Source organism: Sturnus vulgaris, chromosome 5 (assembly GCF_052056855.1).
Source record: "Sturnus vulgaris isolate bStuVul1 chromosome 5, bStuVul1.hap1, whole genome shotgun sequence".
Taxonomy (NCBI): Eukaryota; Metazoa; Chordata; class Aves; order Passeriformes; family Sturnidae; genus Sturnus; species Sturnus vulgaris.
Window position 1 is genome coordinate 16,783,916 of NC_142247.1, and position 144,179 is coordinate 16,928,094.

Sequence of the window (144,179 nt, forward strand, 5' to 3'; positions counted from 1 at the left end):
GTGAGACGTGACGTGAGGACACTAGAGTTGTGGCTGCCAAAAGCTCAGACAAAATGTTATACCTCCAAAACATGTGACAAGTTATCATGACATTTCTACATGACACTAGCTCATCTCTTGTGTTCTCATTCCCAGAAAGAAGCAGTTTAATTTTTTTTTAGTCTTCTGTAATAAGTCACAAAATTCTGGACTACTAATTGAATAGACTGCTTTTGATCAGGAATTCTTTGGCATAGTTTTCCCTCCCAGTGTGTCTGAATGTCTTATAAATAGCTTTCAGCTTGATTACATATAAATTTAAGGCACATTAGAGGTCATGGGTTCCCTTCATATAGTAATCCCTTTCTCAGTGTGTATCAATTTAGGAACTTGCAACCTCCCTGAATATTTTGTGTGCAAATTAAAACTGTTTAAACATGACAATATTTTATAGTTTTAACAAATTAACTGGAATGGGCTAGCAATCTCATTGTGAGCTACTGAATTTATTTATCAATATGAGTATGCTAGTAGTTTAAAACAAAGACCTGGAGTGAAGCTTTATTTACCACAGTACCTTCAGAGTTTCACCAGTATGACATGGATGGGATGAGCTCAGTTAGGACAGGCAGGTTTCATCCACTGAAGGCTACTTGGCTGTGAGCAGTTAGCTGCAGGACCCTATGCACTTTTAAGTTCCCTGAGTTCAGGAGAGGATTGCTCTTATCTCCTGGCACTGAAGATGAGCACAGATATTCACAGGTGATGGAGTTGCTTCAGTGGCAGATTTTGTAGTGCCAGACTACTGGACTTCTAATATTTTTTTGCCCTCCAGTTGTTCTATCCTTTATACACTCCAGCAAAATATATGTTACTTGGGTATGTTGCAGAATGATTATTTGGCAGCTGAAACTCCCTTTCTCAATTTATACTTTCAAAGTTAAGACAGCTTCCTTATGAAAAAAAAAGCAAATTTTCTCTTATGGGGGAAAAAATTAAAAAAAAAAATCTTTTATTAAAAGAAAAACACATACATGTATTTTACATCTCCATGTGCACAGATTTTGGACAGGTTCTTTAAGTGAGAAAGTCTTTCCTCCACCTTGATTCAACACTACAATGATGGAATGACCTTTACTTTGAAAAACAGCTCTTCCTGTGAGATGGGATCTTTCCATGCCACTGGAGTACTTGAACTCTCTCTCTAGATGAAGGAAGAAAAAAAAAAGTTAAGCTTAGGCAGATCTGCACTGCGTCAGCCTGCCTGTTACAGAGTAATTAAATAGATGTATGTATGCATTCATAAGGAGAAAAGGAAAAGTTAGCAAAAGAATACATGGGAACCTACCTTATCAGCCCAAATTGGAGAAGAGGTTTGCTTTTGGATTTGTTTCTCATCTTGATTTTTCTTAAGTATGAAAAGTTAGTTCATTTTGCCTAAAATATCCTACCCAGCACCACTGATCTAGTAAAGAAGAAGAGAAGGTGTAGGTAAAAGGGCTTATTCCAGGAAGCCTTTCCAGTAGCTGCACTAATGTTGTGCTCTGAGGAGTTTAACATTATTTCAACCAGTTGGTTTTAAATTCTGATATGCACTAACATTGTAGAAGATAGACTCGGCACACCCTCTGAGTAACTTTCCACTTTATTTTTAGTGTTTCTGAATCAAGTGACAGGGGGGAAGTGAGAAAGGCAGTCACAGTGGGGGAATATTTTAGAAATGTCAATAGGCTGTCAGTAAAGTCCTAGAAACCAAAGCTGTGAGTTGCTTTCATTCCCTGCCCCTGCTCTGAGTCCTTCTATATCCCCATCATCATACACAAAGCTCTCACTTAGAGAAAAAGATTTGTGGCAAAATTCCTATAGTTTCTGCAAGGCATTACCAAAAATATTGGTTCCTTGGGGCCAAGAGGTATGAATGTACTTCATTAGCCAAGAAACTGAATAGGCAGAGAATGGGTGGAAAAAAGTCATGTAGTCCTTTGTAATAATGAAGGATTAATAAGTAATTAAGAGTTGCAGATATGAGCAATGCTTGCTTTATTGCTATACATGCCCACCACTTCAAAGCTATAAGCTAGAATGGTAAGTAACCTGACAGCCTGCTGGGATTTTTAACAGTTGATTAAAAATTTATTGAAAGACCTATTAATAATTTATTAACTTTATACAAACATTTATAGGTACTCTTAGATTAAAAGTCTGATAGAATAAATTTATGATAGAAAAAACAAATTCAGCACTTACCTTAAAAAAAAAGCAAAACGTATTTAAGTAGTGCTAATAATAATTAAAGTTGTTTTGTTTTAATGGGAGGGAGAGGAAAGGGAGAAGCTCTTCTGTTTTGTTGAACAAAGCACAACATTTACAAAATCCTCTTATTTTAAAGAAAATAGTACTTTAACACTAGTGCTTGAAATGGAAGGAACATTCTAAAGATATTAGGCTTTTAAGGAGAGGTGGGGGCCTCTGGAAGACCTGTCTAAAAGGGATGGGATGAACATGAGTGTCTGTATGACATTGAGACAGCACTGCTTTATTTCTGCACTTCAGAAGAGTGTTCCTTACTTGCTTTTTTGTTTCATTATAGAGAAAGATGGTGTGATCAGCAGTGTCACTCACTGTTTCACAAACACTGAATAAAATATTTGTTTTTAAAATATCTTACTGTAAGATGTCTTTTTTTTCTGTTGGCTGACTTACACAAGAGCTGGAAATGAACAAATTGTTTTCCTGCTCATCAGCTCCTGACATTTCTTCTAGTTGTATATATAAAGAGTGATAAAAAAAGAAAAAACTTTACATACCACGACAAGAGAAAGGTCAGATTTATATTATCTGCCATGTGATATGTGATTCCTGCCCAAGAAACAGAGAAAAAGAGCTGCAGGAAAAAGGGACAAATATGATCTGTTGTGTCAGAAACACAAGTCTGAAATAGATTTATTGGCCTTGTTCAGCATATAGACAAGTTGTGACAGTGACAAATGTACTTTCTGAAGGAAATCTAGGGTTTTTGTTGTTGTATGTTTTCTTGGAGTCAGGAAGTACTTTGCCTCTATCCTGTCATAATTATCTAGCAAATCAGCCATTGATTTTTTAAAGTATGTTCTTGAAAAGTGACTTTTCTCTACAATGTATGGCTGTATGCTTTTAGTGTTTAATGCAACCACCAAACTATGTTCCTATGTTTAAAAGAACCAATTCAGCAGCAATTGCAGAAATGCCCTAACACTTCTAAGCTGAACTCTCTCTCTCCAAGCATTCAGACCAGCTGTTCTGTGCCTGAGTATCTGCCACAAGCACAGCAATTGCAGCACAAAGCCCACTGGGTGCTAATGTGACTATCAGGGGAAATGTTTCCAAGCACCAATCCCCCTCAAAAGTGCACTCCCACTGACCTAAAATTCTGTAGCATCTTTACTGGTCTGCAGCCCTCTATCTGCTACTAGCTCGGCTGGTCTCAGAGCAGAAAAGATGCCAAAATACTACTCAGTGAATGCATGGGAGGCAATCTGCACAGTGAAAGAGCAGAAGGCTGGCACCAAAATATACGTCTTATGCTGGATATTAAAATGTATGATACCCAACTGCTGCAGCCACCTACACAGGTGCAAAAGGAAGAATTGCAGAGGAAGGAAGGGCAGGAGCAGAGCAGAGGGAGCATAGCTGTACACGGCTTCCTTACCTTGGCCTGGGGCAAGCAGGGAAAGAGCAGAGATAAAGCTTGTTACCAGGCACCTGAGCCCTCCGTACTGCCCTGGCTCCTTCAGGCATCTGATTGTTACCTCGTAGTCAAGGAAGTAGCTCCAGGAGCACCTCTGTCCTAACTTTTTCATCTTTCATAGCATTAGATGAATATTAGAAAAATTAGGATCTAGTGCTTGTAAGAGTCCAGGGTGACGAGTTTCAGTGTAGACAACTACCTTCCACACTTTCATATCTGGGGTGCCTATTGACCATGCACAGAGCTGTATCCCTGCTATTTCTCAGGAAATAGCAAAAGTGGTAATCCCAGCAAGTCCCTTTGAATGCAGGGTCTCAGTGAGTCATACCAATCAAACCTCTTTAAGCCTACTTCTAGTTGGTGCTTTCAAATATACTTATATACTTTCACTGCTAAATGTAGCTCTTCAAACGGCAGTTTTACAAATACAGTAAAATGCTTTCTATCACTGAAAAGCTGGGGGAAAATAAGATAATGAAAAAATTGTCCCATGATGAGTAATTTAGATTCATATTATCTGTCTTTTTCTCCAGTTTTTAAACTTCCTTCTCTCTGTTTGTGGATGGAATGAAACACTAGGATTTTTCTTTTCCAGGTCAGTTAATGAAATCAAGCGGGAATATGCATGTAGTGTTTGTGTCATATAAAAAAGTCACCACTTTTCTGCATCTGTTCTTGTAGCTACAATGTAACAATGTATTTATTTTTTACCATGCTTATTTTTACACTCAGCTGTGACATATAATAACTCAGTTTTAAATGACACATTATTATTATCACTGTACATTAGTTCATCTCTAAATTTTCCAAAGAAAATTAATGTATTACTAGTATAAAATTGAACAAAATGTAACTCAGGTGCTCTGAAGCCATGAAAAACTGTATCCTGTACCATTGAAATTAATATGACTGCTGCCATGTACTTAAATAAGATCAGGAGTTGTCCTCTGGTCATCTGGGGCTTTGATGGGAAGACATATTAGCATAAGATTAATTAAACTCAAGATAAATCATTAAACCAAAATACAAAAAAAGGTAAACGAGAGAGCCTAGAGAACAGAACGCAAGTTAAGACAAAAAGAGGAAAAACATGGATTTTTATTTTGAACTAAAAGTACATCTGTATATAATACAGATGCATATATTATATATCTGAGGTACCAGCAGCTTTCTTTTGAAAATCTTTGGTCAGAAAGAAATGAAACAGCAAATATAAAAATCTCAGTCATTCCCATTTCCTCAAATCAGTAATATAAGTGAAGACATTGAACAGAGTGCTGAAGGGCAAGGTCGCATTCACTTTAGGTATTTCCTTTTTTTCCTTTTTACTTTGGTTGGTTGGTTGGTTGTTCTGGAGGGTTTTTGTTTTTGTTTGGTTTGGGCTTTTTGGTGGGTTGTTTTTGGGGGGTGTTTTTGGGGGATGTTTTTGGGGTTTTTTTTGTTGTTGCAGAACAGAGCAAGAAAGACCAGCCTCAGGGTGTGCCAAGGGCTGCAATTGGGGCAGAGATGTGCAATGTGAAAGAACAGAAAGCAAGAACTGAAAGAAAATGATCTGTCATAGAAACATCATGTTCAAATTAGCAGTATAATGTTTCCTGTCCTTCCTGTCTCTCTCTGACTTAAAAAAAAACAAACCAAAACACTCTAATCCTGGACTCAGACTTTGCACTAAGTCATTCAAGGCTGGATTTTGGTGGACTTTAATTTTATAGTGACAAAAAGTTCCTACTGGAAAACTTCTGGCCAGTGGCAGCCTCAAGACAAAAAGCTTCTTCCTGGAACTTGTGAGTAAAGAATAGAACAGATTATACAGGTCAGGCTGTATACAGGTCAAAGCAAGAGTCAAGCTTTATATTCCGTAGATTTGCTGCTAATTGTTCATGTAAGAACACACAAATGGGGAATCATACCATCCCCCATAGAGAGATGTATTGTTGCTCCTTATTCCTATGTCTGAGCAAACAAACACACATGTATACCCTCCTCCCACCACACACATTTTTTCATCTATTAATCTAAAGAGAGATACATATATTAGCCTGCATGCCTACTATCTATTCATAGAAAAAGGGTTTTTTTATATAAAAGATTTATGACTCCTGATTGTATCAGATTTCCTTCCTAAAGGCATCTAATCCATCTACACAGTTATCACAATTTTCTGATCCATTTTCCTCCCTGCACTTTCCAGTGGTCTCCAGCTACCACCGTGGTGGATGCTAGAGCTGTGCTCTGGTTCTGCACCCCTGGCCCCACTGGAAAGTGTTCACTTCACAACCTGGAAGATAGCCTGCATTTTATTTCCTCTATTTCCTTCCTTTGGAAAATAATGTCCATCAATGCATTTTGCAGCCAGCCGTGTTTGATACAGAAATATAGGATTTATGAGTAGATGGGGAAAATAGAGTTGGAAAAGAGGCTAAGAGATCATCTACCCTACAGAAAGACTAGAGCATTCTACCTCTCTCTAGACCTTAGAAAGCCACCTGGCTTATTCTCGCCATCTCTCAAGGACTAAAAAACCAAACACAGAAAAACCCTCAAATCCCAAAGAAAAACAAACAAACCAAACAAATAAAATCCCCACAAACTACTATATACAGCATTTTGTTATTCAACTATTCTGCCTGCTGTAACTCATTTCCTAACCCCTGACCATTTTGCAAATTACATTCATTGCTTCTTGTTCCAGCTAAAGTGAATATGACAAGACAGTTTATCATCATAATCTTGGAAACTCACCTTGCATGTATTTAAAATCTATTGTCCTGACTTCTTTACTCTAAACTAGATAACTCAGCTCCTTCAGATTTTCTTGAGAAATCATACTATTTAGACCTCTAATCATTCTTGTTGCTTTCCTCCAACTGTATCTTGTGCTACAATTTTCTCTCACTGCATTCATATCAGATCCAAATAACAGCATTATTCCAAATTTTAAAGTATAGATATTTGCACATACAAGTGTGATATTCATAAGTTACTATTTTTGCTTTGTTGTGATTTCTTTTTTTACAAAATTATTGTATTTTATATGTGTTCACTCTGCCATCAACTACACCTCTCAGATTTTAGCCAGATACTCCTCATCTTCTGTCTGTAAAGATGATAATTTCTACGTAGTATAACACTTTACATTTATCCTTATTAAATTGCACTTACTTTTCCAATTTATTGAAATTATTTTAACTTCTAATTTTGTCCTTCAAAGTGTTTGCAAGCCTTCTCAATATGGAGTGATTCGCAAGTTTTAAAATCTGTGTTCTTTGTTCTCTACTCCACTTTCCAATGTCATTAATCTAAGTTCTGAACAGAAACGGCCCTGGAAAGACTGCTTCAGTTTGGCAGCATAGCACTGACATGACTCCTCAACTACATTTTCCCAAACAGTTATCTGGATGTTTACCTTTCCCCCTTTACCTGTTGCTGCTCTGTTTCAGATGGTTGTCCTACTTTTTACTAAGCCTTGTTTTCCTAACATTCCTGTCTGGATGAACCACAGCACTAGGACATATTACTTTCCACTTTTACCATGGCTGTAAAATCATTGAAGTTTTCAGTCCCCAGTATTTTTTCCAATTGATAAAGTTTAACTTGTAAATGAGAGAAAGGCATGAAGACCTAACAGCTGATCACAGTGGGGGTTATTTATTTAGAAAAAAGGATGTCAAGACCAAGGAAATGAGGAAAAAACTCCTAAGAAGTTAGATAATCCCTTCTAAACTTCGTGCTTAATATCCTGCCAGGGTATCAAATATTTTGTCCCATTTTTATGTGTCACTTTTCCTGATGTGATATTTGCCCCATTATGCTTGGGAAGTACCAAAAACTCATGGCTGCTAGTAGAATATAATGATTAGCAATAATATGAAAAAATTTAAAAAAAGTGATAGATTCATTAATTTATTTTCTACATGACACCAATAAATTTTAGTGCTTGATCGATACAGTCAGTCAAATTTTTCATTTAGGCAGTGTCTTTTTTCATATCTTAGTTCACAACATGTTATTTGTATAGAGAAAAACAGAGAAATCTGTCATCTGGAAAACTAAAAAAATTTAAGATAGTCAACCCTGGAACAGAGTTTTCTTGGTTGCCTTGTTCATGATCAATTGCATCATGTGCATACCAAATAAAAGTAACCAGATATTTCAGGGATTTTGTTAGGAGTCATTCCCTTAAAGTACTTTTGTTTTGAGTTTGTTCTCATTCCATATATACATTTCAAACAGAAATCATAAATAATACTTCATATCTTAAAAAATAGGTTGTGTACAAAAGAAGAAATCAAAATGAAACAAATGGATATACCAGACATGAGATTCTCATCAGTATTTGTGTCTTAGTCCATATTTCTTACAGTAAATCAATCATTTTTGACCATAGATAGATAGATAGAAAGCCACTGAAAATCGTGGATATATAATTTTAAAAATCTATTCAGCTTATGCAGAAGCATGAAGCAGTGCACCTACCAACCAGTTTAAGTGCCGGGGGTATTTTTTCATTCCTCTCCCTTCGCTCCCTGGTATTTGCAACAGTAGCTTTACTGAAACTTGTTAAATTAAGTAGAAGGCACTTCTCTGCAGAAAAGACTTTTTGTCTCTGTTCATCAGCACAATTAACACAATGGAGTCAGAGTCTGAAATGGAGCCAGCTGGGAATCAGAACTAGTGAAGTAACAATTTAAGTAATAATCATATTTTCAGTTTTAATCATCATTAGAAGTTAGATTTATTGCACACTCAAGGTTTCAGGCTGGAAAAATTCTCTGCCAAAAAAAGACTTTGCATAAGGAATGAAACAAATTCAGTGATGAGTCATATGTGGTTATACAGAATCCAGAAAGTCTAATGGACTTTGGCTTTGTCACATGGCTCAGTTTGTACCAGGTAATCTCACTGCCGAATAGAAATCTTCATCCACTTATACACTGATAGCTAATTATTATCTCTTTTTATTGAGCCTTTCTGTTACAAGAAAAGAACTTCAGTTTGTATTTTCTAATTATCATTTTCTCACTGCATTTCAAACTATGGGAACAAAGAACAAACTTGTTAAAAGAATTGGATGAGTGAAAAAGTGTAAAATATGTCTCACTCTGAAACACTTCTGTTGTCTATAGAAACTAGACTGACGGAAAGATTTTCTGTTAAACTTTGAATGAATGCACTAACAGTTGTCTTATCTATGAACAAGACCACTGGTTCCAGCTTTTGCAAAGAAATAGCTACTACATTTTTTCTTCCCAGAAAAGTTTCCTCATCACAGCAGTGAATGGTTTTTTTTGAACAGCTCTGTCCACACACCAAGCATACCTCTGCCTCTCTATCTAGTGACACCAATTTTCATGGTGCTGTGTCCTTCTGAACCTCATAAGTATGGCCAGAAATTATGCTTCTTTACCACTGAGTGGTATAGGATATTTTTATATGCCTGTCCAAATATTTTAACAGCTTTCCAGACCACAGCTGGATTTATTGCCATTATCTGTAGGGTATCAGCCCAAAATTACTGTGGAAATTGTGAGTATTGTTACAATGAGGTAGTCTAGCTAGGTGCTTTTTAACCCTCATGTGCTCCCAGAAGATAAAAAGCAAATTAAAATGCTCTGGTTTTATACCACCACCCCCACTCTGCTCCAAATAATCCTGCTGTGATGGCTATGGAGAGCAATATATGAGTAATCCAGCAGTGTAACGCACTGTAACATTTTGTAAAGATCGTAGCATTTTGTGGTGATAGGTCCTCCATGTGACAGCTCTCTGTTTGCAGCATGTGCCCTCCTCTACAAAAGGCTGGTTTTGAGGAGCCATTATATAACGCCTTCCAGCTCACAAAGAGGGATGGCACAGGCCACGGGGAGCTGCAACCCACGGCTGAATTTTATAAAAGCAATTTCATTACTGTTATGTATTTCCCAACATGGTGTTCAAAATCTGAAACAGTGAGAGCTATCCCTATTTTACCCAACCTATCAATCTGAAATTTCAGAAGATGTTAAAAACTTCCTCAAGTTGACTGTGTTTTGAACATTTACTTTTCCCATTTTCTTAGTGAAAGTGACAATAAAAGTTCTTTAATAAATCCTAAGACACTGCTTATATTTGCCAAGTTTTAGCCTCTTTAGTACATCACTGTTTTCTCTTATATAAAATGAGAAATATTATTGACTAGCTCATATCTGTCAGGGTTAAAAATACTGTATTTATATCTCATTATAATCCATTCATCAGCTTCAAGACCCTGGGTACCCTGGGAATGTCAAAACTCCACATGATGTCTGTGAATGCCAAATTTTGCATTTGGATATTTGGAATAGCAGGAAAAGTGTACAACCACATGTGTTATAGCAAGAAAACTCCCTGTTGACTGCATAGCTGCAGGGGTTAGCTCAGAAGAATACATTTTCCCCAAATGCATGGCATAAATTAAACTCAAAAACCTACTTCTGTATCTGCTTCTCTCTCTTCTTTTTTTTTTTTTCTTTTCCCAAAGAGAAGTGAAATGTACTTAGTGTCTAAAATACCAAGGTTTGGCTGCACCATAAGCCCTGAAGACAGAGGATGACCAATGAGTCTTGCACATCCCAAGATCTGACCTTTGTGAAAAGAGGAAAGATTAGAATTGGAGGCTGATAGCAGGGTCTCAATTACAGTTCAGGATGCATTCATAATTTTCTCGGATTTTGATGCTCTGAAAGGAAGCATGTTTCAAGTTCAGAATTCAAAAGGTTTCTTTTCTTCAGAGAAGCCAAGATTTTGTTTTCAGAATATTCAATCTGCTTTCATATGGCTGAGAAAGAACACTATTTTAACCCTGAAATCATCCAGGCAGTGACAAACAAGGGTAAATATCTATATCAATGGCTAAGAAGTTAGTTTTTTGGCAAAGCCCTGTCTTCCCAAGAGGGTTTCTTTTCACTGACATATTTTCATATTTTCTTTTTGTCACCGACGGCGTGGCCGACTGGGGAGCGCCATCTTGGGGTTGCCGCCATCTTGGATCTGCCACCATCTTGGATCTGCACCATCTTGGATCTGCCACCATCTTGGAGCTGCCACCATCTTGGAGCTGTGGTCATCTTGGAGCTGTTGTCATCTTGGGGCTGCCGCCATCTTGGATCTGCCACCATCTTGGATCTGCCACCATCTTGGAGCTGCCACCATCTTGGAGCTGCCGCCATCTCCCCTTTGTCTTCCCACACTCGGTGGCTGCAGGGCCCGCCATCTGGGAGGGGCTGTACCCCCACACTTTGGGGGTCTTTTTCTTTCAGTGGATATCCTGGGATTTAGCAATTTTGTGTCCAGTGATTACTCAGGGATTCTTGGGGTTTTTTTGCCTGTTACTGTTTAGCTTGTTAGTAAACTGTTATGTTTTTCATTTACATTAGCTCCTATTTTTTTCTCCCTATTGCTGGAAATGGATTGGTTGAAACTAAGGGAAGGAACTCATTTTAGAGTGTCTTAAACTGAGACATAGTTACCTTTGCTTTATGGGGAAAAAGAGCACCGTACATTTTAGAAACGTAGCTAAGAATTAAAAAATTAATGTGCTTTTAGGAGTGGAGATGATGAATCAGTGAATGAAACCTCCCATGTGATAGAACATTTTCTCTTTTGAGTGGGTCGAGTGAATGCAGTCTCAGAAACTCTCCTTGCAATGCAGCATAAATCCAATTTACTAATTTCAGCACTGGGTAACTGGATTAAACTCCAGGGCTAGCAACAGAGCAAACATCTGACTAGATGATGAATTGGTGCTTTCCAGACTGAGAATCTGAAAATTTAAGAAATCCACAAGTCACATACTCTCGTAGGAGATGAATACCATTTACCCAGCATGTGCATGTGCATCTACAAGTTATCCCCACATGAGTAATGTCTAAAGGTTCCTATTTCATTTTGTTTACTGTCAAATGTGTTGTGAGCCAAAAGCCCATTCAGAAATGTGCATTCTCAAATAAGCTGTGCTATCTGTCTGATAGATGAACATTTTAAGTGTATGCAAACATTAAAGGACAAATTGTGATCCATAATTCGTCCTACTGAAGATAAGGCAAAGTGGCAGCAGATTATCTACTGACACTTGATAGTGCCAAAGACTACTGCAAGCATAGCTCTTTATTTGACTAGAATGATGGTTTTAGCTTTATGTTTTGTACATCATGCACGGAAGTCCAATACTGTATGAATGTAAAGGGATCATTATATAAAATGACTGGTAGACAGTGGAATACATTAATTCTTTGTACACCACATGGTGATAGCCCTGAAACACACTTTATTAAAAGCAATGAAGTAAGGAAAATATTATATGCATATAGTTTGATGCAGCAGTCAGTGCTTTAAAATATTTATTCAAATACATAACAATGTATTTTTAAGTGTCTCAGACATCTCATCAAAACTTACAGTGCTACCAGCTGTCTTTTGAACACTGCAGAGCTACAGTATGTAAAAAGCTTTCTTATAAATAATGCTAAATTTGAAAACCTATCCATTTTCATCTTAGAAAACTATTTTCTAGACTTAAAGACTAGTCCCAAATGAAAAGGAGAAGACTTCAATTACTCTCACAGACTGTATTTCATATCACTTGCCCATATAAAATTTTGAAGCGAATCTGGGTGATAAACTCTTACCCTGTGAGACTGTCAATTCTAGTCTACCACCGCATGTACATATATGCTTTATAAAGAGAGATTCAAAAATATTTTTATTTTTTTTTAACTTTGGAACTGCAATTAAGTTTAGAGAAACTTAAATTTCCTAGGTTTTCTTAGTTTGAATCTGTTTCTCAGAGCCAAGATAAAACAAATTTAGGGCTCCACAATCCTAACTGCCAGTTATTTCAAGGGGAAGTCCATAAAGTTTTATGGTAATGTGAATACCCATTTTTAACCATAAAGCTGATGTTTGTGCTATATTGAATTTAGGTTAATCAAATTAGGGGAGAAAAGCAAAGCAAACAAACCTTGATACCTCCTAAGGGTTCTTATATCCATTTCTCAGTTCATGTGGACTTACCTGAAGAGATGGCCAAAAACCAAGAGAACATTTGTCTATGCATATTCTCTGCTCAATTTTTGCACAGGTTGATAAGCAGTGGAAGAAGTAAGTCACTTAGAGATGAGAAAAGTCTGTCTTTCATAGGCAAAGTCGGTCTTAGAGAATTTGGTTTTATGAAAAAGCTTTTATGTCCTGAGGCTCCAGCACTTCAGGCTCTGGAGTTTTGCACAGGGGAACACTGCTTCCATTTCTCTCATATTCCTCGCTATCTCTCCCAGCACCTTTGGATTCACAAGCATAGAAGCAGAACTAACTAATTGTTACAGGGTGCAGAATGATGAGGGCCATAAGATGATAGCAGAAGAGTGGCCTAACTTCTTTGTCCATAGCTGGCATAGGAGGCAGGGATGGGGATATAGCAGTGAATGCACTCAGTGTCTCCTTCCAGGTCTAGGTCTCCTAAGGTACTCTGCACTCCATCTAGTCCCCTTCAAGACAGAAAGGATGGGAAGGGATATTCAGTGGTGCACGTGTGGTGGTCAAATAAATCATCCCATTTGCAAGTTCATTCATTTTGCCCTTCTGTGGTTACTGTGCTGCAAAGAGAGAGAAAAGGACAGCAACACACACAGAGTTCTTTTTGGGAAAAAAGGCCAACTTTATTGTATGGACAGCCCGTATTTAAAGTGTGTTACGTGCAGCTAGGACAGGACAGTAGCTCATTGGACAATTGGGAAAAACGTCCTTGGGACAGTACCTCAGGATATATCCCACGGGAAAGACACCAGGTGTTAATCTTGATTATGAATTCCACTCTGTTTTTCACCATGCTATCACCCTGGGAGACTTCCTCCCTAACTGAAGCTGTAGTCAGCTTGTCAGCCTGGGAATGGACCTGAGAGTCAGGAGAAATCCAGGCCTGAAAAGAATTTCCAAGCTGTAATTCCCTGGCTCTCTAAATGTGTGTGTCCACACCCTTCCTTTTTACTTCTCTTGCATTTTGGACTGTGTGCATCCATTTTTCAATGAGCTGCTTCTCCAGCTGTGAAGGGTGTAAATACTTGCAGCCCCCCTGCGCTGTTTTGAATGAGGACTCAAAAGCATAGAAGCAATTAAACATGGACCTCCAGCAGAGGAGGAGGAGGAATACACTGTTTGGAGAGTGTGGGAGAGTAAATATGAAGCAACATCTCTCCTGGGAAAGGAAAAGGGGAGTGGGACACTTAGCACTGCTGTTCTCTGGGCTGGGGGCATGGATTTTACTTCTCCCAGTACTTTGAGGGCTGACTTGCTGAAGGAGGCAAGATATCTGCTGATGCAAACCATTGTTGAAAGCAGAGGTAGGAAAAGGGAGAGAATGGCCCTGTTGACAGGAAATTCGAGTGCTTGACAACGCCTCTCAGGAATTGCCACTGATCCCGTAAGCGAGGGCTGTCCGGCAGCACTGTGAGATGGATAATTTTGTGTCCACTCAGAGGGAGCCTGAGCCAGCTCTGAGCACTCCCATCAACAACTGACAATGAAGCAAAAAGGTCTCAGAGACTGCAGCGAGCATGTTGGTGAGCACCATAACTGAGCCAAAAAGAAATGAAAAATTCTGACTCAAAAATGTGGATCAGGCACTAAAATAAAATTTAAAAAAAAAAAAATTAAAGAAAACAAACAAACAAACAACAACAACAACAAAAAACCCACAACCCAAGACCCAACAACCCCCAAAAGAATAATGAGATAAGAGCCAAGTACTAACCCTTCTATGCACTGGACAAGGGAGAGATCTACTGTGGACCAAAGCATGTACTTGATCATGTATATCAAAGTATGGGAATGCAGTTGAAAATTATCAGCAGAGGTAGTAAAAATGAGATTATACTACAGCTGCAGAAGCAGATTTCTGACATTTTTTTCTTTGGGGAGATTGGTTTTTGGAAACTTAATGACATTCTTGGAATGAAATTGCTCATCGTAGTGTTGTGTGACATTAAAACATAGGATTGTGTGAAACGCTACCACGTTAATGAGTATCTGCTTATAGCAAGTACTTAGTGACCCATTTTCCCCTTAATTTCTCATCAGGTCCAGAAACTACATCCATACTAGTGTGATTTATTGCAGTGAGAAGTCTTATTTTGCAGGACCTTTTTCCAGGGCAATTTTGATAAGAGATATTATTTGATTCCATTAAATTAGTTTAACTCCCAGCATGGCAGGAAGCCTTCATTTATTGTAAAACTGCTGCTCCGTTCTGGATGGTTTTATCTTCTGAATAAAATGCACATGAAATGGATTGTATTTCATATGCATTTCAGGCTATGGCTGGGTACATATATGAGTGCTTGACTGAGTTCTACATGTGGCAGGGTTCTGTACCGAGTATTGTGATGTTCTGATCACAGTACATAACCATCACCACCCAGAACTCTAGTCCTGCTTGAGTGACAGTTTGACCATAGCAGCTTGGCCCACAAAGTCATTCCTTTAAAAAAATCTATCAAAACAGGTGTAATTGTTTAATCCTCTATATTTCAAACATTCTGTGGTGTTCTTTTACCTGTCTTTTTCTGCTCTACTAATGAAAGCTGCTTTTCTGTAGTTTACTTAAAAAAAAAATAAAAAATTTAAAAAAAAAATATTGTGTATTTGATTAATCCCCCTCTGCCTCTTATTTTCTACTTTGTGTTTTCCCCTGCTTTTCTCATCGTGCTGGTTCCTAAGGTGAAACTGCTTGTAGTCAAAGCACTGAACTTAGTGCTACAAGGATCAGGAATTCTTTGGTGGATAAATGCAAACTCTTGTTCTCACTTTTGTCTCTATTTCGGTCTTATTATAAACTTGCATTTTCATATAGAAGTTCAGCACAGGCTTGCATAGAGAGATGAGATCAAATACAATTATGTTTTGTAGCATTCCACATCCAACATTTAAAAATCAAGGATTTGTTTGAACACTGACTGTTAAAGTATAGTCAATATATATGCAGCATTTCAGAACACTTCTGATGTATTTAAGGGCATGTGTAAACCTACTACTGAATCATGATTTTTTCAGCTGTAGATTTTTAGAGAGGATGCAATTAACTCTTAAGACAAAAGTTGTATAAGAGAAGAACACCCAAGGAATTTTGAAATGAACAGACTGCTTCTGACTTTTCACTTATATCTAGAAATATTTCCCAGAAAATATTTGCAGGACAAATTTTCAAGTACAAAGTCTTCTATTAAATGAATAAGACTTTGGAACTTTAGGGTCTTAATGACTGCAATAAATTTTCAAAAATTTTATTAAAATCCCTGTAAAATTGATATTATTTATATGCTCTGCTACAGGTACAACTAGACTTTTTACTGCCAAAAAAAGTTAATTTTGTTATTACTAACAGCTTGTCATTCTTCAATTCTCTGAGATGTGGGGAGCTCAAGAGTGCTTTTAATTATAGCTCATGATAACTAAACTTCTTCTTGAGTAGAAAAGGAGAATGGAAGGGAAAGCTTCAGAAATAGCTGCTACTTTGAAAAGACAAACAAACCAACAAACCAAAAACCAATGGAAATGCTCAGAGACTCCAGTGGTAAATATTTCAACATTTCAACTAATATTTTTTAGTCATAGAAACTACTTTAAAAGGATGTCCACATGTACATTCACTACTATATTTCTGTGAGCTGTCTGATATTAACATCATTGTCCCTTTTGGTCTGAAAAATAGCACCTTGAAAGAAGGAAAGTCTTGCAGTAGCCAACACAAGTCCACTTTGGGGGAAGCTGGGATCTACTCTTGGCTCTGTGATTGACTGAGGCTTTGTTGCATAAAGTCTTTGTTTCCAATCTATAATAAAGGAAAATCAATATGTCTCTACCTCACAAGGGTGTTGCAAACCTAAATTCATTCGCATGTGGCAACTGGTACAACATGATGGAAACTCAATATAAATTGTTACATATATTCTGTTACCCCCAGTGGAAGGCTTTCGTCCATGAAATTGCTGCCGTACAAGCAGCGCTGGACAAATTGCAATAGGGAACAAAAAATAAAGGGCTTAAAATAAAAAAAAAGTCTTAGCCCTGGAAAGTGAGGCTAAATCATGAATGTTACAAAAACTATGGCTAGAATTTTAAAAAGCTCACTTCCTTCCAAAGGAGATGGGTTGTCTCCATAGGCATTGTGTCAACTGAAAAGTAACATAAGTAGGGAAAAAAAAAGGTTCATGATAGTTACTATTAGTTGTTAGAAAAATATGAATGCTTAACTGAGAATTATAATCAGGGCACATGGATAAACTACATCTGTGAAAGGAGTTCATTTCACAAAGTTCGTGTTTATATAACACTCTCCACAAGAGATGCCTTCGCTGAGCCCTTCCCCTGGGGCAAAGTGCTGCAGCTTCTATCATAACATATGGGAACATTTTCTGGCCCGTTTCCATAGAATTTTATTCTTTATTACATCTGCTGGGTCTTATGCCCTCTTAGCTTTGATGCATGTCTCTCTCCTTGATATTTTTCATGCCTGTTACCCATGCTTTGTGTGGGGATATTGTTGTCCAAACATTGTGCTTCTTTATGGAGATTTTCTTTGAAAACTGTGTAGGGTGATGTTTGGAAGTTCAGGACAGGTGGTGCTCCTGTCAGGGTCATAGGCTATCTGTTAAGAGAAAATGTCTTATAAATATTATAAGAGTGTATGCCCTTGGTGGGTTTTCAGGAGAGTTTATAAAACTGACTGGACAGGTGAGCTCTACCTCTTCCTTCTATTGCCTGTCAACCTCCCTCAGCTACTGTCTGCTAGCCTCTGTGACCATGTATTTTTCTCTCATTTTGAGTGTGTCACAGATGTGGATACACACTCCTCTAATTTTCTTTTTCTCTCTGCAACATTTTTTTGTAGCTGTACAAACCTATTACTTTTAAAGTTCAAAGTATATTGAGATCCATCCTTTGGCTATGCAGTTTTGATGAGGACATACTTTACAATACCTGAAGGAGAAGGGTGATATTCCATGTGAATGTCTGTACATCCCTGTTGGAACCCAGAAGCCTGGAAGTTTTGAACTTTCTGTGCTTTCTGACACTGACCGCCTAGAGAACACTGCTTTTGACTTGAGGCCTTGGAGAAGGCTTCCAAATTTAAGTGATGGAGTTAGAGTCATGGGTGTGTAGTTAGAGAATAGAAATGTGTGATTTCACATGGTGAAAGGCTTTAAATTTGGGGTTTTTAGAATATAGTAATAGGTATGGGATAAAATGGAAGTTCTTAAGTGCTGTCTCTTTCTGTCTTCTTCTCCCTTCTTCTTCATGGGTTCAAGTAGTAGTTTTTAGTTGGATAGTTAGTACTGCACAGTGAGTCACAGAGGTTTGGTTATTGGGTCAAAAGTCTAAATAATAGAGGTTAGTTCTTTATTAGACTGGTTAGCTTTAAAAGACCTTGTGACTAACTATATTCAGCTTCATTTTGCTTGCTTTATCTGGTAGCTAGAAGTGTTGCTAAAGTCTCTGTACTTTAGATAAGATTTAATAAACAACCAAGTCCAAACACAAAAAAATTCATCTCCTTCATGTTTTTAATCCTGACTCTGAGTGAAGACAGAAAAAACTGAAGCCAAGCCACTAATTAAGTGGCACAACTAACCCTTTACTCATCCTCACTGGGAACACAGGTCCTTCAGTGCTGCTGTGATGAGCTGAGGGTGGTGTGGTTACTGCACTGCAAAGAGAGAGAAAGGACAGCAACACACACAGACCTCTTTAGGGAAAAAAGGCCAACTTTATTGTATGGACAGCCCGCATTTAAAGTGTGTTATGTGCAGCTAGGACAGGACAGTAGCTCATTGGACAATTGGGAAAAACATCCATGGGACAGTACCTCAGGATGTATCCCACGGGAAAGACACCAGGTGTTAATCTTTATTATGAATTCCACTCTGTTTTTCACCATGTTATCACCCTGGGAGACTTCCTCCCTAACTGAAGCTGTAGTCAGCTTGTCAGCCTGGGAATGGACCTGAGAGTCAGGAGAAATCCAGGCCTGAAAAGAATTTCCAAGCTGTAATTCCCTAGCTCTCTAAATGTGTGTGTCCACAGGGTGGGGCACAGGGGGTGTCTGAAGACCCTGCATGGAGTCCCACCCACCTCCTCATGGCCTTTGGGCCGTGCAGGTGGCACAAGCTGTGCTCAGGCTTGCAGTGTCCGTGTCTGGGCCAAGAGAGCAATGCAAAGGCTGCAGGATCTATCCCAACCCTTATCAGCTCCTGCGTAGTTATGGCACATTAATGGATAATAATAATGGATTTAATTGTGGACCTGCCTGCATCCCAGGGCCATGGAATTGTGTTTGAGGTGTGAACAAATTGACAAGGCAGCTGGTTTTGTTCCAATAAGAAGTTGCCCCCAGCCCCTTGGACGGCACACTTGGTTTTGCAACATGCCTTTCAGTGCCATGGGCAGCCTGGGGCTGTGTGGAGGTGAATGGAGACACCAAGCTCACTTCTCAGCTTTTGGGCCTGCTGGGGTACAACACAGGCTTTGCAATCCATGTCACCCTCAGTCTAATAATCAGACAAAGCAGGTGAACCACATTCTGAAGCCACAGCCCTGTTATATTAACTGGTGTGGATGGCTGGGTTCACCTGCCAGATATTTTTTTTCCACTGGCAAAATTTGTCTGTAACAGCAGTCTACCAAGCAGCAGACCTCTTTGCACAAGCAGTGTGGTTTCCAGTCACAGGACCACATAGCTATGCTGGGACAGTTCTCCAGGAGTTTTCCCTTGAGGACTCTGGCTTGGTGGTTGCAACACACACATTTCTTTCCTTCTGAACAGCCAGAAAAGGTACAGAGTGCTTACAAAGGTTATGCAGAGAGGCATCTGTAACCAGCTCTGGACTTTGGGGCTGAGAACTGTGTTTGTCCCATGATGTTCAATTCATCCTCCTTATATGTTGTACCACTGTTACTTGGGACCATATGCAATTGTGGACCAAGTTTCACCAGCAGCTTGCATGTATGCACAGAACTCACACAGTTGTTTGCACCTCCCTGCTCAAGCCTGTTAACATCAATACCTTCAGCAGCACCACCTCTAATGGTGGTAGTCAGAGTGAATACCACGTCTGGACTGTTTTGGATTCCACAGTATTGTTGGGTAGCCTGCAGGACTTTTTTGACTATGCAGGATGTGAGGGAATTGTATAAGCAGGAATTACCCAGTACTGAAAGCTAGCTATAATTAGAAACATAGAACTTTTTTTAAAGGTGTAATTAACTCTTGAAATAATATGACATAATTTATATATTTAAAATCCAGTCAAAGAGTGCATCAGCTATGCTGCAGAGAACAACCATATTACATCAAGCATGCAGAAAGAATTCCTGCATTTCAAGGGACAAGTGGAAACACTGGCAGAACTATCAGCAGTTATTGCAATGCTAAATGCAGTGGAAATAGAAAGAAATTATCCATATGTTGCACAGCAGAAATTAACAAGAGTTTTGCGTCCAAAATGATAATTGTCAAGCAGAGAAAAGCTGAAAAAGTGATGTATATTATCCTATTTAAGGTGTATTTTTTACTGTTATAACCACATTTGATGTCAAGTAAACAATATTGAAATAAAAGGAGAAAAAAAGAACAAACAGTAACAAGTAATGAGGAGGTGTTGAAATTACTGTAATTTAAACATCTGAAGACAACATTGCATCTTTAAGCTATCCCAAAGTTAATTTTCAACTACCAAAAATCTGATGAGAAAATAAATATGTGCCATATGCAGTATGGTACAGATCATTCTGAGAAGGAAAGAAATACCCAGCCATAAGTAGAGATGTGGCCTATTATTTTAAAAAGGTTTTAAAAATCATTGCTCTGCAGTAGATTAATATTCTTATTCTTAATAGTACTTGTAAAGTTTTGTTCTTAAAAAATCACAACTTGCAACCAAAAGATCTGATTTTCCTGTCACATCCCACTTATTCAAGCTTCTGCTGTGCTGTGTAATAAAGAAAGAGAACAAATTTTCCCTAACATGAATTATCCTGCCAGGTGAAAAAGCTTCCCTTGGTTGTGATGTACAATGCCAAGAATTGGAAATGTTCATTTAATAATGTCAGCAAAGAGCTGAGCTCTTACATGTTTGCTTTCTCATATCCCATCAACAGTTTCTCCAATACATATACTGAAATGCAAATTTCTCAGTCCTCATTTTAAGCCATAGTAGACACTACTGAGTTGTGAATTTAATTTATGGACTGAATCTGGCAAGCATAATGTTGACAGAAGACAGCCAGTTCTGTTGTCATCTCTTGTTGACTCCAAAGCCATCTTAAATAGACACACATTTGTCATATCTATGTTTTTGAAAGAGCAAATGTATTCCAATTCCACTAAATTGTTCAATATTAAACACTGGGCTTACATTTATTTTCTTGGTCTATCTGTTGTATTGTCACAAAGTATTGCATTGCTTAGCAAATACCTAATATCTTCCTTTTCTTTATCAAATTCCTTGGAAATATTAACATATCACAGACGTTTGGGGCAAAATGGTTGAAAATATTTACTCTTCTCTTTGTACAAAGTTATAAAGTCCAAAATAATTGCATTTACCCATGTGCACATACAGAAAAGCTCAGAAAATTTTTAACAATCATTTCCCCACTTGTTTTTCAATTCAGTGTAACCTTTTACTAGTGCAGTATTTATTTAATCTAAAAGACTGTTTCCATTAAATTTTTAATTTTTTTCACAATAAATCTTAAATAAAGGGTTGATCATTTAAAGGTTTTAGTATTTGGAGGGAAATCAGTGACTTCTTATTTGATTTCCTTTCATATTTTATCAATTCATTATTCTAATTTTTAATTTTTTTGCAAACTCTCAGATTTTTTTCCTATACAGCAGACATAATGCTGTCAGATCCATCAGTATTCATCATGCTTTCAAAACAGATGAATTATTAAAATAGTAGAGAAATTGTTTTTCCATTGTCAGATTGCAAAGATATTTGCTTGTATTCTAATTACAGATTCCTCTTCTAGGGATATCAGGAGAGCAGGCAGTGATTTCTGCTGTTCCTCTGAGCCATGCTGCTTTCCCAACCACAGCAGTTTGCTGATCATTCTTCTCCTATGTCCTTTGTTTTGCATCCCCTCTCTGATTCTTGGATCTATCTCTATCTCTTCTACTGTACTGTAGCAACTGCAAGTCCCTAGGATAACCTGCAACATTAAACAAACACAAAACAGTGCCAGATACAGCAAGTTGCTGCCTATCTTTCTGTGATCCTCTCTGCACATTTGGAAAGCTCTACTTGGTATTTATAGTTATAAATAAAATAAATAAAATAATTAAAAAAAAAAGTTATTTTTACCATCTATAGTTATGTTTACATGGAAAGCTGCAATAATGCTAGATTCGGGTAATATTTTATTTGTATTTTATCAAAACTGTGGTTTGGTGAAGATTCAGATTTTAGAATAATTTTTTTTCCCTAAAATTTGGGGACTGAAAAGCAAAGAAATATATAACTGTTTCTGTTTTTCCTGTTCTTTTTCTTTTTTCTCTTGGATGAGGCTAGTCAAGGTTTTGTATTTATTTCTTGTCTCTCATTTCCGTGATAAATATTTTGTCCAAACTTTGTTCTTAACTGTTGTCTGACATTTTTTGAGAGGCTCGTATAAATAAGGTCTGAATGTGACTGGTAAGATGAGGAAATAATGGAAATTTTACCCTTGATATTCAGCTAGCTGAATAATCTGCAGAGCTGCAGGAGCAATGACTGTGGAAAAGAAAATACAGAATACTGACCAAAACCAAGTTTACAGATGAAAGGACTTAACTGGACTCAGGTATTTTGGACGATCCAGCTCATTCTTTCAGAGGAGCTATAGGAAGATTTCCTGCCTTTGCAGTCTGATTCCTGGATATGCACATGCCTTCTTCAGAGATACTAAACAAGAATTCTGTAACCTGTCTTTATCTCAGCCATTTTACTGCTATGACCTGAAAACCAATATGTGTTTTTAAAATGAAAGGAAGTCATAGGGCATTATGATGGTAAATAGAGTAGAAGAAATAAAACCTGTCTTTAAACTCTTCTAATTGTTTATCTGAAGAAAGGTGTCATGCCAAACTCTTCAGATTCATAAGCTGTGATTTAAAAACAAAAACAACAAAAACAACACTCTAGATAATGTCTATAGCCATTATAAATCCAGGTACGAGAAGCTTGTATTTTGTATTTATATTAACATATGTGCAAAAATCTAGTGACATCACAAATAGAGTTAATATGGCATTTCATGAGACAGTGTCCTTTCTGAGCTGGATGGGAAAATTAAATAAGGTAAGAAAAGGTTTATGTTTTGTCTCTGAGGCACAACTGTGTTTTCAAGCCTTTCAGTCACTCACACAGAAATAGCAGAGACTGTGTTAAACAAACAACCCCAACTTCAGCAAATTTTGATTGCCATATTCCAGCCACTAGCTTATTAAATGTTTTCAGGTATTTTAAAACAGAATGGTAAAATAGCCACTGCTAATTAACCCCCTTGTTTATTTCATGTCACTGTAGCCATGCTGGTTTTGGTTTGTGACACAAGGTTTTTAAATAAATGATAAACTACTATAGTAGTGTAAAAGTAGGCAATCTTTCAGACACATAAACCTTTTCTGAGTTCTACTTACAAACCTTCATTTACTCGTGCTCCAAGCCTTACACATTGCCTTCCAAGTATGAAATATGCCCTTTATAATGCATTCCTCCAACCTCCTCCCCAGATCTTTTCTGCAGATATGTGATGTTCTCTTTGAGCTTTAAAAAACATTTCCCATTTAAATCAACATCCATCAATGGTTTGGAACCCCTCTCTGCTGTGGGATTTTGTCCTTTCCTTTTGGTTAGTATTATGTACTGGCAAAGAACAGAACAAGGACACTGTGTTAGATTTATAAGGAAATAATGTCAAAATGGTTAATGCAATTCACCAGTTCAATAAACTGGATTACATTTTAGTAGGACAAAAGATCAACGAAAGCCTATTTATATTCATTGGGTGAAGGCTGTACCAGCAACCACATAATGCATTCCCCATCTTTGGGCTCATTAGCTATGCCTATTAGATTTGTTAGGTATCATAACATCCAGATGTTTCTGGACAGCTCAGTTGACATTTTATCCATGTGCAGATTAAATATTAATGGATAGCAGGTAAACAAGTGCAATAGCTAGTCTTGGGTTTGGAGTATTTTCAACACTATCAGGGTTTGGGGGTTATTTTTTTTTCTCCCTTCATGTTTCTCAGAATGCATGAAAAGACATCAAATCACCTTTGGAAAGCACAATTCTTGAGGAAATAAATGGCAAAGAGCAGTTTGCCATCTCTCTTTGTACAGGATCTTTATATGATAATTCACACCCAGGGCACACATTATCTGACAAAAATGCTGCCAACTTTTACCAAGAAACTTCACTAAGCTCAGATTGAGCTTTCATTTAGGCAGTTGAACTTTTAAAAGTCATTTTAATGGACAATGTGTGCTGTAGATTGGTGATTTTGAATGATGACATGTTCTTGCCATTCTTCACTGGAATGATATGTAAGAAGTTTGAGAGTCTTCCCACCATATCTTCTCTGCTGAATACCATGCAGTTATGGCTATTCTGCTCTCTCTTTCTTTTCCAAAGCATTGCACTTAGTGAAAGGCTATGGGAGGTGCGTATGGGGTGCATCAGGCACAGCATCACTAATCAGTCAAAGGAGGGGATTGTCCTGCTCTGCTCTGCACTGGGGCAGCCTCACCTTGAGTGCTGAGGGCAGTTTTGGGTTTTGTAAGAAAGACATGAAGCTATTAGAGAGTGTCCAAAGAAGGGCAACAAGGATGGTGAAGGGTTTGGAGGGGGATCCATATGAGGAGCAGCTGAGGTCCCTTGGTCTGTTCAGCCTGGAGGACACTGAGGGGAGAGGTCTCCAATATTGTGTCTTCAGCATCCTCATGAGGGGAAGCAGAGGGTCAGGTACTGATCTCTTCACCCTCATGACCAGTGACAGGACTTAAGGAAACAGTATTAAACTGAGCCAGTGAAGGCTTGGGTTAAATATCAGGAAAATGTTTTTCACCCAGTGATTGGGCACTGGAACAGGCTCCCCAGGGCAGTGGTCACAGCACCTCCCTGACAGAGCTCAAGAAGCATTTGGACAATACTCTCAGGCACATGCTGTGACTCTTGGGGTATCCTGTGCAGAGCCAAGGTTGGACTCGATCATCCTTGTGCATCTCTTCCCATCAGTGTAGTCCATGATTCTCTGAAGTGTGAAGTTTCACCTATGCTGTTATTATCACTGCAGAGTAATTGCTATATGCAATACACGATTTAGATTCTGATGACTCAGTTTCCTGTTTTCATCAAATGTTTTTTTTCAGAAAAAACCTGACCTCTGACCCTAAGTCATTAGCAGAGAAATATATTTCGTCTTAGATACTTTACGCTTCACTTTTCCTCTCTAGGACATATCTGGAATTGTTATACACCTATACTTTTTCACTGAAACCAGTGGAAGTACTCTAGTTTACACCAGTTAAAAGAGTTAACCCATTAATTCATTATAAGAGAGAAGAATCAATTAAAGTGAGAACTGGTGGCAGAATCTGTTATTGTCTTGGGGTTCTTAAAAGTCCTATGCAGTAGCAGCTGCCTTCTGAGCAGTCCAAAGGAGATTTAAGGAAGATGACAGAACCTGTCCCAGTGATTAATTCAGTGTTCTCCAAAGTAAAAATGATGTTGCCTGTTCATTAATAGACAATATTTTGCTGCCAGACATGCCCTAAGACATTTTCTGAAAGACAAAAAATTTCAGATCCTTCAGACCAAAAGAAAGGAGCCAGGAAATTCATAAGAGAGTTCAAGTGAATTTCTTTGAATTACCAAGCTTTAATTACCGCATTTGCATAAGTTTGTCACCGTGTGGGCTCTCCATAGACTGCTTTTGTTTGTTTTTTTCTTGCCAGCTGTGAGAGCCTGGGGAGTGAGCTTTGTTGTTCTGATGAGGTCTGCTGTGCTTTGACATTCACATTTTATGAGAATGCATGATTTAGACGTGAGATTTGGTGCATCATCATTTGAACATTGTAGTGGGTGTCCATGGTCAATATTCACAGTAAGTGTCACCCTGTTTTGAATGATAGTGTAAATCCACATATGAACCAAAACCAACAGCTCAGAATGAGGAAAGAAGTTTTGCAGCCCCAGCAAAAACAAAATTGAATCACTGCATTCTCCAAAACCAGTCAGTCTTGTACATTCAGGTATGAGCAATGTGTTCTGCTCATCCATCTGCTGGCTGGGCCAATAAATACATTTTGAAATCATAGCCATGCAGAGCTATAAGAGTAACCAAAGTAACTTTTATCTAATTTTGAAATATACTCAGATATAATGGTTTTTACTTTTTGTCTTGAATGGCAATGTTTTGGCTTTTTAGACTATTGAGGAGTGATTTATTTTTCTTCATTTCATTGTTTTCCACTGCTAGGCTAGTGAATAGAAAGTAAAAATATAATAATCCAGTGGAGGTGAAAAACAGAATGGAAAACCAACAGAGAGAGGTGATATAAAGAACAAATTTGAATATAAAATGTATCTTTTCTCTATTGTGTGGGTTTTTTTCCCAAGTCAAAACTGAATATTCTTCTAAAATATAAATTGAAGCTCCATCAGAAATTATAAATATACAGAATTAAATAGATACAGAATTAAAAAGACACTATTCTTTCAGCTTTATATTGTGTAATAAGAACCAAGCTTTATGATCATAAGATGCTTTTTATTTGTGACCCCACAGAATGTACATAAAACCTGACATTTGCTCCAGCTTGACTCTTGGGGTACTTCTACTCCAAAATAATAACAAAGGCATTCTTCTATGACTGTAAACTTCTTTGAAACAGAATTGCCATGAGGGCAGTGTAACAGACTTCAGTCAAATGAACAAGCTCTTTTCACTTCTATTTGACTTATTTTTGAAGCTGTCAAAAAGAGTTGAAAATTTTGAAAATTTTTCAAGTCTATTTCTCATCTGGCTCTCTGAAACAGTTTATATCAGCTTGACAAAACATTTTCCTTGGACAGGTAAAACATTTCACAATTTTTTAATTTGTCCTTCCCTAAATGACTAAAATTACATTAAAGATTGCTTTATTTTAAGTTTTCAAAAGAACAGGAATTCCTTTCCCAATATAAACTGTTCCAAATTTCCTTCAGGTCATATATGGACAGGGAGAAAAATAAGGAAAAAATGTATAATATAGGTTGTTATTAACATGTGGTCAATGAGTGTGTTTTATAAGAGGTCAATATTTCCATATTCACCTCAAATGTAGATCAAATGATAGCACTGCATACAGAAATATGCAGTGAATTTTATTTTTAGTTATTCTCTTCTGACCATGTTTGAGATCAGTCTGTCCTTTGCTGTTCTAAAATCTTCTTGATGTTTTTGACATTCTAAATCTCAAACCTTTGGGGAGGGGGGTTGGAGGAGGGGCAAATCAATAAAAGCTGACAAAATTAATTACACTGTATTACTCATCCTAAATGTTTAATTAGTCACATTGTACCTGATTAGAAACAAAATCTTCAGCATCCTCTTAGCCTATAAAACTGGGAGTGCAAAGTGACTTTTAACACAGCAGACCATTCCAGTTGCAGTGATTTTTTTGCTCCTTTTACAGAAATCCACAGTCTCTGTAAATGCTGCCTCCCAGTAACCATAGGAACAATGTCCACTGTAATTTCTTAAAGAGGAAGGGCAGACAAAGTAATTTCATCTATAGGAAAATATATGAACATAGTTATATTCTAATTATCCTATGTGATATCTCACATTACCTCTTACATTTTAATATTCCCTGTGCCTGAAAGAAGAATTAAACCAGTGACCTTTTCTTCCACTGGTGATTGTGATACATGAAACTGCAAGTGGGTTCAAGAATTATTTTTTTTTTTTAATGGAAAATGATGAATTCTCACCACACAGGAGACAGCAAACCAGCACCAAATCCAATCCTGTTTCTATATATTTCTTTTTCTTTGTAAAGCTGTGGTTGTTTGACCTCACAGTAAAGGAAGGGCTTGGCCTACTGATGAAGAATTCCTGGGAATGGGGCAGGGTCTGTCTTTGAACTTGCATCTGCTAGGATGTGAGCTCAGCTGCACCATTTCAACTCTTCCACCTGCTACTTCTGTACTTTTGTTTTGTGATACTGTCTCAAAAGTGACAGGCAAGTCCACCACTCTCATAGCATCACCAGTAGAGGGGTTTTGATTTACTTTCTTATCAGACAATTGGAGAGCATTCAGTAAATAAAATGTCTCCAAGATTCAGCCTGAAGACACACCTAAATTGACTCTCAAAGGACCAAAGCCATACATCCTGCTTAATCATAAGCTTCCTCTCAGATCTCTTTTGGTTTCATTATTTCTCTCACAATCCAGTGATGTATAGTGGATGGGGAAAATAAGTTATTTCCCCACCGGACTTCTGAGCTTCTTCTCTGGTCCCTTTTTCTCTGTTCTCCCATTTAACTTCTCAGTAATTCCTCTGAGCTTCAAAGCACAGATTCTAGTATATAAGCCAAGGAGATCTTGATGAGAATTGATTTTTAGCTGGCAAATGTCACTCCTTAAATGCCCAAAGGCTGTTTAAAATCAGACTTAGAAAGAATGTTAGTAATGGCAGAAAAATCTGACCCAACTTACCTTAACGTACTGTTATCTAGTTTCTGCTCCAGAAGTTAGCACAGATAAATGCATGGCAGGTTTTCTCAAAATCCAAAAAGGCTTAAAAAACCTTTCATGGTTCTCCTCATAACGCATAGGCACTTTTGCTGCTCCCCAAAAAAACTGAAACAATTCATTCTTTTGCGGTATATAGGCATCATATTCTGTACTATTTACTGATCATAAACTGATAGCTTTTTTTCTATCTCTGCTTCTTTTCCAAACTGTGCTTTTTACTTCCTCTGGTTGCCAGTAAGGTATATGTTACTTTTTCTGAGCTGCCCTCTTAAAAATTAAAATATCCTCAGCCCTGTAAACTATTTGAATACATTTGCAAGAACATCCTCCAATGAGATGGTCATAAGCGAAGTATTTCCATCTTTAAAAATAGAGAATACACCTGCATACTGGATTTTCAACATTAGAAAGATAAGAATATTTTCTCTCTGTTTTTATTCAGAGCCTAAAATCAAGAAAATATGTAAAGAATCTTAAAAAAGCCCTAAGCTGGCACATATAAATCACAGAATCAATGAGAAAGAGAAATATTTCAGCTTAGAGAATATTTCTGCAAAATAAAGAAGAATACATGAAACATTTCAAAACTGTAAGGTAGCTCTGAGGAGAAATGCAGCAGGAGTGGACTTTAATAATTCCTTTGGATCCTTTCCAGCTCAGGACATTCTATGTTTCCATGATATTTTTTTCCTGTGGTTCAACAGACACTAATTACTCCAGCACATAGAGACAGCAGAAGTCTTGTTTTGCCTCCATGGCTGTACAGTGTCTTTCTGTAGGCTGGCCTCCTCTATTGTCCATATATGAGTAACCCTCAGCAGCATGGCAGGGAGCTGTGCTCTTCTCAAACTCTCTCAGTAGGGCAGCTGGAAGGACTCTCACTCTTAGGAATACCCTAGAATTTCTCTGTGTGGCTATTCAGAAATATGACAGGAGGATATTTAAGCAAGAGGATAGAATAAATAAAATCATCACACTGAAGTATTGGAACAACTATAAAAAACAAAACAAAACAAAACAAAACAAAACAAAACAAAACAAAACAAAACAAAACAAAAAACCAAACCAAACAAACAGACAAACAAACAAACAAACAAACCCAAAACTGTTAACATTAGCATTTACACTAAAATCTCATCCACACGTAGTTTGTTTTTTCCCTTTCAGCTTTTCTCTATTAATATTTCACTTTAAAGAAAAAAAGAGCAAAAGTCTCCCCTATACCTGTTAAGTAAAGCCTCAGTAACCACATTTGTGTGATAGATAACCTTTTGCTTTCTACCTAGCTTCATCAGTCATTCTTCCTCCTGACAGCATCTCCTCCTCCCATTTTATTGGAAACCAACAAAATAGCCACAACAAAACTATTATTTGTGGTTATTATGTTTTGAAGGATGCAGACCTGGAATGACTAGTTTGAAGACAGCTACACGTGTTGTAGCTCTGGTATCTTTTCAAGCTCCTTAGAGGGTACATGTGACATTTGATCCTCTTACTTTCTTTATGTGGGGGTTTTCATTACTAAAGCCACTTGCCTTTTATGTTTGAGCATATGCATATCCCTTAAGCCAAACAGCCCTGCAGTATTTCCTCTCTAGAGGCAAAGAAATCTGTTTGCAAGGTGTTCTCATTCTTTGTGCTGTTTCTTCATTTGCTGGTTTAATAACCTTCTCTCTCTGCTGGTTGTGCTATTCATTCATGTTTTTTATCCGCAGCGAATAGGACCCTGCAAAGAAAATCTGTAGAGCACAGAAAACAGCAGGGATTAAGAAAAAAATTGAAAAATACTTTCTTTTCTTCACTTCCTTTTAAATTAGTTATGCAAATGCATTTATTTATTTCATTTGCTTATTTCCAAGTAGACAAATGTAGAAGGGGAAAGCAGTCTAATTCTTTATATTCTTTTGATATAATGTATGGGGGAAAATGATTCAGATAAGATTTTGCTTCATCAGCCAGCTAATAGAAACTTCTATAATATTTTTGACAAATATAGAAGACCAAATTATTCTTTCCTTTGCAGGGCTCATATTTTCCATTCCATGGTTTAGGTCATGCTAGCAAGAACTATTTGTTGCATTATTCTTTTTCTTGCCTACATGACAATTTTAATTTGAAGATGGATTTTTCCTTCCATTCAAATAGAAGTTTATAATCAATCTTTTGTTTTGCCAAAGCATGTGTAACTAAATCTAATTTGTATTATTTCTGCTATCTGTAACTGTATACATAGTTCTTAATGATTTTCCTCAGCTCTATTTCTCAGAGGTTTGACCATATTGGTACAAAATAACAGTATCCTAAAAATTGCAATAATTTATAATGAAGGAAAGCATCAGATTGACATGAGATTTTTATTTAGCACTTTAATATTTTTTGTTTCTACGTTTTATTCTTTTAATATAAGTTGATTAGACTTTTGAAATTGAAGCCATTTGAATTAAAAGCAACCTTATCGAGTAGAAAAGTATGCAAAAATAATCCCCCTTTTAAGCTGGAAATCGCTTAAAGTGCCAAATCTATTGAACTGTTCTTTGAATTATTTTGTGCAGTACATCCATAAACAGGAAGGCACAGAATATAATCATGGCTCTGATTCAAGACAATGCACCCCACAAGGTGTCAAATGGCTTCACCATGTTTGAGGTCAGCAAAAATTGAACCTATATCTAGCACTGAATTCCGTTTAGACATGATTTTTACAGACACTATGTTTCCTTGATTGTTCTACAGTGTATAACTCTTTGGCAAAATTGCCTAGTTAACAATAGATACACTCTAAAGTATGGACCCGATGTCATTTTCTTTAGCACAAATGTTTTCAGGTCCACTCCCTAAAGTTGTGGAGGACAGCAATGGTGCAGGCACTGCACACAGCTGCACTTTGGTGGGGACATTCAGCAGGACCGGGAAGCTGCCAGGGGGATTTTGACAAACAGCACCATCAAGATCTTTTTCTTGGCATGCCTGGAAGTTGAACATCATAAATCAAGATCTCCCTTTTGCTTCCAGGCATTAACAGCACCACTTGGATGCCAGACTATCAGTTTTAGACTCTGACGTGTTCAGGTGTTGTGCAGGGCATCATGATTTAAGTGCTCATGATGTTTGAAAATTTTCCCAACTTATTGGGAAACCTACTGGGACTGTGGGATAAACCAGTACCAGTACTGACTACCTTTACACTTCTATCTTGTCAAGCTGTGTTTATTATCCCTTCTCATAGTTCTGAAGGTGGCTGCTGCTGCTGTTACTTCCCTTAGCTGGTAACAGCATCAGTGTGGGACAGAGGAGAACCATAAAGGATCAGCTGGTAATATGGTCTTTCCTTCTCACTTCATCAGGTATGAAAGTTTCTCTCTAGCTTTTAGCATTATATTTATCCTGCAAAGTACACATGCACAATGATATTCCTAAATGTTATTGAAATTATTAAGATTTAAACATGTACTTAAGTGCTTTGTTCAGATAAAAAAAGCTTCCTTCCTAATTAGTTATTTCTATTTACTCCTTCTGTCTAAACATGACGCAGAAATGCACATACTTTTAAGAAACACCACTGTCAGATTGTCCCATTTTCCCAAGAACATTGAAAAAGTCTGGAATGGAGGAGAGCAGAAGGAGACTGAAGGCTGGAAATCTAGAAGAAAGCATGTGAACAATATAGCTCCATTAGCAAAGTGATCCTTGGAAGAATAAGACAAGAAATAAATTCCTGTAGGAGGACAATGATGAGGAGAGAAAACATCAGCTTCAGGAGACATAAAAAAGGGAGATGCTTATGGGCCTGTCCATATGTGCTGTACCACAGCATATCTGCCTGTCCACACACAATTTCACTAGCACATCCTGATATCAATGTTATTCTGTTAAGAAATATTCAGGTTTAAGGAAAATATTATCTGAGCTCCCCTAATTTCTGCTAGTGCTGACTCAAACAAATTCCATCATAAATCCTTGCACATTTTTAATATTTATTTTTGATGAATGTCCCTTTTCTAAAAAAAACCCCAAAAAAATCCCCAAGCATACTCCTAGAATATTTCTTGAAATAAAATAAAGTTCTGGACATCCAGTAGAAGACATCTAGAGAAAGTGATAATAAAAATTCAGTTCTGCTTCTACTGAGAAGCTCCCAATGAGGTGAGGAAATCAAACCAGGCAAAGTAAAGAGAGGGATTAAATAAGGTGAATAGAGATGAAGTTAATTCAATACAATGCCAAAACAACTTTTCCATAAGGCTCCCAGGTGAAATCAATGTTAGGGAGTTTGAAAGTACAACCTTCAAGGAATAACAGAAAGAAAAAAAGTACGCTCCTTTTGGAATAATTTTACCCTGAGGGATAAACGATTTTGCTAGGACAGGAAAGTGGAATCTATTCTATATTTTATCAGCCAGAGCTGATAGAAGTTAGAATTTACCTGTGAAATATTTATCTGGTTAAAAGAATAAAAATTACTGAAAAGATTCAAAGTACAATTCTGATTATTAAGTTATTTTAACTTTTAATGATAGGGCAAGATTTTGAAGCTGTTTCAGTAAATGTCTCCAGAGAGGATTGGTCATCCACCTTCTCCAAGTACACTATTTCTCAAAGGTCAAAGCACAAAAAGTGTCTGACCATGACAATAAGATTCAGCTGATGGAAATATGTAGCCAGCAGCAATATGTAGCCTTCAACCTGCTGGCCGTAGCACACTGAATAGGATCAGCTGGCCAAATTGCTGTCAGTAAAAATTGAGATCTATTTTATGAAGCCTGCCATGTGACTCTAGACATAAGCTGTGGATGTGAAGCTGTAAGCCTTTTCATGTCCCTGCAAAGATATTCCCTCTTCGGGTGAGCAAGCTGCAGTCCCTGGTGCTCCATCCCTGCCCACCACAGTGTCCCTGCCCCGGGCTCTCTCCAGTTTATCCATGCCTTTCCCACACTGTGGAGCCCCAGACTGGACACAGGGCTCCAGATGTGTCTGACAGCTGCCAAGGACAGGGGAGAATCCCTTTCCTTGCTCTGCTGGCTGTGCTGCTGCCCATGAGCCCAGGGCACTGCTGGCCTTGGCTGCTGCCAGGGCTCTCTGCTGGCCTGGGCTCAGCTGCTCCCCAGCTACAGCACAGAGATCACACGGGCTGCTCCATCCCAGTGCTGAACACAGAGATAAGAGATGGTATATCCTGTTTCTTTCCTTCCTGAGTTACTGGATGAGTAATCCTACTTGGAGGTAGTCACTTGAGCAAATGTAAATCTTTTAGATAATTCTTGAGGAACTGCCACCATGATATGAGGGTTAAAGACTGACTGTTATGAAGATGTTGATCTGTTTTATAAGATAAAATATTAAGGATTAAATAAAATATAATGACTTGAGAATATATCACTTGAAACATATTTCAGTAATTTTTAGACCTTTTCTTTTCAGTTTGAAGATCCCTAAGTATTCTTTTTCTCCTAGGAGTGCAGAAAACTTTGACTAGCAAATTTAAATCCACTGACTTTGAATTTAATTTTCTTAATTATCACTCACAGAGCTCAAGGGTTAAAGGAGCACTGTCTGAAGAACAGTGGTAGACAGGTCAGCAAGTCACTCACCTCAGGCCAGTAAGTCAGGAAGCAGCTGGAGGTAAAGGCAGAGGTGGCAGATTATGCGGGTTCACGTATTTTTTCGTGTTTTTCTTGACCACTGAATTTAAAACTGAGCTGTTTAACTTATATCTCTAGTCTTATTTATAATACTTGACAGCACTCTGCAGAGAATAAAATATGCTTCAGTGCTGGATCCAAATGCCAAATGAATGTAGAGATGGAAATGAGATGTGCAGATGCATCTGTGGTCATAATCCATTCACAATGTTAATGCATAAAGAAGGCTGCAGGTCTCTATTGCCCCCTTGCCTGTCTGAAATCTGTTCCCAGACAGTTTTCCTCGTAATGGAAGATAAACACCTTCTGAAATATGAAACCTGAAGAAAATGGCTTCCCAAAAGAGAGAAAATGCCCAAGCCAGCTCTCAGAAAAGTGGTGAAACTTTGGATGCAACACTCAACATCTCAAAATGACATCTCAAAACCTTGAACAAAAAATTGAGTAAGAGCAATGAAAATTTTATACCTTGCCAATTTTTATCAATTTTTTATCTTTAGGGTGATTTTTTTCGTTTTTCTTTGCTCTAAACCAAAGTAGAATACTTTTGGTTAACAACAGCAGAAAAACAACATTTCAGCTCTCGACTTGATATTGCAGGACTGAAGTCTTTGGCACACGTATGAGTTTGAAATGCTTTCCCTAAGTACAAGTCAGAGACACCTCTTTTAAAATCTAACATAAGATAATAAATTAATAATTTCTAACCTGTGGATAACAGATATTTTATCAGGAAGTACAGCCTTATCTATAACTACATAACATAAATACATTTACATATCCAAATATTGAAAAGCACAGACAGAAAAATGATGCAGTGAAACAATGTTTTCTTAATCATTAAATACAAAGTAAGCTTAAAATGTGTTTGTCTCCTGAGGCTGAGTAATTAGATCTTTTTTCTCCTTTCTTGCTCACTCCCTTCTGCATTCACTTTTCTGCTTTCCAAAATCCCTTACAGAAGAGTCCTGCCATTTCTCATGGTCAGATGATTCAAGCTTTAATGCAAGAATCCCAAGTTCTTCTGCCTTGAAGAGGGACCTACAGACATGGAGCAGATGGTTCTCCAAGCTTCCCTCAAGCAAGAAACATCATAGCTTTCTGCCCCTCTCCAAGACAAAAAATAACAACGACAAAATAAAAAAAAAAAAAAAAAAAATGCACAATTATTGGATCTTATCACTCTTATTCTCCATTTCAACCAAATGCTCTTCCAGTCTCTACCCCTGTAAAAAACAGAGACAAAAAATATAGGCTCATACCTAACATGTTTTTCTTCAAAACTCATGTTGTGCTGCCACCTAACTGTAGCAAATCCTAGTGTTGAGTAGGTAATGGAGTAGGAGTTAGATCTGGAGCATAAGCTCTCTGCTTATGACTTAGCCACTACAGGCTCCTTTTATAGTTAAAGGAGAGAACCTGAGCCTTTAGGGAATCTTTCATCCCATCCTAAGTCTGACATCTAAAATGGGACAGAGGAAGATGTTTTAAACATGCCAAGGACAGGTATATCACAAGTTTTAACAAGCTACAATTGTAGTGCATTGGCCAATTGAGCAGGTGGCTTACAGCTACTTTTCAAGGCTTTTGAAGTTCATGGGAAAACAGAGATCCTCTGTTGGGATAAGGACAAAATAAGATGGGTAAAAAACTGTGGTAAGATTGACTAAATCAAAAGTGAAAAATTTTCACCTGTGCTGGTCACTTGAGTCTCCCTCTATTATAACTTTACAGCAGAACAGGAAACCTAGGCCATTTATCTATGCTAAAAGAGATGAGATTAATCACACTCTAAACCCACCAGTTTCTCTCAATGGCTATAAAAAGTGAGAGAAATCCCCTCTCCTTGGGACAGATAGGAAACACTTCACTAGCAACTGCAAAGGGTTTTCACATCAAGAATCATAACATCCCTCTAAGAGTGTTATGGGATACAGATTTCAAAGGAGTAATTTGGTGTGAAATATGTTCATATGAACATTCTGATAATACTGACCCCAGAAACTGAACTTAAAGAATTCTAAATGTATAAGTTGTTAAGAGGCATAAGCTGGCTTATATTTGAACTTCAGAATACGCTCCAAAGCAAATCTTCAAAGTCAGGCAGTGAAAATTATGCAAGATTTGAAATGACTTACAAGGAAAGATTATGGGACCCTAATTGCTTAATGGAAGGACTTATACCAAAAGAAGACAATTCAGCATGATATCTAGTGTAGAATTGGCATACAGAAAAAAATAAACAATTACTGGATGCTGGAAAACTGTTGGGAAAGAAACAAGTGAATGTCCACAATACAATTGGCATGGACTTTCTACATTATCAGGATTATTTCCCTGTAATCTTAGTTATCTATGTCGAAGGAATATCTTAGTAAATTCGTTTTAAAGCAAGACAAATTCCCTGCCAATTGAAAGATCATCCTAAATCCCCACTTCTCTAATGAAGAAAAAGCTTATCTCAATTTCTTTATTAAATTTATTGATGGCTCTCCTGTACCCTAGAGCTAAATTATGATACCCCCAATTTGACTGGATACAGCTGTCATGCCTGTGATTTCACGTGCCATTTGTTTTCTAAATTATGGACATATTGAGCATTAAAGACCCTTTCATTTTTATCTCCATTTTGATTGTATAGCTGTTTGCATTTCCACAAATATTTTTCTCATCAGTCCTCCAAACGCTCAATGAGTAGGAACTAAGCTACAGTGTATTGTAAACCCATAGCTGCATTTTCATCCCTATCCATCAATACTGTGCTGCTGCCCCATATCATCTCTCTTCCTTTCTTTTGTTATTTGTTCAATGTCCTTGAAATATCTAACTCAGCTTTTTCTGCCATGCTTCATTTTCCCTTGTTTTATAGTATTACATAAGGCAATACCTAGCCATACAATCCAGACCATTTTAAACCACCAAACATCCTTCTTAAAGGCTAAATATTCTAACAGATATGTCCTTTTAACACAATGATGGTTTCTAACAGCTTTCAAGAAGGCTTTCCTTTCACTGAAAAGCAGAGCAAAAATTATATGAAACCTTAAAAATTATCTCAGTATTAATTACTGTTTGCTCACCTACAAACTTGGTTAAAAGAAAGAATTTTGAAACCAAACATGTTAGTTTTTGATAGATAGAGTGAAATACATATGAAAATAAAACAAACTTAAGATGGCAATGACAGGTTGAATTTGAGGAAAGGCCTGTTGTGGAAAAGGATTTGTGTCCAGCATGGTCCTGCCTGGCAAAGCAGTCAGAGCATTATGTTGTAAGGGATGCAATTCACCTCTGTGTCAGGACACATCAGAAACTTGATAATTTCTTCATGATTTTCATTTCAGGAGGGGTAAGAAATTTCCACAAGGAAATGTTGGAATCATTATTTCAGCTTTCTAAGTTTCTCTTCCTAAGTTTTTGTCCAATCAAGTAATAAAGTTTTTTGTTGTTGTTGCTTATTCATTTTCTTTAATTTCATTTAAATTTCAACAATGTAAATTTTAATAGAAACATTATATCACAACACGCGTACACATATATTGGATATTTGTTGCAACCTTCCACATCACTGAATCTAGTTTTATTTGACTGAAAGGAAATTGTACATACATATTTCTATATGAATTCTTTTACAGTTTTCCTTTCTCATACATTTTTATTTTTATCTTTGTTCCAGTTGAGAATGAAAACAAGTTCAGAAATGTCAGAATTTCCCCTGAGACAAAGACTGGTTTTCAACCACCTATTCACTTGCTAGCAGTCTATCATCTACTAGCAGTCTCTCAAGGCAAGAAAATATATCAGAAGAACCATTTAAATACACAGATGGGTATTTAACCAAGAAATTGATAATTCAGGTTGTAATCAACATAGTGCTTCCATGAAATCCTTTAACACTTAATAGTATTCGTACAATTAATTAAAATTGTTGTAAAAGAAAAATAAATAAATACATTAGAATATCAATTAAACACTTAGGGTTGCATTTTGCTCCAAGATACTTAACTAATTTCTATTACCTTCAACAGGGATTGCTTCTATTAAGAAGCACCATAAACAAGCAAAACAAAAAACCAGATTGAAAATGATACTTGTGTTAATTTTGTTATTAGTTTGCAAACAGTTTAGGCATTATTTGACACAATAAATGCTATGCTGCTTTGCATATGTGGATAACTTAGAGTCATCAGTGTTGCTTGATAATTCTGTCAGAATTAGTGGTCAGGAAGCCTCAGCAAAATACTGAGTTTCAGGTCAAGCGTTTATTCAAAGTACTTTTCATCTTCTCTTAGAGTATTTCTGTGTGTGTACAGAAGTTAGGCTTGTAATCACAGAGGTTCTCCTTTCTTAGAAATAGGAAAGATCAGAAATATCTTAAAGACTTCATACTTTTTATTCCTTTATATTTAGACTTCTCTAAATTCTTATTTCTCTTGGCTTAGGGAAGAGAAATAAAATTGAATGGGAACATGTTATTGCCCAACACAAAGGTTCACACTCATCTGAATTAATATATTACCATTGGTAATCCATTTTAAATATGAGACATGAGAAAAATGAGATTTGGAAGAAGAAAATTACAGGGGCTTAGTGACAGAAGAAAGTAAAAAATTGGGCTTTGTTTTTGTCTGAAAATCAAATACAAACACCTAACGAACAGCACAGAATAGATTTTTAAAGATAGAGCCTATGCGAATGTCTTCATAAAAACAGACCCATGGCACTGAGTGGCCTTTGGGGCTCAATTCCATGCATAAGCATCTGGAGCACATGAAGTGTCCTGAGGCTTCTGAGGCACACACACAGGGCTAGCAGATATCATCAGGCACCTACAGGGCTCCAGGCCCTTCAGGGAACAGCCAGAGGCCAGGCACAATACCTACAGGTGTTTGGGGTGGCACCAGGGGCTGTTTAGGGGTAACTCAGTCCAGTCCTGGCTCTGGTACAGGTACAGGTACAATACAACCTGTATTGATGACAGCTCTTCCTCACTGTCTATCTGCGTGGGTTTGTCTCCTGGCCAGTATAAGGACCTAGTGCTCTTCCCACAAAATCATCCAGAGCCATGCTATTCTGAAGGCCACCCAAATGCTCTTCAGGTGAGCAAACATATTTTAGCAGCTATCATGCTTTGGTTCATGTGTCTGCCCCTGAGCACCACCATAAGCATACTGTGTGTCCTCAGTGTTATACAGGTATTACCTAAGCAAAACTCAATTAGTCCCATCAAAAAGTTGTAAGATATAATTTTCCTAATTAAACTAGTGGGTTGATATCTACTATTGTTCTTCCCATATGTATATGCTGTGTCATTCTTTAATGGTTTCAATAAATTAGAAAAGCCTGGAAGTTCTTTGAATGATATATGTTTCAATAAGACAACATGAAATTTAGGGAGTCATGATTAGATCATTTGCCCAGGTTCCTTGTTTGAACTTTTTGATTAAGAAGTGTTGCCTATAGGTTCAATAATGATCTGATATAATGACCACAATTAATATTGTATTAAGAATGTTGAATTTATGAGCTACAACACTGGGCTCATTCCCAGTTAGTAGCTGTGGTGACAAACCACCCTGACTAAGCAGTTCTCAGGGTATTTCAACAGAACATTGAATAAATATATCATTCTTCATTTACCAACTTCGTCTATTTCAAATGATCATGTATAGCTGCTAGCACATGCCCTTTAAAAGGAAAAGATCAGCAAAGCTCTAGCAAAATGTATGCAACATTTTAATATGATAGTAGGTCTGTTCTGTCCTACTGTTGTGTTTTGACACTGATTTTCTCTAGCACAATTTAGACCAGGTCCTCTGAAGTAACTTTGGTCAATTTTTTCTCATGGTCTACATGGATGTATCAAAAATGAAAATAATTTGACAACTGTCAGCATTTGAACTTTTCTGGAAACTCTTCATCACTTGAAATGCTAGGAAACTACCAAATTAGATCTCCCTTATAATTCCTAATGTAATCTTAGGTCACATGGCTGAACTGAATTAATGGTTTCTCAGAAACCTTGAAATATAAAAATTCATCAGAGGTACAGAATATGCCATTTGTCAAAATTTCTACAGAATACAGAACTGGAAACTATTTCTCCTTCTATCCTCTTTCTGTGCAACTACAATCTGAATTGTGCTTCTTCCTGAACAACACAATGCTGAATTAGAAACCTCAAGAAATTAGGGTAGTTGAAATTAAATGTTATCAAGTAGCTTCATTAAATTAAGCATCTAGATCAGAATATCTGTGCTTGAAACATGGATTCTGTAGAACTCATAACGCTTGAAATAATCTTTGATGTGAGATTAGGACATACTGTTATGGACTCTAAAATGAATATGCATTTTTTTCCTTTATATTTTGGAGAAAGTGAAAAATATATTGTTTAAATAAAGTTCATCTATTTACATATTAAGCATAAATCTTATTTTAATGACATTAGCTTCAAGCCTCATTGTGGTCTGCTTTTAAATGCAAAATTATATATTAAGTATCCTTGGAGACTGGCTCCCACACCGTCCTTTAACCATGTATCAGTCATATAATAGATAAGCTCCGGAAGCATTGTTTGACAATAGCACATTTGTGTGCCAGCAGAGCTTTACCACTGAGAGTATGTCACATGAATATCAAATTGGATTGTCTTCCTTCATATGCAAGGTATGGCAGCACACTATACAATCAGTGTACTTGAGTCACAATTTCCCACTTCTAAATCTGGACAATAGCAATCAAATAAATACCTGGTGAAAGCACTGGAAGGCCTTCACTAGCTGGATTCCTGATTGTTCAGGACTAAATGAAAACACAGCCCAGACCAAAGAAGAGCCTCAAAGACATTTCATCTCTGACAGCTGAAGACTAAGGCAGACAGGTTTTTGAGAAGAGGTGGCCTTGACCTTCTCTAAGTCCCCTGTCAAAATAACTGATTGGTTTTCATATAGACTGTCCATCACATTTAACCCAGCAGGATGCAGTGGAGTTCAAGGTAGGGAGCCAGTTGGAACAAATATGCAGCACAGAAAAAGAAAGCATGAAATTGAAGGGTTTAGGGCAGCAATCTAACACTCAGCAATTCCCAGGAACCTCTTATCTCAGCAAGCTGTGAAGAATTTAGTTTCTCATTTGTTTCAGCTTCCAAAGACATCTTGTTGGCAGAAACAGTTTCCAGATGAGTCTGCCAGGTCCACATCAGTACTGGATAGTTTTCAGCTGTGAACAATACAGCAAAATACAACTGCCTGTGACTGCACAAACCCTTTCTCTGTACGGCTTTTACTGTACTGGAAGATTTTCTGTTAGATCAATTTGCCCTCTTGTCTCAGAAGTGGAACATCTGCAGTAAAGGAAGCATTTTGCTAGCTCAGCTTGTTGTGAATACTTTTTTTTGGCATACTTTACTGGTTTTATTTTTTCTGTTTTTACTTGCCAAATTCAAAGTGTTTTGAAACAGTTATATTCTTTCCGTTGTTCTGCAACTTTGTCCACTTAGTTTTTGTTACGCTCTCCAAAAAGAAAATGACTGCAGTCATAAATAGACTATCACATAGCTTTCAGATTCTCTACAGCATTCGTCTGGACTGGTCTCATACAAAAAAAATAAAGTCACATTACTAAAAGACAAGTTCAAATCACTGGTGTAATTCATACAGACTGTACAAAGACATCTGTGATTAACAGTAAATAATACCTGTTTTCTTGAGAAGTAGAGATCATTTTGAGAAGCATGAAAAAAGGCGTCTGCATGTCTGCAGTTACACTTTTTTCAGTATTCCCTTTTTACCTTCAAATAAAACCATGTTACAATCCTTAGCATGTGTCTTCTTATACATTGTATAGCACAAGAAAGGAATTACTGTACAGAATAATTTCCACAATTCTCACACACCCTTCTGCTCATCTCTGTAGGTAAAGATACCTCTTACATTCATGGAGCCAATGAGAAACCAAACTCCTCTGACCATGTCAGACCTAAGGTGAGATTCCTGAAACTGTGAAAATAACACACTTTCGCACCATACTTGTGCACCCAACCTTTTTGCCTTCGGTTGTTCAAAAGATATTAATAACCATAAAGCATCCAAAAGACATCAGAAAGCATCATTCCTTTGGGTTATGGCACAAGTATGTGCAGAAGTGGTTCTTTGCTGTCACTTTCTGTTACTGACAGTTCTCTATTCTTTGTAAAAGGCAGGTAAACATTTCCAAAGCATTTCCAAAGGTTCCTAACTCATTGGGTCAGATGTCATAGAGAAAATGAAAGATCACAAGCCTTCGGATTACAGAGTCAACATATTAATATCAGAACAGTAGTGGACAGAGAATTTCAGATTCAAAGTAAAGGCTCTTTTGTATAAGGTGTTCAAATAGTCTAGCAGCTGTTTTAGTATGTATGAAAACCAAACACATATTGTTTGTTGCATTACACACATAGAAAGGGTTTTTTCCAAATATCTGTCCATTTCTTTTCTCCAGTTATTGTGACCCTTTCACTGAAAACCCAAGCAGAATCAATACTAAAGGTATGAATGCACAGTAGTCTGTGGAGATGTAAGTAAGTTGCTTATAATTCAGTATCACAAAATTGTCAATTTCTGAAACTTGTTAAAAGATTCAAGAGTGAGTACAAAGGACAGTGTTAGGTTATAAGGGAAATTTGTCAGTCCTTTGTAAAGCACATAAAATGCTGTCCTGAAATGCATCACAGAAGACATCTTTAATACCTGATATGAAAAATTTATGGAATGGGTGGGTGAATGAATGCTGCAGTTCACTGCCAGTCACTCAGACATGATGGTGATAAAGGTCTATAAGTGTCATGACAGATACTTAGCACTTAATTGTGGGGATAATTCAAATTTAGGGAAGAGGTGTGGGTCAGTTCTTTTATTCCAAAGTGAATAGCTTATTTCTAATTGAAAGCAACACTAATTAAGATAAAGGGCAGGACATTAACACTCAGTATTAACGTTATGAGCCACACCAGCAATATGCCTTACCTCTGATGTGAGTAGTTATTTATGGTGCCTGTGGTGCAGCAGAGCTGTCCCTCGCATACACATCAGCTATCAGGTTCCAACGTACACAGCTTCAGGGAGGGAGTTAAAGAAGAAAATACCAGCTGGGGAGGGGTCTTCGTGCTTCTTTGTGGAAACAAACTGACCAGAAAACAACTGGGCGGGTTTATCTGTCATTCATGAAGTCAAATATTCCTTTCCTCTTGCCTGACAGCTTTCAGCTTTCTCTGAATTTCACCGTTTATGTCTAAAGGGAGAGGATGGCACTTAAGCCCACCACTCCCTGGTGACTTCCAATCATGCCTCACCTTTGCTCTCGTTTGCACAGAGGACACCTGTGTAGGTGGGCCAGGAAGGCACAGCACCTTTCAGTCACAGCCCTGGTGAGGGTGAGGTGGTTGGAGCATTGCAGCAGTCACACACTGGCCACCTGAGACAGCTGTGGCCTTGCTGGCCTCTTGTCCCATTGAAACTTTGGAGTGGAAAAGTCTCCAAGGCTCCACAGACCAGCCAAACTATTTTTTGAATTACAAGACTGACAGCTTAAATTAAGACCAAAAGTCTTTCTAGTGTTTTCTAGTATAGCTCAGCTGTTTTTGTGTATAGGGCTGGCCATGTGAGGCCAAATGAAATCAGTGCTGTACACCTACAAAGCCCAAGCAGTTCATTCCTTTTAAACTCTATCAACAAATATACTAGCTCTCACTTCACCAAGTACAACAGCAAACATAGTGTAACATTCCTGCAAATGAAAATTAAATTAAAAGCTATGCTAATCATAAGTATTTTAACAAGATTGAATATCTTTTCCTAGAAACAGGGACTCCTGTTGGTCCCAAATTGCGTCCCAAATGCTATTTCTTTCCCATCTTTCAGTTTGAAAGATGTCTCACTCATATCGGCATGAAAGCTATTATTAATTTCCTTTTGTTCCCACGTGCTTCTGTAGTTGTATGTCCTATTCACTGCCAGTGAACAAAGTTTAGATTTGTTCTCAGATTAAGGGTGCTTGGAAGATAATAGAGCAAAGAAGAAACTGCATAATGATATTATAACATTTATATGTTCTTTGAGCACAATCGTCTTAGCAGAGATGATTTTTCAAATTCCAGGAGCAATAGAGGTGAGCTCAGGTGACCATTTTTATTGAGAATTATGTTTTAATCTCTGACCTGACATGTGAACTTGCTTCTTCACCACAAGGCAGGAAAACCTGAATCTTTTGTGATTCTCTAAACTGATGACTTTTTAAGAGGCATATAAGGGCTGGCTTGGTATCCTTCCTGCTATTTTCAAGCATAACAGACATAGCTGAAATAACTTGATAAAAAAATAGAAAAATAATAGCAATATTTTGTAAAAGTTTTCCAGTAAGGACCTTATGAAAATCCAGCCAAAATATTTTCCTTTGCTATTAATGTTCTCAGCTGTCTGAGCTTGACAGCACTTTTCTGAACAGTGATATATACAGCTTGAGATACTGGTTTTAATACCCATGTTTGCTTAGATCTGAGGTAATGAAAGTGTTCTAGGAACCATTTTTTAAAAGGAAAAAAAATCTGTCCAACTCCCAGAAAATATAGACATTCCTATGCTGTCACACCTGCCTATGCTTCACTGTACTGTTTGATAAAATGGCAAACGTTCATGCCCATATTTTCCAGTGGTATGAAGTTCAATAGATCACCTGAAGAACCAGTGCAAAAAATTAGCTCACAGGTACAAATAGTCAGAGCACAAATACTCAATTTTCTAAAAAGGGTTTTCTAGCTTTATCTGAGCCAGTTGGTTTTATTTAGAAATCACTGGAGTATTTTTACCACTTATGTTAGAGAGGGAGTGGAAATAGATCCTTATGATTGTCCCTTCCAGCCATGAATATCTGCCTGCATATAATAAAATTGCTAATATAGAAGTACTCACAGAAATACTTCTCCAGTGCTCAGATCTCTAAACATATCGAGGAAAAAAATTAAAGCAATTGATCAGCCTTTCCTTCCAAGCATTTTTCTGCACACTGCACTTTTCTGCTCTATAGCACAGCTCCAACAGAAAGGATGGGGTTTTCCTTCCAGTAGCTCATATAATCTTGTATCTATGAGATGCTTCTGGAAAGAAAACAAACAAAAAAAGTACTTTCTAGACTGAAATTTTGAATTTTTTTTCTAGCAGAGGACGGAGTTGAACTTTGACATCCCACATCTTTGGAGGAATGCTTTATCTCCCCTAGGGTGTGATGAAAATAATAGGACAGGTTGCAAATAAGCACTTGAGGTTTTCTCTGAAAAAAAGTTCCCAAGTGAAATTAGGCACTTTCTTGACATCCTCAGAGAAGAGTCCAGGAAGGGAGGAAAGTAAGAAACAACTTCATCACTCACCACTGCAGACATGATCCTCAGGAGAAGGTGAGCTTCTTAACTCCTAGCTGACTAAAACCCTTCTTGTACTAAGTCCCACACAGAGGCAGTGGGTATGCCTAGAGTAGATGTAGCTCATGTTGAATGCCTTTACTGACAGACTTTCTTCCCGGTGGGGAAAAGCAAGGTTATCTGAGTTGTCTATTATAAGCTGCAGACAGAAATGTAAGACAGACCAGGTCTCCTCTCCAGGGTGACCAGTGCTAGGTGTCTCTCCAAGCACTCTTACAAGTGTCCTTCCCTTCCTGGAACTGCATTTGTCCTCTTGCCAAATTACACTGCTATTACTTTTGGAGCTGCTGTGTTCTTTTATATCAGGTGTGAGAAATAAGTAGGTAATGTTTCAAAACACACTGAAAGTGAGGGGAAACTTAGAGTAAATGGTATTGTTATTGTTCTACCCTCACAGTCTTTTTCTGAAATCTGTTTCTGATCAGTGACCACACAGATGAAGACACAGCTTTTTTGTCCTCAGGTAGAGCCACAGTCATTCGTTTCTACCTAATGGCATAGGAGACCATCTCAGAGGTGGATATAATAACATTACACAATTTGAATAGATAGCATCAAAGATTAATGAGGACACTGAAATATTTTGTCTTGCTTAACAAATTACTGTATAAGAAAGAACAAGTGCAAAATAACACTCAAGATTTAAACAAGATCTGAACTATGGGAAATGGAAAGGCAGAAATTTCCACATATACTCAAGGGCTTGATTTGCAGCCTTGGAAGAATTTTGGATTGATGTAGAAATAGAAGTACATAGATATTAAGCAGAAAAATTATAGGCTTATGTTTCTATAGCTGTAAGTAAGAATACACCTTAAGTAAGTGAGAAACTGTATTATTTAAGATGGTGAAGAGTTTTATAGTGTAATAATATAATTGTATAGAGTAAGCTAGAAGTTTAAGGGTTATAACAGAAGCATTTGTGTGTACATGTGACAGTAACTCATTGGATAAAAGTATATGCAATGCATCAGAACTAAGTAAAGGTGATAGGTTAGAAAAACAAAATAAATGTCGTAGCAACTTTCTATTGGATTAAAATGTTATATATGGCCTTGGTTGCAGTAAAATAATACAACATGGCAGTGATTCCTGTGGGATTTTTCTTTTCATACCCTCCATAAGTCTCTTAAAAAACAGATCTTTAAAGATGTTCAGAGATAATATTGTACGAGCCTGACCTATATTGTTTGTCCTGAATTAGCTGACCTTATGGTCTCCATTTCTCACTCACTAAAATCCACTGCTATGGGCTGAATAAACTCATACTTTTTACCACTTGTGGAATGAATTCTAGTTGGCAGGCAAAATTTAAATTTCAGGATTGCAATATTTTACCAATAAAGAAAAGAGATAATTTCTTCTATCAATTGTATCTGATTGTGTCTCTCAGCTGAAACGAGGAACGAAGTCATTCTGAACATTGTGATAATAAGTAATATCAATCAGGAAGGAATAATTACAAAGAAATAGAAGTAAATTAGTTTTGCCTCCTGACAGCAGTGAAGTGAGAAATGAGTACACAGGAAAGGGTGCACAATAGGTATGAGAAGAGCATTTGAGTGGAACAGGAATGCACTTGGAATGTAAAAGAGAAACAAAAGTTCGGAGGCAAGTTTTGAGAGAAAGATGTGGGTTTTTTCCTAATTTAATTTTGTTTCACTGCTGGAAAAACTGAGTGATTACCCAGAAGAAGGGGGCTTCATATGATTTTAGATTAAATTACATTTACTTCACACTTTTTTTTTTCTTTCCAGTGAAGCTTTGTTGGCTTTAGCATTTGCTTTCTGTTTCCCAGTAAGGTTGGTGTGAAGGTTAAAAATCTCTGTCCTATTTCGAAGATTTCTGGGCAACTTAAGGATTTTAAAGTCAGATTAAATGCTACTGTACTCACAGTTAATAATAAATAACTTCCACAGCTCTACCTATGACATGACTGCCTATTCAAATCATCTATCTAATATTAGCAGGTCATTGATGTGTAGATAGTAAGGACACAAGAGAAATAATCCTGGGCTCCCCTGAAGTCAATACATATTTTAGCACTGACATCAATAGAATCATTTCTGCAGACTAAGATAAGACTGTGGATACTACCTGCTTTCTTAAAACCACAGCTAACACTACCACACTAGAGCTGCTTCATCAAAAATATCTTGGGCTATCCTGCAAAATATCATATTTTATTTTATGAATTTCAGGAGTAATTGCAAATATATTTTGTTCACCATCAAGCTCCATTACACCAAGGAAGCAAACACCTCCCTCATATAAGATGCTTGTCATACCTTCTATAACAAATTGATTTTTCTATAGAGACTAGGAAAGGTAGGACTTGAAATCCCCAGGCAGATGGAAATGGAAAGGAAGTAGATATCTCTCAGGAAATCTGTTAACAGAAAATCTGCATGAAGAGATGAAATTAATTAGGACAAGAGCTTTACTTCATGCAAGTAACTGCTTTGATTTACACCATCTAAAGCATATCACTTCAAAATTCAGTCAATAGTGTTTGAGTTGATGACTTCTCATGGAAAATGTTACATGCCTCTTTGAATTTCCATGCATCCATTTTAAAAGTACCATACCACATAAAAATAATACAAAAGATAGATGAATTATACCATCATTGTCAGAAAGAAATTCAGAAAAGTACAGAAGGTAAAAGCTGTATTCCAAGGATCAGATAAATTTTCTGCATACTAAAAATCATTCTCAAAATCAGGCTCTACCTTTATGAAACACATAGTTAATAAGTTTTTTGGAAGACTACTGCTGTAAAATATGCCAAAACAATAACTCTGTCTCAGTGATTTTAGAGAATTTTTTTTTTAATTACTAATAAAGTTTGTCCTGTGGCATTAAGGAAGGGGAGGTCCTTGAGTTAATGCATACTGAAGTTTGTGACTTCAGAACTTTAAAGATGAATTTACAAAGCATTTAAAAATAGGACTTATAAAAACATTGAATAGATCAGACAACCACATTTCCACAATGTTCTCTGAAATAAGGTTCCATTAACTTCAGAAAAATATCTCCTAGATCAATTAGGTGTTTTTTGAAAATGGTTCATTCTGTCTCATCAGCAGTTCAAAGCTTGACAGAATAAAATATTGCCATATGTCTCTTTCCTTATTTTGTAATAATCTACTTCTAAAAACTATGACCCTCAATCCCATAATGGCATCTATTCTCATTGCCCCAAGCCACATTTACAGCCTAAACTGAAAGCTGTAGGCCTAGGATAATAATATTTCTTCTTCCCTATTGTTTCCTTTTTCAAAAATCAGGAAAAAAAAGTTCTAAAGTCTAATAATTGCTAAATACAGATAAAAGTTACTAATAAATTTGAAATTTATTAGGAACCAGTCAAGGATTATCTTAATCAAAATATTATTTACAAAGTTTTTAATGTTAGAAATAGTGTAGATTTTTCAGTGCATTCATCAGAGACAAAATACCTCTGCTTAATTATTTTCTTTCTTTTAGCTAGAAACAGATTAAAGAAATAAGTGAAACAATATCTCCAGCAAACAAGTTTTGCACAACTAGTGATTTAGACGTATCCAAATATAACTAAAAGATGTGAGATACATTAGACAAGCAAAAATCAACAATCAGATTATTTGGGGAGGTGTAAGTATTATAATTTCACAGGTATCTGTAATTTGTTGAAGTATTCTTTAATAGTTAAATCATTTTATTTTCTTAAAAAACATGGATGCAGCATGCTGCTCTTTTAAACATTGAGAAAAATGTCAAATGGATATAAAAATACATTCATACAAGATACACAATTAAATATTAAAGCACTCACCCATTACTTCCTATGTCCATCCTGTCACCACAGCCCATCCACTCTTCACTTTGTCCAGCTCATTTTACCTTATCAACTCCATTTCTTTCCAATGTGGTTAATAGAATTTTAACTTGAGATAATTGAGTTCTGTAATTAACATTCCAGACCTTTGTGCTAACAAGAACTTGAAATACAGGAGAAAACCATTTTTTTCTCTCTGGTAATCACTTCTGGCAAATGATAGTCCTAAAGTAAAAAAGGAGATGGGGGGAAGTGAGAGGAAGAATCGAGGTATTGTAAATCTTACTCTGTATAAATTATTTTGTCCTTATTAAAAGCTGTGATTTTTTTTTCAGATTAGTCTTACTTATTTTGCTTTATCTTTAAATCTCCACAGAGACAAAGTTCATTTAGATTTGACAATTTGAGGGTTTTCCTAACTCTAGAAAAGCACATTATTGATCTTGTATTATTATTTTTTCAGAGAAATAGAAAAGCATTTTTGACAGACAAGATAAAAGAGCAAAAATTCTCACTTTTGCATTAACTGCAAAAATAATGAGGGAGAGATAATAACAATTACAATACTTTTAGAAAGGAATCTTTAAAGATCTTAGGCTTGAAGTTGTGTCAGGAGAGGTTTAGGTTAGATATTAGGCAAAGGTTCTTCACCCAGAGGGTGGCTGGCACTGGAACAGCCTCCCCAGGGAAGTGGTCACAGCACCAAACCTGACAGAGTTCAAAAAGAATTTGGACAATGCTCTTGAGCACATGTTGTGATTCCTGTGAATGGTCCTGTGCAGGACCAGGAGCTGGACTAGATCCTTGAGGGTCCCTCCCAACTCAGCTTATTCTGTGATTCTGCAAATAGAAAGAGTACATTTTAAATATTTTTTTATAGGGGGAAAAATATTAGATATTTTGGGAAAATATGTTTTCTGTCAATTTAAAATTGATCCCCACAAAATTCATTATTCATTTTTGCTAGCCACGGTACTAAAGTGTTGCAATAATGTACTAGTGCCATAAAAATGTATATGCAAACACTTGAATTGCCTTATTGTTAAGTCTTGGGCTTAGATATCATTTAGCCCACAGATATGCAGCTCCTCCACGCTGGGTACAAGAGTCAGATGCAATCATGTACTCGTTTGTGCAGACACTCTCCGATTTTGCAGCTCAGTGGCTCATGCAAGAAGAAGGGCTGCCCGTGGCTCAGTTATTCAACCATGAGCATCTCAGCAGAGATGAGAGGTCCCTCTCACACCTGCACCGAGGGCTCCTTGCTCTACTACACACAAGCACTTGCTAAGCTTAAGCCAGGAAAGAAAATGGAAGCAAATCCTCAGCCTGCAGAGGCTGTGACTCTCAATCCCATTCTTCAATTACACATCGGCTCCTGCAGTTCTTGATAATATTTGGCTTCATGACCACTTAATTAGATTATTTCATAAATAGACTTGGTTCATACTTTTAGACACTGTAACAGCATTTCTGCTTTTGGGGGAAGATTGATCTCTGTCTGGGGAGCTCCTGCACCACAGCCTCTGGATCCCACAGCTTCTGTGGAAATATTGGTTACTGTTCAGCAGGCAGGTAGTATCTCCTGGTCCCACTGCCTCTTCCTCATTATCCTTTGCATGATGACATAAACAATAAAACAAACCTATTCATAAAAACCCTACAAGGCTTCCAAATCACAGAAAGAAGGTAAAAGATAATGATTAGCAAAAATTTTGTTGCCAGAATCATAATTAGCCAGAGGTTAATTTTGTGCATAGGACTAAAGAAGCCAATCCCTACAGTTAGCTACTGCCCATGTTGCCAGGCATGACATTTCTGTACACACAGATGGCAGAGTGACCCTCCATGCACTTCAGCATTGCCCACTGCAAATGGAAGATCTATTCAGTTCTTTAAACAAGGAGTGTCCATGAATCACAAATTTTACCCTTTCCCTCAAGATTAAAGAGGTTTTGCTGCCTTCCTTATCTGCAAGTGGAAGTGATATGGCCCAACACAGAAAGCAAGTCTCCCATCCCTCCAAAACTTTTAAACAATGGCCTGCTATAATGTGTCTCCTTAGCTTGTAATTATTGGAAATGTTCATCTCAGTAAGCACAGAATGTTTGACAAAGAAAAAGTTTCCTTTCTCCTCTCTTTGCCACTAACATTCCTTTCCAAACATATACGTCTGAGTCCCAGTCATAAAAAAACAGGTGTGCCAAGCAAAGAAATATCACTCTGGCTGCTTTATAAAAATGCCATTTGCCCATGTGCTATTTTGGCTCAGTGGATAACTTTCTCACTTTGGGAATGAAAGACTGTGAGTTCAGTCCCAGAGAGCTATGTGATTACAATGCAGAGCACTGGCCAATGTTTACACCCCTAAATGAACACCCATCACAGTCTAACCTGCAGTGATACAAATCCAAACACCTATGGAAGACATCATTGAAGAGATAACAACCTGGACACTACCTCGAATAAAATTCCTACTGCACAAATGATCAATTCACTGTTGTATAAACACCTCTGAATTTCAGAGAAAGGAAATAACTGGTTCACAAATTACCATTAGTCTGTTAAAGTTACAGAGCTAATATTGTGCTCTGCCACATCAGTTACAAGTTAGCAATGTGGTTCATTAAAAAACAACAATAAAAATCGAGTCAAAAAATTTTTGACCAGTAACTTCTGATTGGGGATATTCCAGGCTGATTAACCAGACATGTTACATGTGGGCCCAATATTCAAAATTTGTGGGAACAGCAAAAATGACATCCTCCTTGATTGTGTTAGCAGGAGATTGGAAGGAAGATCATGGTGAATAAAAGAAAAGGAGTATGTAGGATGAAAAAAGGTGTTGAGAGGCAAAGGGAGGTGCTGCCAGGGGTTACTGGGCTGGGATTAATGGATGGAAGGGCCACCCCCCTCTCTTTTCTTTGTGTGAAAGAGTGCATGCCACTGGAGAGGGGAAATATTTCACACCAACGACTTCATCAACAGGTCATGTTATAATTACACATCAGAGCAAGGTGACATCATAACCAGCCAATGCTAGCTGCTAATTATGGTGTCACTGGAGCTCTGCTGCAGGTATTTACAGCCTGCTCCTTCACAGGCACTGCACCATGAATTATTCATCAAACAGCCACCTCTGTTTGATTAGTCAAACAGCTCTCACAATATACAAACCCGAGCTTAAAAGTGGATTTTGCCAGACCTCATTTAAGCTGTCACATAAATCTACCTTTTCAATTTATGAATAAGCAGTCCATCAGTTTATCTTTTCTTTTCATGATGTACAAACCAAAGAAATTGGCATAGGAAAGATTTTCTTTTCTGATACTTCTCTGCCTCTGCAAGCTAGTCTCTGAAAAAAGTAAAAAACGTCAAAATGAATGCATCTTTTGCACTTCCCAAATACTATCTGCCCGCTGAATAAAGATTTTCTGATTTATTACAGAAATGTATTGACACAAGGTGAGAGAAAAGAAAATAATGGGAGACATTTGTATGCTTTGGTAAAGTCAATTTAATTAGCATGTGAACCACACAGATAAGTATCATCACTTCCTAATGTACTCAGTCTGGACACCAATCACGCCAAACAAGGCAAGCTATTCAAGCAAAGCCATTTGTCACAAAGTGAATTTAAAAAAAAAAGCCTGCAAGAAACCATCCAAAGCCAAATACAGCAAACTCAGCCTACTCTATTATTGTTCATTACAGACATTGCTGAGGGCAAATGAAACTATTGGGTTTAATCATCCTTTTACAAAAAATGTACTGATTCTTATAACCACACTGAAAAAAATTTGTAATAATTTGCATTATTGTCCTGAATACAAAACAAGTAAAAACTTTACAAATTTTAAGCCATAAATCCATTTGCTTCTTTTTGCTTATTCTAGTCATGCATACAAAGGAGAGGTAAAATTTACATTAGCATAGAGACTCACCTCACAATTTCTTTTTATCAGGCTGCTTTCCACAAACCTGTCTACTTTTAGTCAGGAAAGAGACAATACTTTGTCACACATCCTGACCCAGGTTTTTATTGAAAGTGAAAAATTCTCTCACAAGAGAAGGTTTCACATCCAGACCTTTTTGGTTTTTTGGCAGAAAAAAGGCAAGAAGTAAAAAACTATTTTAAAATATGCTATCATTTACTGAGATGCACCTAAGTATTTAATTATGGAATTGTTAAAAAAGAAAAGTTTTCATTATCAACACTTACTACACTATATTTGGGCAGGTTAAAATCTCCTTCCTAATCCAGATTACCAGTGTGTCATACAGAGAGTGGTGCTTTAGCTAACCAATGTTCCCAGTCCATCAGCCAAGCAATTAACTTCTCCTACAGTGCACTCTGATTACTTCCTACAGTATCATGATGTTCACTGAAGAAGATGTAAGTATTTATATTGATATAAAACCTAGTATTAATTTCAGACCAGGAAATGTGAAAGATTTTTTGACTTCTATATTGTTCCAGTACATGTATTATGCCAAGATCGATTGTTTCCCACCAAGGGGGGGGTGGGGGGTGGGAAATCAAGCTCAGTTTCTTTGGGGAAAATGTTTCATAAGCAATTTTCAATCACCCCAGAATAACAATAACAATGGCAAGAAAAAGAATACATACCATAAATCTTAAATAGTGCTATAAAATTATGACAAAACTTTTATTTCTCATAAATAAGTATTACTAAAAGGGGGAAAAAGAACTTTAGTATTCTAAACCTTGGAAAGCATACTCAGGGCTGGTCACAAAATAGTTCCAAGAGGAATAGGTCAATGATAAAAGCATTTGCAGGAGAAGGAGTAGAATCAAGTGAGAAATCTCACAGGGCTCTTCATCCTCGCTAAGAGTCTGGCTTGTAACTTTAGTAAGAGAGTCTCACAGATTTACAGGAATTGAAGAGAAGTTGAATATCTACAAAATAGTTCAAAGATAAAGGATACTCCATGTTCTTAATCAAACAGCTTGATTATTCCTTCAACACATACTTGAAATTCCTTCTTCTTCAAGATCACCTAGCCCAAGTGTTCAGTTGTGATTTGTGGGAAAATTTAGACATAGAAGGGTTAACTGGCCTTTACACTTCCTACCATCTGGCCTTCCACCCTTAGGTATGCACTTTACTCTTGATACTGGCAACTGTTAAGGCTTATTTCTGTCCTATCCCTGAATTAATGAATGAAACCCGTTGTGAAATGAAGCAATGTGGTACTAAATCAAGTTTGATCTTTTAATCCTTTAGAAAATGTTAAAAGCTGGCTACATTTCTAAACTTTTGGCAGTTGCTCAATAATACATTTATCTTCCAGGTTTTGTGGGTTTTTTGGTTTGATTTTTTGGGTTTTTTTTTTTGTTTTTCTTTTGTGTGTGTGTGTCTTTTGTTTGTTTGGGGTTCTTTGTGTGTGCTTTTTTATGTTTGTTTGCTTGGATTTTTTTGTGTTTTCCTAGGAAACTGTGTGGGGTAATTATTCATTTACTTGGACAAAGAGATGACCTAGAGTAAGATAAGATTTTTAATTGCCTCAGAGAAAAATGAGTGTTACTGTTCAATTGTCATTGTAAATATTCATTCACTTGTAAATACATTTTTGTACAATTATTGTTAGCTAAAGGCAATAACTCTGTTTTCTGAGTATTAAACAAAGGCATCTGCCTCAGTACAGCATCTAATCGAAGTCCTAGGTCAAAGAGTTATCTTTTTAAAATACCCTCCAGCATCATCCTCAGAACCGCTCATTAAGAACAATCTAAAGATTGCCTAAGAGAATTGCATTAGGTATACTGATTACTGAAGAGACCTCACATCTCGAGTTTATAAATGCATTAGTGATAGTTCATTATAAAGAGAGAAAAGTACAAAAATAAACAAATAGGAGGAAGATGGTCAGAGAAAAGGAGCAGCGTAGGATTTCATATCAGGCTGTGAAACCTCTTGACCTTCAGTGTGAAGCCACAAAATAAAATAATTTCCCAAAAGCTATCTCAATTCTATGCTGTGTAAACCTCTGGAATCTTTCCAGGAGTCTTTGTGTTTTAAAACTGCCCTTCCATTGGTGAGCTCTGGCTATTCTCTGGAGCAGTTTCAGACAGCCCCATGCCCTGCCAGCACACATCACTTGCTCTGGTGAGATGGGTCCATGCTGCACAGCCCAGTGCCACCATGCAGGTGCCTGAGGACATTGAGGACAGCCAACTCTCAAGCTGCCTCCAGATGTCATTGATTTATGGGTCATTTTATAAACCACCCAGTTCTTACACCTCACACTGGGCTACAGCTTTGCTTTTAAGATGAATGCAGTGCACAGGGGCATGTAGGTAACTACGTGGTGACACGAACACAAAGATGAGCATGAGAAGGATGGAAAAGCAGATGAAAAACATGAACTGACTGAAGTCCATTTCCTGTTCTCCTGTCCCACTTGGGAGTGAAGTTGAGCCTGGGAAGTAGGGATGAATGTGCTGGTTTCTAGATATTTTGTTGTTATCCTACTGTGACTAATTGTCAATACATGAAACTGATTTTCCCCAAACTGGGTCTGATTTGCCTGTGATACCACTGATGAGAAATCTCCCTGTTCTTATCTTGACACACTGGCTTCTCATTTTAATTTTCTCCCCCAATCCTGTTGGGAGGGTAGAGTTATAGAGCAGATTGGTGTGTACCTGGTAGACAGCCTAGAGACATTGCATTCCTGTGGATTGCTTTAAATAGGAGCAAACATCCTTTTATTCTTCTATTGTGCTGTGATAACTTGAGTGCTCTGTATGGGCAAAGCAGCTACAACGACCTGCTTACAATTGCTGTGCGGTTCTTTGCCATCTATCCCATCTATCCCGGTTCATAAACTTCACTTTTCAAATACAATATAAGAAAGGTTGGATAAAAATAAAACAGAAGTACTGTTACATTTGTTTTAATGGCATATTTTTCTCTTATACTTTCTTTCATTATTATTTTACCAGTGTTATTTTCAGATACTCATATACTTCAGGTTGTTTACTTCCTGTGTGTTTATTGCTTTGCAGAGCTGCACCTGAAATATTTAATAAAAACAGAGAGTACAAACACAGAGCAGAAACTGCATGTTCTTCCAGTGCTACATGACCTCTAGAATTGCATTTCTTCTTTTCAATAATGGCCAAGAGAATAATTAGGATAGCCGAAGAGCATTTGCACCATTAATAGGACATTCCATTACTTTTAATCACAGGAGTAAAGAGAAGATAGAGCCAGGTTGAGAAGACTCTACTGGAAACAGTTTTCACAAGAGCCATGATACCTCTCCTCAGAAGGAGATTACAATTTACTGATAAGAACACACATATAGAGGACAATGATCTGATATGTATCTGAGCTGGATAGGATTGCAAATATATTCCTCTACTATCTATAGTCTGTGTTGTATAAGACTTAATGAGCTTCATCTCAAAGCCCTTGAGAGAAAAGATGTCTGTTCATGGCCCAAAAACAATAGTTCTGCAGCTCTCATCAGAATTCAAACACCATCTTTCTTAATATGCCATGGCCCAAATATAGACCTGGTAGGAGTGAAGGACCTGAGATCAATGAAAAAAGTTGAAGGGCAATAATGTTTTGATTGAAACTCTTTAGTCTTGGATTCTGTTTCACATTCCTTATAAAAACAGGGACAAGAATGCTGAGTACAGTGGAAATAATATGTGTAGATCACTGAGTAGCCTAGGCCTGAATAAAGAATAATGCTCTTCAGAACAAGGGACATTGGAAACACAGAGGACAAAAGGTTTCAGAAAGGCTAACAGCCGCTCAGTTTTCCCATTTGTTATTTGCGGGATGATAGAAAATAAAACATTTTTTTAACAAATAAAAATAATATAATGTAAGAAAAAGTAAATAATGGTCAATATAGGTCTTTATTACAAAGATTTCTAGATGATTTTATCTTGTCCTTTGAGCTGAGATATAGAATTTACACAGTTTCTCAGGAGCACTTTACAATAAAGACAATAGTTTTGTTATTCCAGAAGTTTTTGACTCATTTTTTCCTGGACTTGGAACATTTATATAAAACAACTGTTGTAGCTGACAGAAGTCACTCAAAATTCTATTAATACCTGTATTCCCAAGAATTTGCTAAGGATACACCTACTTCTGCTCAGAGAATCCCACCTTCCTAAATATTTCCAACCATGCAGTCATTGAACAAACACACTTATTTTTGACATGGCAGCAATCACAGTTTATTACACATAACTGCAAATCTTTAAAGGATAAAATCTACATCTAAGTCAATTGACTTTGACTTACTTTTGTGATTAAGGGAGAAAAACAGGTATCTGTAGCATCCATGCTATTGAACAATTTTATTTCTGCACTAGGATAACTCAGAATTTAGAAATGTCACTTTCTCTAGTCGCTACAAAAGGAGCACAAGATGTACATGTGCCCTTTGCAGCACCCTAACCATTTTATTGGTATATTATCCTTTCAGAGTTTATTCTTGCACTTATCTTTCAAAGGCTATAGAACACTTATCTATTTTATTATTAATCACTCCTCCAAGGGTTTTGTCATTTACCTGCAGAAACTAAGATTTTAAATTATTTTCTTTCAGGATACAGGTGAAAGAAAAATATTGAACAGCACAGGACAAGAGCTGATTTCCACAGAGCTCCACTGGAAACCCACCAGTGTGACAATGGATCTTCATTGCCAATGGCATTTGGCATCTGTCGGTCAGTCAATAATACAAGTATGTCATGTCCATTGTATGACTTTTTTTTGTAGTGGAAATGTCAGGCAGCATAAAGTCAAAACCAATCAAGGATTATGTTACATTGACACTAACACTTTTATCAAATTGTTTTGACAAAATCTATTTTCAGTAAGCTGTTTTAATAGAAATTGATCATGTTATGGTCCTATCATAGTTTAAGGATTTGAATCTTCTATCATTCATTTTATGGTTTTTTTCCCCAGGGAAGTGATTGTGGGAATAGACTTAAAACATCTTGGGCTATTATCGCTGGCAGGATAGAATAAATGACAAACCACAGTGGATCTGGACACCAGAGAGCAATTTAGAACCTCTGAGATTAGTGACCTTGACCTACTTGATTGTACTACCTTACACTGCACTTGTTCCCACAGCACTTTCCCAGGTATTGACTTCCTTTCCCATCAGGAAGATTGCTGCCAGTCCATGAGCACCAGGCAGGAACCCAAGCCAGTTCCCACCATGCTGCTGCTCACACTTACCACTACCAGGAATTATTGGCCAGGGTTCCCGGGTGTCTCCTCCATTTGTCTCCACGTAGCTGTGCAATCTTGGGATCTTTCCCTATTTCCAGGGTCTTTTCCACCTCCTTTCTGGGTTTCTTTCCCTCCAAGACCATTTTCTCTGGGAGCCCTACTTTTTAACACCACTTTGCCTTTGCAGAATTCTAAGCCCTTGATTTTCCTCCAATCTAAAGAGTGTATGTGCCTAACAGTCTAGGCACAACGTGTGACCAGCCCTCTAGCTGGGTGGTTCTGTTTCATGTCTTCTTATTAACTAGAAAATTTAGGACATGCCACTTTTTTTGCCACTTTGGTTTAGTCCAGGTATCATTGAATTTCACAGCTATCTTTGAACAAGTTGCAGTGGCCAGGATCAGGCTTCTGTCTGAGAGTTGAAAAGTTCAGTTATGAACATGGACATAGATATTTGTTTATCACACATTATAGTGCAAGCTAATTTTTCACTTATGACAACCTTTTTTTAAAATAGATATTAGTCATGACTTCTTTCAGGCCTCTACAACTTGTCTACTGTTTCATTGTATTAATTAATAAATATTAATGTCCTAGAGAGATCCTCAGTTGGCTATTTAAGGATATTAGAAAAATAATCCCAAAATAATCCAAACATAGTAAATTCTGTTCAGCACTATTTTTAGTCAATATTGGAGTAGAAAATAGTGCATCACTGTGAAATCATATTTAATTTTCTTCCTCCTCCTCCACACCTTAAAAATAGAGCAGAAGATTTTGATGAATATTTCTCCTAACTGTTCAAAGCTACAATGCACTTCACCATAACCTTCCTGAGAGCAAACAAACAGCCTCAGAACAGAAGTCTCCAAGGCCAGCTACTGCCAAAACCAGAACCTGCAACTGCACATTAGCAAAAACTCTCCTGCTGCTACTTCTTATTTTTATCATAGCTTTGAGTGTGAGTCACAGTCTCACCTGTACGATTTTAGCAGTAACTGGAAGGCATTCACATCATCAGTAGATCCTCTAGACTGTCTCTTTATTTTATTTTCAAATAAAAATATTACAAGGTAACAGCTGTGTAATTGCCAGAGCTGTCACCCTCACTATAACACTGACATGGTGATACCACAACACTCTACCTGCGTGTCCTGATTTTTCCAGTTACCAGGGTAAGTTCCCAGCTCCCCCCATGCTCTCCATAGTATGGAAGTAGGTATCACTTACATTACATGGTCTGAGCTTGATTTATGGTCCTTGTGCAGCTGCAGTGATCAAGCCCTAGACAGCAGCAGGTGCACTTTTTATATATCTTATTACCTTTTTCTTCATTTCTTGATCCTTGTTTTCATTCTTGTACCTTCTTTTGTCAGCCTCGACCTTTTGCCAAATAAATAACCTGCCCCAATTATGTTTTCCCTAGTCGTCTCAGTTTTGCTACCTCCACATCTACATCAAGTATTTCTATCACAATGACCTGGATAATCTTGGCTCTGCAATGTATTGCTGTGCCAGTTTTCCAGGTCCTGCTCAGCCTTTGAAGATTCTGCTCCCCTTCAGTTATTTGTCAAGTCCGACCATCTCATACTTTCTCTTTAGCAACCTGTGACATCTAGCCAGTGCTCATGGCACTATCTTCTCTCAGCTTCTCACACATATCCAGCACATCCAGCAATTTCTCATGCCTGGAAGTTTTCCTGTGAGCATCTCGTTCTGTTAGCTGAACCTCAGACCAGCACCCACTCACTGGCATAGACGTTGAATTGTAACCCTAAATAAAGACAAAGGGAATTTTAAAATCTTAGTTTCAGAATCAAAACAATAAACAGCTATGCTAATGGGCGTTTCCCTGTGAGGTGGATCTCAGCTACCTGTGTGGAATCATGGGGCACACTACCCTACAGAAGTACCTTGGTCAACAGCAAAATAAAGCTGAATCCAAAGGAAACTCCAAAGTGTCTTTTTTGTGACTGATTTTGCATCTCAGTAGCAAGTGGGCAAACAGAACAGACAGATTGGTTTGGAACGAAGTTATGAAAACCCCAGTGACATTAAAAGAAAGGATTTTGTAGCAAGGTGCAATACAAAATAAGTTTGCATATGGATTGATTATGTAAAGAACCACAAACTATATTTTTCTAACGGAAACCTTAAAAAAAATTGTGTGAGAAATGCATGTTTTAAGCTAAATTGCACTATTTTTCTACCTAATCATTATGGGATCGAAAATCTCAGAGGATTTTCAGAGTAGACATCATGGATAATTTATTTTCAAATAGACAAACTAGGTATTAAATACTTATGAATAAGTGTTACAATGTCCCTAGAGTCTTTACTGTGAACCAGCTGAAAACTTGGTCTTATAAAATAAAAATTTGCTTTGCAAAACAAAGAAGAGTTCATTTTTTTCCCTAAGCAGAAAAACATTCTATAGAGATTTAATCCTTGATAGGGTGTTTGCTTTATGTATGACCATTAACAGCACAGAAATCAGTCTTAGACAAGTTAAGCAGAGCAGGTAAAGCCAGGCACGTAGACAGCCAGAGAAGGAAGCTGTGTGAAAGACAAAAGGCTGGAAAAATATTTCCACCTATTTACAGTGGTTAAGTGATGTGTTGCTAGCTGATGTTGTTAATCTCACATGGTGTTGCAGAAGTCCTTTACATAACATGGACCTTCTTTATCAGATCACCCTGGAGCAGAGCCCCAGCAGCCAGTCAGCTCCTGAGGCTGGCTCAGGTGTGCAGGCTGGGATGGTCCCTTGCTCCTGCACCCACACCTGGCTGAGCTAGGAAGGGCTCCCTGCTGCCAGCGCACAACAGCTGGAATTTAAATGAGGCACTGCAGAGAGGCAGATTCAAGAGAATTTGTGAGACATTCACAGCCCTGCACTGCCAGCTGAAAACCATGAGGACCTCAGCAAAAAATACTTTATGCTAGGACAGCTAAATCCTACATCTATTCTAAATTATCTAGGTACCACTTTGTTACAAACAAGATGTTGCCTTTATCTAGAAGTCAAATCTAAATTAGCTTCAGCCTTGATTTCTTAACAAATATAGAGATACCATTTCAGATGTTTTCTCCCTTAAAATTAAAATTTTAGTCAAGCACTGTCACATTTACTTGTGGAAATGAAAAAAATTATGAGGAAATGAGTCCTATGAGTCAAGAAATATGAAAAGTTCATGTGTATACAGAATAAGCACATAACAATGTAGTTGAGCAGTTTGATAGAGTTTGAGTTTATTAACATCAATAATTTATTTCATTAATGAAACAGGAAAAAAGGAAAGCCCTATCAGAGATATTCTGCTGTGCAGAATCCTGCATGTGCTTTTCACTAGCAGAACAGCATAGATAATCGTAGTTAACTTGTAATATGAGTAGGGACAGATGTTTTCTAAAATGTAAATAAAATGTATCTGAAAAGCTATCATCAACAGGAATTTGTTTTTCCTGAATTAAGCATATTACTGATTTCGGTCTCTGCAATTATGCTTTTCACTATTAACTGTACCAGCATTAAGGCAGAATTCATTGTATTCATACCATAAAAGACTTTTTTTAAAAAAATTACTTCATTTGGTAGCTTGGTGATAAATAGAATTAAATATTGTTCACATTGAACTTTAATTCTTTGGGTTCCCTCTTCACACTTCTTGGCTTTAACTCTTTGATATCTGGTAGAAAAAGTTATATTTAAATAAATTCCCCAGAAAAATCTATTCTGTAATTTGTAGGAAATTTATTTACCTTTTCCCACAAGAGCATTATCCTATCAGCTGATCTCACTTCTTTTAACTTACTTTTTTTTTTCTTTATTTGACCCTCAAAATGTGCTTTTTTTTGACTTTTTTGTAATTGGGAAATACTTCGCAACTGTCCCTCTAACATAGGCAGAATAGAGTTGGAAATTTTTATTAATGTATTAATGCAATTCTAGTTTGTTCTTTTGCTGTAATAACAACATAAAAGTCTTTTAATGGAAGAAATAACTTGAAATCTCTGGTTAGGCTCAAGAAAAAAAAATCTGATATCACGCAAGGATGAGAAATCATCATAATCATGAGCCATCTCTTGAGATAAAATCTCAGGTAAGGACCTCCATTTGAACAGGTGCCACTGGAGGCAGGTCATCCCCCCGTGTCTCACAAAAAGCAGGGAACCTCGCTCCTTTGTGCCATTATCTCTGAGAGTGACTTCCCGGCCAAAATGTCTCCTGCTTGTGAGTCCCCGCCAGATTGCAGTGACTTCTGTGTCAGTGTGTGTGTCAGTCTCAGCAGACAAGGGGGAAGCTTTGGGTCCACCTCACCCAGCAGAACCAGTCCTGAAAACATGCCCTTACTCAGCACTCTCCATCTACGTTCTCTGAAAAGACTCTTGTCATCAGCTGTGACCAAAGCAGGTTCAGAGTTCAAAGAGTAAAACTCTGGAGGACAGAGTTTCACTGAGAGATCTGCTCAAGAAGTTACTCTTCAGCCAGCATAATATTTCCTGATTAACTAAACTGCTAACTTCTCTACCCCAAAGCAAATCTTCCTTTATTTTATGACCATTTAGAGCTAGCTGTCCAGATAGCACCTGAGGAAACTGGAGTATAAACATGTGGGCTACTGCCTTTGATTCATATTTCTTTTCATGTCCCTGCCTGTTATTTCCTCTTGAAGTATTTTTCTTTCACCTTGGCTTAGAAGCATTCTAAATTTTTTCATGAGAATATGGTCCATCTGTTTATTCAGTTATTGGTTATCCATTCAGTTTGAGGTGCCTTTGCCTGTACAGAAACAATTATTTCTGGAGCGTTTAGTGGAAGCTTGGTGGTAAGTGTCAAACTCTGATTTGCAGTTGCTGATTATTTACATGTTTAAAAGATGTATGGTTTCAGAAAGTCTGCTGCCATCATACACAGGTTTAAAGCCTCTGCAGGTGTCTTCAGGATCTACTCCATGCTCTGGCAAGAAAATAAATTATTGACTTCGCCTTCCTGCTTCTGCTGCTGTCATTACAGCAAATAAAAATTAATAACTCCAAAATCCCTGGGCCTGGTTTAGTCTAACATTAGCCTTAAATTACCATGCTTTGTTGATAGCTTTTTAATTTTTACCTCTGGCAATTTTATGTTATTATGAAACGCATCCTGTTATCAAATATAAATAAATTGTCCGTGTCAGTCGTCTCAACACAGATGTCATATCCTGCATTCCACTCTAACTGCAAGCCCCTAAGAGAAAAAAGAAAAGAAAAAAGTCACCTTGCTCAGAACTGCCTAGCTTATCTCTTTTAGTGAAAAGGAGAAAAATGTTAGGAGGAATTTAAACCTTCAGTCTTATCAACTCATAGTGAATGCCTGAGCTAGAAGAGTGAACATGCTGTAACCTGTGTTGCTAACAGGTTAAAGGACTGCCCAGGAGAAGCTGGATGGAGGAAGTCAGGAAAGACATCACTAGTGGGCTATTTCTCCATCTTCATTGCCAGACACAGGACTACCCTGACCCTGGTGTGTTGCAGTAATAAACAGCTGGGACTCAGTTTCTTCACGAAGGAAAAGCCAAATCTCTATTTCATAGGTCATATTTTGTAGGATTTTGAGAAGGCACCGTGTTAGATCTAATTGGCGAACAATACACTGACACTCAGTTCATTGGTCGGTAGATGGCATTTTGCTTGTCTATCAAATCTCTCTTTTCTTGGATTGTTTACATATCTTCTTCATTGATTCTAATGGGATCAATTTCTTGGTTTTGCAGGTGCAAACTTATTTTCCTCACAAGAATAGATTGTTATGCAAACTGACTTTCATTCTTATGATTTTTTTCACATGGGAAGTTACAAGCTAATTGCTAGCTTAGCTAGAGTAGCAGGGCCTAAGCCATATTTTATAAGGCCTTTATTTTATAATATCTTTACCTGTATGCAACACTGGTCTTCTGCAGACCCCTCACACTGTGGATCATCTCAGGTAAGGGCCTAAGATACACCTACCTGAGGACAGAAATAAATCACATCCTGGAAGAGACCCTAGTATAATGCGTATGTTCACTGTATTTGTATCACACTAAATCTCTTTAGCTGACAACACAGATCATAAATGGCACATACAAGAACCCAAACCTGGATTACAATTTTTTAGCACAATATGATTATCACTTCATATGAATTGTCATCCTTTCACTTGTATGGGGTAATTTCTATTCCACCAGCAGTAGACTGGCACATTTTTTTACCTGAACTATTTTAAAGTGTACCTTTTGGGCACATTTAATTTGCCAATTTTTCATATTTTCAACTTAAAGAAAAAGATTTTTTTTATTCAGTTGAAGAGAGTATTTTTAATTTCACTGCTTTGTGGCAGTGCATAAGCTGTATTGTTCGGGTATTTTTTTTAAAGTGAGGTAGTACTTTGTTATATGAGCTGAATGGAAGTGTATTTGCCAGATTAATGAAATACAATACAGGCTGATGACTATAGGCTTTTTACCTCAGATAATAATATAGAGCACAATCCATTTATGCTGAAGTATTGGTACATAGCAACCTGCTTCCACGTTAGTAATGGATAATCATGACAAACACATACCCAGCAGGGATCTTCCACAGCATAGATAAGTCTACATCTCACTGGAAGAGCAGTTTCAGGAGTATGGTGTGTTCCCAGTTTGCTTCCTTCCCTTCCAAAGGATTTCCAAGACAGAAAGCTTCATAGAGCAAGATTATGACCCAGGAGCTTCTTCTCATGAACTTACTAGTAAAATATTAATGTGCCACCAATTCTGGATACTGGTCATGAGGTATATCTGGAACTGTGCTTCAAATTTGCTGTTTGGATGGCAATTTTTTCATGAAGTTTGAATTTGGGATAGTCTTGGAAGAGAGTTTGCATGTGCCCCGCTTTTGATGGATACCTGCTAAACTGTAGTTTGACAGCTTGCCACAGAAATTGACACTGAAATCAAATTATAAGCTTTCAGTGACAGCTGAATACAGCTCCAGACAAAGTATCTCAAAAAAAAAAAAAAAAAAAAAAAAAAAGACAAAAGCAAACAACCAAAAAACTGAGAGAGCTATAAATGAAACAAAAGGCTGCACAGAAGAGGGTAAAAAGGGTCCTGCAGCTTATAGGAGGGCTTCCATCTGAGAGGAGCTCCATTAATTTGATAATTTTGTTTTAAAAGGAGAGAATAAGGATAAATAGCGAAAGATACATTAAAAGACTATCAGATCATTAAAGACAGAGATTGTAAACAGGGAACATCCGCTTACTGTTTCTTACAACACTAGGGAATATCCAGTCAGATGAAGAAAATACAAATAAATTTTCATGCAGGTTTAATCATATGTTGTGGGTAAGAGTAGACATCTTCACAGCAACCATTACAGGCTTGAACTTTGCTAAGTTAAATACTCTTACCCTAATCTAAGGACCACTCAAGCAAGCTGCTCTTCTGACTCTGTATAAACTGATTTCCAATGGACCACTAGATCCTAGATTCCCAGCAGTCAGGCAGAACTGGAACCCACTCAAAGCGCATCATATGTCTTAACCAGATTATACTCAGAAATTTATCTTTCACTTAAAAAGTCCCAAACAGAATGTGGAAGTGATAAACAGAAAGGGCACACAAGGACAACAGTAGCTCCAATTCTCATGCAAAAGAGTGCACTCAAGAAAATTGTAATTCTACATAAGAAGATTCCTTTCATCACATATTTCTTGTGCATCTGGAGTACTTGAAATATGTTGCTATCCGCTCCATTTCCTTAGGGTGAGTATCTGAAAGTGGTTTGAGTATCCCATAAGCCAAACATAGTATAAAATCTTAAGTCCTCGCACTCTCCAGTATAATTAGTTATAAATTACAGTTGTCTGTGAATTCAGTGTGCAAGCTGATTAGTGTGGCATGAATGAGGTGGTTAGATATAACCTGTGTTCAAAATACATGATTGCCGAAATCCTGTAACAAGCTAAAGGAATTGTCCGTGCTGCAAAGAATGGGTTAGTTTAGCCAGCATGACGGATGGATGGACTCTAATGAAGAAAATGCCCTTTGTGTGTTTGCATTAGAAGCTATGCATTAGCCAGAGCCAGACTTTGTGGCCATGAAAGCAAACTTGACACTCTTTTCTGTGTGTTGCTACTGGCACTCATAACCAAAGAATGACTTTTCTGATTGAGACAGGAGGAGAAGAAAGAAATAGCTTGATACTGGAATACTCTCAGCAGATTGAATATCAGGAACAGGAAGCACTGGGATACTGGCAGCTATCCATTTTTACCCCTGGTTATATATTGAGCAGTAGTATAAATAGTTGTAACATTGTGACAGAGAAGTTCTTGCCGGAAGGTCACTTCAACCAAATATCTGAGTGATGGCTTGGAAAAGGATCCTGAAGGGAAGCTGAAGAACAAAGTTATCATTTCAGGTCAGAACTGACAGGCACTTCATTTTATTTTTTTCTTCCTCTCTCTTTTCTTCTATTTATTTCTTATTTACCTTTTCTATTATTGTTGGAGTTGGGGGGTTTTAGTGCATAGTTTTTTTGAGGGGGAGTTGGGTTTTGGTTTTTTTGTTTTTTTTTTTGGTTGGGGGTTGCTTTGTTTTGGGGTTTTTTGCTTTGGTTTAGTTGTTTTGTTTTGAGGGTTTTTTTTTCCCCCTTCTCTTCTGTCTTTTCTTTGTTTCCAATTTTACAATCAAGTATCTAACCTTTGTTTTGCTGGGATAAATGTCATTTCTCTTTCACCTCAAAGTTTGTCTGATATTAACCTGGACAAATGAACTGCCCAGTAAATAGCACTCTTGTTTTGACAGAAATGGACAATCTGATCCTAGCATAGTCTGATGTATTTTCAAGCCATCTCTAGATAAACAGTTCATAGCACAAATGGCTTCAGTCCTTTCCATCTCCATATGTTTAGTGATGCTTTGGTTGTCTGAAGCTAGGTTTGGTTACAGTCAAAACCCAGGACAGAAAAAGCACATGCCACTCCATGTTCCACTTGTGCAATGGATATTGCATGGTGCAACTGCACATGGTGCATGCACAACTGAATGTGGTGGTTTGTATTAATTTATTTTTTGGTAAGGAAGGAAAGGAACGAGTTATTAACTTTCACATGCTTCTACATGCAGTGCATGGGGAGAAGCCATGGGGAGATTCCTGAGCCTCTTTGGACCAGCTGGACTGCATGAACACACCAGCTGGCTGTGAGCTAAAGTGATGACATCCATCCATGATGGCTTTTTATATTCTCAGGTGTATCATGAAGCTGCCAGAACCAGAAAATCCTGCACACAGGGATTCAGAGAGCCAGAGGAAGGCACATAAACAACAGTGAAAGATGTGTCTTGAAGGACAAGCATTTGAAACAGACTACAAAGAGTCACAGCTGAAACTATTCCTGACTTGTCACACTGGTTGGTTTTGACTACAGTGTTCTGAACCTGCAATAGTAGTAAATATTAAGAACATTATTATATCCTGTCACGTTGCAGAGTGGTTGGCTGGGATACAGTTATTTTTCTTTGTAGTGGCTTCTATCACACTGCTCTGGATACATGACCAAAGCAGTGATGATAACACAGGGATGTTTAGCTGGGCAGTGGTTACACAGGGGGAAGGCCTTTTCTGCTTCTCCTGCTGCTCTGCCAGCCACCAGGCTGGGATAGAAGTAGTTGGGAGAGGACAGCTAGGGCAGCTTACCCCAACCAATCAACAGGATATTCCACAACATATAATACTGTACTGAGCAATAAAAAAAAATGTGGAGAACAAAGGATGAAGGGGATATATTTGGAGGTATGATATCTGCCTTCCCTAGTAACTGAATGTGGTGGTTTGTATTAATTTATTTTTTGGTAAGGAAGGAAAGGCACGAGTTATTAAAAATAAATTAATTGATAGAGCTCTGCATTTCTGGAGACTACTGAATACCTGCCTGCCCATAGGAAGTAGAGAATAAATTTGTTATTTTGCTTTGCTTGAGTATGCACCTTCTGCTTTTTCATTAATTTCTCAGTTTTACTCTTATGATTCTCCTCCTCATCCCACCAGAGAGAAGCAAGCAACAGTCTGTGTGGGGCTGAGCTGCTCACAGGTACCACAACAAACATCTCCTTCTGGCCTTTCTTGATTTTTCACAGCACTGCATGGAGGCAGATCTAGGTCAGGCAGAAGTTACACAACTTTATGTGAAAGAATCCAATTAGCATTAACATTGCCAGGGGGCAAGAAGCATTTTGAAACACCTGGAAGTAGTATTTAAAGAATATTCTTTTAAAATGTTACTAATAAAAGTTTTCATTTTCACTTAAACTATGCATTTGAGAATATATTAGCACTGAAAATTGTATGCTGTTTCCTAGAACATATATAAACTGCCAACATCTTTCATTTATCCTTTAATTTATCTTCCATCCCAAATTTTCTTGGTATTATAAAGTGTCATCCATTCCAGTAGAAAAGACCAGATATTCTAGGGTTAAGTCAGGTTTTCAGCCTTTCCTATCACGTAATGTATTCCCAAATGCCTGGTGACAATGCACATAATTGCTTTTTAATTTTTTTCAAGCACCTTTCTTCTGGGAGTACAGAATAGCCTAAACAGCATCCTTTATAAATATTACATGGAAAAGCTTCTAACTATTAAGATAAAATCTTCTTATTTCAGCTCACCCAACTGGAAGGAGAAGTCGTCATTTTTATAATAGAATCCAAATCTTGTTTATTTTCTTCAGATGATATCTACATGAATCAAGGGCATCACTGGTAATCTGAGGTTCGTGGGTTTGAACTGGAAGTGCTTGACAAAATGTGCTAAAATACCTGATCAAATATGAAAATGTAGTAGTAGGTTTTCCAGTACTCTGTTTGCAGTACACCTCACATGCAGACCATAGTTTAGAGGAGCACAGATCTATGTTGGCACAGATGAGCACATGGAAGTGAGAGTCACCACCACTGTTCCCCTTTCTGACTCTGCAAGGACGAAAAGGAAATTGAAAGCTGGTGTAAAGGTGACTTTGGCACTTGTGGAATGGATTCTGCAGCCTCCAGTTCTGCCTCAGCAGTCCTGGCACACACTACCAGCTTGTGGTAAAAGCTCAGACCCCTCAAGTACAGTTGTTTCACCAGTTTATTCTCCCTTCCTACACTTCTGCTCTGCTTGCTTCTGCAAGAGTTCACTGCATTGCAATGACCGAGTCAGGGACTGTGGCTGTACTGAGGTCTCTGAGCCCCTTTGCCCTCTCAGAACCATCCCTGGTGTGTATCAGATTCATGGGAGGTTCCAGTCAGCAATCCAGGCCCTGCTGTTGAACTTTTACAAAACAAACCCAAGGCCTTTTTAAAATTTTCTTATTTCTTCTTCTTCTTCTTCTTCTTCTTCTTCTTCTTCTTCTTCTTCTTCTTCTTCTTCTTCTTCTTCTTTCTCAAAATCTTATTCTGTATTATACCATCATAAAAGGAAAGCAGCTTCAGCACATGTAAGTTCTAATCTCTTGCTGCTTACAATTCAAGTCCAAATGAAAATACATTTGCTTAAGGCTTTGTAGTTTTGGGAATTGTCTTTGAAAAATTTCAAATGCAGTTCCTTGGAGCATATTTGAATTTCCCCTCTGTCCCCTTCTCCCACCCTCATTTCCCTACCCATATTGCAATGCAAACTTTGGAAAAAAGGAAAATTAAGCATCTAGCCTTTTATCCATATAATTTTCTTTTATTTTCTGAGCATGGAAGTATAAAAATACAGTGCAGTGTCGAACACCTTCTGAACAGCTTTTCTTCTGTTCAGGATTATTTATCTTGGTTTGCTCTGCCACAGGCCATTCTGTCATCCTTAATTTCAGAAAATAATTCTCTTGTTCCTCTAGATCAAAGCAGAGACACTCCTTGGAAAAGCTGGTGCACTGGTTGCCTTCCTGATCTGTCCTTGTGATCTGGCGCTGGCAGCATCTGCAGTGACTGTGCCTCCAGCTTCCCTGCCTACGGAGCCAACCCCGTGCCAAGGGGTCTGATGCACATCTCCACATCCTGCAGGAGGCCCAAAGGCTCGGTGTCATCGACAGCTGCAGCAGCTGCTGGTATCCAGCTGTGTGGGTCCTGCAAAGGGCGGTGCTGCAGCAGCAGCAGTGCTGTGGCAGGGCACACAAGTACCTGACTCTCGTGTGGCAGCCTGTCAGGCACATACCAACAGGATCAGAAGAAAAGATCTTCAAAACCATTAAAAGTTGCCTGCACTTCTCTGATGTGATCTAAATTCCATAAAAGGAGTACAGAACTCCATGCTGATGCCAGAGGATGGGGACTAGACGTCTCTTCTCTGTTAAAGTCTTCTGGGAAATACAGTCTTTATTGCTCTCTGTAAATAATGATTTTTTTCGTAGAAGGTAAGTTCAAGATAAATTTTCGTGTTGTAAAGATTTTTAAAACTTTGAATAATTTATCTGACAAACACAGAGATGGAAATGTGGAACAACTTCTTGGTATGCTGTGGTATCCTCAGAGAGAGCACATCATTCTATAATTGTGTGACGAGTTAAAAAACAACTTTTTGGCAAAAACAGAAGTAATATTTAGCAAATGGCATAGCCTAAGTTCTGAAATTTAAAACCAATGCATGAGAATCTGATGTTATGTTCACTTGATGTGAAACTGGCAAGTGCCTACTTGTGCATGCCACCAAGCACATCTGTGGCTGGAAGTGTGATTCTTACAGGGCAGCTGAGGGTAGCTACACTGAAGACTGAGATTTGGAAAATCAGGTCCCTCCTCACATTACTCTTGGCTACTAGACCTTACTACGCATTGAAAAAGTGAAATGATGGATGAGTTGACACTTGTGCACTCAACAAAGAAGCTAGAAGAAAAAATTCTGGCTGATCTCAGCAAAAAATTCTCTGCAGTGTGACCCTTGCCATGTCCTTCTGCTTGGGCAATCACTTACATCCAATAACATTTTAGGAGCTGATTCTTATATGAAATGCATTGAATGAATCTCAGCTGCCTCTGCCAGAAGTAAGATTTGAGATGCTCACTTATTCCTGGAGAGGCTGATTGTACCCCTAACTGGCTCAGCAGAGAACTCTCCTTGGCACGTAGTTCTGATGCACTTGACAGCAAGCAGATTCATCACAATCTATTCTCATTTTCATTTTTATTTTTCTGTATTATAAGATAAACTAAATGGAGCTAATGTTCCAAACCTTCTATCTCATTTCAAGGATTTTGATTTCCGGGTGGAAGAGAAATGGTTGATTATTCTAAATATTTACAACATTCTCTACTATGAACAACTTTGCATACATTACAAATTAAAATTATTCATTCCTGACTGAAGATTATTTAATTGTTTGATTAATGTTCATGGTTTTTTCATGTAAATGTTAGAACTTGACCATACGTGTCATTTTTATAACAGATGAGATTGGTTTTATATTTACATAAGTTCAACATTGGGACAATAACAGTATTTATTGTTTACATAAACAGGTGTCAAAAGTTATGCAATAACTAATTTTTTGCTGCCACCTTGTGGTGCTGCAGGCTTTTGATGACAAAAATGGGAGAATCAAAGCTTATGCAAAACAAAAAAAGCCAATGGACCATATAATTATACTGATCATTCTTCTCTTTTTATCTTTTTTTTCTCTCAAATAATCTGTGACGCTGCTTAATAAAGATTTACTCCCAACTTCTGATTTTCATAATTTATCTCTTTGTTGTCATTTTTTCATAGAATTCCCATATATAAGCTGCAAACTAAGAACAATCTATCCTGTATCCATGAACAATATCAAAACAAGCTTTTTTAAAGACTGGAAAACCTCTCAATGCTAAACCTTGATTTTTATAAAAAATTTCAGCTTAATTGCCTGTGCCAGTTCCTCAGTTCTTCTAGAAAGTAAAATTTGTCTTTGAAATTCTTTATATATTTTGTACAGGCCCATCCTTTTGGGTCTATGTTTGGTTGTCAGTCTAGCAATGCTTGAAATAAAGCACTTGCAGACTATAATGTGCTTATCTGGAATATGGCAGACTTTGAAAAACTCCCTAGATGCATCAAGTGACATTACAGACCTGTTCATATTCTATGCTGGCATTGATTGCTTTTATTTTCCTCTCCTGCAGTGCTTGAGAGAGAATCATGTCATACCTCTACTGTGATCCCTGTTTCAAGGTAGGCATAAGATAGTTTCTCAGTTTTCTAGTTTCTGAGCAATGCTGAGTTACACTGCTACTGCTTCTGAAGTCTGGGCTTTGTTCAATCCCTGCTTACAAGAACATTTCCAGCTGAACCTTTGCTTCAAGGCTGAAGCTGTAGTGTGGGTCTTCTGGTGGGACTTTTCGGTATTTCATGGCCCCCTCCCAAACTCCATCAAAAACCCTTGCTGATGAGCAATTCATGAAATCAAGCAGACTAGCTACATCATGTCCATTGGTAGGAAAGTGTGCTCCACATAGACTAACTCCTCACTTTTGCTTTTTTTTTTTTTGTTTTAAAATAACTGCGAATCCACAGGGGTTTTGCAGCTCGCAATATCTGGTGATCATGCAGCATATATTAGGTGAAAGCTCTGCATTAAATCTACGTGAAATGGCTATGCTAAATGTGGAGGATTAGACTTGAGAAGCATGTTGATTTATTTCAGCCAACAAAATCACTCATGGAAAGAAGACAAGGCGGAGGGAGGGAGGCTGATCAACAGAAGCTGATAAAAATGACAGTTCTATTTATTTAGATGGATATGAATGAGGCTTTAATCCACTCCTCTTATGGTGAGAACAGCCCAGATTAATATGAAAGACATGCCTTAATTGTGGCAGCAGGAACAGGTGACAATCCAGTGCAAAGTGACTTCCCCCCTTCATGCAAAAAGATCCCAAATATTCTGCTTCCCTTCAGGAGCTGCTCTAGCCACCACCATATGTGTGGAGGATGGTTTTACTGTGGCATCCAGACTGGATCCCTGCTTGGGAACTGCATAACTCATCGTGCCTTTTCACTTTATACTCTTCATTTACTTCTGCATAACCTTTCAGCTCCTCAGAATGAGGGCTACTGCAGAGATAAAATTCCAGTGTCTGTGCTGGGGAATTCTGGCACAACTGTTCAGCTGCCCTGGAAGATTTCTCATGGCTGTTAAAGTATCCTTGGTCTGCTTGCCTTCTTTCCCATGAGCTGGCAAGGGATCACATCTCCCAGCAAGATGCCTGCCACATAAAGGGACAGAGTAGTTTCCATTTTTCCTATGCTCATGAATATTTACCCACATGTCCTGTCCTGATGGTGGAGAATGGAAATTCTTATATATGTCTTTCTTTTCCTGTGCTTTTTCTGTTGCTCGTTTGGTACCACTTTCATGTTCTCATAGCACCTTCTAGAATTCAGCACTTCACCTGCTATTGTATTTGGGCCTTAAGGCCCTATAAGACAAGGTCAAACATTTAGCAGTTAGTGACAAGTCAGGATGGATTTAACTTCTAATTCTGAGGTACTTTGAGAAAGAAGTTTTCCAAAACCTTTGCACAGGAGAAAGCTGTGGGACTTGACGGTGGAAACCTAGATGGGACCAGAGGGCATGAGTCCCAGGGAACATATTCAGTGGGGAGGGAGGGAGGAAGGGAGGAAGGGAGGAAGGGAGGAAGGGAGGAAGGGAGGAAGGGAGGAAGGGAGGAAGGAAGGAAGGAAGGAAGGAAGGAAGGAAGGAAGGAAGGAAGGAAGGAAGGAAGGAAGGAAGGAAGGAAGGAAGGAAGGAAGGAAGGAAGGAAGGAAGGAAGGAAGGAAGGAAGGAAGGAAGGAAGGAAGGAAGGAAGGAAGGAAGGAAAGAAGGAAGGAAGGAAGGAAGGAAGGAAGGAAGGAAGGAAGGAAGGAAGGAAGGAAGGAAGGAAGGAAGGAAGGAAGGAAGGAAGGAAGGAAGGAAGGAAGGAAGGAAGGAAGGAAGGAAGGAAGGAAGGAAGGAAGGAAGGAAGGAAGGAAGGAAGACAAGGCAACTGAATAAAATATAATAAAAGAGTGAGGTATTTTGAACGGATTAATTTTTATAACCACTCTTCTTTTGTCCATCCCATTTACAATACTCACCAACTGTGAGGCCCCCCCTGTGAGGTGTGAAAGCCAAAATACCTCTTAGCATTTTGTTGTGCATAAGAGCTACAAAGTGGTATAGGATGCAAGTGTTGGGGTTGTTTGGTTCTCAAGAGAGGGTTTTGTTGGTTTTTTTTCTGAAGGAGTCCCAGCAGCTGAAGTAGTGTACCAGGAAGAATCTGGATGTAAGGTTAAATTAGAACTGTCATCAGGAGCCACTCTAAGAGAGGAAGATCCCCCAGTTCATTATAATTTTGTTAGACAAGTAAAATATGTACACATCAGCAGCAAACTCTGTATTTTCCCCTTAAAAATGGATGGACTCAGAGTTTTATGAATCAATCTTCTGTCTGAGTAGCATAATTTAAAGTAACAGAAACCAATGATTATCACAGTTGATTATCTCTACAAACACATGTTATCTGTTGAAAGAAAAGAAATAATGAAAAGTCTAAGAGAATTATTGTGGCTGCAAATATAGAAGAATAAAGAAGAGGCCCAGAAAAAACCAAAAACACTTTAATATAATACTAGGGTGTTAAAAACAATATGTAAGGACCACAGCAAATAATTACAACCATAAGACAAGAGAAAGCATCTCTAACAGTTCAGACATGTTTGTTCTGCCAAAAATCACTATTACAGCCTCCCTCTACTGTCTGAGTTATTGGCAAACACAGCACCACAAGGAATAAAAAGTGCTAACAGTGTGAAAAATCTGACTGTGATACTACACAGAACCTTGAAACCATCTTCAAAAAAAGGAGCACAGTGACCCCCTGCATTCAGTCTTTTTCATTAATGAGATAGTGGTGGTGTGGGGAGCAGCAAAAACCATTGCACTGACAGAGTGTTTTTTAAAAGAAGATTTACAAAAGAAGTAGAGGTGAATTCACTGCTGTTCAAGCCAGCTTTTACTTATGCACAGATAGGTCACTGGAATTTCAAAATTACTCTTTCCACTGCAATTTCTAAGCCAAAAAGTTGATGATTTAAGAAAGACTGCTAATAAATACTACATCTTCAGAAATGCATTCAAGGCACCAGACAAAAGGAAGCTTGAGACTATCATACTGGCTTTCCCTGGTCCTCTGGGCACTCAGAACCTTGTTCCTGATGCTGATGCCAGCCAGACCAAGCATCTGCTCTAGGGGTGTCCCTGGCAACCTTGTGGATCAGCTGTCACTGCACTTCACAGCCCTGAGCAGGACTGTGCCTACAGGACATGGCTGAATGGGTCTCTTTCAGAGCTGATGCTCATTTAACACTTAGCACGTGCCCAAACTTGTCTCCTGAGGGAAGTCTGCCTGACTTTCACTGCTCTATGACACTAGCTGTCATCATTAAGACACAATGACAAAATTTAGTTGCTTTTATTTTTCTACCAATTGTCACACACAGATTGTAGCTGCTCTCCTTGTCCATTTGGATTTCCTAGAGCCAAGCCATGTCTTGAAGCTGAAGCAATAGTTTAATTTATAAATATGAATCTGTTTCAATAGAATTGAATTTTCATGGCAGTCAAATGTTGTCAGGGAGGGGAGAGTTAAGGGAAGTGCCAATATAAAAGCTATGAACAGAACTCACTAATCTCCAAAGAAGTGACAGTTTGTTTCTTAACTCAGCAACATCTGACACTCACAGAGACAGAAAATAAAAGCAGCAGTGGAGCCCACCTGAAATGGGAATATTTTCATGTTAATTACTGTGCAGTTATGTCACAGCTTTCTGTAGACAACCCACTGAGGCAAAATAAAAGTTAGATGGAAGTACTTTTGTTTTCTTGTGTCATCACTGTGATTTATATGCAATTTCAAATTGTTCTAGACAAGTACAACAATTTCAGGTATGTTTTGTTCTTGTGAAACAACTCCAGAGCCAGCTAGAATTATGTACACTTAAGCCAGACTGTAGAGCTGGAACTGCTATAGTAGTATCAACAGAGAGCTTCCCCCTTCAACCAAACATTTGTTCTCAGTCTCCTAATTGAATTTTTACTGTCCTGTCCTTCCCTTCATCTCTCAAAATAGCACAAAAAAGTAAATATTTCTACTTCTCTTGTGTTGTTTTTCTAGACTGTCCCAGTCTGGTGAAAGTTAAACTGTACCCAGTGACATATTTCCTTACCTGGGGGAGGCTCTGCAGTATCTGCTGGTGCCTCCATGTGTTGTTCTTAGTTCTTTCAAGATGCACCACTTCCCAGCAGGCACGCTAGCAATGCCTTTATCTACACCACTGCTCAAAATGGAATGGTTTCTCTCACAGAAAAAAACAAGCTGAAAGATGTGCACTGAGGTGCTATGTAGAGTATCCCGTCACTAAAAGTGAAGTGGCATTACAAAACATTTTACTTAGTCATATGAGCATCGTGGGTTTGCTCTGATACAAGCCATTTAGTAAATTCCTGTAAGGAGAGAAGACAGATCTTTAGAAAGCCTACAATCCACATGTAGTGTCTGGCAAAGATAGCTGAGCCATGCACTGGAAGTGACATTTTAAAACGAAACAAAATAAAACAAAGCAAAGCAAAGCAAAGCAAAGCAAAGCAAAGCAAAGCAAAAAACTAAAACAAACCAGTTTTTATAATAGCAAGGGATACAAACAGGATTTTCTGTGGCCCAATAGAAGTATCCACACAAAGGCAAGCTGGAACAAATCTAAAAGAACTAGAACCCATCAGAATAATTCCATTCTCAAACACTACGATATTCCTTAATACAACTAAACTTTCTACAATAATGCTGATGAACTCATGCTCAAGCTAAACAACTTTCTCAGTGAGAGTTTGAGATGTAGAAATGTACTCTCAGGGGCAAAATTTACAACTTTGCTATTAGCACAAGTCACATCTTCTTTGACTTAATCCGTTCTAATTTAAACCTATAGAAATATGCATATAAAAATTCAAAGCAAAAGCTCCACGCACACACTCCTCACTCCTCAAAGGACAAGAAACAGATGTATAATTACTTTTTTAGTGTCTTACTGGCAGCTGTTCCAAAACCATGGTGAAAAGAACAGTATACAAACCACTCTAATGCAAAAAGATGTAGAGGATTTTGTTCAATGTCGGACAAGGGCTGCATAGTTTAATTGCAAAAAGGACATGGGTACTGCATATACATTGGACTTCTTGTAGTACAGACACTTATTGAAATAAGATATTCTCCTAACTGACAGAATATCTAAGACTCCCCTATAACCTCAAATTTCATAATTTAAGAAACACTTTCAATAAGAGACAGAGGCTTGCTCCTAAGAATTTAGGGCCAAATGTTATTCTGTTATAAAACAGAGTAAATATACCAATGAAAATCAAAATGCATATATTTTTATCAGAGGAGGTATCAAGAACATCTCAAAAGAAGCAAAAAAAAAGTCTCTCACATTTAGAAATCAAGATTACTTCAGCAAAAAACATATACAAAATGTATATTGATACTGCGTATTGTCATGGTGCAAACAGTTAAAATCTAATTTGTTTTGACAACCCTGCTGAAAATGAAGTGGCAAATAAAACCCCTGATGTATTGACACAGGCTAATAATCACTTATGAATTTTACTGAGATTATTATGCATCAGTTTAAGCACTGCTTCCTTTCAGAAACATTGTAGGATGAATGAGAGTGATTTTATCCAATCAAATGATTGTGATGAATGAGGATTGATTAAGAGTAATCTGATCTGTCATCTCAAATGCTCTGCAAGTGTGCATTCAGATGCGTGCATTCTGAGGTAGGAAGAGTTTGTTTACACACAAATTTATTTCTACATTAGAAAGGAGATTAATTAATGTATAATTGTATCTATGGCACCAAACATGTCTTGTGAGCTGTACTACATTACAAGTCACACGTTATAGTAGTAGCTGGTCTGTGGGTTAGAGGCCTGGAGACCAAGAAGAGAAGAAGGAGAAGAAGATAAGCAAGAGGGAATCTGAGCTGGGAAAAGTATTTTTAGAAAGTTTTTGTGGAAAACAGAGGGGTAGATTGGTTTTACACCAGTGAACGTTATGTTGATCTATTGTAGCCAATGAATAAAGTGTAAACTTTTCAGAGTGTATAAAAGAGAGCCTGTTGTTGTAATAAACGGGGTATTAGCCTTCTGAAATGTAGTTTTTGTATGTCGCGCCCGCCTCTATAGCCACATGTCTTAAATTTTATGTCCCAAAACTTAACATTTCAAACTGACAAGAGACTAAGAGTCAGATGCTTGGGGCATAGTGTAGGAAATTGTGGAGGGAGCAGGGTCCCCCACAAGGCCTCCCTGGAGAGCTATTGCCTGGATAAGAATTGCTTAGCCATGGTGACCAGGCTAAGAGACTCTTCTACCACCTCGGGACCCCACTTTATCTCCTTGCAAAACTATTGGTCATATTTCCTCATCCCTAATCAATTGGCCCTTCTGTCAAGCCATACCTTCCCTATAAAAACCCCTACTTCTGCCCAGTTCAGTGGACTGGAGCTGTCACTAGACTCCCTTCACAGAGGCTGCCAATAAAGAATTCTGTGGAACCGCCACACAGCTCTTCCCATCTCTTGCCCCTTCGTTGGCCAGGGTGCTGTGCAAGCTGAGCTGGAATCACTAAGAGCTGATCACCTGAAATCCAGGCCTTGCTGGCATTGGTACCCTGCAGCTAAGACTGCCTAGGATTCCCTGGACAGGCTGTTCCTTGTGGGACTTCACTATCCGGGACAGTGGCCGGGGTCAGGCTGACCCAGAGTCCAGCCACAACAGGAAATCAGTCCAATGTGTTCTTCAGTGTATTCCCACAAAAAAGAACTTATAAAAGGTGCCTAGATCCCTAGATGGGCATAAAGAAACTAAATTGAGCAGCATATAGAAGACATTTTTGAAAATCCAGACAGATGCACCAAGATTTTATTTTCCAGATAAGGAAGGGTCACTCACTGCAAAGTAGAAAACAAGCAATAATATATCCAACAGAGAAAAAGCATTAGTTATGATATTGTTTGAACTCTTCAATAGCTCTTTTCATGAGGTCTTCCAACAGAATTAGGGCAGCTGTCTGTTATTAAAAGTTTTTCATTTTCATAGGTATTCCTAAACACCTTTATACATCTGGACATAAACATGCCCTGAAAAGTAGGCTGAAATGAATTGTGTTTTTCTTAGTAGAAAAAACATTTATCAGGTATGATTTACAAAGCTTACACATTTTAATCACTGCACAGAATGAAATTATCTAAATTGAGTCTTATTAATCATTACAAACTGGCAAAACAAGAAGACAGCGTTATGTAAATATTTTTTAACCTGAACAATGCAGAGTGAAAATTGGCACTCTGTCTTCTCTACACTTCTAGGAATTTATTTAGAGAAAGAGACCTCCCAAATGATAAGAAATAGATGTTTCTCAAGCTATTTTCACTGCCAAATTAGTTTCTTATGTCCACAGTGCAGAGATGTGGTCTACCTGTTCTGACTAATAGAATAGCTAAAAGCCAATTAAAAAAAAAAAAGGTTGATATAAAAAAAAGTTGAATTTTTTTGCATCAGCCTTCTGAAACTTGTGAAGCTTGAGATTTTCCCTTGAATGAGGCGTTAAATATTTGTACAGATGAAGAATACTTACAGAAGTCTTAAAACAATAGATAAGAACTTATCTACCATCTGATTACACTTATATGCTTCCTCATCCTTTTTGGTAACAGCAGTGGTCTACATTTCTTTTGTTTCCACTCTCAACTCCTGATAAGATTTACCCTTTCCCTAGTATCTGTGACATTTTAGGGAAAGAAAAGATCAATGTTTCTTTGAAAGTATGCTATGTAAGACTATCCTAAAATTTTACATTAGGAGTCTTACTAGTTGATTCTCAACACTATGCCTGACAGTCCTGTAAAGTTAATACAACATCAGTGAGCCACTTCTAAAAACTGGTATATTCCCCTTAAGTTTTTATTTTCAATAGAGGTCGAGGAAAAATTTGTTTAAATACACTGTTACCAAGAACCACAAGTGGAACTAGAAGCAATTTAGAGTAGACTGAGTCAAAGTAAAGTTCCCAGAACTAAAGTTAATATTAGCCTTTTGGGTTGTGTTCACAAGCTTTGAACATGTGACGCTGGTGAAATAAACTGTCTATCATTTTTGCCTGAACTACTTATGGAAACTGCTTCTCTCTGCACAGTCCTTATGTTGGTGTCTTGGCATCTGGGCAATATATTCTCAAATGGACTTCAATTTCACTAGACTTTCCACTAGTTTTTATCTTTTTTTTTTTTCCCTAAGAAATAAGCTTTTACTGCAGGAGGGAATTGAAAATGTAGTATGAGTATTCTCAAAACGAGCATCTTCAAATGTGTTGGCAAAGGTGGAGCGTCTAGCAAATAGGATCTGTCTCTGATTTGCCTTTTGCATTCTGCAGGCAGCCCTCTGGGAGTTCTGGGGAACAGAGGATTCTATATCCTCTCATCTTCAGCCTGTGCCTCTGGCTTCCTCTATAAAAAATAATTTTTCCTTTCTTGTAGGATAGTTAAACACTGAGTACCAATAGGCCAAACATTTGGGAATGGCTCAGGACATCTTCACAGACATTTTCTAGGAACCTGTCTATCTTTCCTCTGTTCCTCCCTGCAACCTAACAAATGTGTTTTTTCCTGAGGTCATTACTAACTCCTATGCAGACACCTCTCTTCCAAAAGAACACGAGATGACTGATTTAATCTGCACTGACATTTCAAAGAACCAGCATAAAGGTAATGCCCAGAGAATCTAAATATTTAATACTCATATATGTATAATCTTATGAGCCTTTGGTTTGAATTTCAGTAGACATCGCTCCCAGCATCAACTTAGAGAGACCTAGAGGAGAAAAATAAAGAAACTTGACAATGAAAATATGATGATGTATAACTAAAAAAAAGTAAGTTCAGCCTTTATGAGTGAAAATGTCTTCACAATGCTAAAAATTACAGCCTTGCAGAGAGAAGTACTCAACATCTTTGCAGTGCTTCTTCACCAGTAGATACTGAAGGGGAAAAAGAAGCACAAAAACAAAAATGCAGGACTTTATTGTCCTTGAGGTATATTGTAGGAAGGGAGGATGATTATGAATCTAAGATGATTAAATACTAATGGCACAAACTTCACAAGTGATGAAACAGCCAAATAAATTACCAGCGCTTTAAACCAGACACGTTTAGATTAACAGTACCTCTGTGAGACAGTTTGATGAATGTCTTGAATTTAGCAGCACCGCTTTGTCCCTATTTCAGGGACCTTTGACTTTGGTCACCTGCTTAGTAATTGGACTGGTTTGCATTTATGCATTGTGATATGTCATCCTCTGGATGACATTCTTTGTAAAAATATGGGGGTTTATTTATGATTCTACAGCACAGGGTTTCCCAGCAAGAAACACCCATAAGTTGCTGTTTCAACATTTCAGTATCAACAGTATTCAAACTGTCAAAGCCACATTTGCTTTGATAATTTCCAAGGTAAGAACAAATGTGAGGCTCATCTCTACTTTGGGTTAAGAATTTTGGATTATTTTTCACTCATCAAGATTTGATTGCTTTATTATTACCAAACTGATTTTTTTTTTACTCTGAGTAGTAACTTATTCCATAAACAATGACATTGACATAAATTCAATTACTTACAGTGCATGACGCTATTTATTTTAGTTATCCAAACCTGATGTTCAAAAATAAGTGTCATCTGGCACTAAGTTACAGTAGTCCTTGCAAAGCAGAATTGCTGGAACCAACAGGCATTGAGCCATAAGACAGTGCTCCAGGGACACCTGTGCAACCCACAAACACTGCCTTCTGGGCAGGTTTTTAGGCCCCAAACTGTACATCCATATGCTGTCAGACCAGGCTCATCCACACCAAATACTACAGAGAAATTTGCCAGCAAGTGTTTTTGTATCTTTTTCAGCATTTACCCTTTAGTGAATAGTTTGCCAGCACCTGCTACCTCACCCTCTTTCCATGAACCAGTCTATAATTACATAAAGTCTAGAATTTACTCAGAAATTTCAAATTTAAATTGGTTGGAAGGTAGCCCAAGTAAAATTTCCTCAAGAAAACTTTTTTAATGCTTCTTTCTCTATGAAGAGGGAGATCTGAGACCTGAAGTTCTACTATGAAATCTTATCAGGTTTTCATTTCATTTTCAGGTCTCCAATAAGTCTTACTGGTAGAAGCTGCAGCTCTGCCTCTAGCACATCCCATCACCATCACTTTCACACTGCAATTCTTTCTGGCATTTTTCAGAAAATACATGTTTCAAAACTTTTCTAAAAATGAAGCAGCTATTTCTTTGCCCTTTGATTGATTTCACATAATTGACTTAATAGCCAACATATTGTTTAACATTCCCGTTTGCAAAGAAATCTATTTGACAGTGTTCATAGACATATTTTTAGGTTTGGTGAGCACATGTGAACATAAAATTGCTTGGGATTTTTTGCCAAGAATCCTTGCAGCAATACAGCTATAAAGAACTAGTAGATTTTTTTTTGTTTGTTTTGTTCTTGTTTTATATATGCAGATAATATTTCAAAGAGTGACAGTGTTATGACAGTACAAATCACCACAAGATATCTATGTTATGTATACTGAAGCAGGGAACTGAATATTTTTCAGAGACATTAGTCAAAGTGCTGTTGACTTCAAAAAGTCTGTCAGCTTAAGTGTTGTATAAAAACCCAGCACATGCCTTTGAACACTTCCTAGAGCAAATCTGAATAGGAAAGGCTTCCTGAATCTGATGTCCCACTGTAGAAGAAAAACTAGATCGTATGCTTGTGTCGGTGATCTCAGCACTCCCTCCTTCTAATCCTCTTCAAGTGTTAAACTATATTCTGTATTATGCTTCCAATCTTCTGAGTTTTTAAACTTAATTGGTAATTTCATATGTGGTACTGGCCACACTTGGTTTTGTCTTTGGACTATTGCATTGCATGTCAGATTTTATGTATCCTGACAGATCACCCCTATCTCCATCAGCTGTGGGATATTGCAGTGCACAGTCTAACTAGTATCTCATGTCCATTTTAAAAAGCTTAGCCAAATGGTGAATCTGTGTTGGTGTCAGAAGCAAACTGATTGGTCTTTGCTCTTAGAATAGAAGGTGGCAAAGCTAACCTGATACTCTGGCTGTTTTAGCTGAAGGCAACTAAAGGCACAGCCTTGTGGAGATCAGTGGAATAGGGTGACCCTTTTCTGCAGTTCTCTGGGGCCTTCCTGCCCTTGAACCACTCATCTTTTATAAAGCATTTATTAATATTTCACTAGTACCAGCTGCATAATTCTATCAACTCATTCTTAAATGTTTTGCCTTGAACTAAGCATGTTCATTAGATGGGAATTTTGATTCTTAATTTCCAAAACTTTCAATTTCACCACAGTTTTCCATTCTTTTGCTCAACATTTAGCTTTCTTTCTGTCATGAATATAAATAACTTGAACCTGTGACCTTTAGATTCATTGTCTCTCCATACTCTCAGCAGTTAAAAATATTTTCCCAGCATATTTTTTATCATCTCTTAACTTTTCTTGGATAAACAAGAAACCCCTCGTCAGAACAAGGTGTTTTTCAATGGTCAAAATTCTTGTCGTTCTTTTCTTTTATTGATTTTTTAGCAGCTTTTTAAAGAATGAAAACAGTCTTCATCACAGCATTCTGATAATGGTATCTCTAAAGCTGTTTTCAAACATTGCAATGCTTCTCTATTTTTCTTGACACTCCTTAAGAATTATTTTAGCCTTCTAAGTGTCACTTCAGAGCCACTTATTTTCCTACCATAGTGTCTAAATTCTCTTGACTAGCAACTTTCCAGGATGCAACCCCTCCTCCTGTTACAATAAGCACTATGTTTTTCTCCTCGCTGAGTGATATTGTGCTTGGAAGAATTAAAACGTGTATTGGGATACTTGAAGTGGCAATTCAAAGGCTATATTTTCTTTGAGATTGACAGCAAAATGCCTGCTTGAGCGAGTGAGCCTGAGCAGATTGCAGTGGGGTACTTCAGCTATTGCCAAACTCCAGCATGCAGCCTGGAATCTGAGAAACCTGCTCCAGCCTATGAGACCCGGGATATTGTTAGCAGGCAGCTGAAAATTAGCTTGCCTACAGCTGTGCAGGGTATAACAGGATCAAAAACGTTACTAATTTTTAAAAAGTCTGGCAACACTGACTGGGGAGTTCCTAGAAACCACTGAGAAAAAAGAAACAAAGGCAATATAACATAATCCCTTGCTGTCGCTTCCAGGCCACAACCCCAGCTTGGTAAGAATCACAAAATTTTTCAGTACCTCTCTTTAGTCCACCACCAGACTTAAGTTTTGAGCTCAGTCAGCGAATTGTTCATTGCAACAACTGCAGCAGTGTGTGTGGAATACATGGAGGGAGTAAGAACATCAGAACAGTAACAAAACAAAGCAGGGGCTGCAGAATCACACCTGCAAAGGCTTGTCACCTTCTCAGGGCACACCAGTGTGAAGTGACACATTGCAACACACCTGGCACAGCATGGACCTGTGCTCTCATCCAGCTCATTTAAAGTGTAAACATACATTTCAGGATTCGTAGGAAAAAGCTCCACTGAGCGAATTCAAAAGAAAAATCCATTCTCAGATATCTTGCTAAATGCTATGGAGACTCACCATGGGAACAGCAGGGAAAAAAACAAAGGACCCACATGTCTGGGTGCTCCATAGGAAGGTCAAGTATGTGCATCAATGGAAAGAAAAACTCTTCTTTAGCATCCATCTAAAGTGAGTATTTGTGATGATAAGGAAACTGAAGAAAATGGGCAATAAATTGACTATAGCAAAAAATTCATCAAAATTATTCTGAAAGTTGTGTGAACATATTTCATTTACTATTAGAAGTAATGTCCTGTACACATAATGAGAACGTTTCAGTCAGGACAGGACTAATATGGACAAGAAAATAAACCTCACAACCCCTCCACTCCCTTAATATTTGATCAGCCCATACGGGTGGTTATGCACTGCACCTGCAATATCTCTCTTCCACTGGCAGATTAATTTACTGAACATATGATGGGTGACTAAAATAAAGAGAAAACTGTTACTTCCAAAGTGTAGCCTGTGTACTGTGATTATCAATGTTTTCAAAAAGTTCATGCTTCATTTACATAACAGTAGATAATCAGATTTCTGTTTAAATATGATATGGAGAATCCTACTTAAGCACATAAGTGTATAGCACTCTCACAATAAAAAATCAAAACTGATTTGAGATCATAGAAAGTTCTTCCATTTAGACATTCAAGCAGATAAATAGCAATGCAATTGTTTTTTCAAAAATTTGAACCTTTCAGATGATTTTGAAGTGCTTTTTTACATCACAACATATTTCTGTAATTGGGATCATATGGATTTAAGTAATCCACTTATAATAAGCGTCAATTAGGTTGCATCATTATTGTGATATGATGTTTCGGATACTTTAATGGTTAGGCATGTGGTATTGTTGTGTTATACTTGGTTTGTAATAAAAACTTTCCCACAGTTACAGACTTTTCAGAATTTTCGTTTTATTGTCAGAGAAGATAAGAATCTGGATGAGTCAGGTATGATAGAAGTCAGATATCAAAGAGATGAGCCTTGTGGCTTAACCTCTCCAGATCTTGCATCTGATCAATATAGAACTGTAGCCACATTCACATTTTATGAAGAGATGCTGGAGTTGTTCCATAGAAATGATGTTCAGCTATTTTTTGTTTCATATATTCTTCACAGTTTTATTTCCCATTTTCTCTACAATTTAATCTACAACTGTTTGATAAACAGTCCAGTTGAAGAGTTGACAAGCATTGCCTCAATTTTTAAAAATATTTGAAATTAATTATTTATATTGAAATTATGAGTGTTTTACTCATATTTATTCTGTTCTCTGAAAATACATCTGAAAGTGATTTTCGGGAATTAGCATTTTTATAAAGAAATTATACATGTAGTAATTTTTTTGGTTGCAGAGACCAAATGTTAACAAAATTGAGCATGTCTGTAGGTGACTTTTTAAAGCAAGAATATTTCCACTCAGTTCCCCAGACATAGCTAGATTCTCACCGATGTGTATGAAATACTGTTTCATCTGACTTCAAATGGGAATGGCAAACATTTCAAGTAAGGAATAAAAAGCCTGTTCACCTCCTTTATAGCTTTCATAACCATTTAGTTGGGTGACCTAAAAAACGTTTGAGTGCAGATTATGTGAGGTAGAGCAAGAAAGAAAGAGGTAAAGCATCATAGTAGTCACATTTACATGACAGAGAAACCAAACAGTCCTGCAGCTGGATGCAACTTTGAACATTATTGAACCTTCAGTTAAAAAGAAAACAAATAAAAAACTCATGTGTAATCAGAAGTTATGCCCCCATGCAGTAGCTCCTACAGAACCATCAAAATACTTTTATTGCTTCTTTTCCCAGCCTTTCAAATTATTCCTGCTACATCAAGCCACATTCCACTCCTGTAAAATTTTTCACTTAACAGCTGCAAACACTACAAGCAAACTGAAAACTTTTTGCCTAGGAAGGAACCCTAGAATACACGTGATAGGTCTCAGATTTCTCTTCTACTAGTTTCTGTTACTGGCAACATTTGTGTGAAAACAGATTTGTTTGCTTGTTTGTTTGTTTTGTGACTATCACAGAACTAATGATCGCTGAAAGCCTGGAGTTTCTCACAGTTTGATGAGGTTCAAGCTATGTTTCCAGCACATAGCTGCATCGAGGCTGGGACCAAGCTGGAATCTAAACCTAGATCTGGATCTGAGGCAACACTCTTGGCATCATCTCGAGTTACCATCCCTCCATCTGAGGACTATGAATAATGGATAGTCATCCCCAAATCTAGCAATCTGGCATGTAAATTGCTTTTGAAATAATAAAGTGTTAATTGGAGCAACCACTACCAGAAAGTCAGGTCCCTTCTCTTCTTTTTTCTCTAACCTTCTGCTGCTTAGATATCACTGAGACAGATCCTGCATGCAAAATATGGCTTATATAAAGCAAAAGCACATCTGACTCTGGTTGGTTACCACCATATTTGGATGAAAAATACTTAATTTGTTCATCTTTCAAATGGTTTCATATTTTCCCTGGACCACATTCAGTCATCCCATCTGGGAAGAGGGATCTGGATTCTATGATGGAAATCATAAGCTCAGTTAGGAAAACTCCATCTGAGAAATCATCCTACATGGGAGTATAAAGCTAAACATTTTTCTTTGCCTCATCCAGAACATTTTTAATTTACATGGATTGCTTATACTAGCATATTATGGCCAGAAACTGACAGTCCTCAGTTGACTATCCCCCTGCCTACAGAAGATCTGCATGACCAGGGACTGATAGATTCTCTAAGGGAAGAGTTGTCACATTCCCTTTCCAGAAAGCATAACAGAGGAATAGACACTAAGCTTGTTAAGACTTTTGAAATCATATAAATTATTAGCATTATGAGTGCATTTACAAATACTCAAATATTCTGTTATCAAATTCCTTGCTAGAACATATGCACAATATGAAATATTTTTTTGCTTCAAAATAAAAACAAAGAAAGTGTCATTAATACTACTGTATTGTCAAATCTGGGAAGCTCTGGGGATAAAATACAGGTTTCCAGGTTGTTCTCTGTAGACCTCTTCCATGTAAGTATTTATTTCTAGCACAAGCAACTATCTACCCATATGTCTCCTGGTCTCCCAGTCCTCACCTATAAACAGAGTCTATTTAACCTCCTCCTCTCTTCAGGACCTCTCAGTAATTTCAGAATTTCAGTAATTTCAGAAAAGCAACGGGAGTTTCCTGTCCAGAAGCAGTCATCATTGTCCAGCTCCTTCTCTGGCCAGGCCAGTACCCCATCCGAGGGGAAGCAGCAAAGAGACAGCAAAGCTGAGACAGAAAGAGACAGAAGTGCTTTGCTGTTCTCTGCACCAAGGGGAGGAAAGTCACACCTGCAAATCCTGAGGCAGAAACTTTCCCAGCACAGTGACTGGACACTGATGAGTTGTTCAGTTATGTTTCCCCCTCCCCGATGGCATTTTATCAATGGTTCTCTAGCCATCCTGCATCTCTAGATATAAAAAGGAAGGGCAGTGCACAGAAAGGAGTGTGTGACAGACATGTTGCTGCAGTGATTAATGTGCTCATCCAAGCTGGTGTCTCACCATCTAGTCAATTAATCACTGTCCAGTATTTTGGAAGCCATTAAATTTTGTACCATTTTAATATACCATGTTTGTATCATTTGGCAGGTTTTCCTTTCAAGTGTGAAGCCACCAGTTGCGAGTTTTGTTCCCTCCTCCTTTTATTCCTTCACTACTAAAACATATATTGTTATGAAAATATATATACTGCTGTGGCAGGTGGGTAATTTCAGTTTCTTGCTATAACCTCTCTAAGGATTCTTTCCAGCAAATGCAAAATATGTGGAGGACATTTTATCCTTTGTTTTGGTTGTAGTTCCTGGGAGTTATTTACTCCCACATGAGAGGTTCATCTCTAACACACCGAAGGCTGTACCCATCCAGCTGCTGCTGGGAGAGAAGGAGTTAATGACCAGCATCTTGCCCCTGCCAGACAGACACAAAGGTGGAAGCAATTTTCTTTTTATGTGAGAGTAAATGGAGGTCTATGGTCTGATCCTGAAAGAGTCACAGCAAAAGGGAATTCACGTCCATTTCTCTATCTGACTGTGAAGAAGAACATATGAATGAGGTGGACTGAAACACTGGACCCCACAAAACATTTTAATGAGTGAAAGACTTATTAGAAAACTCTATAGACTAGAGTTATAACAAAACTCCATAGTCTAGAGTTATAACAAAACTCCATAATGTGACCAACTAATTTTCAGCTTTCCAGAGGACTTTACACAGCTTTTGTCTGACTTCACTTTTCCTTCTCTAAGCTTCTGTAGTTGGCAAGCTTTCTACAAAAGAAAATAAATCTTCAGCTTGATTACTCTTATTAATGATGTCATTCAGGACATTTTGCAGTCAGAGACTCTTTGTGCTCAAAAAGGTTTTCAGTAGATTTGATAAGAAACACCAGGAAACAATTCCTGCTTTGAGAAGGAAAATGATCAATCATTACCTCTGCAGAAGAGAAACAGGAGGTTACTTATGTAAGTGAAGGTTATGAATAAAATAAGTACAGTACTTTAGCTGAGTAACCTTCTAGAAATGAGAGAAAACAAAACAGTACAGGGTCATAAAACCAGGAATTAGCAGGGAGCAGCCAGGTCAAACATCACCTAGTAGAGGTGACAAGGTTCACAAGACAGGCCTTGGAGACAGTGGACTTCATTTGCAGGTGAGATAAAATGGGCAAGACTCCTACTCCATCCTAGTCTCGTGTAAACTTTAAATTAATATATGTATGTGTATGCACATAAATACTAATGTATGTGGTGAATACAAACACCTTTCTACTTTATAATGCAACTTTAAATGGTAATAGTTAGCCAAGCAGAAGGAAAATGCCACTAGCACTGCTGTTGATTCATGCTTTCTCTCACCTCTCACTAATGTGAATGATTGAAGGAGTGGGCCAATGAAGCTCAGACCCATGTTCCTGAGCTCAAAGCATTCTGAACAGTAACACTTTCACCGTCTTTGGCATTACAGAATTTGTACTTTCAAGCACAAAGAAATGAATTTCGACTGCAGTATTTTGCCCTTGGGGTGCATAATTGATCAAATGAAGATTAAGTTCGTGCTTTACAAAAGTATATTGTAATTTAGAGGCAAGACACCAAACTGAATTTCTTATGGCTGGAAACAAGTCTTTTTTCTCTTGTACTGAAGGCAAATTCTTCATCCTTTCTCTCAAGGATTGAAGTTATGTACAAGGCTATCTTCAGTACAGGTAAACATCACAAAATTTGAACTAGTTGTTACCAAACACTTAGCAAGCTCACCATCAGGCATAGTAAAATTGCAACTGTTTAAACTACAAAATAGTAAACTATAGATAAAGATAACTGCTTTGATTTGATCTTTAGATGCCTAATTCTTCTCATTGTTAAATACCACTAAAAAGGCAGCAACTCCCTGTTGAATCATTACATAAATTTGGTAACAGTAAATATATATATATATATATATATATATATTCATGTAGGAAAAGAGAGATCCAATTCAAAAATCTCATGAAAGGTTTATGCCCCAATGTTCAAAGAGTGTGTATTCAAAGTGAAAGTGGTTCAGAAGAGAATAAACAGAGAGTTTGCTATAAAACAGCATACAGAACACACATGAAAAAAGGTTTGGCTTCTACTCAAATTTATCAACATAAAGGCTGAGAGGTAAACCTGATTGATTTCTGTATCTAGTCTAGAGGAGCAAAGGAAAAAGAGCAGGAAGGTGAAAGTCTCAAGAACAAAGGTGAAGGTTTTCTTAAGACTAAATACAAATGTATTGATTAATAATACCTTTGGGCTGGAATTAAAAGGTTTATGAACATCCAAGTACTGAGTTTATAAACCATATGGCCAAGGACAAAAAAAACTTACCAGTTTTAACACAGACCCTGAAAAAGTAATCAACAAGTTTAATGTTACCATTCTTCACTTCTCAGGATCTGGACTAGACAGTGAAGGCCAAATCTTCTGGGTTTGTAAAACCTAAAAGTAGCCTCTTTTTTTTTTTCTGCACTACCCTTCCTCAAACTTCTGTCACACAAGGGTTCAAAACAAACCTCTAATTTTAGGGCAATCTTTGTAACACTTCATGTTCTTTGTCCAAGTGAGGATTCCCTACACAGGGCAATATTTTCAGAGAGAGTGATTACATCAAGTTTCACTTGAAGCCAGTTTATAGAAGGTGCATGGTGGCTGGAACACAGGCTTGCCCTACACTAACCCCCAGTTAAATAGAAACCTGGCAGGCTTCCTGGTAGGATATGCAATCCCCATGGGGGTCCCACACTGGATCAGGCTGTTCCTGAAGGACTGCACCCCGTGCAAGAGTGACCCACATCGTAGCAGTTTATGGACAACTGCTGTCTGTGAGATGAATTCAGGCTGGAGAAGTTCACTGAGAACTGTTCTCCTGGGAGGGAACCCCACAGGAGCAGAGGAAAGGCTCTTTCCCCAGAGCAGCAGTAGAAACAATGTGTGATGAGCTGACCATAACCCCCATTGCCTTCTGCCTGCGCTGCTGGCAGGGAAAAGGTAGGGCTGGGAAGGAGGGAGGGGTGGGGAAAAGATTTTTTTAAGATCTGTTTTTACTTCTCATTATCCTACACTGATCTTGTAAGAATAAATTCAGTAAATATCTCAAATTCAAGCCTGTTTACCCATGATACTCTTAGAGAGTGATCTCTCCCAGTCCTTACCTCAACCCATGGGCTCTTTGTTATATTCTCTCTCCTCTGTCCAGCTGTTGAGGAGTGATAGAGAGGCTTTGCTGGCTGCTTGGCATTCAGTCAGGGTCACCCCACTATGTTACTCTGTCTCTGAAGAAAAGGAACATAACTGCTATGAAATGTTATACAATCTGTACAAATGCTGTGTCTGGAAAGAAAGAAGCAGGAAGTCAGTAAAACTGAAATCAAAAGAGATAACAACTGCAGGCTCCACTGAAATTAAATTGCTTCTTTTGGATTCATTATTTCATCTGCAGCAGCCCTTACAGCCAATGACCTGCCATTTTCTTCCAGACATAATCAGCAGCCACCATGAGAAGAGGGCTCTAGCTCCAGTTTTATGTCCCAGCATAAAACTGTTTGGATTAACCAAAGTCAGCTCTGAAGAGAAAAAAACCTCCAGAATAAAAGGGATTTCTGCAACTTTTATTATCTCAGTTTCTGTGCACTTTTAGTAATCTTGTGATGCATTCATCATAGCTTTCCATGAGAGGAAAAGGTACAAGTTTACCTATTCTAACACCTTCATTTTTAGACACTTTGGACAGGGAAGCATCTGACAGCATATGGTTACCACAAGAATACCTCTTAATGGAAAAAATGTTGGTGGGACATTGCTGGAAGAATGGCTGGATTACTTATGTACTTAAAATACTTGGTACCTCATTTAAATGTCCTGGAAAAATTCACAACAATTCAGTTTGAAGGAAAGATGAAAGGGTCATATACAGAGATATGGATGTTCACAGACACAATAAAGGTCAAACACTTCCATGTTTTGCCAGTCTTGCTCAGTTGCAGGTGAAAATTAGGATGACATTACCTTATTTTAAAAGTACACAGCCAAGATTTGAACAGGAAGCCAGCCTCTGGCTTGCTTGAGTTGGTGCTTATTCTAATTATTTTGAAGTCATTGCAAATCTTTATACTGACATGAACAGATGAATCAGACTGCTTATCACTTAAGTGAATCACAGATTAATACAATAGTACTTATATAATTTTTATGACAACCTTTTATAAAATTAGTCCATTCTGGATAGCAGAACATTGATATACTGCTGAGGCACTACCATTTCTGGCTGAGCTAGTTTTATTTATGTGAAGTTACATTTACTTGAACTCATTCCTTCAGTGGAATATAAGCTCATTAAAGACACAAACTGCACCATTACTACTTCTATACTAATTGAGGACTTGATTTTGATTTTCAGCTGAAGCTCCTTGGAAGAGTCAAAAATCTGTATCAGTTCATCACATCTTGGGTCCCTGTAGGACAGAAGCAAAATACAATATCAGACATTGTCAAACATATGAAGCAAAACTGTTCCAGCACCGAGAAAATGCAAACTTACTGAAAATATAAATAGGGACTTGTTGGGGCTTTTTTCCTTCCCCAAACTACTCTAACATGGCAGAAAGAACAAGACTGACTGCATGTCCTGACAACATCTTTGGACTGTCTCACATCCTACTGTTGGAGTCTATTTATGGCCACTCTAGTGGTCCTGGACCACCTCAGCAGAGAGCACTCCTGAAACCTGACATCATGATACACTCTATGCCCCAGTAATAGCAATAAATAAATAATATTGTGATTTCGGAAAAGATGCTGCAATTGTTGATAAAGTAACAATATAATCACAGCTAAAATATATTCAAATACTAAGAAGTGCAAACACTTAAAGTTATTACTACAATAATGTGCAATAATAAGACTTGAAGTCTTTATTTTTTTCAGATAATTTAGCACTTCTTTATTGCACAAAGCTTAGTTCTGTGACTGCAATATCAGCTCTGAGTACTCAGCAGTTTGCTGCTGAGTCTCTTACCACAGCTGTGTGAGGGCAAGAAAACAGAAAAAGGTAGAAAGCACCTGGGCAACCTCTTGTGGTGAATCATTTTTCCTTCCCAGCTAGTAGAATTTCTCATATTTAAACTCTTGACCCTTGGGGCCTTATCTTCTCATTGTGCATCCTGAGAAGAATCTGTCTCCACCTTCTCTCTAGGGCTGTAGTAAGAATGCCTTTTACCCTTTTCTTCTCCATGTTAAACACTCTAATTCCTGCTCAGATTCCTTTACTCCAACTCCCACATCCTCTTCTAAGGCCATTGCTGACTCAATATTTCTGCCACACTCAAACGTTGAGATCTTTCCCTTTGTCAGTGCATCACTGTGATTATCACATGATTGCAGGCTAAAAAGACATTAAACAGTTCAGCCTTCTTAACATCATCTATTTATAGGTATCTTCTTACAATAAGCAATAGAGATTTATTTTCTGTTTTGGTTATACTCTTGATCCTAATATCGTTCTACACCATTTCTTGCTGCAGCCAGTGTCCCTTCCAAGTGAATAATTCTATTAGCTGTTTTTTTAATGTGTTTGCCTTTTTATATTGTTGCACTCATCTTTAATGTCCATTTCAGTTTAAATTGTTGAGTTCAGCCAAATTATTTTCTTACTGCATTTCCTACATTTTCTCCATAACCAGTAAGAATCTGTGCCCTTGACTGTATGACTTTAGAGGGCTGCCATGTTGCTTTAACTACTTTCTTCCCTTCAGTCTGTTTCACAAATCATCTTACAAAACAATAAGCTGAGTTAATTACAATTCATTTACCCAAAATCTGCTTGGTTTTAATAACACTTATTCTGCATTCCCACTGTTAGAATTGTGAGTAAATGAACAGATGCACACTTTTATGCTGAAAAAATTAACACCAAAAAGATGAAGTTCATTCATTTAAAATAAATAAATAAAAGCACAATAATTTAACCAAATAAGTAATCAAGACAAAACCAAAAGTGAGTCCTACTTACCTCACTCCCTAGTATCTAGTTCATTTACTTGAACAGGTGAGTGATAGTGAGCTTCAACCATTGACTAAGGCAGCCTAAATAGACAAATGAAATATAGAAAATGAACATTTACCATTCTCAACAAAAACACTGAGTTTGGGAAAATCACTTTATTTTCTTTGAATTTGGCACTAAAATTTCTTCAAAGGGTCAAGTGTCAGAAAAGTTGATATCAGGCAGGCATCAGTTTGAAAATCACTGAGAGTATTTGAAAGGGCAGAAGAAGAAAGGGGCTAGATTATTGTGCTGGGTTGACTCCACCTGGATGCCAGGTGTCCACCAAAGCCTCTCTATCAGTCCCTTCCTCAACACAAAAGGGAAGAGAAAACATAACAGAAGGCTCGTGGGTTAGGATAAAGACATGGAGAATGCACTCATCCATTACCAACATTAGCAAAACACATTTGTCCTGGGGAAATTAATTTGATTTAATAACAATTAGATCAGAGTAGGGTAATGAGAAATAAAACCAAATCTTACAAAACACCTGCTCCCCACCCCTTCTTTCTTCCAGGGTTCAACTTTACTCCCAATTTCTCCCTCTCACCCCACCACAGGGCAGAGAAATGAGAATGTGGGATGTGATCAGCTCACACATGTCCCTGCTGCTGCTTTCTCCTCAGGGTAAAGACTCCTCACACTCTTCCCCTGCTCTTTCCCACAGGCTGCAGCTCTTCACAAACTGCCCTGGTGTCGGTCACTCCCGCAGAGTAAAGTCCTTCAGGATCACCTTGTTCCAGCAGAAGTCCTTCAAGTGGTCACAAAACCTGCTCCAACATATGCTCCTGTCTCCATGAGGCCACAGCTGCTGCCAAGAGCCTGCTCGCTGCTGCCTTCTGACAGGGTCACAGTTTCTGTAGGAATCCAGGTGCTCCAGGGTGGGGCACCACGGGCTGCAGGTGTTCTCTGCTCTCCTCCAGGGGCTGCAGGGCACTGCTGCCTCACCTTGGGCTGCCCCACAGATTCCCACTCTGGGAATCAGCTCTGGCACTTGGAGCACTTCCTTCTACTGCATCCTCACCAACCTTAGTGTCTGCAGAGCTGTTTCACATATTTCCACTCTGCTCTCTAGCTGCTGTTGCACAGGATGTTTTCCCTTTTCTAAATCTGTTATCCAAGCGGTGTTGCCCCTGGGGATGAAGTGTTCAGCCTTGGACAGTGGCAGGTCCATCTTGGAGCAGACTGGAATTGGCTCTGCTGGATGTGTGGGAAGCTTCTGGCAGTTTGCACACAGAACCCACCCCTGTAACACCCCTGGTACCTAAATATTGCCATGCAAACCTAACACATTTATGTAAAAAAAAAAATACTAATAGTAATACATTTCAACCATGCATTGATTGTATGTATATTAAAAATATATCTGCATTACTTATAGAAACAGTCTCTGTTACTAACTGTGATGGATTCCTCCTAAAATTACTTCCTTTTTCTATAAAAAATATTCTTGACTGAAGAAAATGAGAAATTAATAGGAAATCATACCATTAAAATAAAAAATATAAATACTTTAGAATAAAAATTAAATACTCTAATAAAATGTGTTTAAAGCATAAAAGATTCAAGGTTGAAATTTAGTTAATAGAGTTACTCTATAAGAATAAACTTGAGGTTTGGAATTAGAATGATCTGAAAACAGTGAACACATTAAACATGACCTTTAAGATTCAATTTCGTATGTGGGAGTGTGAGGCTAATGAAATAGCTGAAAGATCATATTTGTAAGAAATCTGCCTGCTGGTGGAAGCAATGTTAGTATAGCCAATGTTGTTAACATTCTCCACAGTCAGTGGACTCTAAGGTCTGACATGTTATTTATTTGATGAAGTGTTTTATTCTCAAGCTCCATTTTTTTTTCTTTGTATTTCGTTTGTTTTCTTTATGTTTTCCATGATTTCAAGTGCAAAAATTAAAAGGTGACTTTTTGGCTTGGCCAAAACCGTATACCCAAAACCTGGGGAGCATTTGGATTGAGAGAGAAATTGCTGTTTATTATCCTACATTGTTGGGAATGCTCTTGTTAGTATATGAACTGCAAGATAGTTATTAAAATATCTGTGTTTGTGTATATGAAAAAAAATGTTTTACCTTCCATCACTCAGTGTGTTATATATATAATCTTTCCTCTTTAGTTTTTTAGGTTTATTTCTTCTGGCAAATAAGCCTCTGGCTCCCAAACCCAACAAGTAATTTGCTTCACTAGTGGAACCATATGGTTAAATAATTCCCACAATAAAAAGAAGCCATTAAAAAATTTAAAACCGTATTTTAAAGATTGATATGCAAGTTGGTTATTCAGATCGGATTTCACACTTGTTCATCAAGAAATCACTTCTATATTGTTTCCTTTATGTGGAAGATCAGTAATGGGTGGGAGTTTGAGGACTGCTCCAGGCTAGCAAGTTTCCTGGTGATGTCCTTGGCCCAGGCCTGGTCAGTATATTCAGCCCTCTGCTCCCCTTAGAAGGGAATTGCCTAAAACTATAACCTAAATTGCCTGGGGAATTGCCTAAAACTGTCTTTTCTTTCTCTTGGCTGTAATAGGGGATGTTATACACTCCCTGATCTGTCCCCTTCTTTTTGGCTTGTCCCAGTGAGGGTGTCCAAGGATTTCATACCAATCAATACACAGCTGTTTGCATTACCACTCCAAATCTGTTTTTCAGGGATCCTCAATGCAGCACCAACTTCCTTTTATTCAAAATTTTCTTTCCAGTTTCTCCCCAGAGTCCTGACCTGATCTTTCCATGTTTACACAATTCACTTGAGAGTATGGAGGGGGAGTTTTATTCCTTCCTCTGCCTGAAGCCTTTTTGTCCCTCAGTACACAGTACCCTACTTTTTCTTTAGCTCTTAATTGGATTTATGTCTCCTACCTCTCAATTCCACTTTTCATTTGCATCTCCTGCTCCTAGTCTGTTCATCCTTGGGTTTACTGAACCTTCTTAGGGTGCCTGACATGGACTACTCTTCCCAAGCTGCTTTTCCTAATCTACTCTCTCTGATATCCCAGACATTTCCAGCATTTTTATGGGGTTTTTAAAATCAAATCTCTCTGTCCTTCCTGCTTAGGGGGCAGCAGCAGGAGAAGCACGGTGCATTTGTGGAGGAGAGGCCCCCATAGCCCCCCAGGAGACAGAAGCAGCAGCAGCAGAAGGGTGGGGTTCAGCCCGGGCAGCTGTGGTGGAGACACACACAGATGGGAGCTGCAGCATCCGTATCCACCACTGCCACTGCTGACAACATGAAAGGGGAGACTTTTTCAAAGCCCTGAGAATTTGCCAAAATTAGGCAGTTTCTCTCAGGCACAGTGTTCATCCTTGACAGAACTGGACCTGACCAGCTTTACAGTTTGCATGCCAAACATCAAAGCTCCTTACCACAGAAAATATCTCCCTCTCCCCTTCCTTTCCTTCTCAATAGCTGAAAATAAACTCTTAATGTTAAAATTTTATAAGCAAAATAAAGCATTACATCCCAAGAAGCTGGTAAGAAAAGTTCAGCCTTCACAATCTAAGTTTGGCAAAGTTAAAAGAAAAAGAAAACAGAGACCTGCAAAAGGAAATGTCAAGAAATGTGAATTATGGCAGTCCTACTGATGTCTCGTGTACAAAAAAATCCCCACAGTAATTTCCCTAGATTTCCCCTCAGCTTTGCTTTCTGTTATTTTTTAGTACTTTTCCCTATATCCCAAATACTTGGATATAGCAAAAACTCACTTTGTACAGCTGTCAGTACGCTTGTGTCAAGACAGAGGGACTGTAATGGTGGACCCGGCAGGAGCTGAAGCTATAAAGTAGCACTAACTCTTGGATACAGTAGAAATATAGAAAAAACAGCTGTACACGTCTAAAAGAAGCTAAGTGAGCCCTGTCTTTCTGTTTTCCCTGTGCATGTTGTGCTGCTGCCTTAGGACTGAGTGTCTCCTTTCTCCAGAGAGATCCACTGCCTACAGCCCCACAGCACAACTCATTGCCTGTGAAACACAGGAGCTATCTCTGCATTCCAGGAGATTTAATTCTGCTGCGGGTTTTATAACAGTTTACAACAGAGATAAATTCAAATGTCTGTTTTACAATCTATTCCTATCTTTCTCTCTTTTTTTATTATTTTTTTTTCCTAGTCATTATGGAAGCTTTCCACCTTTAGTATAGGATTTGCTGCTTCCACAGCCATTGAGCTACATTTGCTAATTTGACTGTCTGGGCATAAACAAATACCTTCCCTTTCTTGCTCTCATTCCTCAGATACATTTTTCCTTCTCTAATCTTCCCATACTTTTTTTTTTCCTTTCTTCACTTCCCCAAGCATTCCCAAATTCCAAAAACATTGTTGGCTTCTTATAATACCTTTGAAATCTCTTTGCAGTCATTTCCATTGCAGTCCCACTGGTGTTCACTCTCTATGCTCACATGATATTTTCAATCAGTGAGTAAATTCTCCAGCTGTGCTGTTTAGCATGATGCAAAACAAGCTGATTAGTAACAGCAGCAACACAAGTAATTAAAAAAGAAACACAAAATAATTTAAAAAATAACCCCATTGAAAACTGAATTTTTCCTTAACTTAAACCTTCTTCCTTTTAGGAAGAATATCAACATTTTAGAACTAAATGTTTGCATATATATATATGATAAACTCAAAATTCATCTTCTGTGCACAAAACACCAGAAAAGAATAACAGTTACTAGATCTACTAAATTCAAACAGATATGTGATACTTCCATTATTATTTATATCTACATTATTTATATTTATATTTATATTTATATTTATATTTGCATTTACATTTATATTTACATTTATATTTATTATTAAACCTGTTTTGAAGACCATATCTTATTTAATGAAAAATATTGAGCACTCAATCTTCATTTATGAAACTATTTTCATGCATAACACATCATAAAGGACTGTAAAACAAAACAGATAAAAATATCAGTGACAGATAAAACAGAATGAACAATATTAAACAATTATTTTGAGAAGAGTGAAGCCCACATAAATTATGAAAACAGGATTTTATCAAACATCTTAAACTTTCATTTAAATGGAGGAGCAGATGTGACTGGCCTAAACTCATCAGAAACAACAACCAAAACAGCCAGTCTCCAAAATGCAGAGTATCAGAGCAGAATTTTTTGCCATTTTAAGTGAGCAGGGTTGAATCCGACCAATGTGAAACCACAAGAGAAATCAATAGAAATATTTTATATAAAGATTAGTGCAATTCACACTGAACACTAAATGTATATGTGGGCTGTTAGGAGATATTCTATGAAATTCTCATTCAAAATGTGAATATAATCTTACATACATATACATACACATACACGTATATGTAGATGTAGATAAAAGATTTGGTGAAAACAATTCATTCTTTCCAGACACTGAAGATTTAATATCTGGATTCCTCATGATTGCATATTTATTTCTGAAGATGCTCTGTACTGAATTAACCACCTACTCGTGCTATACTTTCTGAGAGAGGAAGTAAAAGGAATGACAGAATGCAGTGAGACATAAAATGGAATATGCCTTCAGGGACAGAGTCCTCTTACAAAAGTAGACCTGCAAGAATGCATTGAAATATATCGGGAGCAATGGGGAAATCTGAGCTCCTCGGTTCTTTAGGTTCCCGAAACCCTAATTTCTGCAATGTTTTCCACCCGTAATGTCTAAATTAAAAAAACTTAACCGTGCTTAGAGTGGGGTAGTTACCTTCCAGTTCCAGGTGTACCAGCTGGAGAGTTTGATCTTCTTTCACCTGATCTCCTTTTGACTCTCTGTAACTATATATTTTATGCTGTTTTATATGCAGCATCAAGCACCAAACACAAGAAAGCCTGACTGCCTTTTAGCTATTAACCCCTTGCCGAAATTTGAATAGAGCTTGAATCCCTGCTTGCTGAGTATTTCCCAAAAACAGATCTCCTCTTCCCTTGCCAAGTATTTTAGGTATATTTATAATAATAAGTGGAATGTGTCTGGTATGCATTTGGCCTTAATTATCTATACCCATTAGGTGCTAACATGTTCCCTGTCACCTTTTGACCAAGCCAAGATTCCTCATGTTCAAGTCTAAAATAATCCAGGTGTGTTTTCCAACAGTCAAAATAGGTTTTTTGTTTGTTTGTTTGTTTTTTCTGGTAAAACAATTGTGATAAAAGAGGTTAGCCAAATAAATGCATGCTGTGACACACCTCACACTCTTCTGGTCAAATAGCTGTTCTTGGCTGTACTAAGTAGTGGAGATATAGACAAAATCCCTCCATTATCACAGACAGTTTAACAGAAATAGACTCTGGCTTCCTAAGCCTGTTTCTTAATTCCAGCTTCACAGAGATACTGAATCTTACACAAGTATCTTGGTCCACATTGAGACAGAATTTTTTACATACCTAGGGCTCCCTGTTGGGTATTACAATCCAGGCATTTAATTTCTCTTATCTAGCAGGTAAGATATCTAAGCACTTACTCCCACATTTTGAACCCCACTCCCTAAAGAGATGGGTGACAAAGCTTCAGATTTTACATTGCCAAGCTTTCTGAAATGCCCACGTCCCTTTTTAATTCCCAGCCAACTTATGCTGCTAGCTAAGCCTGAGTACTTGTAGCTTTGCTTCATTTCTCATCTGCTGTCATTCCTCCTCCTCTAGGTTAATTCCTTCCACCTCTCATTTCACATGCTAGTAGAAGCAGAATATCATCAGGCAGACATCACTGAGTATTTGTTTTTATCTCTTCAGTTTGGTTGGTTGCTGTTAACAAAATCCTCTCAGGGTAATTTGAGAAATGTCCTTTTACATCACCTTTATGCTCTCATACTCTGGAAATGAACTGTAAGAGAGTAATAAATAAATTTATACAAGATTGGTTTAAGTTTTTTTCCCCTCCCAAAAGATTGTTGCTTGTTTAGTTTGGAGTAGTATGTACAAAACACCCGAAGAAATACTTACATAACAGAAAAAGAAGGACATATTTTAAAATCATCTGTTAAGGATAGGGAAAATGTATAGCTGCCTTGGCCTACTTAGTAAATGTGTATTTCTGCATGTAGGAGCTGAGAAATTATGGGAGTTTTGATATGACAGCCCTGTGCCTGTCCTGAGCTGACTACCCAGTAAGATCAGCCTGAGTTGCCAGTTTGGGAACAGAGGTCCCTCCTTGTTAAAGCTGAGCTACCAGCTGAGCTCTGAGGGTTATGTGCTGGTGCTCAGCCAGATAAAATCACACCTGTCTTTGTACTAAATCTTCTTGCTCTAGAGATCACCTTGCAGAGGAAAACTGTCATTTTCAGCACTTGCCTGTCTTCTAAATATTTGTGCCAACTGCTGTGTTTCAAGTCTCCTTCAAACTCTCACAGGACCCCATGCCCCCATCTGGGTCATTGATGATTCCTTATTTGCAACCGTGGTTACAAAAACTGCAGTCTCATATACCAAATGTTTAACCTTTTAAATCTGCATCAGTGACAGTAATATGTGGAACTTTTAACTGATCTCAAAACACTTCATGAAGAAGGTCATCTGGCATTTGTTGAGTTTCTTCACAGATATTTGAAGGTCACAGAAGGACAGTGGCAGAAGTGGAAAAATACACATCTCCTGAGTTCTCCATCTCTTAGCCATTCCCCATGAAAGGAAGATCTTTAATATCTACCTGAAAAGCCACTCAGAGACATGCAAAAAGAAAGCTGTATTTTAATAATGCCAGGGAAGACTAAAAGCGTTAATTATAAATGATGCTTCTTTCAGAACCACAGAGCTCCAACTAAGGCCTGTTACTATACAGCCGTTGAAAATATTTCAGGTTTATGAGCTAGAGCTGAGACTACTGGCTGTTCAGAATAACATTTAGTTTCCAGCTAAAATATTTTGCCGCCACATAGGTAAAAATCTGTGCAGAAACTTTATGTCTTCATACTTTGATGATACGCAAAAGTCATTACAGATACTTTATGTCTTCAGTTAGATGCAGTCCAGAATGGCAATAGGTCCCTTAAGCATATAACATTAATGCAAATTGTACAGTCCTTTCTGGAAATGCATTCTTTGGCTTATAGCCAGATAACTGAAAATTTGTCACAGAATTCCAGTCAAAGGACTTGCCACCCAAATTCTCCTTTTCTTCTCCATAAAAATCATCTCCCCCAGCCACTAATGTGTTATCCCCAGTGTATTGCTAATCCTCAGAAACAAAGTTCTTGAATTGAGGAAATGGGGTGAGACTGAGAGAGTGAAGCAGCCCATGAATAAGAAATGGGGACTCTGAACCATCTGTTGTTAAAAGAGAGGACAGATAAATTCAGATTTATGCAGGATAATTTTAAGCTCCATCTCTAAATTGTGCTTGATGGTTCATATTGTTAAGAACAGACTTGTCCCCTTGTATGCAGTTAACGTCCTTAATTTATTTTGGGGATTACAGCTTCAGAATTGCTAAGCGACTCACAGTCAGCAGATGATGGAAATTGCATCAGGCCATGCTGTCCTCTAAACAGTGAAGTAACTGCTCCATTTTCTCATACCATTACAAAATATCTGAAATGTTATGACTTTGGCTTGAGGAGCACTCAAATTACTGGAAAAAGATTTCATAATTTTTCCAGTGATACTGAGCATTATTTTACCACTCTTATTACACACCTACTGGTGTATCTCAGTTTGTCTCCACTAAACCATAAGAAATCTTAGAAAATATAAATGCATGAATACTAAAATAATATAGTCCATTCTTGGATTATTTTCCAGGTAAAAGTGTTACTGACTGTATGTTTTACTCTTTGACTTATTTTTTTCATTACTTCAAAATTATGAAGTAATACATCCCTGTGTCCATTTGTGAATTTTGAAACAATGGCAGCCTCTGGTCATTGTCCTGTATCATGTACAGTGTTTTCTGAAGACATGTTGGAACCACTACAGATACACATAACTTAAAAATACTTCAGGGATGCTGTCTGTACATCCAATACAGTCCTTTGTATTGCTCAGATGTTTTCTCCAACAGGGCGGCCAGATAAAGACAAGGTAGAAATGGCAGCTCCAAATTGTTCAAAGATGTTCCTCTGCATTAAAGAAAACTCCTGTCAGTCTCTGAAGATTTCCAACACATATTGAGCCACCAGAAGGATGACAAAGAGGCTTGTTAGAAAAAGAGATGAATTGCTATGCTGACTTATCAGCACTAATGTGCAAGTTGTTTTACAGGAAGGATTTCTGCTACAAACCAAGTGGTAAGATTTGCATGAGACTTCCTGCCAAAAGTTAGAATTTCTGAAATAGGAACCTTACAAACAATCTTAAAGTCAGTTAATCTCAACTGTATAGGATTATATAAACAGCACTCATATGCATGTGTGTATGTGTCTGTGCATGTGCTCTGTGATTAAGATAGTTTAAAATTGCCAAGGAAATTCTATTCACTAAACTAGAACTGACAAAATGCATGCAATATTTGTGAGTGCCAAGTAAGACTAATTACAATACTCAGCTGGTTTCCAACAAATGAATGATCTTAACTGTTTGTTTTTCAGCTGCCAGATGGAGTGGAATAGTCTGTGCATTGCATCCAGGGACAAGAGAAATATCTAAAATTCAGATTTATGGTTGATTGGTTTTGACAAGTACATTTTGTACCTGCTAACCATGTATGTTTGTAATTCCAAATTTCAACTAAAGAAGCAACTGTTTCTTTCCTCAACTCTCTCCTAAGGTAAGACTGCATGATACAACTTTGTAAAATAACAGACCAAACCAGGTATTTTTACTTATTGAATACTATCTGTATTTAACTGGTGTTATCTAGGAGTCTGAGCATTGCCTTAACTCTTCCAATAGCCCTGTTGGCTTTTACTGATACCAGGGCAGTATAGTGTAAATAAGGTAAAAATGCAGGATTTGAGAACTGCTCACTGTTTGGGGAGGTCTCACAGTGCTACCGACTGTGCTTTGATCAGAAAATAGCAGGACCCAGAAGAGGTTATAAAAGACTATTTTGAAATGAGTGTTCTTAGGTTTGGAAGGAAGCATGGGGTTTAAATAAGCCCAGCTGGCAGCGCTGCTGAAGCGCCTTGCGCGTCTGGCTGGCATCAGGGAGCAGGATTGTGATCCCCTGACACAGCTGGACATCATCTCTGCATGGGGGACATGGCACCACATGAGCACTGAAGTGCAAATGAAGTTACTGCAGCCCGACCCTTTTCCTTGTCTAATTAGGGCAATCGGAGGGGAGCAATATATTTGAAGTTGCCACTGCTGCTCCAGCCACATCCAGCTGGCAGTTTGACACATCCATGAGAACAGCGTGTGTCATGACATTTGAAGACTAATAAGCAACCCAGGAAACTCTCCAGAGCAAATTGTGTACGTGTGTATGTATCTACTCTTTATTTGCTTTTATATAATTCTCCATGTAATTCACCGATGTTTTAAATCCCTTTCCCCTCACTCCATGTATCAGCAGGAGCTCGTTATGTAAGAGAAGTTTAAAAAAAAATCTGCTTTTCACTGTTGGAGACTGAGATGTATACAAAATTTTACTATTATGTCCTTATTGCTTGATAAGAACCTCGGCAAAATTTACACAATCCACAAACATAAAGGATTTAATCCATCAATGACTTTGCTGTGGTAGAGAACTATAAGCCCAGTGACAATGAATGAAAGAATTAAATGAATAATAAGTATTCTGCTATAGGTAGAGTCAGAGGCCATTCCAATTTATTTGCATTATAGGACGAACAATCTCTGAGCTGTTCAAACAGACAAATGAAACCCATGATATTGAGAATCCCTGGAAAGATGAGGGAACTCTAAGCATCCAGTGTTTCAAGAACCACGATTTAAGGGTAAAGGTCAGTTGGCATTATATTTAAAGTGCAGTTGCATGACCTATCAAAAGAATTCTTACACGTATTTTATATTTTTCTATTATATCCGGTGTTAATATTTTAGCTCCAGATTATTGATTCCGTTTCTCCTAGTGAAATCTGGGCTCTTTTCGATTAAATGTGGATTAGTGTATGCACATTTTACAAATAGAGACTACCTGAGTCTATCTCAAAACCACCACCAATAAAAAAGATTTCTGAGGATTTTCTTCTCCTTTCACAAGTGAATTAATGGTTTATGATGTCTTCCTTCACCAATTTTTTGTATGATAATTATTTCCTTTTCCTATGTGCTCTGAACATCCCATACCTAAAGTTTTCCCTTTTTTTCCCTCCCTAGCCCCATTCCCTTTGATCACAAAGCGGTCCATGCCAAGGTTGACTTAAATTTGTTTCCTTGTGCCATCTGGTGGAGCTTATTTGTAAATGCACAATAGCTTTGAAGTATTTCCTCCACGGTTGGATTGCGAGCATTTTCTTTTCTTGGTGTTTTGGTTGTTTGGGGCTTTTTCCCCACAAAACAGTAATGGCTCTGGAAAAACTTTGACTAATGTGAACATTTATGTATGTACCACTAAAACAGAATGCTACAGTTTTACTTCTTTTAAGAATAGAGAACTACAAAAGTTAAATTTTCACCTTGAAAAAACAATTTTAAAGCAGGGTGAAGAATTGTTCTGTAGTTTGCAGACAATTCTGTATTTTGAGAGCTGTCACATTTATTTCACAGGTTTTTCTGTAGTATTACTCCAGGGAAACCAACTTAAGGTAAATCAAAAATAGCTAAGGGTTTCAGGAACCTTTTCAAAAATCATCAAAATGCTACAGTTGCTCCTTTGGTAAAAAAGCTTACTGTATTTCTTCGTTGCTTCAGAAACTTTCATGTAGAAAAATATAGAACAAGGAAATTACTAATATATTAACAATTAAGTTTATGTAGCTTACTCAAATATTTTACTTAAAGTCAGTAATACAGAAATACTTATTCTTCAAGCTAAACTTTTCTTTTCTGTTTGCTGCCATATTTGCATGTATGCAAATATGATTTGCCCCTCCTAAACCAACGGCATAGTATATGTCCATCTCTATTTCTCCCCACAAAACTACAGTTTCATTACTTTTATTGGCATAAGTTATTTTTACTGGTCATAAAGTTTATGAAACTTGTTTTCTAATAAGAGATGGCAAAGGGTCAAAATTACTTCCTTATACACACATACACAACACTTCAGGATTTTAAATTTTCCTGAGGAATTTTCCTCTTGTTCACTTGGGTGACAATATCAAGTAATGTGGATATGGAAATTCAAATTTTTCTGGTAAATAAAGTAATATCAAATCAATTTACATTATGATAGTTCCAATTTTAAATTAAAGAGCAGTGAGATACTTTAGAATGCAGTTCTCATTGAATTTAGTTATTTTCCAATGAAGTTTATAATTTTTAACTTAAATCAAAACACGTCTGTTTAGGTATAAGCCTGCTATCTATTAAATCCTGATTTCTTTCTACATGTTCTGATCCTTTGTGAGAAAAAGTTGCAGTTAGTTAAGATTTAACTTGGGCTTACACAGCTTAGAAAACTATTATACTAAAGTCTTTAATTTCTGGGCATTCTTGTCTGCTTAACAATTAACCAAGAATTACTTTACCAACTGTGTCTAATTTAGCTTTTGTGCCTAATTTCTAGGATTAAATTAAAAACAGATGGCCCCCAAGTGGTAAAATGAGCATAAATTAGTCTTACATATTGAAATTAGCATGGCAAAATATTAAAATGAAACCAAAGTACATTTTAGGTGGTGTCTTGCCTTTTATAAAAGTTAGCATGATGGGGAGAGTAACTGAGCAACCTTGCACTACCTGGAGCTTTAAGATCCATCTGTCCAGAGTCACTTCCTAGAATGTGGGGTACTTTTTCGCAGAAATACACAGAAAGATGTTATGTACCTTATTGCATATGCCAATAAATCAGACAGGAAGTATATTAAGATGAGATATCTCCTCAGGTTTACAGTGCAATTTAGGGGTATAGGGTCCCTAAATGATGCAAAGCAATTTAGGCATTTTTCTTTCTGTGCCCTTTTTCTTCCTGTGCCCTTTATGCTCTCACACTCATCTCCCTCAGTTCGACACAGTCAGCAAAGAGCTCCCTATCTCAGCATGCAAGAACAATCCGAGCTTGAGAATTTAATTTAAAGAAAAGCTGATTTAATTCTCATTATTTTCCGAGGAATTCTCTTTGAGAGGAAGGGAATATCTTCCTTAGACTTTCTTCCTAAGATTTTGGTATAAGAGAGAGGGATCTCCTGACTCTGTATGTACTTCTTATGAGCAAGAGTTGGGACTTGCACAGACAGGAAGAGCTGCTTTTATGAGCAAGTGGGATTTCTGTAAACATGGAGAGATGAAAACCTTCTACTCATTTAAGATACATTAAAGGCATAATCTTGCCCAAGAGATACACATGAATTAATTAATTTATAAGACGGTTTGGAAAGAGGGCTTAAAGGATTAGCCAGCATCAAACTTCTGTCATTGTGTTGTAACAGGTGGGTTGCCTATCAATAATTTTTTTTTCTGAGGAACATCAATCACCTTCAAAGTGTTTCTGTTTTACCTCTTGTCTTTGGAATGGCTGATAGGTATCTTCCACCTCCTTCCTCTCATTTATCCTGCTTCTCATCACTTGATACAGTAGCCACCAAACCCTTCTTCAAGACAGCTGTGCCCCCAAGCACAAACTAAATTATGCACACAAATGAAGACACTGAAATTGGAGCTGATTTATTGCTTTCTTCAAGGCTTTTGTTCAAAGAACTTCTGCTGACAGTGGGGACAATAAACTATCATTAGGCCACTTTAATTGTGTCAGAATTAACACTCTGACCTCAAGCTCTGTTTGTCCTCCTGCCTGACTCACATTTAAAAAAAAATGTTTTCCTTACAAAAAGTTATTTATCTTTTAAGCATGAAGATCAAATGGCATTGCAAGCTCCTCCCTGATACATCAGTGCCTGTGAAAGCCTATGCCATAGCAAACCAAATCAAGAGGCACTAGCACTGTTTTACCCTCAATTACCCCAGAATTCCATGTCAGTCTACACATAACCACCCTGTTCCTGTTCAACCAAGCCAAACTGCCCAGCTGTATTTCTCTTTGTGCTTCCTGACCTGGACTCTGCTTTGCAGTCGGGTGTTTTCTGCCTCCCTTTCCTCATCTCAGCAAAATGTCAGAGCAATTGGTGCAGAGCACACTGCTGCCTGTGCAGGGTCATGGGAGGCTGAGTGAGGAGAGAGGTTTGGGGAAGCATCCCATGCCCTAGGTCAGCAGGTATGGAGGGAAAGTGCACCAATGTCCCACTCGCTAGGCTGCAACCTCCCTCTGGCTTCTTACAGAGGAATGGGAGTCTGACCTTGGCCCTCTGAAACCAGGTCCCACTCCACCAAGAGGAAGTTTGAATTTACTGAAAAACAAATTAAGGTGTGCAAGAAATTGGGGAGCCTGGGAAATCTCCACAAATACTGATTTGTCTCTAAGATCAATACACTTGCCAGTCCTATAAATAATATCTTTAAAGCAAAGCATGCATCACACATGGCTTCTGAACATACTTTATGTACCTGTAATACATTTGAACTTACAATCACATTCAACAAAACAGGAAGCAGCACTGCATATGTCTCCCTATTAGCATGCTTGTTTTACAGCTATAGCTAAAGCTTACTATCAAAAATTTAGGTTTCTGACATGTTTTAGTAATCATAACACTTTAATTATATTCTGTTAGGCCTGAAGGGATTTTATGATTAACTTCACTGATGAACAGGAATCACATTAATTAAAAAAAAACAGAAACAGAAAAACTAAACCATAGTCTAATTGCAAAACCCTTCCTAAATTAGGGATAAATCTACTGAAGCAAATTCAAAGAAATAAGTTCTTCCTTTGGTGAATCAAGACAACCTATTGTAGTCCCCTGGGGCACAGTCCCCAAATCCTAACACCTAGCCTGAGAGGGACTGAGACAGCAGCTTTGCTCAAGATAAGAGGGGGTGACAGGGCTGAGCCCCACAGCAGGGCGCTGTCAGGACCTGCCAGCACCAGACAGCAGGAGTGCCTGTGTCTGAGAGGGTCACCCTTCCCAAGAAAAGCACAAGAGCTGCCCAGGAAAGTTCTTGAGCAGCCATCCCTGAATGTCTTAAATAGATGTGTGGATGTGCACTTAGGGTGATGGACTTGTCAGTGCTGGATTAATAGTTGGATTTGATGATCTTAGAGGTCTTTTCCAACCTAAGTGACTCTGTGATTCTAAGAGGCTTTGTGAGGAGGCATGCAGCCACACGTTGGCTGTGCTGGAGTTGGTTGGGGAGAGATTGTGTTTTTCAGAGGCTTCACCTGGAAGCCCTTCCTGGTCAAACAGAAGCCAGGATAAAAGGATACTAACCCAAATAAACGCTTTACCTTCAAGTGGTCTTTAACTACACTTCAACTACTTTAACCTCAAAGTATTTTTTTATTTCCCATGTATCTTGGTTAATTTTGCAAAGCAAATGTTCTGTAACATGGGGCTCCCAAACCTCTCAAAAGCAGATATTTCCAGGAGAGAGAAAACAGATCATAGGTCTTCTCCCTGGCTGAGGAACAGTTCTGCTGGCTGTCAGCATCCTTCCCAGCACCAGAAATATTTCATTTCCATCTGAAAAACCTCACCACCACAGAAGGAGTGGTGATGTCTCTCCCCCATTCTGCCCTGTCTGCCCACACAAATGCAGCTTGCTCTGGCATTTCTCAGCTACCCACAGAAGAAAAGTGACAGATTTGGACTCCATCTATGAGACCCAGACCTCAAGCCTTAGCCTATTGGCATGAGATGACAGGCCTTGTTGCTGCAGGATGAGAGAGAAATGCTGCTCAGGTCTCTCAGGAAATTGGGTGCACAACTTCAGCTGTGGTTGGGTTCAGGTCTGCAGTAGTGGTAGCCCTGGCTCAGGTGCCCATGGTGTGGAGTGACAGAGAATTTCAAACTCCTGCATTTGATGCCTGCACTCCTTCTCAGCTTGCAGTTTTAGCTTGACAGCATAAAAAGAGTGTGGCTTCTGAGGCCACCCATGTATTTTATGCAAAGTGCATGCTTAAATATCTTCATTTATATGCAATTTATATGCATACAAACAAGTCGGTACACAGTTTCCAAACCCTCAATCTCTCACAAAAAAAGAATAAAACCAAATCAAACCAGCCCCTCTCCCATCCTGGGCACTTACTGATTTCCAATTCTAAATCTGACAGCAAAACAGATGGTGGAGAAATTGCATTCCCACGAGTTTCCTGAAAACAGGACATTGGTTTATTCCACAAGTTGAGGAAAAAACTAACTACCCATCTCTCCACAGAGTATCAGCAAACAAGAACAGTAATGGAAGTCTCAACCACTAAGAACATTTTATCTGGACTTTGTATCCTATTAGCTGTAGAGAATTCATCAAGAAGTCAGGACATAAGTGCTGCTATTTCCTCTGCTAACAGAGCAGCATGTTGGAAATTGCTCTGCAGAGATGCATGGCAAGCCCTCCTCCCTTTGCAGGAACCTCTTTGTCCTGCCTGGGTCTTGGATCACATGGCAGAGCTCAACTTGACCCCAATTAACAGAGGTTGCACTGAAGAGCTTATTGCCAAGGGACTATCGATGGTTCTATATGTGAAGACATAAACGTATATACTCTTAGGCAGGAAAAAGAATTAGTGAAGCCTTTTTTGACAATATAAATGACATGGAACAATTCAGAAGAAATGAATGTTTGAAAGCCTGAACTCATGTAGGGAGAGTTCCAGTGAAAACTCTGTGTATCAATATTTTATTCTGAAAATGTGTGAACAGTAAAAGAATCTTAATTCACGAATCTTCATAAATATTAGATTATTCTAAATATGTTCATCATGCAATTCATCTGTCATTTGTGCACAGCTTAAAGGTGAAGTGCTTCTGAAGATTCTCTTCATTTTCCAGGATTAGACTTTGATGTTATTCTGACTTTTCTGTCTCGTTCTTCTTTTTCCTAACAGAGACAACTGTTATATGATAATGAATTTGAAAAATTCATCCTTTGATGAACAATCACAAAAAGAAAGAAGTTCACACATTATTAATTGCACAAATGTGCAGATAAAAATGCTTTTTACTTTCATTTTTCTTGATGAAACTGTAGGTTTAATCAGCAAATTTAGTATTTTCTGTAATTTGCCAGAATGCCTTATATGGATTCTCTTCACTATCTTTCATGGGAATACTCAAATAGCAGCTCTTTTCTGAAAAGCGGGGATAGAATTGCGTTTTTCCCAGAAATTTTACAGAAAACTTTATCAGCTGTTTTGAAATAAAATGTTTTTTACTATAATGGACTAGGCTTAAGTGCTTTTCTCTGTGAAAAGAAGACTTAGCACATAGAAATTTCATATGTTGATTCCAATAGCAGATGCTTACATTTGTTTAAAATCTTGGGTAAATTTCCTTTGACCTCTGGATATCAGAACATTTATGAAAAGGTGTCTACATCAGAGCCGTTTTTTTCAATTACCATTAAGTCTGTGGAAAGAAATAGGCATTTCTGGGACATAATCACCAGTCCAGTGAATCGCTTTTCTGTCTGTTCCTTCCACTGACTCTGAAGGTTGGTCAGTGTGAATGTGACATGCTCTGCAATAAGAGCAGTAGAGGAGTAGAGCTGGCAAACAAGCTTTCATGGGAACCTGGAAGTCTTTTGAAACCATCAGCGAAGAAAATAGTTCCTGCCTATGACACTGCACGAGTTCAGGATCTACACTATCTACATCTTGAGTGGATTATCCTGAGAGCTTAGACCGTGTGTTTAAGTTGAATTGCATAACGATATCTTTGTATGATTGAAGGGAAAGGGGAGAAGCATGACCGTCTAAAAATAAACGTGCTCCAGATGGAGAGCAGGACAAGGCAGGAGCTGCAGCTGGCCTAGCATCTGTCACTGCACCTGGGGGTCTCTCTAAAATCCTGTTTTCATGAGTTTCTCCTCTCTTTGAAAAACCCTCAAGAAAAGCTCACAGGATGAGGCCATTCCAGAAAGGAGACACAGTCTGTGCAGAGGCATTGCATGACATGCATGGTGGAACAGCTGAACTCATGAGATTTAGGCGAGGACTGACTGGGTCAGAGGGTTGGTCTCTGAACCTGAACCATTAAGCCAGCTCAGATGGCTTCACAGGAGTGCTTTACCTACTGAGTGCTGGGACAAGCTGGGGCACAGGAGTGGGACAAGATATATACAAAAAAAAAAAAAAAATCTCTTTTCATGTTTGCTCGTCCTTTCTTCCTTCATCTATCACGCTGCAAAGTTGTGGAGGTAGAGGAGAGATTGTTACTTCCAAGTGCCCATTCATTGAGTACAAACGAATCAGATGAGAACTGTGTGAGGTGCATTATAAATAGAGATGAGTAGAGTCTGAAATAGCTCATCCGAGAAAGTACACAGAGATACCATCAAAACACTCATGGGTAAATGAAAAATACAATCTGTTTCACATCTTTAAAATGGTGTGTTGGGTGTGTGCTCTCTAATGCTTGCAAAAAGCCATTCTGTGGGGCCGCCCATGGGAAAAAAAAAAATCAAAAAAGTGAAAGTGAGTTTGTATATAAGAGTCCCTTTCTAACTTCTGAACAAGGCATTCAATACACATAAATATTGCACTTCTTATGACTCCAAGATTCACCTGTACTGAGAGAAATGTTGCCAAGTTGCTTCTGGTATAAAATGGGTTGAACACAATAGTGTAAGAAGCAAATAATTCAATAGAGTAGTTGTGGCTTACATAGAAATTTTCTTCCAATGGCATCTTCCCCAATAAAAATGCAAATATATAAAACTCATTTAGTTACATGAGCACTTAATAAATCTTACTAAGAACAAAACAAAAATGTTGGACTGTTCTTCCAGTACATTATGGTCACATCTGATTCCTTCACTAATGTTCTTTTTGGAGCCACTTGATCCTATTATTTGAAAAGGTCACAGCTCATATGCCAAATCATTCTGTACTGTTACAAGTCCAGTTTCAAACTAGATTAATAGCTCTGTAACCTCTGGGAGCTGTTATCTTTATAATATATGTCTTGTTAGAACATTTTCTATGTGTGGTACACAAATTAATATCAAAAGCAGCAACCCCTTGAGGTAGAGCAGTTCATCTCACCTAGCTTTAGCCACCTAAGTCAGCAATAAGAATAAAAAGGATACTATGATCTGTATGAACAACAGATTTTAGCGATTCTCTACCCTTAATTCATAATACTTGAATTATAGGCAGATCACATATGCATACAAATATATATGCTCACACTGACATTTATATTTCTATTTAAAGGATAGGCCAAGATACAGTGTTTCATATTTCTTTGGCTATACTGCTATGTTTTCCTTTCCTTTTTTGAGACTGGATAATGTACTCCTTCAATCAGCTTTAATTATAGCAGCTTTAATTATATCTTTCTATTAATCTGAAGATAAGCTTACTCTCTTCTTAACTTTCAGGAGTTTACATGGAGAGTGAACAGGATTAACATTTCCACAGCTCCTAATTCTTGAAGAGCACCTTGATTTTTAAAGTGAATTTAAAGATATGCCACCAAGCTAAGTATCAGGGATCTAGAGGAAGAACCGAAATATTTGCTTACTAGTACTGATATTTAAAGGGAAATCACTATGAATTGTTATTCATCCAGCTCTTAAAAAAAAAAAAAAAAATCAATGTTAGGGTAAGAAAATGTTTATATTATAAAAAAAGGTCAGTGATAATGGTCATGGCCAGTAACTGAACATGTTTGGATTTGTTAACTCTCAGCAAATTAACAGAAGGACTTGGAGCAGATGTTAGCTGTGTTATAATTTTGCTAATGACACAACACCACTTTCTTTCCTGAGAGCACTTCACCCATTTCCTACTGACTTTGCCTACTAATGCTGCCACCACCATGAGGTCATATATTTTTTTTTAATTATTGGTTTTGTTTTGTTTAGTATATTTATATTTGCAAAGATTGTCATTAAGAACCAGAGACCCACATTTGTCCTGAAGCTTGGGAGTCCCCTGCTGGGTAAGTGCACACAGATCTCTGTACGTGCTGTATTTGCATCTACTGAAGAGTGAGACACCAAGCCCAGGAGAATCAGAGAACACATCTTCACAAGCATCATACAGAGGAATGCTTTTCAGGGTATAGGAGATGATGTGTGAGTTTATACATAGACATGCAGAGAACACAGAAAAACATGGGAAGTTCATCTGTGCCCAAAGTGTGCAGGCTGCTGCACTCAAATGTTACATGGCAGTGAAGATACCAGAAAAGAGAGATTTATGAATGGATATTATAGACCAAAAAAGTGGCCTCCAGATTTCCTATTTTACTGAATGATGTTTGTCTCACAAAGAAAAAGAAGAATTGCTGTCTGTGTCTAGTTGTCAGCACTGAGATGTGTATAATATACAGCAGGAGCCCTGAACTTCAAAAAGACCCAGGAAAAATAAATGCTAGTGACCACACTCAGTAAGCATAATCAACATCAGTTCTTGGCAGAAAGATGTGCACAGCAAAAATAGTCACTGCTTTAAGTAGAAACATTCATCCTTGGAAAAAATTGAATAATAAATAATCAGACTGGATGAAAAAATTTAAGTTTTAAATTCACTACATTAAGCATCTATCATTAAAAATAGTACTTGGAGCAGAAAAATTGTCTAAATAATATGTATAGACAATAAAAACATTTTTGAGGAAACATTGATTACTTAAAAAATCTAGTTGATTCTATTGAATCTGTTTTCTAGTCTTGATCTTTTGGGGAGTAATACCTTGAAAGTGATGAATTTTGTTCCACAATGCTTGGTCAGATTTCAATAGGAACCATTCCTTGGCAGTTGACTTCTCAGTAACAAAATTTCATTCTGAAGTGACACTAGACTGCTGGTATCTTGCTGCAGATGCATCTTCTCTAATTAATATCTATTATACATACATTGAGTTCCTATGGGAAATTTAGCAGAATATTGTTGATTTCACCATAGATCCCCTGTTTTGTTTGCAAGTTTTATACATAGACCAAAATGTTTTCCAGATAAGGATGAAAGTGTAAATAAATATGTTAAAAGTCAATATTATTTATTATGGCAATTTTGCTTTATCTTCAATTAAAGTTGCAGGCTATATTCAGTTTAGTGCTTAGAGGATAGTGGATCATATCCTACAGTTTTGTTTACTGATTCTTTAAAATGAACTAGTTTTTCAATTAAACATATTCCTAGGAAACCTTCGTTTTTTTCCCCAGCAACCCTAGCCATAGTAAACATTCTTGGGCCTCAATCTTGTCCTCTCAGGAACATAGCTCTAAGAATCTGCATTTATCTTTATGATTGTATCTCATGGGGGTTTTTTATGTTCTTGAGAGGCCATTTCTGAGCGTTAGCAGACAGTGATTTTACTTTGCACCCTGTTTTTGATAAATTGTACTTAAGAATTATGGATGAAGTCCCGATACTTTGCATTCTTTGTAAGAGCGTGATTAAAAGCAAGTTACAAAGTAATGTAATTTTTTTCTGCTTATCCTGTGTTGAGTAGGTTTTCCTAAAATTCCAGAAAATCTGTATAATATGCAATAATGATTGCTTAAGACTGCAAGACCTCTTTCTTCTCCTTCTTGTTAACACAATGTACAGTTTTATATGCACACTCACCACAAATACCCCTGCACACAGATTTCTAAATATATCCATATGAAAACTTACTAATTTTATAAGCATGACAATAGCTTTACTGGGCTTAAAGCCACAGCCAAGCAACAGTATTTTGGCTGTGGCTCCTTTCACAGCTCATCACAGATGGGCTGGAGAGCTGACACAGGGTTCAATGAGTCAGCAAGAAACTGTTTTGCAGAGACAGCAGAAAACCACAAAAGTTCTGAGCAACAGTGCCTCAGTGGCAACCAGACAGACAGGTTGCCTCAGGTTTCAGGTATGCAAATTGACAGCAAGCACACTTAAAGCCATTTAAATTCTCAGAAAAGAAAAAAAAAAAGAAAAAAAGCCTTTTATTCACTGAGCTCTAGGTCCATTTTCTCATATACTCTCCAAGAGGAAAATGTTTGCAAATCTCATGCATAAATATTTTACAAAAAGTATGATGAATTACTACAACAGTTTCCTGAACACATCCAGTATTTGTGGTTCCCATTACAGGTATCTGACAACGGGTAGATATATAAGGAATCAAATATCATTATAATAACTGGTTATTACTATAAGAGAAGTTAAATGTAAAGTATTAACTGAGGAATTATGCGATTTTTTTAACTATGTTGAAGCAATTTCTTTATTAAGCTGAAGAAAATGAAATCAGTCCTCTGAAGATGTTTAAAGGAAAAAACACATTGGATTAGAATTACCTTTTTTATGTATGCAATTTTAAAAATACTTCTTTTAAGAACCAACAAAACAAACAAACAAAACTGTCTTAGTGATGAACTGAAGTATCCCAGGAATCAGGCACTGGATACTACTAACATCCAGCCTCTCCCCCATGCAAGGCACTGAGAATACAAGGCAGAAGTTCAGCACTGCAAAACCCACTTGCAAACCTGGAATTAATCATACCAACATCTCTTCATGAATATCAACCTAAAGACTCACATTTCCATATACTTTAGTAAATCTCATTCCCCCTCATCCCACTGTGCAATCCTCATTTAAGTAAACCTCCTCACTAGTGGTACCACTATGAAATAATTTATATCCCTATTAGAAGATATTTATTGCCTTAATTTTGTCCCTGAGGAATTTTATCTAGGCATGTTTGTGTTTTCGCTTTTTCTCTGCCCAGGCTATTACTGAAAACTTGGGAATTCTTGACAAACAAGTGTGAAAGGTTATTTACAATTAGCTTTCATAATGTAGCTAATTCTAACAATGGAGTAAAATTCACCTTCCTGGCCTTCACATGACTTTGAATAAAAATTGCCGATAAAATTCATTAGTTTTTAAAATGCTTGCTGTAGTCTGTTTTTCTCAATGTGAGCATTTCTCCATTTTTTTCCCTTTTTTCATTCCTTAATTATTTTTTCTTTTTCTCCTTTCATTTTCTATAATAATTTCTGAAGAAGAAATGATGAAACTTTGATTACCAAATAACTTACTGAGAAAAAGTAGCTATGCAAAACTTAATAGGTTCTTCTGGTATCTTCATCACTCTATTGGAGCAAAGAAACAGTTCATTAGGACTGCATCTGCAGGAAAAGGTAGTGAGAATCAATAGAAGAGCTGTGCTGAGAAAATACTGATAATGAGAATTGGATGTCAAACTGCTGTGCGTATTTCACCTCCTGTAAATGGAAATACATATTACTTCTGCACCAAATATGCATTTTTATTTACATGCAGGAACAGAAATAGATATAGGTAGAGGCATATGCCTAGACATAGATTATATCAATACATATATAAGTAAACATAAGGAAATAACCCACTTTTCAACTTTGTGTTTTACATCTGTGGTGATCACATTGTGCAGATCCTTAAGTAACCTTTATATCTTGTGTCTGGTTGTGCCAGACAGTGTTACAAAACGTTTGAATTCTGCTTTTTGTTTTATTAATACACTTCTCTGTGGATTCAAGGAACGCTAATATGCATGTTATTATAACTGGTCCACTTTTATTTTGCAGATTTATAGCTTACAAACTCCAGGATGTGAAACAAAGCTTAATAAATGGCAATGATCAAGAAAGTCACTACAGAAGTACCTTTGATCCAAACCAGTTTACTAATGTGCACGTGTGTTCCCTACGAGTACTGAAGTCCACGAAGCACAGATTAGTGGTACCCAAATCAGAGATTATTGTATTATATGGATTTCATGGTCACTGCTCTATTTCCTGGCTATATACCCTGTGCTGTATCAAGAGCATGTTGTGCAGCTCTTATACCAGAATTTCTCTGGCCTTTAGGAAACCTTTTCACCATAGGAGGCATGTGCCAGGCTAGATAAATAAAAGAATGTGCCCTAGGAGGTTTGAAAACTCGGGCTCCCCGAGTGTGATCCACAAAGCAATACCACATCCCTGAAATAGGAAACACGGTCCTCCCCCTGCTAAACAGAGGTGCTGACATTTCAAACTCTAAGATCTTTTCCAACCTTTCATCTGACATAAAAACTGACAAACACTAAGCACTTCTTTATAAGAGCAATGAATATTTCTTGATTGGAGACATGTATCAGACACATGGAAAATACTATAAAATTCTTTGTTATCTTGTCCGCCCAGGCACAAACGTGCTTTGAGTGCTTCTCAACACAGTACAAGAGGTGCAATAACTGATGCAAAGATTGCCTTGGTACTTAAAAGAGTAGAAAACCTGCCATCTGTCAAAATAAACACTGACAGTTTCAATATCTGTGTGAAGGAAAAGATCTAGTGCAAAAATCAAGCACATGGACAGCCAGCCAACTTTTAACTTGAATATATATCACTTTTTCTTCCTTTGTTTTACATATTGCCTTAATGACAGTCAATGCCTTTTAAAATATTTAGTTATATAATATGGCAGCAGTAAGCTCAAATAAATAGTGTGAAATACACTGATGTTAACCATCACCTAAGAATCGCCAAGTGTTAAAATTAACATAAATACTTGAGACTTAAAGTGCTTACAGAAAATAAATATTTTATTTATGCTAGTTATTTATCTGTGTCTCTCAGTCACTCTATATGACTTACTTTCAATCAAACACTGAAGTGTCAGAACCTCCAAACAGCCTTAATTTGATTTTTTCCCCCACCTCAGCAAAAAACTTGAATTTGTTTTCAGCCCCCATAATATCAAGGTAAAAATACCAACATTTATGCACTCTTTGGGCCTGCTTCTGTACATTCTAGGGCTGAATCTGTATCAACAAATAGTGCAGGCCAGAGGGAGCAGGTTTATACAGCACAATTGGAGCTAAGGGCTAGTGGCCATGTCAAATGCACTTCAAAGGGTTTCACTACACATCACCCCACAGGCTGGATGTTTGTTAGCAGCTGGAGCTCATTAGGTGAATCCATAGGATCAATTTTCCAGCTTGATTTCATCCAAAAGAAATTCCGTGAGCCTGCTTCAAGGCAGTTTTGCCATGTATACTAAAGAGAGGTATGCAAGGCTTTCAAAAATGCACTCCTGATCCCAACTCAGATGCTTGTATAAGTACACCTATTAAATTTAGCTGAAGCATTTATGTAGCAATGGAAAATATGGGAAACAAACATTTGAGGAAGTAATGTGTTGGTGCAGCACACACCTCATGAGGGGTAGAAATGAGCTAAGACGTGTATAGACTCTTGTGTAAGAACATGAAAAGGACCCAAATTTATTCCTACAGATTAGCTATCCTGACTCCAACTAATCACAGACCTTGACTGCAGCAAACTCCCACCATGGGTTTCCTTTACAGATTCTGAAGGCAGGTTATTTCTTGCTGGAATATGACCGCAAATATTTTCCTTACCACTTCTGGCCACATGCTTTCACCCAGCTCAACTCCAACTGCACACACCCAAGGCAGGGTCTACCTGCACACCCAGACTGACCTCACAGCAGAAAACCCCCTCCCATTCAGTCACTCCTCCAGTCCTTCTGAAGCAATCCTTCAGTACCTTCTTCCTCAGGACTCTTCTACCTCACCCAAGTCCTCTTTCTCTAAGCTCCATTCACCCAGCCAACCCACCCCTTTTATCACGCTTATTTTTATTAGTCACAGCTACAACCCATTAAGGGCAAAGCCATTCCTCTTTGGTAATTAGTACAACTGTGACTTATCAGGGGCAAGGTCGCCTGTAATCTCTTCTTCTACACCTACAGTGTGTCACACGAAGGCAGGGGTACCATGTATTTATCAAAAATTAATAAAGTCAAATTTTTACTTAAAGTTTGTTTTTCATTTATTTTAATCACTGCTAGAAAATCATCACATTTTTCATTTGTATTTCCCAATTCCCTCTGAATCCTGGGTGGCCTGGTAATCTAATTAAATGTAATCTAATGAATTACTTTAGCCTGACGTTTTGTAAATCAGTATTATCTCTACATGTTTTGTAAATCATATTGCTTTGACCTACTGTGCATTCCAGCAGCCCAAGTGAGATTGTTTTAGCTGTTTTTGTTAAAGTATTCCTTTTCCTGTCAGTTCTCATATGCACAAGGATGAATTAGCTGTGGACCTCTTTTCCGCAAAGCAGTTTTGCCATTCACCACAAATTTCATTGCACTTTGAGGTCTCCTTGTGAACTGTTTTATCTGCTTTCTGTTTCAGTTTTCAGCTCTTTGCTTTTTTCTTTTCGTTGCCTCTCTCTCCATTCATCAGACATGCTTCTCTTCTGGAATACTTTTCTGTCCCTGTTGTTTCCCAGCTCTGGCTGTCTGGGTAAGCATGATTTTACCTTACTCAGGCCCTGATTTTCCATATTTCATCTCCTTGTGAGTGCTAAGAGAAAGGTAGTGTTAGAATGGAGATGACTGAGACTGGATGTGCTCCCCATCAACAACTTTCTGTGGTAGCTTATCCAGTGCCAGTGCCTTCACCTTGTGTCAGGGTCCCAGACTTTTATATCTGTTTCTAAGGCCTGTGGAATCCAAATCACCCACTCCTTGGGGAGAGAACATAATTAATATCTTAAAATTCTTATTTTGAAAATGGGATTTTTTGAACTGCCAATGGAATTTCAAACTTCTCATTTTTATGACTACATGCAATTCTTAATCTAGTTAAAGCTTACATCTTTTTACTGTTTTTCACTGTTTAAGATCTTTTAATCTTTTTACATTTTTTCACTTTTTAAGGGTGAATAAGAAAAGTAGAAATTGTATCTGAACAAACAGGAACCTAGTAATTTATTAAAATTCAGTGTGTATTTTTTTCTCAGAAAACCTGAAACTAGAAAGCATCTGGTATCATTCCCTTCCTGATCAATTTAATTTCTGAAATACATTCTAACACAGGCCAACATGCTGTTTTATAAAGCAACATCTGTTATTTCCCCTTTTCAAGACTACCTTGAATGTTCCCAGTTGTTGGTAAACACAAATAAACAACTATTTCTTTATCTATTGGTTTTAGGGCAGCTGGAAGATATATTACAGTATTCAGGTAACTGACAAAAGCACAAGTGAAAAACTTCCACCTGAAGTTTATTTAAGATAATATTGAATTCTTTTGTGCTGTTTCAGCTATGTGTGCACATGATAAAATTTTATTGCCTTATGAAAAAGCAAAGTTCTTCCTTTGTAATGAGGCAAACTCAGTCTTAATGGCTTTTCATGTTAGAATATGCATATGTTTGGAAAATTTGCAATGTAACTGCAAGTTACTAAGGAATATGATGAATTGGCTAGTGATAGCATGGCTTGTGTTCCACCTGAAGAAAAGGAATTCAGATTTCATTTGCTTGGATGACTTGTAATTTCTGAACTTGACTCCATGTCCTTGTTTCTACTTTTTACTCTATGTTATGTAACATGGCTTATAAAATCAGCACACTTTGTAGATTCAGTGAATGTATTATATGTTTAATTTTTAATATATACAAGGTCTGGGTTTTAAAACATATTAAGTTTATCACTTTCCAGGAGATGTCACGCTTCTGCATCCATGACACAGTTTGTATGAACTTAACTGCAGAGTTTCTTTTAAAATTCTGTACCAAATGGAGAAACAAATAAGAATAAAGAACAAGTCTTCCATATATGAGAATACAAAGGTGTTATCATGAACAGAACTGGGGAGGAAAAGGTTAATCATTTAGAAGTAAATAGAGGTATCCAAACAGAAACCAGAGAAACAATCGATGTGCTCCATTATACAGGATAGGATAGGGCATCAAACATATAATGTGATATCTAATATTTGTCCAGTGAAAAAGACCTTTTAGATATGCAAGAGCTGCAAATTATAGGTTATTTACAGTAGAAATGTCACTGCTAAATTCCTTGGCCATGAATAACAAACAATAAACACTTTCTGAATTTCATTAGGCAGTCTGTCATAGAAAAATTGTTCATAGCTTTTTTTCTTTCTACATCAGTAGCAGCTAACTTTAGCTTCATAAACCTCAAAATGTCACTGCTGTATGTGTTGTTCTGAACTTGTCTTTGGGTTGGAATTAACTGTTATTATTCAGATTATGCAATATATATATGTAGCATTATTCTTTCTTGAAGTGAAGCATGCAGTTTGAACACTTGCACTTCTTCAAGCAAACCAGTAAAATGACCATGAATAGCATAGGACTATGCAAGACTTAGGATTAAAAGAAACCTTCACCAGGAAGCCTTTAATATACAGGTAGAGGTCAGAATAGTCACCTACTGTTCTGTGTCAAGATTCAGGAACATTTTATGAGGATAGGGTCGTGTCATTAAATCTATGGCCTTCTTATTTTGTCCTCCCATAATAAATACATGCATCAATCTGGAATCCTGTCTGGAATCCAATGTTTGGTTTAGCATGGAGCTATGCCTGGCAACTTGAAGCTCTATGCCTGTAGTTACCATTTGCTGCTCTGTCTTACATGTTCTGCCTGACATTCATTTACCCTCCTTTTCCTACTCCACACTGAGCACTTGGATATCACTTGGATCCAGTTCATTCTCTTTGAAACAAAGTATATCTGGCAGCTTTCTGTGTCTGCAAAAAGGCGTTTTTTCCCAAAAAGGAAAAAACTTTATATCAAAGCCAGACAACAGGCAGCTCCTCCAAGGTTAATGTTCTCTTTTGGAAATACTACTGCATATGTGCATAGCTACTCAGAGATTTCAGCACCAGGGTGGCTTCTTACAGATCCCAAGTAATATTGCATTTTATTTTGAGAAAGGTTGACTCTTATGAGGCAAACAGAAGATTTGAGGACAAATAATGTAAGTGTCATTTTGCACTGATGAACTTGAAATGAGATTTCAGATATATCAAGACTTATTCAGCTTTAAGAATTGGCTAATATCTTCATATACTTAATGCAAGACTACAGTGAATGCAAAGAGACTTCTGGGGATTTGCAGTGAAAATACGGCAGACAATAGACACAAACTGCCCAAAGGGAAATCCCAGAGAGACAGAAGAAAAAGTTTATCACCATGACAGGGATAAAACTGTGGAATAGGTTTCCCAGAAAGGCTGGGGAATTTTCAACCCTAGGGGACTTCAAGACTTGGCTGAAGAAGGTCCTGGTCAGCAGACCTACCTTAGGAGAGATGTTGGCCCAAATTGCCTGGAAAGGTCCCTTTAAAACTCTTTTATTATAGTCTGATTCCATGATACACAGTTCCTATAGCTGGTTTTGTGCAAAATCTTTTTAATTCTACAATTGCTTTAGTGAAACCTGTGCTGTAGCTGAGAAACAAAATTATAACTACTGAATATGGTAGGAGGAAATATGTAGCCCTACTCATTTGTCAACAGCAGTTTCTTTCCTTCTTTACAAAGAAGCAGGCACCATGCTCCATTTTTATAAAGGCAGGTGCAGGCTGCATCCTCAGCAGCCTCATTCCTGAACTGCGCAGAGGTTAGTGTCTCAGCAAAACACAGACTGCGTTTTCTAGCTTTTATTTATAAGTTCACAACCACTTTAATAGAAAAAAGTGACAGCATCTTATTATGCAGTGTTCTCAGCACAGATATTATCTAGACACGTGTTTTATGAAAAGGTTTGCAAGCACAAACCCTATCCACTGTGAATAATCATGCATCAAGGTTTTAACTGCAAAGCGGTTGTAAAATATTTTTCCTTTCTACTCCATGCTAGCACACTTTTGATGCTGACACAGACTAGTTATCAAAAATTCCACATGAGACAATCTTTCATCTGCTGCAAGAACAGTACAGAAGAATAATACAGAAGTTTAAGACTGCCGGGAGGATTGGGGTTTTTTGTATTTTGGGATGTTATGATGTAGTGAGCATCGTGGCTCCTGACGGCCACACTGTATCAGAAGCAAAATGTACCTTTCATCTTCTTGGACAAGTACTATGCAGAAGCTGGTAAGGGTGCTTTTTCCCAGATGACATCACTTCCTTAATTCAGACCAAAGTCTGGAAAAGTGTACAGCTACTGTGGAACATTCATCAGAACTTTCTCAAGATACACACCATTTCATTTTGTAAGCTGGTGAAAATAGCTAACAATTCTTTGATCGAACAATCTTTAATAATTTTACTCTTTCGTGTGGTTAAAAACTCAGTTCCACAAACACAGAACAGCTTAGAGGAATGACGACAATAACCTAATCAGAGAAAGAGATATCTTGCTTTGATACCTTCTAGGGCTATCACAGGTGAGAAATTAGTCCCATGGACAAACTAATGGCTGCAAAAGGAGGGATGGATGGTGTTCTGGAGAGGAACAAGTACAGAGAAATAGAGGCATATGGGAATAAAAGATTACCACCAATCACACTGTTAGTCTGGCCATACTGTGCCTCTGTTTAATAGTTTGTCTTGCATTAAATGCCAATTTTAATTATTTCTGTGGGCATGGAGCATCTCCATTCTGCATGAATGTGTGAGCATGGAGGTCTAAGTATCAGCAGCTGGAAATCAGACCCTAGATCATACTGGTCATGGTGCCAGCAGCTAAAGAGACAGGAGGGCACATTATATGTGAATATTAGTGCACAATTAGCAAGCATCAAGTATAACACAGTGGTGAGTAGGATAGGTGATTTTGGAACTGCATATTGGTGCAGCCATCAATCAGGGCTGGACACTGGAGAGGACAAAGTGGTCTGCAGATTGGCAGCAGGAGGGACTGCAAGGTCCACACCATCACCTGGAGATGCTACAGTGCCTGTGAATCAACTACTCTAAGGTCATAATTCTTGGGCCTACTATTAGACATATTTACATGTGTGTCTCTGTATGCAAGGTATTTGGGTGTACAGGGGATGCAGAAAACTGAACTATAGGTAAACTGGACATCTAAGTACACTTAATATATACGGGGTGCATTTGTAGGCTTGAGCTCCAGCAACTGAGTGAGGCAAGGTGCCACAGGGGTTCATGCCCAGATACCTGCAGCTGGGGACTCTCAGATCCAGGGGCAGCAATAGGATGTACTGTGTGCCTAAACCCAGCTGCCAGAGGGATCCACACCTTATGTGAAAGGGTATAATTAATAACAAAGAAACTATATATATATATAATATAGTTATATATAGAAATATATATCTTTTTTATGTATATATGTATATAATATAGTTATATATAGAAATTATATATATATATATATATATTTCTCACTATCGAGCCTTCATCCAAGTCAGCTAGAGAGAGGAACTGGATGAGTTTGTATGAGTGTCAGTTTTTTCCTGTATTAATGCAGAGGTAACTGTGAGTATATGTACCTGTGTACTCTATGTGTGCATATATGCATGCTGTTAAGACCTATTATTAAAATTATTAGAGATACCTTTGCCCAGACTGAAGTGCGAACAAGACCATATGCCAAAAACAATAGCATTGATTTTTATTCAACAGTAAATGTGAGGTAGAAAGAGATGGAAAAAAATTGAAAGAAATAGAAAGAAAGGAATAAGAGTAGAAAGGTATATAGCCACCACACACTGGATCCCACAACAAGGCTTGACTTGACAATTTTTATGTCTGTTGATCAATGTGATGGTCAGTATCTTGATCCATCAAGAGTAGAGAAATCCCACAAAACAGCAAGGTTCCATGGATTATAAATGCTCGGGTTCAAGGGAAAATACCCAGGTGCCTCTCCTGGAGGTGGGGACTTTCAAATGAAAATCCGTAATGCTGTGGTTCAGAGGACATTTCAGGAGTCTCTGATGGTCCATGACATACCCCAAGATGCCACAGCTACCTCTCATGTCAGAGTAGTTGAGTCAATTATGGCCCATCAAGGGGGTGAATACCTTCAGACCATGAAGGTCCATGGCTGGAGTCATTAACCAGCCCAGTCTCTCACACAAGTTTACTGGGAACCTTGTTACCTGCTAAGCCAGTGGACATGGAGCTTCAGCAACCTCACCTCTATTAAGCTACCAGATTTGGCAGCTCCAAAATTAGTAATGTCTTCTTTTCTATAGCACATCCTGACAATATGGCTGTGCATGCTCACTTCCTCCATATTCCGAGAAATTGGAAATATGCTGTAAATATTGCTACTGATGTTTAAGTATCTGACAAAGGCTGTTAATGTCTGCCATGGGGTAACTATCTCACGTTATTTTGTGGCCCTTCAGCTAATTACAGTTATAATAGACTTCTGATTGAATTTAGAAGAGAAGAAAAAGAGGTGGATAAAGGGAGGTAAGAGATGAACAGTTAGCAAACTTTATGCTAGGCATGAAAAAGATAGGCAGGAAATAAATTATGGGATAATACTGCATGACATCACATAACATTGCTTTTTAATGATTACTGACAGATCCCTAATTAGCATTGTCAGCTTTTATAGCAGTCAGGAGTGTCAATTCCCAAATCCTGTTGCATTTCCAGCTATAGGTATACTGTAAATTTCACTTAGTAAATGATGTAAAATTCTGGAGAATTTGAGACTCAATTTTTAATGCTAATATAGTCATTGCACAAGTGTCAGTGCTGGTCTATTATAAACTCTATTGGTAAAAGGCTAACATAAAAACTGTCATGGGAAAGGTGAAAAAACTCAAAAGTTGTGTAATCACTTATGGAGAGGAGTATCTGAAACACTCTACAGAAGAAAGTGTTGATGATGGCTGAGTTTCAAAACACAAGATTAACAGGAAAAGATTTCAGCTTGAGAATGTAGCAGTTTAAAACAGGATCAGCTGCTGGAATTTGTGCCCCAGGTTCTGATGTGGTTATAACACACAGCATGAAGTAGAGAGGCCAAGTTTCCTCTGTTGGCTGCTTCTGGAAATGAAGTCTAGAAGAGCTGTACTTTGTTCCCTATATGTGCTTAAACACAAATATTTCTGAACTTGAAGGAATACAAGTTCAGAAACAATATCTAATAATCCCTAGACCCCTGAGGTTCTGGTGCTGTGTTTCACACATAAACACACACAAAATAAAATGGAATCTGTACACTAAAGCATAATTCAAGAGTTCTGGGCATAAATTAATAATCCACAATGCCTGAAAAATATTTTTTCTTTTTTGACATTCACAGTCTTTTTACTTGAACATCAGAATATCAATGTGACTACCTGTTTGTATTTGAGTTTGAAACACCATCATATCCTGAATAAGATCCATACCAATAAGAAATGGAAAATTAAAACCAAAGGGATCATTTGATTTACAGCTTCCTTTTTATTTATTTGCTGGGGGTTTGGTGGGTTTTTTTGGTGCATTTGAATCTGAACAATGCAGTAAAGTCAGCTGAACGGACTGCTTCACTATTAGTGTTAAAGCAAGTTCATATCCTATATTGTGCTATGGTGTCATCTAAATCTGTGGGTTTTACTAGGTATCAGGGAGCTAGGAAGGTTCATGATACAGCACTTCAAATATATTTGATTACACATTTGATTAATTTTCCTTTGGAAATGAGTATATGAACGTGTTTATATACTTTCTGTAATCATGGTCTGAAAGACCACTCCCAGAAAGAAAATTTAGAGAAGGAGGCAAACACATCCAAAGAAAGAGAGTTTGAGTCAGTGCTCATTAAAGCCAAGGGAAAGAATCCCAGCAGCTCAAGGGAGCTTTAGGTAAATGTCAAGGATTCCTGTTTCTACAGTTCTATTTGATTCAAACTATTTATTCTTCTATCTTCTTTTTCTTTTTTTTTCCCCCAGTGGAGTCAGTGCCATCATGCCCATGGAACCAGCGTAAAAATTCTCTGTTTTTGTCATGCATGAAAGACTTCCCTAACATCTGAAAGGTTTTCATATTCACACAGCATAGCTCCCACTGTCAGAAGCAGAGCAGTGAATGTACTTCTGTGACATAAAGAGATGTTGCACCAGCGTCAATTAGTGAAGCACTGTAGGAAATATCCTAATCCTTGCTGAAAGCAGTTTTGTTACCTAAAGCAACAGCACTTTCAGGCAGGTGATATGGAGCTTTTTTCATTTGAGAACTCTCTGAGCCCTACCTGTCTTTTCCCTGTGCTCTCTGTGCCACCACTCTGTGAATAACATATCTGCAATAGAAATGCAAAAAGTGTACTTAACTACTGAGAATTCAGCCTTCTCAAGTATTCCCCAGCTACTCTATGTGTCAGAGCATAATTTTTTTGGCTTTGGACCCTCACCATGTTGAAATATTTTACAATATTTACACAATCAAATCCCATTGGTAAAAATAGCAGGACAACTGCTTGAAATTTTGTTCATCTGAGCAAATCCAGGGGGTTTTGATGCACCAATGAAACCATTGTCAGCAAACCTAATGGACTGTGCTTATTTTTTTTATTTATATTGATGTATTTACAATGTGACACTCTTAAGTACTTCTGTTTACTCCTTCTGGAAGTAACATAAATTTCTTGTTCAATTTTTATAGCTCTCTTTTATCTCAAGTAAGGCTTCATGTAAATTTAGGGATCTAATCTTGGTATTGCTGCCACAGCTATATATAATAGTTCAACTGATTCTCCAGCACCTGAAAACCTGTATGATTTAAAAAATAAGTAAAGGTAAAGCCAGCATGTAAAGAGCTCAAATGAAAATATTTTCTCTGATATCTTACTCCATCAGGAATTCAACCATCTATGCCCATTTCCATCTCAGACTTTACTTCAATCAGCCAGAAGCCTTTCCCTGTGCACTCATCCCCATACTTGGAAGTGCCTTTTACTAGTGTGATTGGCCAGTTATAAAAGTTAGACTGTCCCAGCTATCAATTAACACAGCTCCACTGTGCCTGGATTCCTTCCAGGGTCAAAGGAAAAGCTCAAACTAAGGAAACATGAACAGAAACTTGAGGCACACAGGCTAACAGTCATTACAGCTGGTGATCAAACTTGGACTTCATGATAGAAAAAAGAGAGCAACCATTATTTTTTTTCATGTGAAATGAAACTTTCAATTTATTTTCAAATAAGAACAGATGTCTCCAATTTCCCTGCATTATCAGAAAGAAGACTGCACAGTTTAAGCTATTTGTCTTATGTCCTCCACCCCCATCTGGTATTTTGAGGAGAGCTACTCCAAAGAGTATTAGCAAAGATCCCAGAGAAATTACACTTTAAACTACTGCCAGTGGAGCATAATCTTTCTCAGTGTGACTCACATGTCCTTCCTTAAAAGTCAAGACACATAACATATGTACTCATAAATATCAATGCATTAAATCCTTTTAATAGTTTTTAACAACATTCATCATCCCATTGGAGCATATAATTTTATTGCCACTTCCTGTCCTTCAGAGCCGATATGGACAGTGATGAGAAGTCACAATGAAACAAAAGGGTGGAGACAAGCAGGAACTTGTGTTCAGGCTGGAGCACAAATGTACAAAGTACTCGAGAAGAGGTGGTGACCTTAGAGGGAAATATTTTCCCTACAGTTGTGTAAGACCACAGTACACTACTTCATGAGTAGCCTTGGCCAACATCGGCAGGAATAGCAAATTGGCACTACAATAAAATTTAACTTTGGTAACACAGACTCCTTTAGAAAACATACTAGAAAATTCATAAAATAAAGAGGTCCCTGTATTATTGTTATTCTCATCTGAGGAAAATAAACCCTTTTAGATCAGAGTCCTTGCAGTGAGGTTAGTGAAATATGTAACTTGGGGGAACAAAACCAAAACAGTTAATTTTTAACAAGCAATATTAAGTGCTTCAACATGCCACTGGAATCTAACCATCCTTAGAGTAAATGTGCAAGAGCATCTGGCAGCAAGTACTGCCAGACAGTGCTCAGCTGACTTTGTGCCACATGTAGATGTTTCCTGTGAAGTAACTCAGGGAGCCACACAGTCCAGAGTTTCCTGGAGTCTTTGTCATTCAAAAAGTCTCTGAAAGTTCCTCTTCTCATAAATAGGCACTATGTAAACAATGAAATTACATGAGAGAAGCAAAGGAAAATTTTTCAAGCTGCCTACACTGAAATAATTTAGAAGCACAGGGAGAAGGAACAGAATCATTCCACCCACGCTGCTGATCTTGCGTGTACAAAGACCCTCTTGAGCACCCAAGCATTCCTCTTAGCTCAAGTGAGAAAACTATTCAGCTGAGTAACTATTACAGATGCTTTAGGAGGTACTGAGACTGGGGTCCTTATTCCTGCACTGTCTCAGCTGCTCTGACTAGTAATCAGTACAAAAAAACAGCTGAATGGATATGGCTTACACTCAGCTCCAGCAAGAAAATAAAGCTATGAGTTTGGTGCCCATTAATTATTTATTACCTGCTATCTGCACCTCTGAACCATTCCTGCTGCAGGAGCCACTATGCATTTATGGCAATTCATCAAACACATATGTTTTCAAATTCCCTGTAAAGCCATAAACAGGGATGCCATCTGCCAGCTAGGTTAGAGAAGACTTGATTTATCTGAACAGATTTTTCTATTTAAATGTCCTAATGTACAAACTCTGGGTAAGATAGGCAAAGGCACTTTGATATATTAAACAAATGCAGAGAACAAAACCCCAGAAATTTGTTTGATGTCCAACCATGTGGCTACTGCAATAAAGACAGATGGAAACAGAAGCAAACACCTACTTTATAATAGCAATCCTGTTATTTCCAATTCTCAGTAGAGTTTCCCCAGTTTAACTTGCTTTGCAGTTTGCAGTCATATGCTTGCATCCTTAACAGCCAAATACCTTTCACAAGCCTCCATGCAGAACCAGTTCACAATCTTTTCCTTTCTATCATTTGGTTTTTTTAGGCTTTGATCCTTCAGAAAAGTTATGAATACTACTTTATCCACTGAAATCACTAGACCCTTTATAGGAGTAAAAATACTTGCATTCTGAAAGCAAAAAATGCCACATGAATTTCCATATAGATGTAGGATTTGTTTCATTCTTACTCGGTCTTACTTTCTTTCAAAGTGTGTTTTTACTTCTAGGTCATGCATTGATATTATTGAAAGTTTCTCAAGCCTGAAAAGTTCAAATTATCTAGAAACATAGGTTCAGATCAGAGGTCTGACCTGAGACCAGCTGATGTAAATCAAAATATGTCTACTGAACTTTGAATTAGGTGATACATGGTGCATGTGTGCTTCAGTTGTCACCTGAAACCCCTTCTGGCTCAGGTGGGAGAAGTTCCTATACTTGTTTTCCTAACTACTAAATTCTTTCTCTTCTGTTAAGAATTACAGCCTGATTTTAACTAGATAATTGAATTGCAGCAGGAGGAACTTATATTTTGCTCTGTGTAGATTCCCTTCTGGGGACAAGTAAATGAAGTTAAACAGAATCCATAGTGCAGCCCATTTTAAAATACTGATGAGTCTCTTACATTTGTTTGGGGTCTGTGTGCATGAAACAGAAACATCCAGGCAGTAAATAGTCCATGCTAGCTAATTGATCCTGTTGGAAGAGGACACTTACCCAGGCAGAACCCCAGTTTGAGAGAGCTGATAGTTCATTCGACTCCAGGTCAGGTGAGAGTGCACAGTAAGCTGTTCTGCTTTGCAGAATAATGATATGTAAAATAACAAACTTGTGACATGCCTGCACAGAGGAGAAATCCAGAAACCCAAACACAGGAGGTAAAAAGGAATGTATTTACTGTATTAAGTTGTCAGTGAACCAGTTTTATACTCCTTATTGCCTTTCCCTCACTTTCTGAGGCATACTGACAGTGGAAGAATTCTACGGACCCTCCTGAAAATGTGTCCCACCACAATCCATAACAGTCCATTGCAATTGTTAGGTTCCACGTATTTCAGCATTGTAAAGCTCTGAAGAAGCAGTGTAAGAGAATAATGAGGTTAAAAGAGTGCATTCTTTATTGAAATAATTAAGTAATTAAAGAAGAGTTGTCAACAATTACATAAAAAGATAAGAAATTCAGACTTCAAAATAAGGAAAAAAACAGAAACAAGTTTTCATCCAAAGCTTTGCAGAATATGCATGAACTAAAACAAATCTCATCAATCTGAGGGAAGAAGATTCCTTGAAGATCTCTCTGAGTCACAGAATTGGGGAGGGTGCTCAATAAAATATCATATTCTTTTTGCTTGTTCGCCTACTCTTCACCTTGCATCCACTCTCGGAGGCTTGTCAGAGACTGAATATTGCAGTGAGTGGGTCTCCAATGTAACTCCATACAGCTTCTCCTATGTTCTCCCAATGTTCTGCTTATGTGGGCACAATACAAGATGTATTTACAAGACGTGCATCTGTTAGGCTGTGGGAGTAATATGAAATGGTTCTCTGAGCTAAAATTAGTAGATTGAGAACTTTTAAAAATTTGAATTATCAACTCGAAATATGTAGCTTTCATTAACAACTGCCACCATTATAGTGACACAAAAAATTCACACTTCAGTAGAGTCTTACCTAATTTTAATCAAAGTTTTTTTTCATCAGTAAACTTCTCGCATACTAATTTTCAGATGTTATTCTGTGAAAAACAAGTCAATTTCAGCTGCCTTCCAGATAATTAGTTCAAGTACCAGGATCTGTGCTTTCTATGTCTGCCACTCAATGTCTGTGTAATGCCCAGGTCTGCTAATATCTGTGCCTGGAGTGGGAGTCTCCAAAAGGATCTGTTACTAAGACTCCTCTGCATGTGATCAAACTGGGTCTCCATCAGGCCAAGCATCCTACACACAATCCCCATTTGCTGGATCCAGACTCTTCAGCATTTCCTGAAATTTCCTGAAATACAGTATTAAAGAAGCCACAGCCCCTAAGATGTGTTCATATCTTTTCAAAACACTGCTCGTCATCCCATTTAGGACTTTACCCATCCCATGGCAACATGCAGGAATTATTTAATATCAGATACCATTTAATCCATAAGGGGTTTGAATGGACAGATCTTCAAATACAAGAGAGAAAGTGTACAGGAGAGGCACTAAATTTAGGCGAGATCTTTTCGTGTGGCTAAATAACAAGCAATCTCTTAAATTTCACGTAAAAAGTCTTTTAAGGAAGATAGAAAGAGGATTAATATGAAAGTTCTGAACTACCTTTCTGAAGAGTGTGTTATTCATCATTTGTAAGGTTATATTCCATGAATTCTTTAAGCCATTTGAATCAATCTGAATGTAAAGGTTTTTTATTATTACTATTATCTGCAAACAAAGCTTCTAAAATAATTTAGAATTAAAGTTACTGAGATAAAAACAAAATATTAGAGCTTTATATTGTATTAAACATGGTTTTGTAAAAATAAAATATGTCTCAGGCTTGTCACATTAGATATACAGCTTTTTGTCTGAAAGGACAGATTTAGAAAACTAGACTTAACCATTCTAGATAGCTCATTTTTTATTATTATGTGTAGTTCAAATGCAGTATTTTATAACTATGAGAATACATAATAAGAAACGGCAAGATAAACATTTCTTTCTATCATTGTATTACCTCAAAATTATAATGGTCTAGTCCTGTTTATCAAGTAGAGACACTATGCAGATGAAACACAAAGAGCTGGCTAGGAACATAAAAGCATTCAGGATTAACCATGAAAGTACAAAACACTGTTCCAAAATATTTTTGACTGAATCCTAAATTCTCAACACAGGCCTAAAAGTTCCCTTCAAAGTACATTTTTATTTTATAGTAAAAGCCAAATTTATTTTAAAATTCTCACAGATATACAACGAAATATCCTGAAATAAAATGCATAGTGCTGTACTTCTGCCAAATTACACTGTGCTCTATTCTGTGTTGATATTGATGCAAAATTGCTCCAACAAAGCCAAATTTCTGGGTTTTTCTTCCAAGTCGAATCCATCAAGCACAATAACTGCCCAAGGGTTTTTTATGAAAGCTGCTGCTAACAGACTGCAGAGAACCCAACATGCAGCCATCCAAAATACCTGTTCAGGAGCTCCACACACTGGATTTATTCCTACATTATTCAGATATAGCTAAGAAATTTTTAGACTGTGGAACTGTTCTAGTTTTCCAAAGCTTGCTGTTGGAGAAAGATTTTTTTATGCTTTATGTAGACCCGTATGAGCATGATTTAAAGTCTAGAGATTTTCACATGGTTTTTTCCTTGAAACTGGGGAAGCTGGATCTGCCCTCATTATCTGGAGAATTTTTAAATGGTTTTTCAATAGACCTGTGGCTTTAGAGCTTCCCACCATCTTCATGAGAGCTTGCCCCTAAACTCTTCTCACACCAATTTTCACTCTTCTGTCATGAATGAACCAGAATAGTCCTGTTTCTTCACCTGTTTCTTCTGCATCCTGAAGTCCTCTCTTTATAAGGGATTAGGGTTTTCCTTCACAGAAAATATTTCCTACATGAAATCCTACCTATTTATAAACTCTAAATGTTATAGGGACCATTGTTGCAAGAGAACAGATAAGGTTGGGTTAGTGCCTGAGGGCTTTACAGTCTCACAAGATCTTGAAGTCTCATGTTAACCACAAAACTTCTCTATAACAGTTCTTGATGATTTACAAATAAAATAGAGATCAAAAGAGATATACAAGCACATCTGATACTCAGAGCAGAGTGGGAAGAAAAGAAAAAATACCAGAGGTAATGCTGACGGAGATTTTGACTGCCATCAGCTTGAGACTGAGGTGGAGCTTTGCCTCGAGGAATGAGATTGTCCTGGGATGGTGGTGCCTGGAGTGAGCTAGAGCTCAGTACATTGAAGAATGCAAAAAAGATGGCTCATGTACTTCAGAGGAGCAGAAATATATTTTGCATACATGCATGTCAGGCAGAGGCTGCTCCCTCTAGGTATCCTTTGAGCAGCAGGGCATCCCAAAAGAGGTGAGAAAGGATAGCAATGTCATCTCTATGGTCGCCAGGCAACTGCTGCTCACCAGAGAGCACAGTGACCAGAGTGGCCCTCCCCACAGCCCCTGTGAGGATTCACCTACATAGTTCACTGGTGCAAACCAGTCCCTTAGAAGTGCAGTATCTGGGAGACAATAATGTTTCCTTGTGTTATCAATACCTTTCTGGCTTGTGCTTCTTCATATTTGCGATACAGCATAAGTTTAGTGTAAAAGGAATATATACATGCTATAAAGGGCGAATTGAACCCTTTATATTCTTTACATGTTTATATATACAAAACAAAGGTTGTTAAACAAATGTATAAAAATTATTGGCCAGGTTCTTTTTTGTCAGTGTGCAAATGAAGAGCGAGCCCAGGGACTCAATAAAGTCACAACAGTCTAAGGAGGAACATTCCTACAAATATGTCATTGCTTTTCTATGAAATGAGAATGTCCTGTGCTTTAATTTAAAAGGTAGTCTACTTTTACTGTAGGCTGTACAATAGAAACGGTATTGCTATCCTTTGAGGTGTTGTGGGACATGAAATCATGTTATCCATATGGATGTTCATCATTCAACAAACATTAATAACTTCTTTTTGACGCCTGAAAGAAATATAAAAATACAGAATACTGCCTCTTAAAACTTTGAATATTTCTTTTTCAGCGATGCTTCACAATCTGTGGAGAGTCCATTGCATATGAGAACTGCTATGTGAGCTCTAAAGAAGTTATCTGTGGAAAAGATTTACACTAATTCATTAATGGTTAGAAAACTGGATATAAACAAGCAGTGAGTGTGCTTCCTTTTTAAAAATGGGCATACTACCAGATGTTAAAGATGGAGAAATACAGGGTTTATTTTATAGCAGCCTATCCTTTGATTGAAAATGAGACTTGATTGATAATGAGGAAATTCACAAGTTGGCTTAACAAGAAACCTGACTTCTATGACTTCTGAAGTCCTTTGCTGTACTGCCATCAGGAGTCTGTGACATTGATTTAGCAATGCTATCAAAGCACTGACCCATCCTCAACAGATCCTACTGTTCTCATTTTCTCCAGGCTATTTTAAGCAGCAGCTGACATTGTTCCTCCTGCCTTTCATCTGTTTATCAGTCACGTTCAGGCATCAGTCAGAATTTCCCACATCAGCTTTCTACTTGGCTCTCACCTCTGCCTTCTCTTCACGCTGTCCTGTCAGGATTTGTCAGTTTCTGCTTTCCAACACTGGACTGTAGCTGGCAATAATGCAGCTTCAGCACAGAAACAATATGCCTCAAAATGGTAGGAATAACTGGATGTTTTAAAATTGAAGTATGATCCTTGCTATTGTTGAGGGAAAGTGATTTTTTTTTTAGGTATTGAATTTGCAAGTGCAATGTATCATTTGTCTGTTAACCTGGTACCAGTTTGAGAAGGGCATAAGGAGGACTGAGAAGCAGAACTGCAGGTCAATTGTGATATAATTAATTACAATTATGCAACTTAGATTTCAGGCTAGTGATCATTCAATTATACTTGCAGGAGATGGAGAACAAATTGACTTTGTCACAAACAGTTCAGCAGAAAGGTCGTTGTGTCTTTTTTCTGTTATCAAAAGAAATTGCTGAGAAACCATCTATACAAAAAATTTGGCAATACTAAGTTTGAAGATGCTTTTAAAACTGATAAGATGTCAATACTTTCAGCTTTTAAAGATAAAACCATAGTATGTAGAGCCTTTGTTATGCAAAATCAAAAGGCAAACTAGGGTTTCTAGTCTTTCCATGAGCTGCTTTGGAAAATTCTTAGCTATAGCCTTAAATATAATAAACAAAGGAGCCTCTGAAAAATAATGTGTTCAGTTTGACATCAACTGTTCACAGAGGAATGACTTACTGTTCCAGCTTCATATTCTGGCAAATACCCAGCATCAAGAGAGACAATTTCTTCTGACTTTGGAAGAACTTCTTAAGAGATTGCAATGTACTCCTAAGGTAGCCTAAGCATTATTCATCAAACTGCTATTCAATGATACAAAACTTAGATTTTTTAATTTCCCCCTGAATTGTACGCTGTGCTATTTTTTAGCAACTAAAGAACCTATGGAGGTCACCCATTGTTTCTTTGGAGCCTTATATGCCTTATACAGGATAACACTGTTTCTACTGATGGAAAATTCATGCAAGGATGCTTAAATCGAGAGATGAATTTGTAAGTTATACAGTTCATTTTAAATTTTTAAAATATCTTTTTTTTCCATGTGATACATGATTATAAACACATCAAATATTGTGCCAGTTGTGGAAACATTGAGTTGCTCAGTAATTACCCGCTGTTGAACAGAAATATTAAATATTTAATTAAGAAATTATTAGTAAACTTTAAATTACCTGTATCTGTAGATGAAAGACTTTTTTAAATTATAAATTTATACCAGACAAATTTTCAGCAGTAGGAGTTATGTACCAACGGAAAGGAAAAACACAAAGTCCCACAAGGAGGAGATAGATACTTGCTGATGATCAGCCACTGAATGTCATTATGCTGCCAATGGGAATATACAGTTCAGTCCTTGGACAAGGAAATATGAGCTCTGTGCTTAGGATCTAGATCTCCTGATCCCATTCACTGGTTTTTGTTTAGCTGGATAATTTGTGTTTCTTTGCTCATGGCCAGTATGCTTATTTCCAGATTATAGGCGTCAGGTTCATGCGAGTTTGTAAAACTTTAAACATTCTTAGGTCCAGAAAGATAAATACCAAAAAACTCACAGAGAGTAAAGAAATAAAGCAAATGGCAGTCACCTAGACAAAAAAAAACATCAGCAGCAAGACTTGAGTTTTGGGGTACAGACTCTGTCTATTATCAATATGCTTCTTCCTCAAGGCAAAAAACCAGCTCACTTCAAGAATTAAAATTTTAAATAAATGAATTAGTTTAAATTAAATTGAAACCCCTTTTATACTTATCAGAAGCATTTATACTCAGACTAAAAGAACTGCAGTTCCCAGGCTCAGATTGGATTTGAGTTTCTGTAACATTCACCAGTTTGCAGGGGAAGTTTCTGAATGACCAAGTAAAGCTGAACACCCACAGCTGAAGCCAGCATTGGACCCTGACCATCACTTATAGGTCATTCACGTACCTGAGGCTGGTGCACACACTGCAGGAAGACACATGGCAGTTGTCCATGAAATCTACTTTTCTATAATCAACAATCTGATCTACAAAATAAAGTAGGGGTAAAAATCACATCTGTTCAAGAATAAAGTTCTGTCACTTATGCTATTCAAAGTGTCTCATGTGCAAATAGTCCCCATCTTCTAGCAAACAACCTTAAGAGTAAACATTTCTCACCAAGATTGCTTTTAAAATTGGGGGGAAAACAAGAGAAGAGAATGACAGAGAGAAAATAAGGATTTGATTTGCTTTGCTTTTAAACAACTCAATCAATACCAGAAGGAGCCAGAACATTGCAGGGGTAGCAGAATAAATGTGGGACCTGGCAAAAATTGAGAGAACCTAACGCCTCTCACAAGGTTCACATGCATCTTTTTATTTCTTTTAGAGAAGTGTATATGAGTCCCACTTGGGATCAGCCCTGTACTCACCAAGGAGCATACTAAGAAAAGCACAAAGCAAGAAGGAAATCCTATCCCAAATCCAGTTCAAATTAATTTGAAACAAAAAGCTTTTTGTGCTCTCTATGGCTTCTCTGTCTTTGACCTCACATTACTTGTCAAAGAGAAAAATAACATAAAGATCAAAACTGTGAAACTGGAAATATCTTCAGTTGTGAAACTAATGTCGTTTGACCTTCTACAAGCAAGTTTTTTTATACTTATTCCTAGCAGCTGTGGTATATTGTTTTTTTGCTTTTTTTTTTTTCTTTTCATAGAAGCAACATTTCTATAGCTACAAATAAGAATACAATCTGTGCCATACCAACATAGTAACATTAGTTTGGGAAATAAGATTGAGATACGTTTTAAGATTGTGTCTATATTTAACATTAGGGCTTCTGTGTAATTTTGATACAATACTTTTTACTAAAATGTCAATAGTTTCATAGTCTTGTCATTTATCTTGTATATAAAATGTGCTGTTTTACATACAGTGCTCTGTCAGTTCTTTTCAAGCACACTTAAAAAACAGAAAAAAACCCCAGTATTTTAACTAGTACTCTGAAAGGCATATGAAAGATCATAAAATAAGCTTTGAGGTGTAAATACAACCAAAAAAATTTTTAAAACCCACACCCCTCCCCCCACCCACTGCTGATTGAAATAATAGTAATGATGCTAATATTGACTTATTTCAGTTAATCAAGAACATATTATCAAGGGTAAATGTGGAAGATTGGAGTTTAAAATACTCTAAATCTATCCATCAAGTAGCAGAGCTGGAATGAGATGATCCTTAGGGTCCCTTCCAGCCCAAAACATTGTACAATTCTATGATTCTATCAAATGGGAAATCACAGTCACACATAAAAATTTAGTTGCCCACACAAGTAATAGAATCAGTGCAAGATGCTGTTATTTCTCTCTCTTTGCATCTGTGCCAAAGCTCATACATAAGGATGCATTGCACCAAGACCCTAAAGCTGGGTTATGATGCCACACTACCATCACACTGGGAGAGCTGTGGAACCAGCTACCCCCTGACACTACTAGAAAATCAACCAGCCATTCAGGGCCCCAGCACTGTCAGTTCATCGTGTCCAGCTCGAGTATGGGCAGTTGTGGGTACTTGATGTGGGACCTGATGAGTTAAACTAATGTCAGGGCTTCTCTGATCTTTGATGGCTTTATTTTCTCCTTGGGATTATAGGCACTGAGCCTGGATAGACCTGTGGCTGCCCTGGGATGCAGTGTGGAGCTGGAGTTATGTGCAGGCTGTGCTGTCTTGACAAGGTACTGCACACCTGCTTTTATGAATGTGGAAAGGTTTAAATAAAAAATTCAAACCAGAAGTGCTTTCTTTTGCGCTTTCCATGATGGCTAAAGGGAGCTAAACTGATTACAGTGCCAGGAAGCTTATACTGAGCAATTTCTATAGCAACAGGGTGACACAGGCTGGCTCATCAGTTGCATTGTTATTCCATGAAAGCATACATTGGAATAATTAACAAGTCTGAGGGGAAAAATGGTTGTTCTCTAGTAATATCCTGTGTTTACTAAGAAAATATTGCTTTTGGCTAGGGTGCTTTTATTTCCTCCCTCTATCTACAGTTAAAATAAAAACTAAATGGTAATTAAATTCTGAAGAGTCACACTCATGGGTCTTCCCATGGTCTCCACACTTGTGTTTGTTTGTTTGACTGATAGATGGATGCAATTATACCTACTTACACAAGCTGAGCTGTATATTCAAAAGGAGGGAGTCATTGATTAACTTGCTGCAAGTGACTGGAAAATGTGGAGCAAGGGACAGCAGAAGATTTTTTTTTACCTGAACTGGACTTTGACCTGCTGATTTTGTGTGGACAAACCATGATCCCTGATCTGCTTCTTATATTGACTCAGCAATGAGGAGCATCAGGACAACTGAGTCACCCTGAAGCTGCCAGAATGCAGGAGTCAGGCTGGGGGTCTGAGCACCAAAGGGCTTTGTCTGTGGCTTTCAGCAGACTGCAGAAACTGCAGAGGGGATGAGGCTGGTCATATAAGTAACATAACCTATGGGGACAGGCACAGCAATTGTGATCATTGCAATAGAACATGAAATGATATCAGTAACAAGGAATTAGGCATCTATTTCAGAAATTACTACAGTAAGTTGAAACAGCTTTACAAATCCATTTTCTCCTATCTTTAGTAATGAGTATGAAATGTGGTTTCCCAGGTGCTTCTGTGAAACCATCTAGCTCTGTAAATATAGCCTTTAACCCCTATTTTAGACTAGATTAGGTTTCTGGGTTAGGTATCTGAACTCCAGTAGACCAATTATAAATAAAAAGTCTCCCTAATGCATATTCTCAAATAGACTGTACTGATAACTCTTAGACAACTAAAGCCAATCAGAATAAATTTTAATCACAGCAGAGAGGCTTCAGAGAGGTTTTTTTTGATGGCGGGTTTTTTTTAAGAAATAAAATTAATCTGCTTAGAAAGAAAAGCTATTTTATCCAAGAAAGGAATTAAGGGCTTTCTCCCAGAAAATTGTGCCAGGGTCACTGACACAGGCTAAAGAGACAGCTAATTTTGGGTTGATCCTGACTTTATAATCTAAAGGAAACATCCATCGAGAAAAGAAAACTAATTTCACTTACACTGTATTGTTGTCAAGGGCAAAAACTTATCCCATGTCCATTTCTGCTGCCCACATATTTTCCTCCTTTCCCAATACAGTTTCTTGTCTAAACCCAATGTTATTACACAATCAAACAGACCATCTCCCAGCTTTCTATCCTTGCCATATCATCCCAATTTCTTTCTTGAGACACATGCCATCTTCAGCCTACTTATACAGCCAGCATTTCCTGCTTTATGGTCTAAATTTCTCTCCTGTACAGCTATCATCTCTTTTTTCTCAGCTTACTCTTTACCTCAAGAAAGCTTCAGAACATCTCTTCCTAACAAGGGCCAGAGATAAACTTTCTGTAGAAGTGAAAAGAAAAAGAGGAATAAAAAATAAAAATAAATAAATAAATAAATAAATAAAAACAAAAAAAACCCAAACCACAACAACAAAAAAACCTACCTAAACGAACTCTTTTTCCAATTTTAAAATATATTTGCACTGGTAAGAAAAAAGGCATAAGAAATGTTTACCTTTAAACACAGATTTCTCACGTGTTCAGCCATTGTGTGTGGTGAGAACAAGTACAGTTTGATCACCATCTTTAGTTTCTGAAGTTAGCCCCTCTCGTCAGGAGAAAATCCTCAAAGACTCAAACCAAGTTTTGTTAAACCTCTGCTTTGAGCATAGTGTGATTCTGTAAAGATTATGCCCTGACCATATATTTATGAAAATGGCCAAAACCACATCAGTGCAAACAGGTATTTATTCCAAATTCAAGCTGCTGCTCCAAAGTCAAAAGCAATTACTAATGGAAAAGGACAGGCGGGGTTTGGATTGGTTTGGATTATTAGTTCCAGAGATTTTTGTTGCCTTTTTACAATTAAAAACAAAACAAAAAAAAAAAGGCTAACTTCTAAGAGGAAGAATATTTTAGTATTGTTTAAAGTATGTGATACTTTGGGGACAGGCTTTTTGAGAAATTAGTTCCCTGGATCTAGATTATCCAGGAATCAAAGGTATTATCATTATTATCTATTAGTAGTTATGACAACTTATCCAGCACAGTTATTAGTTTTGTATAAAATAAAAAAAATTGGACACTTCACAAAATGATGTTGTCCCAGAGCAGATGGGTATATATTTGCATTAAAAATGTTTGAATAACATAAAAATAGTTTTTACAGCAAGCATACAAATAATTAATTAGTTGTATTCACACTCTTTCTGTCTTATTGTTTTGTAAAGAAAGCATAAAGAAAACAACTGGTGCAACATTGCCCTCTAAAATATGAACTGTTTCTAAACAGTGAACAGAGGAAACAAACAACAATACTGGCAATTTGTTGTATAAAGCCACACATATAGTCCAGGGAAATGTCTGCTTTGCAGGACAGCAGAAACTTCTACATGACTGGAACACAGAAAGAATGTTCAAAATGGATCTTAAAAATGCAAAAAACTCTTTAAAGACATTGGGAACTTTATTTTTGACTATTGTGGGCAGGCTGGAGCTCCCAGTAAGTCTCAGTACCCCCAGAACTTGCTAACTTTGAAGCATCTTGATTAATGACTGGGTCAATGATGCAGGCTCTGTTATTGCCATTCCCTGATTAGCTGAGCAAACAAGCTCTGTTAGCAGACATATATAGGTATATTAGCAAATGTTGCTAGATATACTCATTGAAAGGATTGCAAAGGTACCTATTGAAAGTCCCAGTTTGAAAGGAGTCAAGCAGATTCATTTGTTTTCTTAGTGTTTATTGGAAGTGAGCATAAAAAACAAGCAAATAAAACCAGATGGAACTCATTTTTTATTACATTCAATCGTACAAAATTCAGTAGTATAAAATGCAGAGTTGTGCTACTGAGAACCAATAATATAAAATTCTGCTATAAACTCAACTGAGAATCCCTCAACTAGAAAGAAAAAGAAAGAGAAAGACCTTTGTAACATAATTAATCACAGGGAATGACTGTGAGTCAACAGGATATTGCAATCATTTAAAAGGCATATGATCCAAATACGATTCTGATGAGGAATTTCTAGTAGAGAAAGAATATCTCCATTCTACACAGTACCAATGAGCCTTCATATGAAATATGTTACTCTACATACAGTTC